Genomic DNA, 144,179 nt, shown 5'->3' on the forward strand with positions numbered 1-144,179 from the left:
GAAAGATGGAGCCCACACCAAAGTTGTCCCCACCTCAAACTTGTGCTGCCCTGATAGACCCAAGGGAGCCCTACAAACTGACATCAGGAACCTGGACTGCTGAGTTTTCTTTCCCAGGGAAAATGGAAAAAGGATGTGCCCAGGGGTCCCTGGTCCTGGGCTGGGGCCTCACTACAAAAAATCCTTATATCGAAGGATGGAGCCCACACCAAAGTTGTCCCCACCTCAAACTTGTGCTGCCCTGATAGACCCAAGGGAGCCCTACAAACTGACATCAGGAACCTGGACTGCTGAGTTTTCTTTCCCAGGGAAAATGGAAAAAGGATGTGCCCAGGGGGCCCTGGCCCTGGGCTGGGGCCTCACTGCAAAAAATCCTTATATCGAAGGATTGACCCCACACCAAAGTTGTCCCCACCTCAAACTTGTGCTGCCCTGATACACCCAAGGGAGCCCTACAAACTGACATCAGGAACCTGGACTGCTGAGTTTTCTTTCCCAGGGAAAATGGAAAAAGGATGTGCCCAGGGGCCCCTGGCCCTGACTGCAAAAAATCCTTATATCGAAGGATGGACCCCACACCAAAGTGTTCTCCACCTCAAACTTGTGCTGCCCTGATAGACCCAAGGGAGCCCTACAAACTGACATCAGGAACCTGGACTGCTGAGTTTTCTTTCCCAGGGAAAATGGAAAAAGGATGTGCCCAGGGGCCCCTGGCCCTGACTGCAAAAAATCCATATATCGAAGGATGGAGCCCACACCGAAGTTGTCCCCACCTCAAACTTGTGCTGCCCTGATACACCCAAGGGAGCCCTACAAACTGACATCAGGAACCTGGACTGCTGAGTTTTCTTTCCCAGGGAAAATGGAAAAAGGATGTGCCCAGGGGCCCCTGGCCCTGACTGCAAAGAATCCTTATATCGAAGGATGGACCCCACACCAAAGTGTTCTCCACCTCAAACTTGTGCTGCCCTGATAGACCCAAGGGAGCCCTACAAACTGACATCAGGAACCTGGACTGCTGAGTTTTCTTTCCCAGGGAAAATGGAAAAAGGATGTGCCCAGGGGCCCCTGGCCCTGACTGCAAAAAATCCTTATATCGAAAGATGGAGCCCACACCAAAGTTGTCCCCACCTCAAACTTGTGCTGCCCTGATAGACCCAAGGGAGCCCTACAAACTGACATCAGGAACCTGGACTGCTGAGTTTTCTTTCCCAGGGAAAATGGAAAAAGGATGTGCCCAGGGGTCCCTGGTCCTGGGCTGGGGCCTCACTACAAAAAATCCTTATATCGAAGGATGGAGCCCACACCAAAGTTGTCCCCACCTCAAACTTGTGCTGCCCTGATAGACCCAAGGGAGCCCTACAAACTGACATCAGGAACCTGGACTGCTGAGTTTTCTTTCCCAGGGAAAATGGAAAAAGGATGTGCCCAGGGGCCCCTGGCCCTGACTGCAAAGAATCCTTATATCGAAGGATGGAGCCCACACCAAAGTGTTCTCCACCTCAAACTTGTGCTGCCCTGATAGACCCAAGGGAGCCCTACAAACTGACATCAGGAACCTGGACTGCTGAGTTTTCTTTCCCAGGGAAAATGGAAAAAGGTTGTGCCCAGGGGCCCCTGGCCCTGACTGCAAAAAATCCTTATATCGAAGGATGGAGCCCACACCGAAGTTGTCCCCACCTCAAACTTGTGCTGCCCTGATAGACCCAAGGGAGCCCTACAAACTGACATCAGGAACCTGGACTGCTGAGTTTTCTTTCCCAGGGAAAATGGAAAAAGGATGTGCCCAGGGGCCCCTGGCCCTGACTGCAAAGAATCCTTATATCGAAAGATGGAGCCCACACCAAAGTTGTCCCCACCTCAAACTTGTGCTGCCCTGATAGACCCAAGGGAGCCCTACAAACTGACATCAGGAACCTGGACTGCTGAGTTTTCTTTCCCAGGGAAAATGGAAAAAGGATGTGCCCAGGGGCCCCTGGCCCTGACTGCAAAGAATCCTTATATCGAAGGATGGAGCCCACACCAAAGTGTTCTCCACCACAAACTTGTGCTGCCCTGATAGACCCAAGGGAGCCCTACAAACTGACATCAGGAACCTGGACTGCTGAGTTTTCTTTCCCAGGGAAAATGGAAAAAGGTTGTGCCCAGGGGCCCCTGGCCCTGACTGCAAAAAATCCTTATATCGAAGGATGGAGCCCACACCGAAGTTGTCCCCACCTCAAACTTGTGCTGCCCTGATAGACCCAAGGGAGCCCTACAAACTGACATCAGGAACCTGGACTGCTGAGTTTTCTTTCCCAGGGAAAATGGAAAAAGGATGTGCCCAGGGGCCCCTGGCCCTGACTGCAAAGAATCCTTATATCGAAAGATGGAGCCCACACCAAAGTTGTCCCCACCTCAAACTTGTGCTGCCCTGATAGACCCAAGGGAGCCCTACAAACTGACATCAGGAACCTGGACTGCTGAGTTTTCTTTCCCAGGGAAAATGGAAAAAGGATGTGCCCAGGGGGCCCTGGCCCTGGGCTGGGGCCTCACTACAAAAAATCCTTATATCGAAGGATGGACCCCACACCAAAGTTGTCCCCACCTCAAACTTGTGCTGCCCTGATACACCCAAGGGAGCCCTACAAACTGACATCAGGAACCTGGACTGCTGAGTTTTCTTTCCCAGGGAAAATGGAAAAAGGATGTGCCCAGGGGCCCCTGGCCCTGACTGCAAAAAATCCTTATATCGAAGGATGGACCCCACACCAAAGTGTTCTCCACCTCAAACTTGTGCTGCCCTGATAGACCCAAGGGAGCCCTACAAACTGACATCAGGAACCTGGACTGCTGAGTTTTCTTTCCCAGGGAAAATGGAAAAAGGATGTGCCCAGGGGCCCCTGGCCCTGACTGCAAAAAATCCTTATATCGAAGGATGGAGCCCACACCGAAGTTGTCCCCACCTCAAACTTGTGCTGCCCTGATAGACCCAAGGGAGCCCTACAAACTGACATCAGGAACCTGGACTGCTGAGTTTTCTTTCCCAGGGAAAATGGAAAAAGGATGTGCCCAGGGGTCCCTGGTCCTGGGCTGGGGCCTCACTACAAAAAATCCTTATATCGAAGGATGGAGCCCACACCAAAGTTGTCCCCACCTCAAACTTGTGCTGCCCTGATAGACCCAAGGGAGCCCTACAAACTGACATCAGGAACCTGGACTGCTGAGTTTTCTTTCCCAGGGAAAATGGAAAAAGGATGTGCCCAGGGGCCCCTGGCCCTGACTGCAAAGAATCCTTATATCGAAGGATGGACCCCACACCAAAATGTTCTCCACCTCAAACTTGTGCTGCCCTGATAGACCCAAGGGAGCCCTACAAACTGACATCAGGAACCTGGACTGCTGAGTTTTCTTTCCCAGGGAAAATGGAAAAAGGATGTGCCCAGGGGCCCCTGGCCCTGACTGCAAAAAATCCTTATATCGAAGGATGGAGCCCACACCGAAGTTGTCCCCACCTCAAACTTGTGCTGCCCTGATACACCCAAGGGAACCCTACAAACTGACATCAGGAACCTGGACTGCTGAGTTTTCTTTCCCAGGGAAAATGGAAAAAGGATATGCCCAGGGGTCCCTGGTTCTGGGCTAGGGCCTCACTACAAAAAATCCTTATATCGAAGGATGGAGCCCACACCAAAGTTGTCCCCACCTCAAACTTGTGCTGCCCTGATAGACCCAAGGGAGCCCTACAAACTGACATCAGGAACCTGGACTGCTGAGTTTTCTTTCCCAGGGAAAATGGAAAAAGGATGTGCCCAGGGGCCCCTGGCCCTGACTGCAAAGAATCCTTATATCGAAGGATGGAGCCCACACCAAAGTGTTCTCCACCACAAACTTGTGCTGCCCTGATAGACCCAAGGGAGCCCTACAAACTGACATCAGGAACCTGGACTGCTGAGTTTTCTTTCCCAGGGAAAATGGAAAAAGGTTGTGCCCAGGGGCCCCTGGCCCTGACTGCAAAAAATCCTTATATCGAAGGATGGAGCCCACACCGAAGTTGTCCCCACCTCAAACTTGTGCTGCCCTGATAGACCCAAGGGAGCCCTACAAACTGACATCAGGAACCTGGACTGCTGAGTTTTCTTTCCCAGGGAAAATGGAAAAAGGATGTGCCCAGGGGCCCCTGGCCCTGACTGCAAAGAATCCTTATATCGAAAGATGGAGCCCACACCAAAGTTGTCCCCACCTCAAACTTGTGCTGCCCTGATAGACCCAAGGGAGCCCTACAAACTGACATCAGGAACCTGGACTGCTGAGTTTTCTTTCCCAGGGAAAATGGAAAAAGGATGTGCCCAGGGGCCTCTAGCCATGGGCTGGGGCCAGACTGCAAAGAATCCTTATATCGAAGGATGGAGCCCACACCGAAGTTGTCCCCACCTCAAACTTGTGCTGCCCTGATACACCCAAGGGAACCCTACAAACTGACATCAGGAACCTGGACTGCTGAGTTTTCTTTCCCAGGGAAAATGGAAAAAGGATGTGCCCAGGGGTCCCTGGTCCTGGGCTGGGGCCTCACTACAAAAAATCCTTATATCGAAGGATGGAGCCCACACCAAAGTTGTCCCCACCTCAAACTTGTGCTGCCCTGATAGACCCAAGGGAGCCCTAAAAACTGACATCAGGAACCTGGACTGCTGAGTTTTCTTTCCCAGGGAAAATGGAAAAAGGATGTGCCCAGGGGCCCCTGGCCCTGACTGCAAAGAATCCTTATATCGAAGGATGGACCCCACACCAAAGTGTTCTCCACCTCAAACTTGTGCTGCCCTGATAGATCCAAGGGAGCCCTACAACTGACATCAGGAACCTGGACTGCTGAGTTTTCTTTCCCAGGGAAAATGGAAAAAGGATGTGCCCAGGGGCCCCTGGCCCTGACTGCAAAAAATCCTTATATCGAAGGATGGACCCCACACCGAAGTTGTCCCCACCTCAAACTTGTGCTGCCCTGATAGACCCAAGGGAGCCCTACAAACTGACATCAGGAACCTGGACTGCTGAGTTTTCTTTCCCAGGGAAAATGGAAAAAGGATGTGCCCAGGGGCCCCTAGCACTGACTGCAAAAAATCCTTATATCGAAGGATGGAGCCCACACCAAAGTTGTCCCCACCTCAAACTTGTGCTGCCCTGATAGACCCAAGGGAGCCCTACAAACTGACATCAGGAACCTGGACTGCTGAGTTTTCTTTCCCAGGGAAAATGGAAAAAGGATGTGCCCAGGGGCCCCTGGCCCTGACTGCAAAGAATCCTTATATCGAAGGATGGACCCCACACCAAAGTGTTCTCCACCTCAAACTTGTGCTGCCCTGATAGACCCAAGGGAGCCCTACAAACTGACATCAGGAACCTGGACTGCTGAGTTTTCTTTCCCAGGGAAAATGGAAAAAGGATATGCCCAGGGGTCCCTGGTCCTGGGCTGGGGCCTCACTACAAAAAATCCTTATATCGAAGGATGGAGCCCACACCAAAGTTGTCCCCACCTCAAACTTGTGCTGCCCTGATACACCCAAGGGAACCCTACAAACTGACATCAGGAACCTGGACTGCTGAGTTTTCTTTCCCAGGGAAAATGGAAAAAGGATAGGCCCAGGGGCCCCTGGCCCTGACTGCAAAAAATCCTTATATCGAAGGATGGAGCCCACACCGAAGTTGTCCCCACCTCAAACTTCTGCTGCCCTGATACACCCAAGGGAACCCTACAAACTGACATCAGGAACCTGGACTGCTGAGTTTTCTTTCCCAGGGAAAATGGAAAAAGGATGTGCCCAGGGGTCCCTGGTCCTGGGCTGGGGCCTCGCTACAAAAATCCTTATATCGAAGGATGGAGCCCACACCAAAGTTGTCCCCACCTCAAACTTGTGCTGCCCTGATAGACCCAAGGGAGCCCTACAAACTGACATCAGGAACCTGGACTGCTGAGTTTTCTTTCCCAGGGAAAATGGAAAAAGGATGTGCCCAGGGGCCCCTAGCACTGACTGCAAAAAATCCTTATATCGAAGGATGGAGCCCACACCAAAGTTGTCCCCACCTCAAACTTGTGCTGCCCTGATAGACCCAAGGGAGCCCTACAAACTGACATCAGGAACCTGGACTGCTGAGTTTTCTTTCCCAGGGAAAATGGAAAAAGGATGTGCCCAGGGGCCCCTGGCCCTGACTGCAAAGAATCCTTATATCGAAGGATGGACCCCACACCAAAGTGTTCTCCACCTCAAACTTGTGCTGCCCTGATAGACCCAAGGGAGCCCTACAAACTGACATCAGGAACCTGGACTGCTGAGTTTTCTTTCCCAGGGAAAATGGAAAAAGGATATGCCCAGGGGTCCCTGGTCCTGGGCTGGGGCCTCACTACAAAAAATCCTTATATCGAAGGATGGAGCCCACACCAAAGTTGTCCCCACCTCAAACTTGTGCTGCCCTGATACACCCAAGGGAACCCTACAAACTGACATCAGGAACCTGGACTGCTGAGTTTTCTTTCCCAGGGAAAATGGAAAAAGGATGTGCCCAGGGGCCCCTGGCCGCGACTGCAAAAAATCCTTATATCGAAAGATGGAGCCCACACCAAAGTTGTCCCCACCTCAAACTTGTGCTGCCCTGATAGACCCAAGGGAGCCCTACAAACTGACATCAGGAACCTGGACTGCTGAGTTTTCTTTCCCAGGGAAAATGGAAAAAGGATGTGCCCAGGGGCCCCTGGCCCTGACTGCAAAAAATCCTTATATCGAAGGATGGACCCCACACCGAAGTTGTCCCCACCTCAAACTTGTGCTGCCCTGATAGACCCAAGGGAGCCCTACAAACTGACATCAGGAACCTGGACTGCTGAGTTTTCTTTCCCAGGGAAAATGGAAAAAGGATGTGCCCAGGGGGCCCTGGCCCTGGGCTGGGGCCTCACAGCAAAAAATCCTTATATCGAAGGATTGACCCCACACCAAAGTTGTCCCCACCTCAAACTTGTGCTGCCCTGATAGACCCAAGGGAGCCCTACAAACTGACATCAGGAACCTGGACTGCTGAGTTTTCTTTCCCAGGGAAAATGGAAAAAGGATGTGCCCAGGGGCCCCTAGCACTGACTGCAAAAAATCCTTATATCGAAGGATGGAGCCCACACCAAAGTTGTCCCCACCTCAAACTTGTGCTGCCCTGATAGACCCAAGGGAGCCCTACAAACTGACATCAGGAACCTGGACTGCTGAGTTTTCTTTCCCAGGGAAAATGGAAAAAGGATGTGCCCAGGGGCCCCTGGCCCTGACTGCAAAGAATCCTTATATCGAAGGATGGACCCCACACCAAAGTGTTCTCCATCTCAAAATTGTGCTGCCCTGATAGACCCAAGGGAGCCCTACAAACTGACATCAGGAACCTGGACTGCTGAGTTTTCTTTCCCAGGGAAAATGGAAAAAGGATATGCCCAGGGGTCCTTGGTCCTGGGCTGGGGCCTCACTACAAAAAATCCTTATATCGAAGGATGGAGCCCACACCAAAGTTGTCCCCACCTCAAACTTGTGCTGCCCTGATAGACCCAAGGGAACCCTACAAACTGACATCAGGAACCTGGACTGCTGAGTTTTCTTTCCCAGGGAAAATGGAAAAAGGATGTGCCCAGGGGCCCCTGGCCCTGACTGCAAAAAATCCTTATATCGAAAGATGGAGCCCACACCAAAGTTGTCCCCACCTCAAACTTGTGCTGCCCTGATAGACCCAAGGGAGCCCTACAAACTGACATCAGGAACCTGGACTGCTGAGTTTTCTTTCCCAGGGAAAATGGAAAAAGGATGTGCCCAGGGGCCTCTAGCCATGGGCTGGGGCCACACTGCAAAGAATCCTTATATCGAAGGATGGAGCCCACACCGAAGTTGTCCCCACCTCAAACTTGTGCTGCCCTGATACACCCAAGGGAACCCTACAAACTGACATCAGGAACCTGGACTGCTGAGTTTTCTTTCCCAGGGAAAATGGAAAAAGGATGTGCCCAGGGGCCCCTGGCCCTGACTGCAAAAAATCCTTATATCGAAGGATGGAGCCCACACCGAAGTTGTCCCCACCTCAAACTTGTGCTGCCCTGATAGACCCAAGGGAGCCCTACAAACTGACATCAGGAACCTGGACTGCTGAGTTTTCTTTCCCAGGGAAAATGGAAAAAGGATGTGCCCAGGGGTCCCTGGTCCTGGGCAGGGGCCTCACTACAAAAAATCCTTATATCGAAGGATGGAGCCCACACCAAAGTTGTCCCCACCTCAAACTTGTGCTGCCCTGATAGACCCAAGGGAGCCCTACAAACTGACATCAGGAACCTGGACTGCTGAGTTTTCTTTCCCAGGGAAAATGGAAAAAGGATAGGCCCAGGGGCCCCTGGCCCTGACTGCAAAAAATCCTTATATCGAAGGATGGAGCCCACACCGAAGTTGTCCCCACCTCAAACTTGTGCTGCCCTGATACACCCAAGGGAGCCCTACAAACTGACATCAGGAACCTGGACTGCTGAGTTTTCTTTCCCAGGGAAAATGGAAAAAGGATGTGCCCAGGGGCCCCTAGCACTGACTGCAAAAAATCCTTATATCGAAGGATGAAGCCCACACCAAAGTTGTCCCCACCTCAAACTTGTGCTGCCCTGATAGACCCAAGGGAGCCCTACAAACTGACATCAGGAACCTGGACTGCTGAGTTTTCTTTCCCAGGGAAAATGGAAAAAGGATGTGCCCAGGGGCCCCTGGCCCTGACTGCAAAGAATCCTTATATCGAAGGATGGACCCCACACCAAAGTGTTCTCCACCTCAAAATTGTGCTGCCCTGATAGACCCAAGGGAGCCCTACAAACTGACATCAGGAACCTGGACTGCTGAGTTTTCTTTCCCAGGGAAAATGGAAAAAGGATATGCCCAGGGGTCCTTGGTCCTGGGCTGGGGCCTCACTACAAAAAATCCTTATATCGAAGGATGGAGCCCACACCAAAGTTGTCCCCACCTCAAACTTGTGCTGCCCTGATACACCCAAGGGAACCCTACAAACTGACATCAGGAACCTGGACTGCTGAGTTTTCTTTCCCAGGGAAAATGGAAAAAGGATAGGCCCAGGGGCCCCTGGCCCTGACTGCAAAAAATCCTTATATCGAAGGATGGAGCCCACACCGAAGTTGTCCCCACCTCAAACTTCTGCTGCCCTGATACACCCAAGGGAACCCTACAAACTGACATCAGGAACCTGGACTGCTGAGTTTTCTTTCCCAGGGAAAATGGAAAAAGGATATGCCCAGGGGTCCCTGGTCCTGGGCTGGGGCCTCACTACAAAAAATCCTTATATCGAAGGATGGAGCCCACACCAAAGTTGTCCCCACCTCAAACTTGTGCTGCCCTGATAGACCCAAGGGAGCCCTAAAAACTGACATCAGGAACCTGGACTGCTGAGTTTTCTTTCCCAGGGAAAATGGAAAAAGGATGTGCCCAGGGGCCCCTAGCACTGACTGCAAAAAATCCTTATATCGAAGGATGGAGCCCACACCAAAGTTGTCCCCACCTCAAACTTGTGCTGCCCTGATAGACCCAAGGGAGCCCTACAAACTGACATCAGGAACCTGGACTGCTGAGTTTTCTTTCCCAGGGAAAATGGAAAAAGGATGTGCCCAGGGGCCCCTGGCCCTGACTGCAAAGAATCCTTATATCGAAGGATGGACCCCACACCAAAGTGTTCTCCACCTCAAACTTGTGCTGCCCTGATAGACCCAAGGGAGCCCTACAAACTGACATCAGGAACCTGGACTGCTGAGTTTTCTTTCCCAGGGAAAATGGAAAAAGGATATGCCCAGGGGTCCCTGGTCCTGGGCTGGGGCCTCACTACAAAAAATCCTTATATCGAAGGATGGAGCCCACACCAAAGTTGTCCCCACCTCAAACTTGTGCTGCCCTGATACACCCAAGGGAACCCTACAAACTGACATCAGGAACCTGGACTGCTGAGTTTTCTTTCCCAGGGAAAATGGAAAAAGGATAGGCCCAGGGGCCCCTGGCCCTGACTGCAAAAAATCCTTATATCGAAGGATGGAGCCCACACCGAAGTTGTCCCCACCTCAAACTTCTGCTGCCCTGATACACCCAAGGGAAACCTACAAACTGACATCAGGAACCTGGACTGCTGAGTTTTCTTTCCCAGGGAAAATGGAAAAAGGATGTGCCCAGGGGACCCTGGCCGCGACTGCAAAAAATCCTTATATCGAAAGATGGAGCCCACACCAAAGTTGTCCCCACCTCAAACTTGTGCTGCCCTGATAGACCCAAGGGAGCCCTACAAACTGACATCAGGAACCTGGACTGCTGAGTTTTCTTTCCCAGGGAAAATGGAAAAAGGATGTGCCCAGGGGTCCCTGGTCCTGGGCTGGGGCCTCACTACAAAAAATCCTTATATCGAAGGATGGAGCCCACACCAAAGTTGTCCCCACCTCAAACTTGTGCTGCCCTGATAGACCCAAGGGAGCCCTACAAACTGACATCAGGAACCTGGACTGCTGAGTTTTCTTTCCCAGGGAAAATGGAAAAAGGATGTGCCGAGGGGGCCCTGGCCCTGGGCTTGGGCCTCACTGCAAAAAATCCTTATATCGAAGGATTGACCCCACACCAAAGTTGTCCCCACCTCAAACTTGTGCTGCCCTGATAGACCCAAGGGAGCCCTACAAACTGACATCAGGAACCTGGACTGCTGAGTTTTCTTTCCCAGGGAAAATGGAAAAAGGATGTGCCCAGGGGCCCCTGGCCCTGACTGCAAAGAATCCTTATATCGAAGGATGGACCCCACACCAAAGTGTTCTCCACCTCAAACTTGTGCTGCCCTGATAGATCCAAGGGAGCCCTACAACTGACATCAGGAACCTGGACTGCTGAGTTTTCTTTCCCAGGGAAAATGGAAAAAGGATGTGCCCAGGGGCCCCTGGCCCTGACTGCAAAAAATCCTTATATCGAAGGATGGACCCCACACCGAAGTTGTCCCCACCTCAAACTTGTGCTGCCCTGATAGACCCAAGGGAGCCCTACAAACTGACATCAGGAACCTGGACTGCTGAGTTTTCTTTCCCAGGGAAAATGGAAAAAGGATGTGCCCAGGGGCCCCTAGCACTGACTGCAAAAAATCCTTATATCGAAGGATGGAGCCCACACCAAAGTTGTCCCCACCTCAAACTTGTGCTGCCCTGATAGACCCAAGGGAGCCCTACAAACTGACATCAGGAACCTGGACTGCTGAGTTTTCTTTCCCAGGGAAAATGGAAAAAGGATGTGCCCAGGGGCCCCTGGCCCTGACTGCAAAGAATCCTTATATCGAAGGATGGACCCCACACCAAAGTGTTCTCCACCTCAAAATTGTGCTGCCCTGATAGACCCAAGGGAGCCCTACAAACTGACATCAGGAACCTGGACTGCTGAGTTTTCTTTCCCAGGGAAAATGGAAAAAGGATATGCCCAGGGGTCCTTGGTCCTGGGCTGGGGCCTCACTACAAAAAATCCTTATATCGAAGGATGGAGCCCACACCAAAGTTGTCCCCACCTCAAACTTGTGCTGCCCTGATACACCCAAGGGAACCCTACAAACTGACATCAGGAACCTGGACTGCTGAGTTTTCTTTCCCAGGGAAAATGGAAAAAGGATAGGCCCAGGGGCCCCTGGCCCTGACTGCAAAAAATCCTTATATCGAAGGATGGAGCCCACACCGAAGTTGTCCCCACCTCAAACTTCTGCTGCCCTGATACACCCAAGGGAACCCTACAAACTGACATCAGGAACCTGGACTGCTGAGTTTTCTTTCCCAGGGAAAATGGAAAAAGGATGTGCCCAGGGGTCCCTGGTCCTGGGCTGGGGCCTCGCTACAAAAAATCCTTATATCGAAGGATGGAGCCCACACCAAAGTTGTCCCCACCTCAAACTTGTGCTGCCCTGATAGACCCAAGGGAGCCCTACAAACTGACATCAGGAACCTGGACTGCTGAGTTTTCTTTCCCAGGGAAAATGGAAAAAGGATGTGCCCAGGGGCCCCTGGCCCTGACTGCAAAGAATCCTTATATCGAAAGATGGAGCCCACACCAAAGTTGTCCCCACCTCAAACTTGTGCTGCCCTGATAGACCCAAGGGAGCCCTACAAACTGACATCAGGAACCTGGACTGCTGAGTTTTCTTTCCCAGGGAAAATGGAAAAAGGATGTGCCCAGGGGCCTCTAGCCATGGGCTGGGGCCACACTGCAAAGAATCCTTATATCGAAGGATGGAGCCCACACCGAAGTTGTCCCCACCTCAAACTTGTGCTGCCCTGATACACCCAAGGGAGCCCTACAAACTGACATCAGGAACCTGGACTGCTGAGTTTTCTTTCCCAGGGAAAATGGAAAAAGGATAGGCCCAGGGGCCCCTGGCCCTGACTGCAAAAAATCCTTATATCGAAGGATGGAGCCCACACCGAAGTTGTCCCCACCTCAAACTTGTGCTGCCCTGATAGACCCAAGGGAGCCCTACAAACTGACATCAGGAACCTGGACTGCTGAGTTTTCTTTCCCAGGGAAAATGGAAAAAGGATGTGCCCAGGGGTCCCTGGTCCTGGGCAGGGGCCTCACTACAAAAAATCCTTATATCGAAGGATGGAGCCCACACCAAAGTTGTCCCCACCTCAAACTTGTGCTGCCCTGATAGACCCAAGGGAGCCCTACAAACTGACATCAGGAACCTGGACTGCTGAGTTTTCTTTCCCAGGGAAAATGGAAAAAGGATAGGCCCAGGGGCCCCTGGCCCTGACTGCAAAAAATCCTTATATCGAAGGATGGATCCCACACCGAAGTTGTCCCCACCTCAAACTTGTGCTGCCCTGATACACCCAAGGGAGCCCTACAAACTGACATCAGGAACCTGGACTGCTGAGTTTTCTTTCCCAGGGAAAATGGCCAAAGGATGTGCCCAGGGGCCCCTGTACCTGGGTAGGGACCTCATTGCAAAGAATCCTTATATCGAAGGATGGACCCCACACCGAAGTTGTCCCCACCTCAAACTTGTGCTGCCCTGATACACCCAAGGGAGCCCTACAAACTGACATCAGGAACCGGGACTGCTGAGTTTCCTTTCCCAGGGAAAATGGCCAAAGGATGTGCCCTGGGGCCCCTGGCCCTGACTGCAAAAAATCCTTATATCGAAGGATGGACCCCACACCGAAGTTGTCCCCACCTCAAACTTGTGCTGCCCTGATAGACCCAAGGGAGCCCTACAAACTGACATCAGGAACCTGGACTGCTGAGTTTTCTTTCCCAGGGAAAATGGGAAAAGGATGCGCCCTGGGGCCCCTGGCCCTGACTGCAAAAAATCCTTATATCGAAGGATGGACCCCACACCGAAGTTGTCCCCACCTCAAACTTGTGCTACCCTGATAGACCCAAGGGAGCCCTACAAACTGACATCAGGAACCTGGACTGCTGAGTTTTCTTTCCCAGGGAAAATGGAAAAAGGATGTGCCCAGGGGCCCCTGGCCCTGACTGCAAAGAATCCTTATATCGAAGGATGGACCCCACACCGAAGCTGTGCCCACCTCAAACTTGTGCTGCCCTGATACACCCAAGGGAGCCCTACAAACTGACATCAGGAACCTGGACTGCTGAGTTTTCTTTCCCAGGGAAAATGGAAAAAGGATGTGCCCAGGGGCCCCTGGCCCAGGGCTGCGACCTCACTGCAAAGAATCCTTATATCGACGAATGGACCCCACACCGAAGTTGTCCCCATCTCAAACTTGTGCTGCCCTGATAAACCCAAGGGAGCCCTACAAACTGACATCAGGAACCTGGACTGCTGAGTTTTCTTTCCCAGGGAAAATGGAAAAAGGATGTGCCCAGGGGCCCCTGGCCCTGACTGCAAAAAATCCTTATATCGAAGGATGGACCCCACACCGAAGTTGTCCCCACCTCAAACTTGTGCTGCCCTGATAGACCCAAGGGAGCCCTACAAACTGACATCAGGAACCTGGACTGCTGAGTTTTCATTCCCTGGGAAAATGGCCAAAGGTTGTACCCGGGGGTCCTTGGCCCTGACTGAAAAAAATCCTTATATCGAAGGATGGACCCCACACCGAAGTTGTCCCCACCTCAAACTTGTGCTGCCCTGATAGACCCAAGGGAGCCCTACAAACTGACATCAGGAACCTGGACTGCTGAGTTTTCTTTCCCAGGGAAAATGGAAAAAGGTTGTGCCCAGGGGCCCCTGGCCCTGACTGCAAAAAATCCTTATATCGAAGGATGGACCCCACACCGAAGTTGTCCCCACCTCAAACTTGTGCTGCCCTGATAGACCCAAGGGAGCCCTACAAACTGACATCAGGAACCTGGACTGCTGAGTTTTCTTTCCCAGGGAAAATGGAAAAAGGATGTGCCCAGGGGCCCCTGGCCCTGACTGCAAAGAATCCTTATATCGAAGGATGCACCCCACACCGAAGTTGTCCCCACCTCAAACTTGTGCTGCCCTGATAGACCCAAGGGAGCCCTACAAACTGACATCAGGAACCTGGACTGCTGAGTTTTCTTTCCCAGGGAAAATGGAAAAAGGATGTGCCCTGGGGCCCCTGGCCCAGGGCTGCGACCTCACTGCAAAGAATCCTTATATCAACGAATGGACCCCACACCGAAGTTGTCCCCATCTCAAACTTGTGCTGCCCTGATAGACCCAAGGGAGCCCTACAAACTGACATCAGGAACCTGGACTGCTGAGTTTTCTTTCCCAGGGAAAATGGCCAAAGGATGTGCCCAGGGGCTCCTGGCCCTGGGCAGGGCCCTCACTGCAAAAAATCCTTATATCGAAGGATGGACCCCACACCGAAGTTGTCCCCACCTCAAACTTGTGCTGCCCTGATAGACCCCAGGGAGCCCTACAAACTGACATCAGGAACCTGGACTGCTGAGTTTTCTTTCCCAGGGAAAATGGAAAAAGGATGTGCCCTGGGGCCCCTGGCCCTGACTGAAAAAAATCCTTATATCGAAGGATGGACCCCACACCGAAGTTGTCCCCACCTCAAACTTGTGCTGCCCTGATAGACCCAAGGGAGCCCTACAAACTGACATCAGGAACCTGGACTGCTGAGTTTTCTTTCCCAGGGAAAATGGAAAAAGGATGTGCCCTGGGGTCCCTGGCCCTGACTGCAAAAAATCCTTATATCGAAGGATGGACCCCACACCGAAGTTGTCCCTACCTCAAACTTGTGCTGCCCTGATAGACCCAAGGGAGCCCTACAAACTGACATCAGGAACCGGGACTGCTGAGTTTCCTTTCCCAGGGAAAATGGCCAAAGGATGTGCTCTGGGGCCCCTGGCCCTGACTGCAAAAAATCCATATATAGAAGGATGGACCGCACACTGAAGTTGTCCCCACCTCAAACTTGTGCTGCCCTGATAGACCCAAGGGAGCCCTACAAACTGACATCAGGAACCTGGACTGCTGAGTTTTCTTTCCCAGGGAAAATGGAAAAAGGATGTGCCCAGGGGCCCCTGGCCCTGACTGCAAAATATCCTTATATCGAAGGATGGACCCCACACCGAAGTTGTCCCCACCTCAAACTTGTGCTGCCCTGATAGACCCAAGGGAGCCCTACAAACTGACATCAGGAACCTGGACTGCTGAGTTTTCTTTCCCAGGGAAAATGGAAAAAGGATGTGCCCTGGGGCCCCTGGCCCTGACTGCAAAAAATCCTTATATCGAAGGATGGACCCCACACCGAAGTTGTCCCCACCTCAAACTTGTGCTACCCTGATAGACCCAAGGGAGCCCTACAAACTGACATCAGGAACCTGGACTGCTGAGTTTTCTTTCCCAGGGAAAATGGAAAAAGGATGTGCCCAGGGGCCCCTGGCCCTGACTGCAAAGAATCCTTATATCGAAGGATGGACCCCACACCGAAGTTGTCCCCACCTCAAACTTGTGCTGCCCTGATACACCCAAGGGAGCCCTACAAACTGACATCAGGAACCTGGACTGCTGAGTTTTCTTTCCCAGGGAAAATGGAAAAAGGATGTGCCCAGGGGCCCCTGGCCCTGACTGCAAAGAATCCTTATATCGAAGGATGGACCCCACACCGAAGTTGTCCCCATCTCAAACTTGTGCTGCCCTGATAGACCCAAGGGAGCCCTACAAACTGACATCAGGAACCTGGACTGCTGAGTTTTCATTCCCAGGGAAAATGGCCAAAGGATGTGCCCTGTGGCTCCTGGCCCTGTGCAGGGCCCTCACTGCAAAAAATCCTTATATCGAAGGATGGACCCCACACCGAAGTTGTCCCCACCTCAAACTTGTGCTGCCCTGATAGACCCAAGGGAGCCCTACAAACTGACATCAGGAACCTGGACTGCTGAGTTTTCTTTCCCAGGGAAAATGGAAAAAGGATGTGCCCAGGGGCACCTATCCCTGACTGCAAATAATCCTTATATCGAAGGATGGACCCCACACCGAAGCTGTGCCCACCTCAAACTTGTACTGCCCTGATAGAACCAAGGGAGCCCTACAAACTGACATCAGGAACCTGGACTGCTGAGTTTTCTTTCCCAGGGAAAATGGAAAAAGGTTGTGCCCAGGGGCCGCTGGCCTTGGGCAGGGACCTCACTACAAGAAATCCTTATATCGAAGGATGGACCCCACACCGAAGTTGTCCCCACCTCAAACTTGTGCTGCCCTGATAGACCCAAGGGAGCCCTACAAACTGACATCAGGAACCTGGACTGCTGAGTTTTCTTTCCCAGGGAAAATGGAAAAAGGATGTGCCCAGGGTCCCCTAGCCCTGGACAGGGCCATCACTACAAAGAATCCTTATATCGAAGGATGGACCCCACACCGAAGTTGTCCCCACCTCAAACTTGTGCTGCCCTGATAGACCCAAGGGAGCCCTACAAACTGACATCAGGAACCTGGACTGCTGAGTTTTCTTTCCCAGGGAAAATGGAAAAAGGATGTGCCCAGGGGCCCCTGGCCCTGGGCAGGGACCTCACTGCAAAAAATCCTTATATCGAAGGATGGACCCCACACCGAAGTTGTCCCCACCTCAAACTTGTGCTGCCCTGATAGACCCAAGGGAGCCCTACAAACTGACATCAGGAACCTGGACTGCTGAGTTTTCTTTCCCAGGGAAAATGGAAAAAGGATGTGCCCAGGGGCCCCTGGCCCTGACTGCAAAAAATCCTTATATCGAAGGATGGACCCCACACCGAAGTTGTCCCCACCTCAAACTTGTGCTGCCCTGATAGACCCAAGGGAGCCCTACAAACTGACATCAGGAACCTGGACTGCTGAGTTTTCTTTCCCAGGGAAAATGGAAAAAGGATGTGCCCAGGGGCCCCTGGCCCTGACTGCAAAGAATCCTTATATCGAAGGATGCACCCCACACCGAAGTTGTCCGCACCTCAAACTTGTGCTGCCCTGATAGACCCAAGGGAGCCCTACAAACTGACATCAGGAACCTGGACTGCTGAGTTTTCTTTCCAAGGGAAAATGGAAAAAGGATGTGCCCAGGGGCCCCTGGCCCTGGGCAGGGACCTCACTGCAAAGAATCCTTATATCGAAGGATGGACCCCAGACCGAAGTTGTCCCCACCTCAAACTTGTGCTGCCCTGATAGACCCAAGGGAGCCCTACAAACTGACATCAGGAACCTGGACTGCTGAGTTTTCTTTCCCAGGGAAAATGGAAAAAGGATGTGCCCAGGGGCCCCTGGCCCTGGGCAGGGACCTCACTGCAAAAAATCCTTATATCGAAGGATGGACCCCACACCGAAGTTGTCCCCACCTCAAACTTGTGCTGCCCTGATAGACCCAAGGGAGCCCTACAAACTGACATCAGGAACCTGGACTGCTGAGTTTTCTTTCCCAGGGAAAATGGAAAAAGGATGTGCCCAGGGGCCCCTGGCCCTGACTGCAAAAAATCCTTATATCGAAGGATGGACCCCACACCGAAGTTGTCCCCACCTCAAACTTGTGCTACCCTGATAGACCCAAGGGAGCCCTACAAACTGACATCAGGAACCTGGACTGCTGAGTTTTCTTTCCCAGGGAAAATGGAAAAAGGATGTGCCCTGGGGCCCCTGGCCCTGACTGCAAAAAATCCTTATATCGAAGGATGGACCCCACACCGAAGTTGTCCCCACCTCAAACTTGTGCTACCCTGATAGACCCAACGGAGCCCTACAAACTGACATCAGGAACCTGGACTGCTGAGTTTTCTTTCCCAGGGAAAATGGAAAAAGGATGTGCCCAGGGTCCCCTAGCCCTGGACAGGGCCATCACTACAAAGAATCCTTATATCGAAGGATGGACCCCACACCGAAGTTGTCTCCACCTCAAACTTGTGCTGCCCTGATAGACCCAAGGGAGCCCTACAAACTGACATCAGGAACCTGGACTGCTGAGTTTTCTTTCCCAGGGAAAATGGAAAAAGGTTGTGCCCAGGGGCCCCTGGCCCTGACTGCAAAAAATCCTTATATCGAAGGATGGACCCCACACCGAAGTTGTCCCCACCTCAAACTTGTGCTGCCCTGATAGACCCAAGGGAGCCCTACAAACTGACATCAGGAACCTGGACTGCTGAGTTTTCTTTCCCAGGGAAAATGGAAAAAGGATGTGCCCTGGGGCCCCTGGCCCAGGGCTGCGACCTCACTGCAAAGAATCCTTATATCGACGAATGGACCCCACACCGAAGTTGTCCCCATCTCAAACTTGTGCTGCCCTGATAGACCCAAGGGAGCCCTACAAACTGACATCAGGAACCTGGACTGCTGAGTTTTCTTTCCCAGGGAAAATGGAAAAAGGATGTGCCCAGGGGCCCCTGGCCCAGGGCTGCGACCTCACTGCAAAGAATCCTTATATCGACGAATGGACCCCACACCGAAGTTGTCCCCATCTCAAACTTGTGCTGCCCTGATAGACCCAAGGGAGCCCTACAAACTGACATCAGGAACCTGGACTGCTGAGTTTTCTTTCCCAGGGAAAATGGCCAAAGGATGTGCCCAGTGGCTCCTGGCCCTGGGCAGGGCCCTCACTGCAAAAAATCCTTATATCGAAGGATGGACCCCACACCGAAGTTGTCCCCACCTCAAACTTGTGCTGCCCTGATAGACCCCAGGGAGCCCTACAAACTGACATCAGGAACCTGGACTGCTGAGTTTTCTTTCCCAGGGAAAATGGAAAAAGGATGTGCCCTGGGGCCCCTGGCCCTGACTGAAAAAAATCCTTATATCGAAGGATGGACCCCACACCGAAGTTGTCCCCACCTCAAACTTGTGCTGCCCTGATAGACCCAAGGGAGCCCTACAAACTGACATCAGGAACCTGGACTGCTGAGTTTTCTTTCCCAGGGAAAATGGAAAAAGTTTGTGCCCAGGGGCCCCTGTCCCTGACTGCAAAAAATCCTTATATCGAAGGATGGACCCCACACCGAAGTTGTCCCCACCTCAAACTTGTGCTGCCCTGATAGACCCAAGGGAGCCCTACAAACTGACATCAGGAACCTGGACTGCTGAGTTTTCTTTCCCAGGGAAAATGGAAAAAGGATGTGCCCAGGGGCCCCTGGCCCTGACTGCAAAGAATCCTTATATCGAAGGATGCACCCCACACCGAAGTTGTCCGCACCTCAAACTTGTGCTGCCCTGATAGACCCAAGGGAGCCCTACAAACTGACATCAGGAACCTGGACTGCTGAGTTTTCTTTCCAAGGGAAAATGGAAAAAGGATGTGCCCAGGGGCCCCTGGCCCTGGGCAGGGACCTCACTGCAAAGAATCCTTATATCGAAGGATGGACCCCAGACCGAAGTTGTCCCCACCTCAAACTTGTGCTGCCCTGATAGACCCAAGGGAGCCCTACAAACTGACATCAGGAACCTGGACTGCTGAGTTTTCTTTCCCAGGGAAAATGGAAAAAGGATGTGCCCAGGGGCCCCTGGCCCTGGGCAGGGACCTCACTGCAAAAAATCCTTATATCGAAGGATGGACCCCACACCGAAGTTGTCCCCACCTCAAACTTGTGCTGCCCTGATAGACCCAAGGGAGCCCTACAAACTGACATCAGGAACCTGGACTGCTGAGTTTTCTTTCCCAGGGAAAATGGAAAAAGGATGTGCCCAGGGGCCCCTGGCCCTGACTGCAAAAAATCCTTATATCGAAGGATGGACCCCACACCGAAGTTGTCCCCACCTCAAACTTGTGCTACCCTGATAGACCCAAGGGAGCCCTACAAACTGACATCAGGAACCTGGACTGCTGAGTTTTCTTTCCCAGGGAAAATGGAAAAAGGATGTGCCCTGGGGCCCCTGGCCCTGACTGCAAAAAATCCTTATATCGAAGGATGGACCCCACACCGAAGTTGTCCCCACCTCAAACTTGTGCTACCCTGATAGACCCAACGGAGCCCTACAAACTGACATCAGGAACCTGGACTGCTGAGTTTTCTTTCCCAGGGAAAATGGAAAAAGGATGTGCCCAGGGTCCCCTAGCCCTGGACAGGGCCATCACTACAAAGAATCCTTATATCGAAGGATGGACCCCACACCGAAGTTGTCTCCACCTCAAACTTGTGCTGCCCTGATAGACCCAAGGGAGCCCTACAAACTGACATCAGGAACCTGGACTGCTGAGTTTTCTTTCCCAGGGAAAATGGAAAAAGGTTGTGCCCAGGGGCCCCTGGCCCTGACTGCAAAAAATCCTTATATCGAAGGATGGACCCCACACCGAAGTTGTCCCCACCTCAAACTTGTGCTGCCCTGATAGACCCAAGGGAGCCCTACAAACTGACATCAGGAACCTGGACTGCTGAGTTTTCTTTCCCAGGGAAAATGGAAAAAGGATGTGCCCTGGGGCCCCTGGCCCAGGGCTGCGACCTCACTGCAAAGAATCCTTATATCGACGAATGGACCCCACACCGAAGTTGTCCCCATCTCAAACTTGTGCTGCCCTGATAGACCCAAGGGAGCCCTACAAACTGACATCAGGAACCTGGACTGCTGAGTTTTCTTTCCCAGGGAAAATGGAAAAAGGATGTGCCCAGGGGCCCCTGGCCCAGGGCTGCGACCTCACTGCAAAGAATCCTTATATCGACGAATGGACCCCACACCGAAGTTGTCCCCATCTCAAACTTGTGCTGCCCTGATAGACCCAAGGGAGCCCTACAAACTGACATCAGGAACCTGGACTGCTGAGTTTTCTTTCCCAGGGAAAATGGCCAAAGGATGTGCCCAGTGGCTCCTGGCCCTGGGCAGGGCCCTCACTGCAAAAAATCCTTATATCGAAGGATGGACCCCACACCGAAGTTGTCCCCACCTCAAACTTGTGCTGCCCTGATAGACCCCAGGGAGCCCTACAAACTGACATCAGGAACCTGGACTGCTGAGTTTTCTTTCCCAGGGAAAATGGAAAAAGGATGTGCCCTGGGGCCCCTGGCCCTGACTGAAAAAAATCCTTATATCGAAGGATGGACCCCACACCGAAGTTGTCCCCACCTCAAACTTGTGCTGCCCTGATAGACCCAAGGGAGCCCTACAAACTGACATCAGGAACCTGGACTGCTGAGTTTTCTTTCCCAGGGAAAATGGAAAAAGTTTGTGCCCAGGGGCCCCTGTCCCTGACTGCAAAAAATCCTTATATCGAAGGATGGACCCCACACCGAAGTTGTCCCCACCTCAAACTTGTGCTGCCCTGATAGACCCAAGGGAGCCCTACAAACTGACATCAGGAACCTGGACTGCTGAGTTTTCTTTCCCAGGGAAAATGGAAAAAGGATGTGCCCAGGGGCCCCTGGCCCTGACTGCAAAGAATCCTTATATCGAAGGATGCACCCCACACCGAAGTTGTCCGCACCTCAAACTTGTGCTGCCCTGATAGACCCAAGGGAGCCCTACAAACTGACATCAGGAACCTGGACTGCTGAGTTTTCTTTCCAAGGGAAAATGGAAAAAGGATGTGCCCAGGGGCCCCTGGCCCTGGGCAGGGACCTCACTGCAAAGAATCCTTATATCGAAGGATGGACCCCAGACCGAAGTTGTCCCCACCTCAAACTTGTGCTGCCCTGATAGACCCAAGGGAGCCCTACAAACTGACATCAGGAACCTGGACTGCTGAGTTTTCTTTCCCAGGGAAAATGGAAAAAGGATGTGCCCAGGGGCCCCTGGCCCTGGGCAGGGACCTCACTGCAAAGAATCCTTATATCGAAGGATGGAGCCCACACCGAAGTTGTCCCCACCTCAAACTTGTGCTGCCCTGATAGACCCAAGGGAGCCCTACAAACTGACATCAGGAACCTGGACTGCTGAGTTTTCTTTCCCAGGGAAAATGGAAAAAGGTTGTGCCCAGGGGCCCCTGGCCCTGACTGCAAAAAATCCTTATATCGAAGGATGGACCCCACACCGAAGTTGTCCCCACCTCAAACTTGTGCTACCCTGATAGACCCAAGGGAGCCCTACAAACTGACATCAGGAACCTGGACTGCTGAGTTTTCTTTCCCAGGGAAAATGGAAAAAGGATGTGCCCTGGGGCCCCTGGCCCTGACTGCAAAAAATCCTTATATCGAAGGATGGACCCCACACCGAAGTTGTCCCCACCTCAAACTTGTGCTACCCTGATAGACCCAACGGAGCCCTACAAACTGACATCAGGAACCTGGACTGCTGAGTTTTCTTTCCCAGGGAAAATGGAAAAAGGATGTGCCCAGGGTCCCCTAGCCCTGGACAGGGCCATCACTACAAAGAATCCTTATATCGAAGGATGGACCCCACACCGAAGTTGTCTCCACCTCAAACTTGTGCTGCCCTGATAGACCCAAGGGAGCCCTACAAACTGACATCAGGAACCTGGACTGCTGAGTTTTCTTTCCCAGGGAAAATGGAAAAAGGTTGTGCCCAGGGGCCCCTGGCCCTGACTGCAAAAAATCCTTATATCGAAGGATGGACCCCACACCGAAGTTGTCCCCACCTCAAACTTGTGCTGCCCTGATAGACCCAAGGGAGCCCTACAAACTGACATCAGGAACCTGGACTGCTGAGTTTTCTTTCCCAGGGAAAATGGAAAAAGGATGTGCCCTGGGGCCCCTGGCCCAGGGCTGCGACCTCACTGCAAAGAATCCTTATATCGACGAATGGACCCCACACCGAAGTTGTCCCCATCTCAAACTTGTGCTGCCCTGATAGACCCAAGGGAGCCCTACAAACTGACATCAGGAACCTGGACTGCTGAGTTTTCTTTCCCAGGGAAAATGGCCAAAGGATGTGCCCAGTGGCTCCTGGCCCTGGGCAGGGCCCTCACTGCAAAAAATCCTTATATCGAAGGATGGACCCCACACCGAAGTTGTCCCCACCTCAAACTTGTGCTGCCCTGATAGACCCCAGGGAGCCCTACAAACTGACATCAGGAACCTGGACTGCTGAGTTTTCTTTCCCAGGGAAAATGGAAAAAGGATGTGCCCTGGGGCCCCTGGCCCTGACTGAAAAAAATCCTTATATCGAAGGATGGACCCCACACCGAAGTTGTCCCCACCTCAAACTTGTGCTGCCCTGATAGACCCAAGGGAGCCCTACAAACTGACATCAGGAACCTGGACTGCTGAGTTTTCTTTCCCAGGGAAAATGGAAAAAGGATGTGCCCTGGGGCCCCTGGCCCTGACTGCAAAAAATCCTTATATCGAAGGATGGACCCCACACCGAAGTTGTCCCCACCTCAAACTTGTGCTACCCTGATAGACCCAAGGGAGCCCTACAAACTGACATCAGGAACCTGGACTGCTGAGTTTTCTTTCCCAGGGAAAATGGAAAAAGGATGTGCCCAGGGGCCCCTGGCCCTGACTGCAAAGAATCCTTATATCGAAGGATGGAGCCCACACTGAAGTTGTCCCCACCTCAAACTTGTGCTGCCCTGATAGACCAAAGGGAGCCCTACAAACTGACATCAGGAACCTGGACTGCTGAGTTTTCTTTCCCAGGGAAAATGGAAAAAGGATGTGCCCAGGGGCCCCTGGCCCTGTGCTGGAACCTCACTGCAAAAAATCCTTATATCGAAGGATGGATCCCACACCGAAGTTGTCCCCACCTCAAACTTGTGCTGCCCTGATACACCCAAGGGAGCCCTACAAACTGACATCAGGAACCTGGACTGCTGAGTTTTCTTTCCCAGGGAAAATGGCCAAAGGATGTGCCCAGGGGCCCCTGTACCTGGGTAGGGACCTCATTGCAAAGAATCCTTATATCGAAGGATGGACCCCACACCGAAGTTGTCCCCACCTCAAACTTGTGCTGCCCTGATACACCCAAGGGAGCCCTACAAACTGACATCAGGAACCGGGACTGCTGAGTTTCCTTTCCCAGGGAAAATGGCCAAAGGATGTGCCCTGGGGCCCCTGGCCCTGACTGCAAAAAATCCTTATATCGAAGGATGGACCCCACACCGAAGTTGTCCCCACCTCAAACTTGTGCTGCCCTGATAGACCCAAGGGAGCCCTACAAACTGACATCAGGAACCTGGACTGCTGAGTTTTCTTTCTCAGGGAAAATGGAAAAAGGTTGTGCCCAGGGGCCCCTGGCCCTGACTGCAAAGAATCCTTATATCGAAGGATGGACCCCACACCGAAGTTGTCCCCACCTCAAACTTGTGCTGCCCTGATAGACCCAAGGGAGCCCTACAAACTGACATCAGGAACCTGGACTGCTGAGTTTTCTTTCCCAGGGAAAATGGAAAAAGGTTGTGCCCAGGGGCCCCTGGCCCTGACTGCAAAAAATCCTTATATCGAAGGATGGACCCCACACCGAAGTTGTCCCCACCTCAAACTTGTGCTGCCCTGATAGACCCAAGGGAGCCCTACAAACTGACATCAGGAACCTGGACTGCTGAGTTTTCTTTCCCAGGGAAAATGGAAAAAGGATGTGCCCAGGGGCCCCTGGCCCTGACTGCAAAGAATCCTTATATCGAAGGATGCACCCCACACCGAAGTTGTCCCCACCTCAAACTTGTGCTGCCCTGATAGACCCAAGGGAGCCCTACAAACTGACATCAGGAACCTGGACTGCTGAGTTTTCTTTCCAAGGGAAAATGGAAAAAGGATGTGCCCAGGGGCCCCTGGCCCTGGGCAGGGACCTCACTGCAAAAAATCCTTATATCGAAGGATGGACCCCACACCGAAGTTGTCCCCACCTCAAACTTGTGCTGCCCTGATAGACCCAAGGGAGCCCTACAAACTGACATCAGGAACCTGGACTGCTGAGTTTTCTTTCCCAGGGAAAATGGAAAAAGGATGTGCCCAGGGGCCCCTGGCCCTGGGCAGGGCCCTCACTGCAAAAAATCCTTATATCGAAGGATGGACCCCACACCGAAGTTGTCCCCACCTCAAACTTGTGCTGCCCTGATAGACCCAAGGGAGCCCTACAAACTGACATCAGGAACCTGGACTGCTGAGTTTTCTTTCCCAGGGAAAATGGAAAAAGGATGTGCCCAGGGGCCCCTGGCCCTGACTGCAAAGAATCCTTATATCGAAGGATGGACCCCACACCGAAGTTGTCCCCACCTCAAACTTGTGCTGCCCTGATAGACCCAAGGGAGCCCTACAAACTGACATCAGGAACCTGGACTGCTGAGTTTTCTTTCCCAGGGAAAATGGAAAAAGGATGTGCCCTGGGGCCCCTGGCCCAGGGCTGCGACCTTACTGCAAAGAATCCTTATATCGACGAATGGACCCCACACCAAAGTTGTCCCCATCTCAAACTTGTGCTGCCCTGATAGACCCAAGGGAGCCCTACAAACTGACATCAGGAACCTGGACTGCTGAGTTTTCTTTCCCAGGGAAAATGGAAAAAGGATGTGCCCAGGGGCCCCTGGCCCAGGGCTGCGACCTCACTGCAAAGAATCCTTATATCGACGAATGGACCCCACACCGAAGTTGTCCCCATCTCAAACTTGTGCTGCCCTGATAGACCCAAGGGAGCCCTACAAACTGACATCACAAACCTGGACTGCTGAGTTTTCTTTCCCAGGGAAAATGGAAAAAGGATGTGCCCAGGGGCTCCTGGCCCTGACTGAAAAAAATCCTTATATCGAAGGATGGACCCCACACCGAAGTTGTCCCCACCTCAAACTTGTGCTGCCCTGATAGACCCAAGGGAGCCCTACAAACTGACATCAGGAACCTGGACTGCTGAGTTTTCTTTCCCAGGGAAAATGGAAAAAGGGTGTGCCCTGGGGCCCCTGGCCCTGACTGCAAAAAATCCTTATATCGAAGGATGGACCCCACACCGAAGTTGTCCCCACCTCAAACTTGTGCTGCCCTGATACACCCAAGGGAGCCCTACAAACTGACATCAGGAACCTGGACTGCTGAGTTTTCTTTCCCAGGGAAAATGGAAAAAGGATGTGCCCAGGGGCCCCTGGCCCTGACTGCAAAATATCCTTATATCGAAGGATGGAGCCCACACTGAAGTTGTCCCCACCTCAAACTTGTGCTGCCCTGATAGACCAAAGGGAGCCCTACAAACTGACATCAGGAACCTGGACTGCTGAGTTTTCTTTCCCAGGGAAAATGGAAAAAGGATGTGCCCAGGGGCCCCTGGCCCTGTGCTGGGACCTCACTGCAAAAAATCCTTATATCGAAGGATGGATCCCACACCGAAGTTGTCCCCACCTCAAACTTGTGCTGCCCTGATACACCCAAGGGAGCCCTACAAACTGACATCAGGAACCTGGACTGCTGAGTTTTCTTTCCCAGGGAAAATGGCCAAAGGATGTGCCCAGGGGCCCCTGTACCTGGGTAGGGACCTCATTGCAAAGAATCCTTATATCGAAGGATGGACCCCACACCGAAGTTGTCCCCACCTCAAACTTGTGCTGCCCTGATACACCCAAGGGAGCCCTACAAACTGACATCAGGAACCGGGACTGCTGAGTTTCCTTTCCCAGGGAAAATGGCCAAAGGATGTGCCCTGGGGCCCCTGGCCCTGACTGCAAAAAATCCTTATATCGAAGGATGGACCCCACACCGAAGTTGTCCCCACCTCAAACCTGTGCTGCCCTGATAGACCCAAGGGAGCCCTACAAACTGACATCAGGAACCTGGACTGCTGAGTTTTCTTTCCCAGGGAAAATGGAAAAAGGATGTGCCCTGGGGTCCCTGGCCCTGACTGCAAAAAATCCTTATATCGAAGGATGGACCCCACACCGAAGTTGTCCCCACCTCAAACTTGTGCTGCCCTGATAGACCCAAGGGAGCCCTACAAACTGACATCAGGAACCTGGACTGCTGAGTTTTCTTTCCCAGGGAAAATGGAAAAAGGATGTGCCCAGGGGCCCCTGTACCTGGGTAGGGACCTCATTGCAAAGAATTCATATATCGAAGGATGGACCCCACACCGAAGTTGTCCCCACCTCAAACTTGTGCTGCCCTGATACACCCAAGGGAGCCCTACAAACTGACATCAGGAACCGGGACTGCTGAGTTTCCTTTCCCAGGGAAAATGGCCAAAGGATGTGCTCTGGGGCCCCTGGCCCTGACTGCAAAAAATCCATATATAGAAGGATGGACCGCACACTGAAGTTGTCCCCACCTCAAACTTGTGCTGCCCTGATAGACCCAAGGGAGCCCTACAAACTGACATCAGGAACCTGGACTGCTGAGTTTTCTTTCCCAGGGAAAATGGAAAAAGGATGTGCCCAGGGGCCCCTGGCCCTGACTGAAAAATATCCTTATATCGAAGGATGGACCCCACACCGAAGTTGTCCCCACCTCAAACTTGTGCTGCCCTGATAGACCCAAGGGAGCCCTACAAACTGACATCAGGAACCTGGACTGCTGAGTTTTCTTTCCCAGGGAAAATGGAAAAAGGATGTGCCCTGGGGCCCCTGGCCCTGACTGCAAAAAATCCTTATATCGAAGGATGGACCCCACACCGAAGTTGTCCCCACCTCAAACTTGTGCTACCCTGATAGACCCAACGGAGCCCTACAAACTGACATCAGGAACCTGGACTGCTGAGTTTTCTTTCCCAGGGAAAATGGAAAAAGGATGTGCCCAGGGGCCCCTGGCCCTGACTGCAAAGAATCCTTATATCGAAGGATGGACCCCACACCGAAGTTGTCCCCACCTCAAACTTGTGCTGCCCTGATACACCCAAGGGAGCCCTACAAACTGACATCAGGAACCTGGACTGCTGAGTTTTCTTTCCCAGGGAAAATGGAAAAAGGATGTGCCCAGGGGCCCCTGGCCCTGACTGCAAAGAATCCTTATATCGAAGGATGGACCCCACACCGAAGTTGTCCCCATCTCAAACTTGTGCTGCCCTGATAGACCCAAGGGAGCCCTACAAACTGACATCAGGAACCTGGACTGCTGAGTTTTCATTCCCAGGGAAAATGGCCAAAGGATGTGCCCTGGGGCTCCTGGCCCTGGGCAGGGCCCTCACTGCAAAAAATCCTTATATCGAAGGATGGACCCCACACCGAAGTTGTCCCCACCTCAAACTTGTGCTGCCCTGATAGACCCCAGGGAGCCCTACAAACTGACATCAGGAACCTGGACTGCTGAGTTTTCTTTCCCAGGGAAAATGGAAAAAGGATGTGCCCTGGGGCCCCTGGCCCTGACTGAAAAAAATCCTTATATCGAAGGATGGACCCCACACCGAAGTTGTCCCCACCTCAAACTTGTGCTGCCCTGATAGACCCAAGGGAGCCCTACAAACTGACATCAGGAACCTGGACTGCTGAGTTTTCTTTCCCAGGGAAAATGGAAAAAGTTTGTGCCCAGGGGCCCCTGTCCCTGACTGCAAAAAATCCTTATATCAAAGGATGGACCCCACACCGAAGTTGTCCCCACCTCAAACTTGTGCTGCCCTGATAGACCCAAGGGAGCCCTACAAACTGACATCAGGAACCTGGACTGCTGAGTTTTCTTTCCCAGGGAAAATGGAAAAAGGATGTGCCCAGGGGCCCCTGGCCCTGACTGCAAAGAATCCTTATATCGAAGGATGCACCCCACACCGAAGTTGTCCGCACCTCAAACTTGTGCTGCCCTGATAGACCCAAGGGAGCCCTACAAACTGACATCAGGAACCTGGACTGCTGAGTTTTCTTTCCAAGGGAAAATGGAAAAAGGATGTGCCCAGGGGCCCCTGGCCCTGGGCAGGGACCTCACTGCAAAGAATCCTTATATCGAAGGATGGACCCCAGACCGAAGTTGTCCCCACCTCAAACTTGTGCTGCCCTGATAGACCCAAGGGAGCCCTACAAACTGACATCAGGAACCTGGACTGCTGAGTTTTCTTTCCCAGGGAAAATGGAAAAAGGATGTGCCCAGGGGCCCCTGGCCCTGGGCAGGGACCTCACTGCAAAGAATCCTTATATCGAAGGATGGAGCCCACACCGAAGTTGTCCCCACCTCAAACTTGTGCTGCCCTGATAGACCCAAGGGAGCCCTACAAACTGACATCAGGAACCTGGACTGCTGAGTTTTCTTTCCCAGGGAAAATGGAAAAAGGTTGTGCCCAGGGGCCCCTGGCCCTGACTGCAAAAAATCCTTATATCGAAGGATGGACCCCACACCGAAGTTGTCCCCACCTCAAACTTGTGCTACCCTGATAGACCCAAGGGAGCCCTACAAACTGACATCAGGAACCTGGACTGCTGAGTTTTCTTTCCCAGGGAAAATGGAAAAAGGATGTGCCCTGGGGCCCCTGGCCCTGACTGCAAAAAATCCTTATATCGAAGGATGGACCCCACACCGAAGTTGTCCCCACCTCAAACTTGTGCTACCCTGATAGACCCAACGGAGCCCTACAAACTGACATCAGGAACCTGGACTGCTGAGTTTTCTTTCCCAGGGAAAATGGAAAAAGGATGTGCCCAGGGTCCCCTAGCCCTGGACAGGGCCATCACTACAAAGAATCCTTATATCGAAGGATGGACCCCACACCGAAGTTGTCTCCACCTCAAACTTGTGCTGCCCTGATAGACCCAAGGGAGCCCTACAAACTGACATCAGGAACCTGGACTGCTGAGTTTTCTTTCCCAGGGAAAATGGAAAAAGGTTGTGCCCAGGGGCCCCTGGCCCTGACTGCAAAAAATCCTTATATCGAAGGATGGACCCCACACCGAAGTTGTCCCCACCTCAAACTTGTGCTGCCCTGATAGACCCAAGGGAGCCCTACAAACTGACATCAGGAACCTGGACTGCTGAGTTTTCTTTCCCAGGGAAAATGGAAAAAGGATGTGCCCTGGGGCCCCTGGCCCAGGGCTGCGACCTCACTGCAAAGAATCCTTATATCGACGAATGGACCCCACACCGAAGTTGTCCCCATCTCAAACTTGTGCTGCCCTGATAGACCCAAGGGAGCCCTACAAACTGACATCAGGAACCTGGACTGCTGAGTTTTCTTTCCCAGGGAAAATGGAAAAAGGATGTGCCCTGGGGCCCCTGGCCCAGGGCTGCGACCTCACTGCAAAGAATCCTTATATCGACGAATGGACCCCACACCGAAGTTGTCCCCATCTCAAACTTGTGCTGCCCTGATAGACCCAAGGGAGCCCTACAAACTGACATCAGGAACCTGGACTGCTGAGTTTTCTTTCCCAGGGAAAATGGCCAAAGGATGTGCCCAGTGGCTCCTGGCCCTGGGCAGGGCCCTCACTGCAAAAAATCCTTATATCGAAGGATGGACCCCACACCGAAGTTGTCCCCACCTCAAACTTGTGCTGCCCTGATAGACCCCAGGGAGCCCTACAAACTGACATCAGGAACCTGGACTGCTGAGTTTTCTTTCCCAGGGAAAATGGAAAAAGGATGTGCCCTGGGGCCCCTGGCCCTGACTGAAAAAAATCCTTATATCGAAGGATGGACCCCACACCGAAGTTGTCCCCACCTCAAACTTGTGCTGCCCTGATAGACCCAAGGGAGCCCTACAAACTGACATCAGGAACCTGGACTGCTGAGTTTTCTTTCCCAGGGAAAATGGAAAAAGGATGTGCCCTGGGGCCCCTGGCCCTGACTGCAAAAAATCCTTATATCGAAGGATGGACCCCACACCGAAGTTGTCCCCACCTCAAACTTGTGCTACCCTGATAGACCCAAGGGAGCCCTACAAACTGACATCAGGAACCTGGACTGCTGAGTTTTCTTTCCCAGGGAAAATGGAAAAAGGATGTGCCCAGGGGCCCCTGGCCCTGACTGCAAAGAATCCTTATATCGAAGGATGGAGCCCACACTGAAGTTGTCCCCACCTCAAACTTGTGCTGCCCTGATAGACCAAAGGGAGCCCTACAAACTGACATCAGGAACCTGGACTGCTGAGTTTTCTTTCCCAGGGAAAATGGAAAAAGGATGTGCCCAGGGGCCCCTGGCCCTGTGCTGGAACCTCACTGCAAAAAATCCTTATATCGAAGGATGGATCCCACACCGAAGTTGTCCCCACCTCAAACTTGTGCTGCCCTGATACACCCAAGGGAGCCCTACAAACTGACATCAGGAACCTGGACTGCTGAGTTTTCTTTCCCAGGGAAAATGGCCAAAGGATGTGCCCAGGGGCCCCTGTACCTGGGTAGGGACCTCATTGCAAAGAATCCTTATATCGAAGGATGGACCCCACACCGAAGTTGTCCCCACCTCAAACTTGTGCTGCCCTGATACACCCAAGGGAGCCCTACAAACTGACATCAGGAACCGGGACTGCTGAGTTTCCTTTCCCAGGGAAAATGGCCAAAGGATGTGCCCTGGGGCCCCTGGCCCTGACTGCAAAAAATCCTTATATCGAAGGATGGACCCCACACCGAAGTTGTCCCCACCTCAAACTTGTGCTGCCCTGATAGACCCAAGGGAGCCCTACAAACTGACATCAGGAACCTGGACTGCTGAGTTTTCTTTCTCAGGGAAAATGGAAAAAGGTTGTGCCCAGGGGCCCCTGGCCCTGACTGCAAAGAATCCTTATATCGAAGGATGGACCCCACACCGAAGTTGTCCCCACCTCAAACTTGTGCTGCCCTGATAGACCCAAGGGAGCCCTACAAACTGACATCAGGAACCTGGACTGCTGAGTTTTCTTTCCCAGGGAAAATGGAAAAAGGTTGTGCCCAGGGGCCCCTGGCCCTGACTGCAAAAAATCCTTATATCGAAGGATGGACCCCACACCGAAGTTGTCCCCACCTCAAACTTGTGCTGCCCTGATAGACCCAAGGGAGCCCTACAAACTGACATCAGGAACCTGGACTGCTGAGTTTTCTTTCCCAGGGAAAATGGAAAAAGGATGTGCCCAGGGGCCCCTGGCCCTGACTGCAAAGAATCCTTATATCGAAGGATGCACCCCACACCGAAGTTGTCCCCACCTCAAACTTGTGCTGCCCTGATAGACCCAAGGGAGCCCTACAAACTGACATCAGGAACCTGGACTGCTGAGTTTTCTTTCCAAGGGAAAATGGAAAAAGGATGTGCCCAGGGGCCCCTGTACCTGGGTAGGGACCTCATTGCAAAGAATTCATATATCGAAGGATGGACCCCACACCGAAGTTGTCCCCACCTCAAACTTGTGCTGCCCTGATACACCCAAGGGAGCCCTACAAACTGACATCAGGAACCGGGACTGCTGAGTTTCCTTTCCCAGGGAAAATGGCCAAAGGATGTGCTCTGGGGCCCCTGGCCCTGACTGCAAAAAATCCATATATAGAAGGATGGACCGCACACTGAAGTTGTCCCCACCTCAAACTTGTGCTGCCCTGATAGACCCAAGGGAGCCCTACAAACTGACATCAGGAACCTGGACTGCTGAGTTTTCTTTCCCAGGGAAAATGGAAAAAGGATGTGCCCAGGGGCCCCTGGCCCTGACTGAAAAATATCCTTATATCGAAGGATGGACCCCACACCGAAGTTGTCCCCACCTCAAACTTGTGCTGCCCTGATAGACCCAAGGGAGCCCTACAAACTGACATCAGGAACCTGGACTGCTGAGTTTTCTTTCCCAGGGAAAATGGAAAAAGGATGTGCCCTGGGGCCCCTGGCCCTGACTGCAAAAAATCCTTATATCGAAGGATGGACCCCACACCGAAGTTGTCCCCACCTCAAACTTGTGCTACCCTGATAGACCCAACGGAGCCCTACAAACTGACATCAGGAACCTGGACTGCTGAGTTTTCTTTCCCAGGGAAAATGGAAAAAGGATGTGCCCAGGGGCCCCTGGCCCTGACTGCAAAGAATCCTTATATCGAAGGATGGACCCCACACCGAAGTTGTCCCCACCTCAAACTTGTGCTGCCCTGATACACCCAAGGGAGCCCTACAAACTGACATCAGGAACCTGGACTGCTGAGTTTTCTTTCCCAGGGAAAATGGAAAAAGGATGTGCCCAGGGGCCCCTGGCCCTGACTGCAAAGAATCCTTATATCGAAGGATGGACCCCACACCGAAGTTGTCCCCATCTCAAACTTGTGCTGCCCTGATAGACCCAAGGGAGCCCTACAAACTGACATCAGGAACCTGGACTGCTGAGTTTTCATTCCCAGGGAAAATGGCCAAAGGATGTGCCCTGGGGCTCCTGGCCCTGGGCAGGGCCCTCACTGCAAAAAATCCTTATATCGAAGGATGGACCCCACACCGAAGTTGTCCCCACCTCAAACTTGTGCTGCCCTGATAGACCCCAGGGAGCCCTACAAACTGACATCAGGAACCTGGACTGCTGAGTTTTCTTTCCCAGGGAAAATGGAAAAAGGATGTGCCCTGGGGCCCCTGGCCCTGACTGAAAAAAATCCTTATATCGAAGGATGGACCCCACACCGAAGTTGTCCCCACCTCAAACTTGTGCTGCCCTGATAGACCCAAGGGAGCCCTACAAACTGACATCAGGAACCTGGACTGCTGAGTTTTCTTTCCCAGGGAAAATGGAAAAAGTTTGTGCCCAGGGGCCCCTGTCCCTGACTGCAAAAAATCCTTATATCAAAGGATGGACCCCACACCGAAGTTGTCCCCACCTCAAACTTGTGCTGCCCTGATAGACCCAAGGGAGCCCTACAAACTGACATCAGGAACCTGGACTGCTGAGTTTTCTTTCCCAGGGAAAATGGAAAAAGGATGTGCCCAGGGGCCCCTGGCCCTGACTGCAAAGAATCCTTATATCGAAGGATGCACCCCACACCGAAGTTGTCCGCACCTCAAACTTGTGCTGCCCTGATAGACCCAAGGGAGCCCTACAAACTGACATCAGGAACCTGGACTGCTGAGTTTTCTTTCCAAGGGAAAATGGAAAAAGGATGTGCCCAGGGGCCCCTGGCCCTGGGCAGGGACCTCACTGCAAAGAATCCTTATATCGAAGGATGGACCCCAGACCGAAGTTGTCCCCACCTCAAACTTGTGCTGCCCTGATAGACCCAAGGGAGCCCTACAAACTGACATCAGGAACCTGGACTGCTGAGTTTTCTTTCCCAGGGAAAATGGAAAAAGGATGTGCCCAGGGGCCCCTGGCCCTGGGCAGGGACCTCACTGCAAAGAATCCTTATATCGAAGGATGGAGCCCACACCGAAGTTGTCCCCACCTCAAACTTGTGCTGCCCTGATAGACCCAAGGGAGCCCTACAAACTGACATCAGGAACCTGGACTGCTGAGTTTTCTTTCCCAGGGAAAATGGAAAAAGGTTGTGCCCAGGGGCCCCTGGCCCTGACTGCAAAAAATCCTTATATCGAAGGATGGACCCCACACCGAAGTTGTCCCCACCTCAAACTTGTGCTACCCTGATAGACCCAAGGGAGCCCTACAAACTGACATCAGGAACCTGGACTGCTGAGTTTTCTTTCCCAGGGAAAATGGAAAAAGGATGTGCCCTGGGGCCCCTGGCCCTGACTGCAAAAAATCCTTATATCGAAGGATGGACCCCACACCGAAGTTGTCCCCACCTCAAACTTGTGCTACCCTGATAGACCCAACGGAGCCCTACAAACTGACATCAGGAACCTGGACTGCTGAGTTTTCTTTCCCAGGGAAAATGGAAAAAGGATGTGCCCAGGGTCCCCTAGCCCTGGACAGGGCCATCACTACAAAGAATCCTTATATCGAAGGATGGACCCCACACCGAAGTTGTCTCCACCTCAAACTTGTGCTGCCCTGATAGACCCAAGGGAGCCCTACAAACTGACATCAGGAACCTGGACTGCTGAGTTTTCTTTCCCAGGGAAAATGGAAAAAGGTTGTGCCCAGGGGCCCCTGGCCCTGACTGCAAAAAATCCTTATATCGAAGGATGGACCCCACACCGAAGTTGTCCCCACCTCAAACTTGTGCTGCCCTGATAGACCCAAGGGAGCCCTACAAACTGACATCAGGAACCTGGACTGCTGAGTTTTCTTTCCCAGGGAAAATGGAAAAAGGATGTGCCCTGGGGCCCCTGGCCCAGGGCTGCGACCTCACTGCAAAGAATCCTTATATCGACGAATGGACCCCACACCGAAGTTGTCCCCATCTCAAACTTGTGCTGCCCTGATAGACCCAAGGGAGCCCTACAAACTGACATCAGGAACCTGGACTGCTGAGTTTTCTTTCCCAGGGAAAATGGAAAAAGGATGTGCCCTGGGGCCCCTGGCCCAGGGCTGCGACCTCACTGCAAAGAATCCTTATATCGACGAATGGACCCCACACCGAAGTTGTCCCCATCTCAAACTTGTGCTGCCCTGATAGACCCAAGGGAGCCCTACAAACTGACATCAGGAACCTGGACTGCTGAGTTTTCTTTCCCAGGGAAAATGGCCAAAGGATGTGCCCAGTGGCTCCTGGCCCTGGGCAGGGCCCTCACTGCAAAAAATCCTTATATCGAAGGATGGACCCCACACCGAAGTTGTCCCCACCTCAAACTTGTGCTGCCCTGATAGACCCCAGGGAGCCCTACAAACTGACATCAGGAACCTGGACTGCTGAGTTTTCTTTCCCAGGGAAAATGGAAAAAGGATGTGCCCTGGGGCCCCTGGCCCTGACTGAAAAAAATCCTTATATCGAAGGATGGACCCCACACCGAAGTTGTCCCCACCTCAAACTTGTGCTGCCCTGATAGACCCAAGGGAGCCCTACAAACTGACATCAGGAACCTGGACTGCTGAGTTTTCTTTCCCAGGGAAAATGGAAAAAGGATGTGCCCTGGGGCCCCTGGCCCTGACTGCAAAAAATCCTTATATCGAAGGATGGACCCCACACCGAAGTTGTCCCCACCTCAAACTTGTGCTACCCTGATAGACCCAAGGGAGCCCTACAAACTGACATCAGGAACCTGGACTGCTGAGTTTTCTTTCCCAGGGAAAATGGAAAAAGGATGTGCCCAGGGGCCCCTGGCCCTGACTGCAAAGAATCCTTATATCGAAGGATGGAGCCCACACTGAAGTTGTCCCCACCTCAAACTTGTGCTGCCCTGATAGACCAAAGGGAGCCCTACAAACTGACATCAGGAACCTGGACTGCTGAGTTTTCTTTCCCAGGGAAAATGGAAAAAGGATGTGCCCAGGGGCCCCTGGCCCTGTGCTGGAACCTCACTGCAAAAAATCCTTATATCGAAGGATGGATCCCACACCGAAGTTGTCCCCACCTCAAACTTGTGCTGCCCTGATACACCCAAGGGAGCCCTACAAACTGACATCAGGAACCTGGACTGCTGAGTTTTCTTTCCCAGGGAAAATGGCCAAAGGATGTGCCCAGGGGCCCCTGTACCTGGGTAGGGACCTCATTGCAAAGAATCCTTATATCGAAGGATGGACCCCACACCGAAGTTGTCCCCACCTCAAACTTGTGCTGCCCTGATACACCCAAGGGAGCCCTACAAACTGACATCAGGAACCTGGACTGCTGAGTTTCCTTTCCCAGGGAAAATGGCCAAAGGATGTGCCCTGGGGCCCCTGGCCCTGACTGCAAAAAATCCTTATATCGAAGGATGGACCCCACACCGAAGTTGTCCCCACCTCAAACTTGTGCTGCCCTGATAGACCCAAGGGAGCCCTACAAACTGACATCAGGAACCTGGACTGCTGAGTTTTCTTTCTCAGGGAAAATGGAAAAAGGTTGTGCCCAGGGGCCCCTGGCCCTGACTGCAAAGAATCCTTATATCGAAGGATGGACCCCACACCGAAGTTGTCCCCACCTCAAACTTGTGCTGCCCTGATAGACCCAAGGGAGCCCTACAAACTGACATCAGGAACCTGGACTGCTGAGTTTTCTTTCCCAGGGAAAATGGAAAAAGGTTGTGCCCAGGGGCCCCTGGCCCTGACTGCAAAAAATCCTTATATCGAAGGATGGACCCCACACCGAAGTTGTCCCCACCTCAAACTTGTGCTGCCCTGATAGACCCAAGGGAGCCCTACAAACTGACATCAGGAACCTGGACTGCTGAGTTTTCTTTCCCAGGGAAAATGGAAAAAGGATGTGCCCAGGGGCCCCTGGCCCTGACTGCAAAGAATCCTTATATCGAAGGATGCACCCCACACCGAAGTTGTCCCCACCTCAAACTTGTGCTGCCCTGATAGACCCAAGGGAGCCCTACAAACTGACATCAGGAACCTGGACTGCTGAGTTTTCTTTCCAAGGGAAAATGGAAAAAGGATGTGCCCAGGGGCCCCTGGCCCTGGGCAGGGACCTCACTGCAAAAAATCCTTATATCGAAGGATGGACCCCACACCGAAGTTGTCCCCACCTCAAACTTGTGCTGCCCTGATAGACCCAAGGGAGCCCTACAAACTGACATCAGGAACCTGGACTGCTGAGTTTTCTTTCCCAGGGAAAATGGAAAAAGGATGTGCCCAGGGGCCCCTGGCCCTGGGCAGGGCCCTCACTGCAAAAAATCCTTATATCGAAGGATGGACCCCACACCGAAGTTGTCCCCACCTCAAACTTGTGCTGCCCTGATAGACCCAAGGGAGCCCTACAAACTGACATCAGGAACCTGGACTGCTGAGTTTTCTTTCCCAGGGAAAATGGAAAAAGGATGTGCCCTGGGGCCCCTGGCCCAGGGCTGCGACCTTACTGCAAAGAATCCTTATATCGACGAATGGACCCCACACCAAAGTTGTCCCCATCTCAAACTTGTGCTGCCCTGATAGACCCAAGGGAGCCCTACAAACTGACATCAGGAACCTGGACTGCTGAGTTTTCTTTCCCAGGGAAAATGGAAAAAGGATGTGCCCAGGGGCCCCTGGCCCAGGGCTGCGACCTCACTGCAAAGAATCCTTATATCGACGAATGGACCCCACACCGAAGTTGTCCCCATCTCAAACTTGTGCTGCCCTGATAGACCCAAGGGAGCCCTACAAACTGACATCACAAACCTGGACTGCTGAGTTTTCTTTCCCAGGGAAAATGGAAAAAGGATGTGCCCAGGGGCTCCTGGCCCTGACTGAAAAAAATCCTTATATCGAAGGATGGACCCCACACCGAAGTTGTCCCCACCTCAAACTTGTGCTGCCCTGATAGACCCAAGGGAGCCCTACAAACTGACATCAGGAACCTGGACTGCTGAGTTTTCTTTCCCAGGGAAAATGGAAAAAGGGTGTGCCCTGGGGCCCCTGGCCCTGACTGCAAAAAATCCTTATATCGAAGGATGGACCCCACACCGAAGTTGTCCCCACCTCAAACTTGTGCTGCCCTGATACACCCAAGGGAGCCCTACAAACTGACATCAGGAACCTGGACTGCTGAGTTTTCTTTCCCAGGGAAAATGGAAAAAGGATGTGCCCAGGGGCCCCTGGCCCTGACTGCAAAATATCCTTATATCGAAGGATGGAGCCCACACTGAAGTTGTCCCCACCTCAAACTTGTGCTGCCCTGATAGACCCAAGGGAGCCCTACAAACTGACATCAGGAACCTGGACTGCTGAGTTTTCTTTCCCAGGGAAAATGGAAAAAGGATGTGCCCAGGGGCCCCTGGCCCTGTGCTGGGACCTCACTGCAAAAAATCCTTATATCGAAGGATGGATCCCACACCGAAGTTGTCCCCACCTCAAACTTGTGCTGCCCTGATACACCCAAGGGAGCCCTACAAACTGACATCAGGAACCTGGACTGCTGAGTTTTCTTTCCCAGGGAAAATGGCCAAAGGATGTGCCCAGGGGCCCCTGTACCTGGGTAGGGACCTCATTGCAAAGAATCCTTATATCGAAGGATGGACCCCACACCGAAGTTGTCCCCACCTCAAACTTGTGCTGCCCTGATACACCCAAGGGAGCCCTACAAACTGACATCAGGAACCTGGACTGCTGAGTTTTCTTTCCCAGGGAAAATGGAAAAAGGATGTGCCCTGGGGCCCCTGGCCCTGACTGCAAAAAATCCTTATATCGAAGGATGGACCCCACACCGAAGTTGTCCCCACCTCAAACTTGTGCTACCCTGATAGACCCAACGGAGCCCTACAAACTGACATCAGGAACCTGGACTGCTGAGTTTTCTTTCCCAGGGAAAATGGAAAAAGGATGTGCCCAGGGGCCCCTGGCCCTGACTGCAAAGAATCCTTATATCGAAGGATGGACCCCACACCGAAGTTGTCCCCACCTCAAACTTGTGCTGCCCTGATACACCCAAGGGAGCCCTACAAACTGACATCAGGAACCTGGACTGCTGAGTTTTCTTTCCCAGGGAAAATGGAAAAAGGATGTGCCCAGGGGCCCCTGGCCCTGACTGCAAAGAATCCTTATATCGAAGGATGGACCCCACACCGAAGTTGTCCCCATCTCAAACTTGTGCTGCCCTGATAGACCCAAGGGAGCCCTACAAACTGACATCAGGAACCTGGACTGCTGAGTTTTCATTCCCAGGGAAAATGGCCAAAGGATGTGCCCTGGGGCTCCTGGCCCTGGGCAGGGCCCTCACTGCAAAAAATCCTTATATCGAAGGATGGACCCCACACCGAAGTTGTCCCCACCTCAAACTTGTGCTGCCCTGATAGACCCAAGGGAGCCCTACAAACTGACATCAGGAACCTGGACTGCTGAGTTTTCTTTCCCAGGGAAAATGGCCAAAGGTTGTGCCCGGGGGTCCTTGGCCCTGACTGAAAAAAATCCTTATATCGAAGGATGGACCCCACACCGAAGTTGTCCCCACCTCAAACTTGTGCTGCCCTGATAGACCCAAGGGAGCCCTACAAACTGACATCAGGAACCTGGACTGCTGAGTTTTCTTTCCCAGGGAAAATGGAAAAAGGTTGTGCCCAGGGGCCCCTGGCCCTGACTGCAAAAAATCCTTATATTGAAGGATGGACCCCACACCGAAGTTGTCCCCACCTCAAACTTGTGCTGCCCTGATAGACCCAAGGGAGCCCTACAAACTGACATCAGGAACCTGGACTGCTGAGTTTTCTTTCCCAGGGAAAATGGAAAAAGGATGTGCCCAGGGGCACCTAGCCCTGACTGCAAAAAATCCTTATATCGAAGGATGGACCCCACACCGAAGCTGTGCCCACCTCAAACTTGTACTGCCCTGATAGAACCAAGGGAGCCCTACAAACTGACATCAGGAACCTGGACTGCTGAGTTTTCTTTCCCAGGGAAAATGGAAAAAGGTTGTGCCCAGGGGCCCCTGGCCTTGGGCAGGGACCTCACTACAAGAAATCCTTATATCGAAGGATGGACCCCACACCGAAGTTGTCCCCACCTCAAACTTGTGCTGCCCTGATAGACCCAAGGGAGCCCTACAAACTGACATCAGGAACCTGGACTGCTGAGTTTTCTTTCCCAGGGAAAATGGAAAAAGGATGTGCCCAGGGTCCCCTAGCCCTGGACAGGGCCATCACTACAAAGAATCCTTATATCGAAGGATGGACCCCACACCGAAGTTGTCCCCACCTCAAACTTGTGCTGCCCTGATAGACCCAAGGGAGCCCTACAAACTGACATCAGGAACCTGGACTGCTGAGTTTTCTTTCCCAGGGAAAATGGAAAAAGGATGTGCCCTGGGGCCCCTGGCCCTGACTGCAAAAAATCCTTATATCGAAGGATGGACCCCACACCGAAGTTGTCCCCACCTCAAACTTGTCCTACCCTGATAGACCCAAGGGCGCCCTACAAACTGACATCAGGAACCTGGACTGCTGAGTTTTCTTTCCCAGGGAAAATGGAAAAAGGATGTGCCCAGGGTCCCCTAGCCCTGGACAAGGCCATCACTACAAAGAATCCTTATATCGAAGGATGGACCCCACACCGAAGTTGTCCCCACCTCAAACTTGTGCTGCCCTGATAGACCCAAGGGAGCCCTACAAACTGACATCAGGAACCTGGACTGCTGAGTTTTCTTTCCCAGGGAAAATGGAAAAAGGTTGTGCCCAGGGGCCCCTGGCCCTGACTGCAAAAAATCCTTATATCGAAGGATGGACCCCACACCGAAGTTGTCCCCACCTCAAACTTGTGCTGCCCTGATAGACCCAAGGGAGCCCTACAAACTGACATCAGGAACCTGGACTGCTGAGTTTTCTTTCCCAGGGAAAATGGAAAAAGGATGTGCCCAGGGGCACCTAGCCCTGACTGCAAATAATCCTTATATCGAAGGATGGACCCCACACCGAAGCTGTGCCCACCTCAAACTTGTACTGCCCTGATAGAACCAAGGGAGCCCTACAAACTGACATCAGGAACCTGGACTGCTGAGTTTTCTTTCCCAGGGAAAATGGAAAAAGGTTGTGCCCAGGGGCCACTGGCCTTGGGCAGGGACCTCACTACAAGAAATCCTTATATCGAAGGATGGACCCCACACCGAAGTTGTCCCCACCTCAAACTTGTGCTGCCCTGATAGACCCAAGGGAGCCCTACAAACTGACATCAGGAACCTGGACTGCTGAGTTTTCTTTCCCAGGGAAAATGGAAAAAGGATGTGCCCAGGGTCCCCTAGCCCTGGACAGGGCCATCACTACAAAGAATCCTTATATTGAAGGATGGACCCCACACCGAAGTTGTCCCCACCTCAAACTTGTGCTGCCCTGATAGACCCAAGGGAGCCCTACAAACTGACATCAGGAACCTGGACTGCTGAGTTTTCTTTCCCAGGGAAAATGGAAAAAGGATGTGCCCAGGGGCCCCTGGCCCTGGGCAGGGACCTCACTGCAAATAATCCTTATATCGAAGGATGGACCCCACACCGAAGTTGTCCCCACCTCAAACTTGTGCTGCCCTGATAGACCCAAGGGAGCCCTACAAACTGACATCAGGAACCTGGACTGCTGAGTTTTCTTTCCCAGGGAAAATGGAAAAAGGATGTGCCCAGGGGCCCCTGGCCCTGACTGAAAAAAATCCTTATATCGAAGGATGGACCCCACACCGAAGTTGTCCCCACCTCAAACTTGTGCTGCCCTGATAGACCCAAGGGAGCCCTACAAACTGACATCAGGAACCTGGACTGCTGAGTTTTCTTTCCCAGGGAAAATGGAAAAAGGATGTGCCCAGGGGCCCCTGGCCCAAGGCTGCGACCTCACTGCAAAGAATCCTTATATCGAAGGATGGACCCCACACCGAAGTTGTCCCCACCTCAAACTTGTGCTGCCCTGATAGACCCAAGGGAGCCCTACAAACTGACATCAGGAACCTGGACTGCTGAGTTTTCTTTCCCAGGGAAAATGGCCAAAGGTTGTGCCCGGGGGTCCTTGGCCCTGACTGAAAAAAATCCTTATATCAAAGGATGGACCCCACACCGAAGTTGTCCCCACCTCAAACTTGTGCTGCCCTGATAGACCCAAGGGAGCCCTACAAACTGACATCAGGAACCTGGACTGCTGAGTTTTCTTTCCCAGGGAAAATGGAAAAAGGTTGTGCCCAGGGGCCCCTGGCCCTGACTGCAAAGAATCCTTATATCGAAGGATGGACCCCACACCGAAGTTGTCCCCACCTCAAACTTGTGCTGCCCTGATAGACCCAAGGGAGCCCTACAAACTGACATCAGGAACCTGGACTGCTGAGTTTTCTTTCCCAGGGAAAATGGAAAAAGGATGTGCCCAGGGGCCCCTGGCCCTGACTGCAAAGAATCCTTATATCGAAGGATGCACCCCACACCGAAGTTGTCCCCACCTCAAACTTGTGCTGCCCTGATAGACCCAAGGGAGCCCTACAAACTGACATCAGGAACCTGGACTGCTGAGTTTTCTTTCCCAGGGAAAATGGAAAAAGGATGTGCCCAGGGGCCCCTGTACCTGGGTAGGGACCTCATTGCAAAGAATTATTATATCGAAGGGTGGACCCCACACCGAAGTTGTCCCCACCTCAAACTTGTGCTGCCCTGATACACCCAAGGGAGCCCTACAAACTGACATCAGGAACCTGGACTGCTGAGTTTTCTTTCCCAGGGACAATGGAAAAAGGATGTGCCCTGGGGCCCCTGGCCCTGACTGCAAAATATCCTTATATCGAAGGATGGACCCCACACCGAAGTTGTCCCCACCTCAAACTTGTGCTGCCCTGATAGACCCAAGGGAGCCCTACAAACTGACATCAGGAACCTGGACTGCTGAGTTTTCTTTCCCAGGGAAAATGGAAAAAGGATGTGCCCAGGGGCCCCTGGCCTTGGGCAGGGACCTCACTACAAGAAATCCTTATATCGAAGGATGGACCCCACACCGAAGTTGTCCCCACCTCAAACTTGTGCTGCCCTGATAGACCCAAGGGAGCCCTACAAACTGACATCAGGAACCTGGACTGCTGAGTTTTCTTTCCCAGGGAAAATGGAAAAAGGATGTGCCCAGGGTCCCCTAGCCCTGGACAGGGCCATCACTACAAAGAATCCTTATATCGAAGGATGGACCCCACACCGAAGTTGTCCCCACCTCAAACTTGTGCTGCCCTGATAGACCCAAGGGAGCCCTACAAACTGACATCAGGAACCTGGACTGCTGAGTTTTCTTTCCCAGGGAAAATGGAAAAAGGATGTGCCCTGGGGCCCCTGGCCCTGACTGCAAAAAATCCTTATATCGAAGGATGGACCCCACACCGAAGTTGTCCCCACCTCAAACTTGTGCTACCCTGATAGACCCAAGGGCGCCCTACAAACTGACATCAGCAACCTGGACTGCTGAGTTTTCTTTCCCAGGGAAAATGGAAAAAGGATGTGCCCAGGGTCCCCTAGCCCTGGACAAGGCCATCACTACAAAGAATCCTTATATCGAAGGATGGACCCCACACCGAAGTTGTCCCCACCTCAAACTTGTGCTGCCCTGATAGACCCAAGGGAGCCCTACAAACTGACATCAGGAACCTGGACTGCTGAGTTTTCTTTCCCAGGGAAAATGGAAAAAGGTTGTGCCCAGGGGCCCCTGGCCCTGACTGCAAAAAATCCTTATATCGAAGGATGGACCCCACACCGAAGTTGTCCCCACCTCAAACTTGTGCTGCCCTGATAGACCCAAGGGAGCCCTACAAACTGACATCAGGAACCTGGACTGCTGAGTTTTCTTTCCCAGGGAAAATGGAAAAAGGATGTGCCCAGGGGCACCTAGCCCTGACTGCAAATAATCCTTATATCGAAGGATGGACCCCACACCGAAGCTGTGCCCACCTCAAACTTGTACTGCCCTGATAGAACCAAGGGAGCCCTACAAACTGACATCAGGAACCTGGACTGCTGAGTTTTCTTTCCCAGGGAAAATGGAAAAAGGTTGTGCCCAGGGGCCACTGGCCTTGGGCAGGGACCTCACTACAAGAAATCCTTATATCGAAGGATGGACCCCACACCGAAGTTGTCCCCACCTCAAACTTGTGCTGCCCTGATAGACCCAAGGGAGCCCTACAAACTGACATCAGGAACCTGGACTGCTGAGTTTTCTTTCCCAGGGAAAATGGAAAAAGGATGTGCCCAGGGTCCCCTAGCCCTGGACAGGGCCATCACTACAAAGAATCCTTATATTGAAGGATGGACCCCACACCGAAGTTGTCCCCACCTCAAACTTGTGCTGCCCTGATAGACCCAAGGGAGCCCTACAAACTGACATCAGGAACCTGGACTGCTGAGTTTTCTTTCCCAGGGAAAATGGAAAAAGGATGTGCCCAGGGGCCCCTGGCCCTGGGCAGGGACCTCACTGCAAAAAATCCTTATATCGAAGGATGGACCCCACACCGAAGTTGTCCCCACCTCAAACTTGTGCTGCCCTGATAGACCCAAGGGAGCCCTACAAACTGACATCAGGAACCTGGACTGCTGAGTTTTCTTTCCCAGGGAAAATGGAAAAAGGATGTGCCCAGGGGCCCCTGGCCCAAGGCTGCGACCTCACTGCAAAGAATCCTTATATCGAAGGATGGACCCCACACCGAAGTTGTCCCCACCTCAAACTTGTGCTGCCCTGATAGACCCAAGGGAGCCCTACAAACTGACATCAGGAACCTGGACTGCTGAGTTTTCTTTCCCAGGGAAAATGGCCAAAGGTTGTGCCCGGGGGTCCTTGGCCCTGACTGAAAAAAATCCTTATATCAAAGGATGGACCCCACACCGAAGTTGTCCCCACCTCAAACTTGTGCTGCCCTGATAGACCCAAGGGAGCCCTACAAACTGACATCAGGAACCTGGACTGCTGAGTTTTCTTTCCCAGGGAAAATGGAAAAAGGTTGTGCCCAGGGGCCCCTGGCCCTGACTGCAAAGAATCCTTATATCGAAGGATGGACCCCACACCGAAGTTGTCCCCACCTCAAACTTGTGCTGCCCTGATAGACCCAAGGGAGCCCTACAAACTGACATCAGGAACCTGGACTGCTGAGTTTTCTTTCCCAGGGAAAATGGAAAAAGGATGTGCCCAGTGGCCCCTGGCCCTGACTGCAAAGAATCCTTATATCGAAGGATGCACCCCACACCGAAGTTGTCCCCACCTCAAACTTGTGCTGCCCTGATAGACCCAAGGGAGCCCTACAAACTGACATCAGGAACCTGGACTGCTGAGTTTTCTTTCCCAGGGAAAATGGAAAAAGGATGTGCCCAGGGGCCCCTGTACCTGGGTAGGGACCTCATTGCAAAGAATTATTATATCGAAGGGTGGACCCCACACCGAAGTTGTCCCCACCTCAAACTTGTGCTGCCCTGATACACCCAAGGGAGCCCTACAAACTGACATCAGGAACCTGGACTGCTGAGTTTTCTTTCCCAGGGAAAATGGAAAAAGGATGTGCCCTGGGGCCCCTGGCCCTGACTGCAAAATATCCTTATATCGAAGGATGGACCCCACACCGAAGTTGTCCCCACCTCAAACTTGTGCTGCCCTGATAGACCCAAGGGAGCCCTACAAACTGACATCAGGAACCTGGACTGCTGAGTTTTCTTTCCCAGGGAAAATGGAAAAAGGATGTGCCCTGGGGCCCCTGGCCCAGGGCTGCGACCTCACTGCAAAGAATCCTTATATCGACGAATGGACCCCACACCGAAGTTGTCCCCACCTCAAACTTGTGCTGCCCTGATAGACCCCAGGGAGCCCTACAAACTGACATCAGGAACCTGGACTGCTGAGTTTTCTTTCCCAGGGAAAATGGAAAAAGGATGTGCCCTGGGGCCCCTGGCCCTGACTGCAAAAAATCCTTATATCGAAGGATGGACCCCACACCGAAGTTGTCCCCACCTCAAACTTGTGCTGCCCTGATAGACCCAAGGGAGCCCTACAAACTGACATCAGGAACCTGGACTGCTGAGTTTTCTTTCCCAGGGAAAATGGAAAAAGGATGTGCCCTGGGGCCCCTGGCCCTGACTGCAAAAAATCCTTATATCGAAGGATGGACCCCACACCGAAGTTGTCCCCACCTCAAACTTGTGCTACCCTGATAGACCCAAGGGAGCCCTACAAACTGACATCAGGAACGTGGACTGCTGAGTTTTCTTTCCCAGGGAAAATGGAAAAAGGATGTGCCCAGGGGCCCCTGGCCCTGACTGCAAAGAATCCTTATATCGAAGGATGGAGCCCACACTGAAGTTGTCCCCACCTCAAACTTGTGCTGCCCTGATAGACCCAAGGGAGCCCTACAAACTGACATCAGGAACCTGGACTGCTGAGTTTTCTTTCCCAGGGAAAATGGAAAAAGGATGTGCCCAGGGGCCCCTGGCCCTGTGCTGGGACCTCACTGCAAAAAATCCTTATATCGAAGGATGGATCCCACACCGAAGTTGTCCCCACCTCAAACTTGTGCTGCCCTGATACACCCAAGGGAGCCCTACAAACTGACATCAGGAACCTGGACTGCTGAGTTTTCTTTCCCAGGGAAAATGGCCAAAGGATGTGCCCAGGGGCCCCTGTACCTGGGTAGGGACCTCATTGCAAAGAATCCTTATATCGAAGGATGGACCCCACACCGAAGTTGTCCCCACCTCAAACTTGTGCTGCCCTGATACACCCAAGGGAGCCCTACAAACTGACATCAGGAACCGGGACTGCTGAGTTTCCTTTCCCAGGGAAAATGGCCAAAGGATGTGCCCTGGGGCCCCTGGCCCTGACTGCAAAAAATCCTTATATCGAAGGATGGACCCCACACCGAAGTTGTCCCCACCTCAAACTTGTGCTGCCCTGATAGACCCAAGGGAGCCCTACAAACTGACATCAGGAACCTGGACTGCTGAGTTTTCTTTCCCAGGGAAAATGGGAAAAGGATGCGCCCTGGGGCCCCTGGCCCTGACTGCAAAAAATCCTTATATCGAAGGATGGACCCCACACCGAAGTTGTCCCCACCTCAAACTTGTGCTACCCTGATAGACCCAAGGGAGCCCTACAAACTGACATCAGGAACCTGGACTGCTGAGTTTTCTTTCCCAGGGAAAATGGAAAAAGGATGTGCCCAGGGGCCCCTGGCCCTGACTGCAAAGAATCCTTATATCGAAGGATGGACCCCACACCGAAGCTGTGCCCACCTCAAACTTGTGCTGCCCTGATAGACCCAAGGGAGCCCTACAAACTGACATCAGGAACCTGGACTGCTGAGTTTTCTTTCCCAGGGAAAATGGAAAAAGGATGTGCCCAGGGGCCCCTGGCCCAGGGCTGCGACCTCACTGCAAAGAATCCTTATATCGACGAATGGACCCCACACCGAAGTTGTCCCCATCTCAAACTTGTGCTGCCCTGATAAACCCAAGGGAGCCCTACAAACTGACATCAGGAACCTGGACTGCTGAGTTTTCTTTCCCAGGGAAAATGGAAAAAGGATGTGCCCAGGGGCCCCTGGCCCTGACTGCAAAAAATCCTTATATCGAAGGATGGACCCCACACCGAAGTTGTCCCCACCTCAAACTTGTGCTGCCCTGATAGACCCAAGGGAGCCCTACAAACTGACATCAGGAACCTGGACTGCTGAGTTTTCATTCCCTGGGAAAATGGCCAAAGGTTGTACCCGGGGGTCCTTGGCCCTGACTGAAAAAAATCCTTATATCGAAGGATGGACCCCACACCGAAGTTGTCCCCACCTCAAACTTGTGCTGCCCTGATAGACCCAAGGGAGCCCTACAAACTGACATCAGGAACCTGGACTGCTGAGTTTTCTTTCCCAGGGAAAATGGAAAAAGGATGTGCCCTGGGGCCCCTGGCCCTGACTGCAAAAAATCCTTATATCGAAGGATGGACCCCACACCGAAGCTGTGCCCACCTCAAACTTGTACTGCCCTGATAGACCCCAGGGAGCCCTACAAACTGACATCAGGAACCTGGACTGCTGAGTTTTCTTTCCCAGGGAAAATGGAAAAAGGATGTGCCCTGGGGCCCCTGGCCCTGACTGCAAATAATCCTTATATCGAAGGATGGACCCCACACCGAAGTTGTCCCCACCTCAAACTTGTGCTGCCCTGATAGACCCAAGGGAGCCCTACAAACTGACATCAGGAACCTGGACTGCTGAGTTTTCTTTCCCAGGGAAAATGGAAAAAGGATGTGCCCAGGGGCCCCTGGCCCTGACTGCAAAAAATCCTTATATCGAAGGATGGACCCCACACCGAAGTTGTCCCCACCTCAAACTTGTGCTGCCCTGATAGACCCAAGGGAGCCCTACAAACTGACATCAGGAACCTGGACTGCTGAGTTTTCTTTCCCAGGGAAAATGGAAAAAGGATGTGCCCTGGGGCCCCTGGCCCTGACTGCAAAAAATCCTTATATCGAAGGATGGACCCCACACCGAAGTTGTCCCCACCTCAAACTTGTGCTACCCTGATAGACCCAAGGGAGCCCTACAAACTGACATCAGGAACCTGGACTGCTGAGTTTTCTTTCCCAGGGAAAATGGAAAAAGGATGTGCCCAGGGGCCCCTGGCCCTGACTGCAAAGAATCCTTATATCGAAGGATGGAGCCCACACTGAAGTTGTCCCCACCTCAAACTTGTGCTGCCCTGATAGACCCAAGGGAGCCCTACAAACTGACATCAGGAACCTGGACTGCTGAGTTTTCTTTCCCAGGGAAAATGGAAAAAGGATGTGCCCAGGGGCCCCTGGCCCTGACTGCAAAAAATCCTTATATCGAAGGATGGACCCCACACCGAAGTTGTCCCCACCTCAAACTTGTGCTACCCTGATAGACCCAAGGGAGCCCTACAAACTGACATCAGGAACCTGGACTGCTGAGTTTTCTTTCCCAGGGAAAATGGAAAAAGGATGTGCCCAGGGGCCCCTGGCCCTGACTGCAAAGAATCCTTATATCGAAGGATGGAGCCCACACCGAAGTTGTCCCCACCTCAAACTTGTGCTGCCCTGATACACCCAAGGGAGCCCTACAAACTGACATCAGGAACCGGGACTGCTGAGTTTCCTTTCCCAGGGAAAATGGCCAAAGGATGTGCTCTGGGGCCCCTGGCCCTGACTGCAAAAAATCCTTATATCGAAGGATGGACCCCACACCGAAGTTGTCCCCACCTCAAACTTGTGCTGCCCTGATAGACCCAAGGGAGCCCTACAAACTGACATCAGGAACCTGGACTGCTGAGTTTTCTTTCCCAGGGAAAATGGAAAAAGGATGTGCCCTGGGGCCCCTGGCCCAGGGCTGCGACCTCACTGCAAAGAATCCTTATATCGACGAATGGACCCCACACCGAAGTTGTCCCCATCTCAAACTTGTGCTGCCCTGATAGACCCAAGGGAGCCCTACAAACTGACATCAGGAACCTGGACTGCTGAGTTTTCTTTCCCAGGGAAAATGGCCAAAGGATGTGCCCAGGGGCTCCTGGCCCTGGGCAGGGCCCTCACTGCAAAAAATCCTTATATCGAAGGATGGACCCCACACCGAAGTTGTCCCCACCTCAAACTTGTGCTGCCCTGATAGACCCAAGGGAGCCCTACAAACTGACATCAGGAACCTGGACTGCTGAGTTTTCTTTCCCAGGGAAAATGGAAAAAGGATGTGCCCAGGGGCCCCTGGCCCTGACTGCAAAAAATCCTTATATCGAAGGATGGACCCCACACCGAAGTTGTCCCCACCTCAAACTTGTGCTACCCTGATAGACCCAAGGGAGCCCTACAAACTGACATCAGGAACCTGGACTGCTGAGTTTTCTTTCCCAGGGAAAATGGAAAAAGGATGTGCCCAGGGGCCCCTGGCCCTGACTGCAAAGAATCCTTATATCGAAGGATGGAGCCCACACCGAAGTTGTCCCCACCTCAAACTTGTGCTGCCCTGATACACCCAAGGGAGCCCTACAAACTGACATCAGGAACCGGGACTGCTGAGTTTCCTTTCCCAGGGAAAATGGCCAAAGGATGTGCTCTGGGGCCCCTGGCCCTGACTGCAAAAAATCCTTATATCGAAGGATGGACCCCACACCGAAGTTGTCCCCACCTCAAACTTGTGCTGCCCTGATAGACCCAAGGGAGCCCTACAAACTGACATCAGGAACCTGGACTGCTGAGTTTTCTTTCCCAGGGAAAATGGAAAAAGGATGTGCCCTGGGGCCCCTGGCCCAGGGCTGCGACCTCACTGCAAAGAATCCTTATATCGACGAATGGACCCCACACCGAAGTTGTCCCCATCTCAAACTTGTGCTGCCCTGATAGACCCAAGGGAGCCCTACAAACTGACATCAGGAACCTGGACTGCTGAGTTTTCTTTCCCAGGGAAAATGGCCAAAGGATGTGCCCAGGGGCTCCTGGCCCTGGGCAGGGCCCTCACTGCAAAAAATCCTTATATCGAAGGATGGACCCCACACCGAAGTTGTCCCCACCTCAAACTTGTGCTGCCCTGATAGACCCAAGGGAGCCCTACAAACTGACATCAGGAACCTGGACTGCTGAGTTTTCTTTCCCAGGGAAAATGGAAAAAGGATGTGCCCTGGGGCCCCTGGCCCTGACTGCAAAAAATCCTTATATCGAAGGATGGACCCCACACCGAAGTTGTCCCCACCTCAAACTTGTGCTACCCTGATAGACCCAAGGGAGCCCTACAAACTGACATCAGGAACCTGGACTGCTGAGTTTTCTTTCCCAGGGAAAATGGAAAAAGGATGTGCCCAGGGGCCCCTGGCCCTGACTGCAAAGAATCCTTATATCGAAGGATGGAGCCCACACTGAAGTTGTCCCCACCTCAAACTTGTGCTGCCCTGATAGACCCAAGGGAGCCCTACAAACTGACATCAGGAACCTGGACTGCTGAGTTTTCTTTCCCAGGGAAAATGGAAAAAGGATGTGCCCAGGGGCCCCTGGCCCTGTGCTGGGACCTCACTGCAAAAAATCCTTATATCGAAGGATGGATCCCACACCGAAGTTGTCCCCACCTCAAACTTGTGCTGCCCTGATACACCCAAGGGAGCCCTACAAACTGACATCAGGAACCTGGACTGCTGAGTTTTCTTTCCCAGGGAAAATGGAAAAAGGATGTGCCCAGGGGCCCCTGGCCCAGGGCTGCGACCTCACTGCAAAGAATCCTTATATCGACGAATGGACCCCACACCGAAGTCGTCCCCATCTCAAACTTGTGCTGCCCTGATAAACCCAAGGGAGCCCTACAAACTGACATCAGGAACCTGGACTGCTGAGTTTTCTTTCCCAGGGAAAATGGCCAAAGGATGTGCCCAGGGGCTCCTGGCCCTGGGCAGGGCCCTCACTGCAAAAAATCCTTATATCGAAGGATGGACCCCACACCGAAGTTGTCCCCACCTCAAACTTGTGCTGCCCTGATAGACCCAAGGGAGCCCTACAAACTGACATCAGGAACCTGGACTGCTGAGTTTTCTTTCCCAGGGAAAATGGAAAAAGGATGTGCCCAGGGTCCCCTGGCCCTGACTGCAAAAAATCCTTATATCGAAGGATGGACCCCACACCGAAGTTGTCCCCACCTCAAACTTGTGCTGCCCTGATAGACCCAAGGGAGCCCTACAAACTGACATCAGGAACCTGGACTGCTGAGTTTTCTTTCCCAGGGAAAATGGCCAAAGGTTGTGCCCGGGGGTCCTTGACCCTGACTGAAAAAAATCCTTATATCGAAGGATGGACCCCACACCGAAGATGTCCCCACCTCAAACTTGTGCTGCCCTGATAGACCCAAGGGAGCCCTACAAACTGACATCAGGAACCTGGACTGCTGAGTTTTCTTTCCCAGGGAAAATGGAAAAAGGATGTGCCCAGGGGCCCCTGTACCTGGGTAGGGACCTCATTGCAAAGAATTATTATATCGAAGGGTGGACCCCACACCGAAGTTGTCCCCACCTCAAACTTGTGCTGCCCTGATACACCCAAGGGAGCCCTACAAACTGACATCAGGAACCTGGACTGCTGAGTTTTCTTTCCCAGGGACAATGGAAAAAGGATGTGCCCTGGGGCCCCTGGCCCTGACTGCAAAATATCCTTATATCGAAGGATGGACCCCACACCGAAGTTGTCCCCACCTCAAACTTGTGCTGCCCTGATAGACCCAAGGGAGCCCTACAAACTGACATCAGGAACCTGGACTGCTGAGTTTTCTTTCCCAGGGAAAATGGAAAAAGGATGTGCCCTGGGGCCCCTGGCCCTGACTGCAAAAAATCCTTATATCGAAGGATGGACCCCACACCGAAGTTGTCCCCACCTCAAACTTGTGCTACCCTGATAGACCCAAGGGAGCCCTACAAACTGACATCAGGAACGTGGACTGCTGAGTTTTCTTTCCCAGGGAAAATGGAAAAAGGATGTGCCCAGGGGCCCCTGGCCCTGACTGCAAAGAATCCTTATATCGAAGGATGGAGCCCACACTGAAGTTGTCCCCACCTCAAACTTGTGCTGCCCTGATAGACCCAAGGGAGCCCTACAAACTGACATCAGGAACCTGGACTGCTGAGTTTTCTTTCCCAGGGAAAATGGAAAAAGGATGTGCCCAGGGGCCCCTGGCCCTCTGCTGGGACCTCACTGCAAAAAATCCTTATATCGAAGGATGGATCCCACACCGAAGTTGTCCCCACCTCAAACTTGTGCTGCCCTGATACACCCAAGGGAGCCCTACAAACTGACATCAGGAACCTGGACTGCTGAGTTTTCTTTCCCAGGGAAAATGGCCAAAGGTTGTACCCGGGGGTCCTTGGCCCTGACTGAAAAATATCCTTATATCGAAGGATGGACCCCACACCGAAGTTGTCCCCACCTCAAACTTGTGCTGCCCTGATAGACCCAAGGGAGCCCTACAAACTGACATCAGGAACCTGGACTGCTGAGTTTTCTTTCCCAGGGAAAATGGAAAAAGGATGTGCCCTGGGGCCCCTGGCCCTGACTGCAAAAAATCCTTATATCGAAGGATGGACCCCACACCGAAGCTGTGCCCACCTCAAACTTGTACTGCCCTGATAGACCCAAGGGAGCCCCACAAACTGACATCAGGAACCTGGACTGCTGAGTTTTCTTTCCCAGGGAAAATGGCCAAAGGATGTGCCCTGGGGCCCCTGGCCCTGACTGCAAAAAATCCTTATATCGAAGGATGGACCCCACACCGAAGTTGTCCCCACCTCAAACTTGTGCTACCCTGATAGACCCAAGGGAGCCCTACAAACTGACATCAGGAACCTGGACTGCTGAGTTTTCTTTCCCAGGGAAAATGGAAAAAGGATGTGCCCAGGGGCCCCTGGCCCTGACTGCAAAAAATCCTTATATCGAAGGATGGACCCCACACCGAAGTTGTCCCCACCTCAAACTTGTGCTGCCCTGATAGACCCAAGGGAGCCCTACAAACTGACATCAGGAACCTGGACTGCTGAGTTTTCTTTCCCAGGGAAAATGGAAAAAGGATGTGCCCAGGGGCCCCTGGCCCTGACTGCAAAAAATCCTTATATCGAAGGATGGAGCCCACACCGAAGTTGTCCCCACCTCAAACTTGTGCTGCCCTGATAGACCCAAGGGAGCCCTACAAACTGACATCAGGAACCTGGACTGCTGAGTTTTCATTCCCTGGGAAAATGGCCAAAGGTTGTACCCGGGGGTCCTTGGCCCTGACTGAAAAAAATCCTTATATCGAAGGATGGACCCCACACCGAAGTTGTCCCCACCTCAAACTTATGCTGCCCTGATACACCCAAGGGAGCCCTACAAACTGACATCAGGAACCTGGACTGCTGAGTTTTCTTTCCCAGGGAAAATGGAAAAAGGATGTGCCCAGGGGCCCCTGGCCCAGGGCTGCGACCTCACTGCAAAGAATCCTTATATCGACGAATGGACCCCACACCGAAGTTGTCCCCATCTCAAACTTGTGCTGCCCTGATAAACCCAAGGGAGCCCTACAAACTGACATCAGGAACCTGGACTGCTGAGTTTTCTTTCCCAGGGAAAATGGAAAAAGGATGTGCCCAGGGGCCCCTGGCCCTGACTGCAAAAAATCCTTATATCGAAGGATGGACCCCACACCGAAGTTGTCCCCACCTCAAACTTGTGCTGCCCTGATAGACCCAAGGGAGCCCTACAAACTGACATCAGGAACCTGGACTGCTGAGTTTTCATTCCCTGGGAAAATGGCCAAAGGTTGTACCCGGGGGTCCTTGGCCCTGACTGAAAAAAATCCTTATATCGAAGGATGGACCCCACACCGAAGTTGTCCCCACCTCAAACTTGTGCTGCCCTGATAGACCCAAGGGAGCCCTACAAACTGACATCAGGAACCTGGACTGCTGAGTTTTCTTTCCCAGGGAAAATGGAAAAAGGATGTGCCCTGGGGCCCCTGGCCCTGACTGCAAAAAATCCTTATATCGAAGGATGGACCCCACACCGAAGCTGTGCCCACCTCAAACTTGTACTGCCCTGATAGACCCAAGGGAGCCCCACAAACTGACATCAGGAACCTGGACTGCTGAGTTTTCTTTCCCAGGGAAAATGGCCAAAGGATGTGCCCTGGGGCCCCTGGCCCTGACTGCAAAAAATCCTTATATCGAAGGATGGACCCCACACCGAAGTTGTCCCCACCTCAAACTTGTGCTGCCCTGATAGACCCAAGGGAGCCCTACAAACTGACATCAGGAACCTGGACTGCTGAGTTTTCTTTCCCAGGGAAAATGGAAAAAGGATGTGCCCAGGGGCCCCTGGCCCTGACTGCAAAAAATCCTTATATCGAAGGATGGACCCCACACCGAAGTTGTCCCCACCTCAAACTTGTGCTGCCCTGATAGACCCAAGGGAGCCCTACAAACTGACATCAGGAACCTGGACTGCTGAGTTTTCTTTCCCAGGGAAAATGGAAAAAGGATGTGCCCTGGGGCCCCTGGCCCTGACTGCAAAAAATCCTTATATCGAAGGATGGACCCCACACCGAAGTTGTCCCCACCTCAAACTTGTGCTACCCTGATAGACCCAAGGGAGCCCTACAAACTGACATCAGGAACCTGGACTGCTGAGTTTTCTTTCCCAGGGAAAATGGAAAAAGGATGTGCCCAGGGGCCCCTGGCCCTGACTGCAAAGAATCCTTATATCGAAGGATGGACCCCACACCGAAGTTGTCCCCACCTCAAACTTATGCTGCCCTGATACACCCAAGGGAGCCCTACAAACTGACATCAGGAACCTGGACTGCTGAGTTTTCTTTCCCAGGGAAAATGGAAAAAGGATGTGCCCAGGGGCCCCTGGCCCAGGGCTGCGACCTCACTGCAAAGAATCCTTATATCGACGAATGGACCCCACACCGAAGTTGTCCCCATCTCAAACTTGTGCTGCCCTGATAGACCCAAGGGAGCCCTACAAACTGACATCAGGAACCTGGACTGCTGAGTTTTCTTTCCCAGGGAAAATGGCCAAAGGATGTGCCCAGGGGCTCCTGGCGCTGGGCAGGGCCCTCACTGCAAAAAATCCTTATATCGAAGGATGGACCCCACACCGAAGTTGTCCCCACCTCAAACTTGTGCTGCCCTGATAGACCCCAGGGAGCCCTACAAACTGACATCAGGAACCTGGACTGCTGAGTTTTCTTTCCCAGGGAAAATGGAAAAAGGATGTGCCCTGGGGCCCCTGGCCCTGACTGCAAAAAATCCTTATATCGAAGGATGGACCCCACACCGAAGTTGTCCCCACCTCAAACTTGTGCTGCCCTGATAGACCCAAGGGAGCCCTACAAACTGACATCAGGAACCTGGACTGCTGAGTTTTCTTTCCCAGGGAAAATGGAAAAAGGATGTGCCCAGGGGCCCCTGGCCCTGTCTGCAAAAAATCCTTATATCGAAGGATGGACCCCACACCGAAGTTGTCCCCACCTCAAACTTGTGCTGCCCTGATAGACCCAAGGGAGCCCTACAAACTGACATCAGGAACCTGGACTGCTGAGTTTTCTTTCCCAGGGAAAATGGAAAAAGGATGTGCCCTGGGGCCCCTGGCCCTGACTGCAAAAAATCCTTATATCGAAGGATGGACCCCACACCGAAGTTGTCCCCACCTCAAACTTGTGCTACCCTGATAGACCCAAGGGAGCCCTACAAACTGACATCAGGAACCTGGACTGCTGAGTTTTCTTTCCCAGGGAAAATGGAAAAAGGATGTGCCCAGGGGCCCCTGGCCCTGACTGCAAAGAATCCTTATATCGAAGGATGGAGCCCACACTGAAGTTGTCCCCACCTCAAACTTGTGCTGCCCTGATAGACCCAAGGGAGCCCTACAAACTGACATCAGGAACCTGGACTGCTGAGTTTTCTTTCCCAGGGAAAATGGAAAAAGGATGTGCCCAGGGGCCCCTGGCCCTGTGCTGGGACCTCACTGCAAAAAATCCTTATATCGAAGGATGGATCCCACACCGAAGTTGTCCCCACCTCAAACTTGTGCTGCCCTGATACACCCAAGGGAGCCCTACAAACTGACATCAGGAACCTGGACTGCTGAGTTTTCTTTCCCAGGGAAAATGGAAAAAGGATGTGCCCAGGGGCCCCTGGCCCAGGGCTGCGACCTCACTGCAAAGAATCCTTATATCGACGAATGGACCCCACACCGAAGTTGTCCCCATCTCAAACTTGTGCTGCCCTGATAAACCCAAGGGAGCCCTACAAACTGACATCAGGAACCTGGACTGCTGAGTTTTCTTTCCCAGGGAAAATGGCCAAAGGATGTGCCCAGGGGCTCCTGGCCCTGGGCAGGGCCCTCACTGCAAAAAATCCTTATATCGAAGGATGGACCCCACACCGAAGTTGTCCCCACCTCAAACTTGTGCTGCCCTGATAGACCCAAGGGAGCCCTACAAACTGACATCAGGAACCTGGACTGCTGAGTTTTCTTTCCCAGGGAAAATGGAAAAAGGATGTGCCCAGGGTCCCCTGGCCCTGACTGCAAAAAATCCTTATATCGAAGGATGGACCCCACACCGAAGTTGTCCCCACCTCAAACTTGTGCTGCCCTGATAGACCCAAGGGAGCCCTACAAACTGACATCAGGAACCTGGACTGCTGAGTTTTCTTTCCCAGGGAAAATGGCCAAAGGTTGTGCCCGGGGGTCCTTGACCCTGACTGAAAAAAATCCTTATATCGAAGGATGGACCCCACACCGAAGCTGTGCCCACCTCAAACTTGTACTGCCCTGATAGAACCAAGGGAGCCCTACAAACTGACATCAGGAACCTGGACTGCTGAGTTTTCTTTCCCAGGGAAAATGGAAAAAGGATGTGCCCTGGGGCCCCTGGCCCTGACTGCAAAAAATCCTTATATCGAAGGATGGACCCCACACCGAAGTTGTCCCCACCTCAAACTTGTGCTACCCTGATAGACCCAAGGGAGCCCTACAAACTGACATCAGGAACCTGGACTGCTGAGTTTTCTTTCCCAGGGAAAATGGAAAAAGGATGTGCCCAGGGGCCCCTGGCCCTGACTGCAAAGAATCCTTACATCGAAGGATGGACCCCACACCGAAGTTGTCCCCACCTCAAACTTGTGCTGCCCTGATACACCCAAGGGAGCCCTACAAACTGACATCAGGAACCTGGACTGCTGAGTTTTCTTTCCCAGGGAAAATGGAAAAAGGATGTGCCCAGGGGCCCCTGGCCCTGACTGCAAAGAATCCTTATATCGAAGGATGGAGCCCACACTGAAGTTGTCCCCACCTCAAACTTGTGCTGCCCTGATAGACCCAAGGGAGCCCTACAAACTGACATCAGGAACCTGGACTGCTGAGTTTTCTTTCCCAGGGAAAATGGAAAAAGGATGTGCCCAGGGGCCCCTGGCCCTGTGCTGGGACCTCACTGCAAAAAATCCTTATATCGAAGGATGGATCCCACACCGAAGTTGTCCCCACCTCAAACTTGTGCTGCCCTGATACACCCAAGGGAGCCCTACAAACTGACATCAGGAACCTGGACTGCTGAGTTTTCTTTCCCAGGGAAAATGGAAAAAGGATGTGCCCAGGGGCCCCTGGCCCAGGGCTGCGACCTCACTGCAAAGAATCCTTATATCGACGAATGGACCCCACACCGAAGTTGTCCCCATCTCAAACTTGTGCTGCCCTGATAAACCCAAGGGAGCCCTACAAACTGACATCAGGAACCTGGACTGCTGAGTTTTCTTTCCCAGGGAAAATGGCCAAAGGATGTGCCCAGGGGCTCCTGGCCCTGGGCAGGGCCCTCACTGCAAAAAATCCTTATATCGAAGGATGGACCCCACACCGAAGTTGTCCCCACCTCAAACTTGTGCTGCCCTGATAGACCCAAGGGAGCCCTACAAACTGACATCAGGAACCTGGACTGCTGAGTTTTCTTTCCCAGGGAAAATGGAAAAAGGATGTGCCCAGGGTCCCCTGGCCCTGACTGCAAAAAATCCTTATATCGAAGGATGGACCCCACACCGAAGTTGTCCCCACCTCAAACTTGTGCTGCCCTGATAGACCCAAGGGAGCCCTACAAACTGACATCAGGAACCTGGACTGCTGAGTTTTCTTTCCCAGGGAAAATGGCCAAAGGTTGTGCCCGGGGGTCCTTGACCCTGACTGAAAAAAATCCTTATATCGAAGGATGGACCCCACACCGAAGCTGTGCCCACCTCAAACTTGTACTGCCCTGATAGAACCAAGGGAGCCCTACAAACTGACATCAGGAACCTGGACTGCTGAGTTTTCTTTCCCAGGGAAAATGGAAAAAGGATGTGCCCTGGGGCCCCTGGCCCTGACTGCAAAAAATCCTTATATCGAAGGATGGACCCCACACCGAAGTTGTCCCCACCTCAAACTTGTGCTACCCTGATAGACCCAAGGGAGCCCTACAAACTGACATCAGGAACCTGGACTGCTGAGTTTTCTTTCCCAGGGAAAATGGAAAAAGGATGTGCCCAGGGGCCCCTGGCCCTGACTGCAAAGAATCCTTACATCGAAGGATGGACCCCACACCGAAGTTGTCCCCACCTCAAACTTGTGCTGCCCTGATACACCCAAGGGAGCCCTACAAACTGACATCAGGAACCTGGACTGCTGAGTTTTCTTTCCCAGGGAAAATGGAAAAAGGATGTGCCCAGGGGCCCCTGGCCCAGGGCTGCGACCTCACTGCAAAGAATCCTTATATCGACGAATGGACCCCACACCGAAGTTGTCCCCATCTCAAACTTGTGCTGCCCTGATAAACCCAAGGGAGCCCTACAAACTGACATCAGGAACCTGGACTGCTGAGTTTTCTTTCCCAGGGAAAATGGAAAAAGGATGTGCCCAGGGGCCCCTGGCCCTGACTGCAAAAAATCCTTATATCGAAGGATGGACCCCACACCAAAGTTGTCCCCACCTCAAACTTGTGCTGCCCTGATAGACCCAAGGGAGCCCTACAAACTGACATCAGGAACCTGGACTGCTGAGTTTTCATTCCGTGGGAAAATGGCCAAAGGTTGTACCCGGGGGTCCTTGGCCCTGACTGAAAAAAATCCTTATATCGAAGGATGGACCCCACACCGAAGTTGTCCCCACCTCAAACTTGTGCTGCCCTGATAGACCCAAGGGAGCCCTACAAACTGACATCAGGAACCTGGACTGCTGAGTTTTCTTTCCCAGGGAAAATGGAAAAAGGATGTGCCCTGGGGCCCCTGGCCCTGACTGCAAAAAATCCTTATATCGAAGGATGGACCCCACACCGAAGCTGTGCCCACCTCAAACTTGTACTGCCCTGATAGACCCAAGGGAGCCCCACAAACTGACATCAGGAACCTGGACTGCTGAGTTTTCTTTCCCAGGGAAAATGGAAAAAGGATGTGCCCAGGGGCCCCTGGCCCTGACTGCAAAAAATCCTTATATCGAAGGATGGACCCCACACCGAAGTTGTCCCCACCTCAAACTTGTGCTGCCCTGATAGACCCAAGGGAGCCCTACAAACTGACATCAGGAACCTGGACTGCTGAGTTTTCTTTCCCAGGGAAAATGGAAAAAGGATGTGCCCAGGGGCCCCTGGCCCTGTGCTGGGACCTCACTGCAAAAAATCCTTATATCGAAGGATGGATCCCACACCGAAGTTGTCCCCACCTCAAACTTATGCTGCCCTGATAGACCCAAGGGAGCCCTACAAACTGACATCAGGAACCTGGACTGCTGAGTTTTCTTTCCCAGGGAAAATGGAAAAAGGATGTGCCCAGGGGCCCCTGGCCCAGGGCTGCGACCTCACTGCAAAGAATCCTTATATCGACGAATGGACCCCACACCGAAGTTGTCCCCATCTCAAACTTGTGCTGCCCTGATAGACCCAAGGGAGCCCTACAAACTGACATCAGGAACCTGGACTGCTGAGTTTTCTTTCCCAGGGAAAATGGCCAAAGGATGTGCCCAGGGGCTCCTGGCCCTGGGCACGGCCCTCACTGCAAAAAATCCTTATATCGAAGGATGGACCCCACACCGAAGTTGTCCCCACCTCAAACTTGTGCTGCCCTGATAGACCCAAGGGAGCCCCACAAACTGACATCAGGAACCTGGACTGCTGAGTTTTCTTTCCCAGGGAAAATGGCCAAAGGATGTGCCCTGGGGCCCCTGGCCCTGACTGCAAAAAATCCTTATATCGAAGGATGGACCCCACACCGAAGTTGTCCCCACCTCAAACTTGTGCTACCCTGATAGACCCAAGGGAGCCCTACAAACTGACATCAGGAACCTGGACTGCTGAGTTTTCTTTCCCAGGGAAAATGGAAAAAGGATGTGCCCAGGGGCCCCTGGCCCTGACTGCAAAAAATCCTTATATCGAAGGATGGACCCCACACCGAAGTTGTCCCCACCTCAAACTTGTGCTGCCCTGATAGACCCAAGGGAGCCCTACAAACTGACATCAGGAACCTGGACTGCTGAGTTTTCTTTCCCAGGGAAAATGGAAAAAGGATGTGCCCTGGGGCCCCTGGCCCTGACTGCAAAAAATCCTTATATCGAAGGATGGACCCCACACCGAAGTTGTCCCCACCTCAAACTTGTGCTACCCTGATAGACCCAAGGGAGCCCTACAAACTGACATCAGGAACCTGGACTGCTGAGTTTTCTTTCCCAGGGAAAATGGAAAAAGGATGTGCCCAGGGGCCCCTGGCCCTGACTGCAAAGAATCCTTACATCGAAGGATGGACCCCACACCGAAGTTGTCCCCACCTCAAACTTGTGCTGCCCTGATACACCCAAGGGAGCCCTACAAACTGACATCAGGAACCTGGACTGCTGAGTTTTCTTTCCCAGGGAAAATGGAAAAAGGATGTGCCCAGGGGCCCCTGGCCCAGGGCTGCGACCTCACTGCAAAGAATCCTTATATCGACGAATGGACCCCACACCGAAGTTGTCCCCATCTCAAACTTGTGCTGCCCTGATAGACCCAAGGGAGCCCTACAAACTGACATCAGGAACCTGGACTGCTGAGTTTTCTTTCCCAGGGAAAATGGCCAAAGGTTGTGCCCGGGGGCTCCTGGCCCTGTGCAGGGCCCTCACTGCAAAAAATCCTTATATCGAAGGATGGACCCCACACCGAAGTTGTCCCCACCTCAAACTTGTGCTGCCCTGATAGACCCAAGGGAGCCCTACAAACTGACATCAGGAACCTGGACTGCTGAGTTTTCTTTCCCAGGGAAAATGGAAAAAGGATGTGCCCAGGGGCCCCTGGCCCTGACTGCAAAAAATCCTTATATCGAAGGATGGACCCCACACCGAAGTTGTCCCCACCTCAAACTTGTGCTGCCCTGATAGACCCAAGGGAGCCCTACAAACTGACATCAGGAACCTGGACTGCTGAGTTTTCTTTCCCAGGGAAAATGGCCAAAGGTTGTGCCCGGGGGTCCTTGGCCCTGACTGAAAAAAATCCTTATATCGAAGGATGGACCCCACACCGAAGTTGTCCCCACCTCAAACTTGTGCTGCCCTGATAGACCAAAGGGAGCCCTACAAACTGACATCAGGAACCTGGACTGCTGAGTTTTCTTTCCCAGGGAAAATGGAAAAAGGATGTGCCCTGGGGCCCCTGGCCCTGACTGCAAAAAATCCTTATATCGAAGGATGGACCCCACACCGAAGCTGTGCCCACCTCAAACTTGTACTGCCCTGATAGACCCAAGGGAGCCCCACAAACTGACATCAGGAACCTGGACTGCTGAGTTTTCTTTCCCAGGGAAAATGGCCAAAGGATGTGCCCTGGGGCCCCTGGCCCTGACTGCAAAAAATCCTTATATCGAAGGATGGACCCCACACCGAAGTTGTCCCCACCTCAAACTTGTGCTGCCCTGATAGACCCAAGGGAGCCCTACAAACTGACATCAGGAACCTGGACTGCTGAGTTTTCTTTCCCAGGGAAAATGGAAAAAGGATGTGCCCAGGGGCCCCTGGCCCTGACTGCAAAAAATCCTTATATCGAAGGATGGACCCCACACCGAAGTTGTCCCCACCTCAAACTTGTGCTGCCCTGATAGACCCAAGGGAGCCCTACAAACTGACATCAGGAACCTGGACTGCTGAGTTTTCTTTCCCAGGGAAAATGGAAAAAGGATGTGCCCTGGGGCCCCTGGCCCTGACTGCAAAAAATCCTTATATCGAAGGATGGACCCCACACCGAAGTTGTCCCCACCTCAAACTTGTGCTACCCTGATAGACCCAAGGGAGCCCTACAAACTGACATCAGGAACCTGGACTGCTGAGTTTTCTTTCCCAGGGAAAATGGAAAAAGGATGTGCCCAGGGGCCCCTGGCCCTGACTGCAAAGAATCCTTATATCGAAGGATGGACCCCACACCGAAGTTGTCCCCACCTCAAACTTATGCTGCCCTGATACACCCAAGGGAGCCCTACAAACTGACATCAGGAACCTGGACTGCTGAGTTTTCTTTCCCAGGGAAAATGGAAAAAGGATGTGCCCAGGGGCCCCTGGCCCAGGGCTGCGACCTCACTGCAAAGAATCCTTATATCGACGAATGGACCCCACACCGAAGTTGTCCCCATCTCAAACTTGTGCTGCCCTGATAGACCCAAGGGAGCCCTACAAACTGACATCAGGAACCTGGACTGCTGAGTTTTCTTTCCCAGGGAAAATGGCCAAAGGATGTGCCCAGGGGCTCCTGGCGCTGGGCAGGGCCCTCACTGCAAAAAATCCTTATATCGAAGGATGGACCCCACACCGAAGTTGTCCCCACCTCAAACTTGTGCTGCCCTGATAGACCCCAGGGAGCCCTACAAACTGACATCAGGAACCTGGACTGCTGAGTTTTCTTTCCCAGGGAAAATGGAAAAAGGATGTGCCCTGGGGCCCCTGGCCCTGACTGCAAAAAATCCTTATATCGAAGGATGGACCCCACACCGAAGTTGTCCCCACCTCAAACTTGTGCTGCCCTGATAGACCCAAGGGAGCCCTACAAACTGACATCAGGAACCTGGACTGCTGAGTTTTCTTTCCCAGGGAAAATGGAAAAAGGATGTGCCCAGGGGCCCCTGGCCCTGACTGCAAAAAATCCTTATATCGAAGGATGGACCCCACACCGAAGTTGTCCCCACCTCAAACTTGTGCTGCCCTGATAGACCCAAGGGAGCCCTACAAACTGACATCAGGAACCTGGACTGCTGAGTTTTCTTTCCCAGGGAAAATGGAAAAAGGATGTGCCCTGGGGCCCCTGGCCCTGACTGCAAAAAATCCTTATATCGAAGGATGGACCCCACACCGAAGTTGTCCCCACCTCAAACTTGTGCTACCCTGATAGACCCAAGGGAGCCCTACAAACTGACATCAGGAACCTGGACTGCTGAGTTTTCTTTCCCAGGGAAAATGGAAAAAGGATGTGCCCAGGGGCCCCTGGCCCTGACTGCAAAGAATCCTTATATCGAAGGATGGAGCCCACACTGAAGTTGTCCCCACCTCAAACTTGTGCTGCCCTGATAGACCCAAGGGAGCCCTACAAACTGACATCAGGAACCTGGACTGCTGAGTTTTCTTTCCCAGGGAAAATGGAAAAAGGATGTGCCCAGGGGCCCCTGGCCCTGTGCTGGGACCTCACTGCAAAAAATCCTTATATCGAAGGATGGATCCCACACCGAAGTTGTCCCCACCTCAAACTTGTGCTGCCCTGATACACCCAAGGGAGCCCTACAAACTGACATCAGGAACCTGGACTGCTGAGTTTTCTTTCCCAGGGAAAATGGAAAAAGGATGTGCCCAGGGGCCCCTGGCCCAGGGCTGCGACCTCACTGCAAAGAATCCTTATATCGACGAATGGACCCCACACCGAAGTTGTCCCCATCTCAAACTTGTGCTGCCCTGATAAACCCAAGGGAGCCCTACAAACTGACATCAGGAACCTGGACTGCTGAGTTTTCTTTCCCAGGGAAAATGGCCAAAGGATGTGCCCAGGGGCTCCTGGCCCTGGGCAGGGCCCTCACTGCAAAAAATCCTTATATCGAAGGATGGACCCCACACCGAAGTTGTCCCCACCTCAAACTTGTGCTGCCCTGATAGACCCAAGGGAGCCCTACAAACTGACATCAGGAACCTGGACTGCTGAGTTTTCTTTCCCAGGGAAAATGGAAAAAGGATGTGCCCAGGGTCCCCTGGCCCTGACTGCAAAAAATCCTTATATCGAAGGATGGACCCCACACCGAAGTTGTCCCCACCTCAAACTTGTGCTGCCCTGATAGACCCAAGGGAGCCCTACAAACTGACATCAGGAACCTGGACTGCTGAGTTTTCTTTCCCAGGGAAAATGGCCAAAGGTTGTGCCCGGGGGTCCTTGACCCTGACTGAAAAAAATCCTTATATCGAAGGATGGACCCCACACCGAAGCTGTGCCCACCTCAAACTTGTACTGCCCTGATAGAACCAAGGGAGCCCTACAAACTGACATCAGGAACCTGGACTGCTGAGTTTTCTTTCCCAGGGAAAATGGAAAAAGGATGTGCCCAGGGGCCCCTGGCCCTGACTGCAAAGAATCCTTACATCGAAGGATGGACCCCACACCGAAGTTGTCCCCACCTCAAACTTGTGCTGCCCTGATACACCCAAGGGAGCCCTACAAACTGACATCAGGAACCTGGACTGCTGAGTTTTCTTTCCCAGGGAAAATGGAAAAAGGATGTGCCCAGGGGCCCCTGGCCCTGACTGCAAAGAATCCTTATATCGAAGGATGGAGCCCACACTGAAGTTGTCCCCACCTCAAACTTGTGCTGCCCTGATAGACCCAAGGGAGCCCTACAAACTGACATCAGGAACCTGGACTGCTGAGTTTTCTTTCCCAGGGAAAATGGAAAAAGGATGTGCCCAGGGGCCCCTGGCCCTGTGCTGGGACCTCACTGCAAAAAATCCTTATATCGAAGGATGGATCCCACACCGAAGTTGTCCCCACCTCAAACTTGTGCTGCCCTGATACACCCAAGGGAGCCCTACAAACTGACATCAGGAACCTGGACTGCTGAGTTTTCTTTCCCAGGGAAAATGGAAAAAGGATGTGCCCAGGGGCCCCTGGCCCAGGGCTGCGACCTCACTGCAAAGAATCCTTATATCGACGAATGGACCCCACACCGAAGTTGTCCCCATCTCAAACTTGTGCTGCCCTGATAAACCCAAGGGAGCCCTACAAACTGACATCAGGAACCTGGACTGCTGAGTTTTCTTTCCCAGGGAAAATGGCCAAAGGATGTGCCCAGGGGCTCCTGGCCCTGGGCAGGGCCCTCACTGCAAAAAATCCTTATATCGAAGGATGGACCCCACACCGAAGTTGTCCCCACCTCAAACTTGTGCTGCCCTGATAGACCCAAGGGAGCCCTACAAACTGACATCAGGAACCTGGACTGCTGAGTTTTCTTTCCCAGGGAAAATGGAAAAAGGATGTGCCCAGGGTCCCCTGGCCCTGACTGCAAAAAATCCTTATATCGAAGGATGGACCCCACACCGAAGTTGTCCCCACCTCAAACTTGTGCTGCCCTGATAGACCCAAGGGAGCCCTACAAACTGACATCAGGAACCTGGACTGCTGAGTTTTCTTTCCCAGGGAAAATGGCCAAAGGTTGTGCCCGGGGGTCCTTGACCCTGACTGAAAAAAATCCTTATATCGAAGGATGGACCCCACACCGAAGCTGTGCCCACCTCAAACTTGTACTGCCCTGATAGAACCAAGGGAGCCCTACAAACTGACATCAGGAACCTGGACTGCTGAGTTTTCTTTCCCAGGGAAAATGGAAAAAGGATGTGCCCTGGGGCCCCTGGCCCTGACTGCAAAAAATCCTTATATCGAAGGATGGACCCCACACCGAAGTTGTCCCCACCTCAAACTTGTGCTACCCTGATAGACCCAAGGGAGCCCTACAAACTGACATCAGGAACCTGGACTGCTGAGTTTTCTTTCCCAGGGAAAATGGAAAAAGGATGTGCCCAGGGGCCCCTGGCCCTGACTGCAAAGAATCCTTACATCGAAGGATGGACCCCACACCGAAGTTGTCCCCACCTCAAACTTGTGCTGCCCTGATACACCCAAGGGAGCCCTACAAACTGACATCAGGAACCTGGACTGCTGAGTTTTCTTTCCCAGGGAAAATGGAAAAAGGATGTGCCCAGGGGCCCCTGGCCCAGGGCTGCGACCTCACTGCAAAGAATCCTTATATCGACGAATGGACCCCACACCGAAGTTGTCCCCATCTCAAACTTGTGCTGCCCTGATAAACCCAAGGGAGCCCTACAAACTGACATCAGGAACCTGGACTGCTGAGTTTTCTTTCCCAGGGAAAATGGAAAAAGGATGTGCCCAGGGGCCCCTGGCCCTGACTGCAAAAAATCCTTATATCGAAGGATGGACCCCACACCAAAGTTGTCCCCACCTCAAACTTGTGCTGCCCTGATAGACCCAAGGGAGCCCTACAAACTGACATCAGGAACCTGGACTGCTGAGTTTTCATTCCGTGGGAAAATGGCCAAAGGTTGTACCCGGGGGTCCTTGGCCCTGACTGAAAAAAATCCTTATATCGAAGGATGGACCCCACACCGAAGTTGTCCCCACCTCAAACTTGTGCTGCCCTGATAGACCCAAGGGAGCCCTACAAACTGACATCAGGAACCTGGACTGCTGAGTTTTCTTTCCCAGGGAAAATGGAAAAAGGATGTGCCCTGGGGCCCCTGGCCCTGACTGCAAAAAATCCTTATATCGAAGGATGGACCCCACACCGAAGCTGTGCCCACCTCAAACTTGTACTGCCCTGATAGACCCAAGGGAGCCCCACAAACTGACATCAGGAACCTGGACTGCTGAGTTTTCTTTCCCAGGGAAAATGGAAAAAGGATGTGCCCAGGGGCCCCTGGCCCTGACTGCAAAAAATCCTTATATCGAAGGATGGACCCCACACCGAAGTTGTCCCCACCTCAAACTTGTGCTGCCCTGATAGACCCAAGGGAGCCCTACAAACTGACATCAGGAACCTGGACTGCTGAGTTTTCTTTCCCAGGGAAAATGGAAAAAGGATGTGCCCAGGGGCCCCTGGCCCTGTGCTGGGACCTCACTGCAAAAAATCCTTATATCGAAGGATGGATCCCACACCGAAGTTGTCCCCACCTCAAACTTATGCTGCCCTGATAGACCCAAGGGAGCCCTACAAACTGACATCAGGAACCTGGACTGCTGAGTTTTCTTTCCCAGGGAAAATGGAAAAAGGATGTGCCCAGGGGCCCCTGGCCCAGGGCTGCGACCTCACTGCAAAGAATCCTTATATCGACGAATGGACCCCACACCGAAGTTGTCCCCATCTCAAACTTGTGCTGCCCTGATAGACCCAAGGGAGCCCTACAAACTGACATCAGGAACCTGGACTGCTGAGTTTTCTTTCCCAGGGAAAATGGCCAAAGGATGTGCCCAGGGGCTCCTGGCCCTGGGCACGGCCCTCACTGCAAAAAATCCTTATATCGAAGGATGGACCCCACACCGAAGTTGTCCCCACCTCAAACTTGTGCTGCCCTGATAGACCCAAGGGAGCCCCACAAACTGACATCAGGAACCTGGACTGCTGAGTTTTCTTTCCCAGGGAAAATGGCCAAAGGATGTGCCCTGGGGCCCCTGGCCCTGACTGCAAAAAATCCTTATATCGAAGGATGGACCCCACACCGAAGTTGTCCCCACCTCAAACTTGTGCTACCCTGATAGACCCAAGGGAGCCCTACAAACTGACATCAGGAACCTGGACTGCTGAGTTTTCTTTCCCAGGGAAAATGGAAAAAGGATGTGCCCAGGGGCCCCTGGCCCTGACTGCAAAAAATCCTTATATCGAAGGATGGACCCCACACCGAAGTTGTCCCCACCTCAAACTTGTGCTGCCCTGATAGACCCAAGGGAGCCCTACAAACTGACATCAGGAACCTGGACTGCTGAGTTTTCTTTCCCAGGGAAAATGGAAAAAGGATGTGCCCTGGGGCCCCTGGCCCTGACTGCAAAAAATCCTTATATCGAAGGATGGACCCCACACCGAAGTTGTCCCCACCTCAAACTTGTGCTACCCTGATAGACCCAAGGGAGCCCTACAAACTGACATCAGGAACCTGGACTGCTGAGTTTTCTTTCCCAGGGAAAATGGAAAAAGGATGTGCCCAGGGGCCCCTGGCCCTGACTGCAAAGAATCCTTACATCGAAGGATGGACCCCACACCGAAGTTGTCCCCACCTCAAACTTGTGCTGCCCTGATACACCCAAGGGAGCCCTACAAACTGACATCAGGAACCTGGACTGCTGAGTTTTCTTTCCCAGGGAAAATGGAAAAAGGATGTGCCCAGGGGCCCCTGGCCCAGGGCTGCGACCTCACTGCAAAGAATCCTTATATCGACGAATGGACCCCACACCGAAGTTGTCCCCATCTCAAACTTGTGCTGCCCTGATAGACCCAAGGGAGCCCTACAAACTGACATCAGGAACCTGGACTGCTGAGTTTTCTTTCCCAGGGAAAATGGCCAAAGGTTGTGCCCGGGGGCTCCTGGCCCTGTGCAGGGCCCTCACTGCAAAAAATCCTTATATCGAAGGATGGACCCCACACCGAAGTTGTCCCCACCTCAAACTTGTGCTGCCCTGATAGACCCAAGGGAGCCCTACAAACTGACATCAGGAACCTGGACTGCTGAGTTTTCTTTCCCAGGGAAAATGGAAAAAGGATGTGCCCAGGGGCCCCTGGCCCTGACTGCAAAAAATCCTTATATCGAAGGATGGACCCCACACCGAAGTTGTCCCCACCTCAAACTTGTGCTGCCCTGATAGACCCAAGGGAGCCCTACAAACTGACATCAGGAACCTGGACTGCTGAGTTTTCTTTCCCAGGGAAAATGGCCAAAGGTTGTGCCCGGGGGTCCTTGGCCCTGACTGAAAAAAATCCTTATATCGAAGGATGGACCCCACACCGAAGTTGTCCCCACCTCAAACTTGTGCTGCCCTGATAGACCAAAGGGAGCCCTACAAACTGACATCAGGAACCTGGACTGCTGAGTTTTCTTTCCCAGGGAAAATGGAAAAAGGATGTGCCCTGGGGCCCCTGGCCCTGACTGCAAAAAATCCTTATATCGAAGGATGGACCCCACACCGAAGTTGTCCCCACCTCAAACTTGTGCTACCCTGATAGACCCAAGGGAGCCCTACAAACTGACATCAGGAACCTGGACTGCTGAGTTTTCTTTCCCAGGGGAAATGGAAAAAGGATGTGCCCAGGGGCCCCTGGCCCTGACTGCAAAGAATCCTTATATCGAAGGATGCACCCCACACCGAAGTTGTCCCCACCTCAAACTTGTGCTGCCCTGATAGACCCAAGAGAGCCCTACAAACTGACATCAGGAACCTGGACTGCTGAGTTTTCTTTCCCAGGGAAAATGGCCAAAGGTTGTGCCCGGGGGCCCTTGGCCCTGACTGAAAAAAATCCTTATATCGAAGGATGGACCCCACACCGAAGTTGTCCCCACCTCAAACTTGTGCTGCCCTGATAGACCCAAGGGAGCCCTACAAACTGACATCAGGAACCTGGACTGCTGAGTTTTCTTTCCCAGGGAAAATGGAAAAAGGTTGTGCCCAGGGGCCCCTGGCCCTGACTGCAAAAAATCCTTATATCGAAGGATGGACCCCACACCGAAGTTGTCCCCACCTCAAACTTGTGCTGCCCTGATAGACCCAAGGGAGCCCTACAAACTGACATCAGGAACCTGGACTGCTGAGTTTTCTTTCCCAGGGAAAATGGAAAAAGGATGTGCCCAGGGGCCCCTGGCCCTGACTGCAAAGAATCCTTATATCGAAGGATGCACCCCACACCGAAGTTGTCCCCACCTCAAACTTGTGCTGCCCTGATAGACCCAAGGGAGCCCTACAAACTGACATCAGGAACCTGGACTGCTGAGTTTTCTTTCCCAGGGAAAATGGAAAAAGGATGTGCCCAGGGGCCCCTGTACCTGGGTAGGGACCTCATTGCAAAAAATTCTTATATCGAAGGGTGGACCCCACACCGAAGTTGTCCCCACCTCAAACTTGTGCTGCCCTGATACACCCAAGGGAGCCCTACAAACTGACATCAGGAACCGGGACTGCTGAGTTTCCTTTCCCAGGGAAAATGGCCAAAGGATGTGCTCTGGGGCCCCTGGCCCTGACTGCAAAAAATCCTTATATCGAAGGATGGACCCCACACCGAAGTTGTCCCCACCTCAAACTTGTGCTGCCCTGATAGACCCAAGGGAGCCCTACAAACTGACATCAGGAACCTGGACTGCTGAGTTTTCTTTCCCAGGGAAAATGGAAAAAGGATGTGCCCTGGGGCCCCTGGCCCAGGGCTGCGACCTCACTGCAAAGAATCCTTATATCGACGAATGGACCCCACACCGAAGTTGTCCCCATCTCAAACTTGTGCTGCCCTGATAGACCCAAGGGAGCCCTACAAACTGACATCAGGAACCTGGACTGCTGAGTTTTCTTTCCCAGGGAAAATGGCCAAAGGATGTGCCCAGGGGCTCCTGGCCCTGGGCAGGGCCCTCACTGCAAAAAATCCTTATATCGAAGGATGGACCCCACACCGAAGTTGTCCCCACCTCAAACTTGTGCTGCCCTGATAGACCCAAGGGAGCCCTACAAACTGACATCAGGAACCTGGACTGCTGAGTTTTCTTTCCCAGGGAAAATGGAAAAAGGATGTGCCCTGGGGCCCCTGGCCCTGACTGCAAAAAATCCTTATATCGAAGGATGGACCCCACACCGAAGTTGTCCCCACCTCAAACTTGTGCTACCCTGATAGACCCAAGGGAGCCCTACAAACTGACATCAGGAACCTGGACTGCTGAGTTTTCTTTCCCAGGGAAAATGGAAAAAGGATGTGCCCAGGGGCCCCTGGCCCTGACTACAAAGAATCCTTATATCGAAGGATGGAGCCCACACTGAAGTTGTCCCCACCTCAAACTTGTGCTGCCCTGATAGACCCAAGGGAGCCCTACAAACTGACATCAGGAACCTGGACTGCTGAGTTTTCTTTCCCAGGGAAAATGGAAAAAGGATGTGCCCAGGGGCCCCTGGCCCTGTGCTGGGACCTCACTGCAAAAAATCCTTATATCGAAGGATGGATCCCACACCGAAGTTGTCCCCACCTCAAACTTGTGCTGCCCTGATACACCCAAGGGAGCCCTACAAACTGACATCAGGAACCTGGACTGCTGAGTTTTCTTTCCCAGGGAAAATGGAAAAAGGATGTGCCCAGGGGCCCCTGGCCCAGGGCTGCGACCTCACTGCAAAGAATCCTTATATCGACGAATGGACCCCACACCGAAGTTGTCCCCATCTCAAACTTGTGCTGCCCTGATAAACCCAAGGGAGCCCTACAAACTGACATCAGGAACCTGGACTGCTGAGTTTTCTTTCCCAGGGAAAATGGCCAAAGGATGTGCCCAGGGGCTCCTGGCCCTGGGCAGGGCCCTCACTGCAAAAAATCCTTATATCGAAGGATGGACCCCACACCGAAGTTGTCCCCACCTCAAACTTGTGCTGCCCTGATAGACCCAAGGGAGCCCTACTAACTGACATCAGGAACCTGGACTGCTGAGTTTTCTTTCCCAGGGAAAATGGAAAAAGGATGTGCCCAGGGTCCCCTGGCCCTGACTGCAAAAAATCCTTATATCGAAGGATGGACCCCACACCGAAGTTGTCCCCACCTCAAACTTGTGCTGCCCTGATAGACCCAAGGGAGCCCTACAAACTGACATCAGGAACCTGGACTGCTGAGTTTTCTTTCCCAGGGAAAATGGCCAAAGGTTGTGCCCGGGGGTCCTTGACCCTGACTGAAAAAAATCCTTATATCGAAGGATGGACCCCACACCGAAGTTGTCCCCACCTCAAACTTGTGCTGCCCTGATAGACCCAAGGGAGCCCTACAAACTGACATCAGGAACCTGGACTGCTGAGTTTTCTTTCCCAGGGAAAATGGAAAAAGGATGTGCCCAGGGGCCCCTGTACCTGGGTAGGGACCTCATTGCAAAGAATTATTATATCGAAGGGTGGACCCCACACCGAAGTTGTCCCCACCTCAAACTTGTGCTGCCCTGATACACCCAAGGGAGCCCTACAAACTGACATCAGGAACCTGGACTGCTGAGTTTTCTTTCCCAGGGACAATGGAAAAAGGATGTGCCCTGGGGCCCCTGGCCCTGACTGCAAAATATCCTTATATCGAAGGATGGACCCCACACCGAAGTTGTCCCCACCTCAAACTTGTGCTGCCCTGATAGACCCAAGGGAGCCCTACAAACTGACATCAGGAACCTGGACTGCTGAGTTTTCTTTCCCAGGGAAAATGGAAAAAGGATGTGCCCTGGGGCCCCTGGCCCAGGGCTGCGACCTCACTGCAAAGAATCCTTATATCGACGAATGGACCCCACACCGAAGTTGTCCCCATCTCAAACTTGTGCTGCCCTGATAGACCCAAGGGAGCCCTACAAACTGACATCAGGAACCTGGACTGCTGAGTTTTCTTTCCCAGGGAAAATGGCCAAAGGATGTGCCCAGAAGCTCCTGGCCCTGGGCAGGGCCCTCACTGCAAAAAATCCTTATATCGAAGGATGGACCCCACACCGAAGTTGTCCCCACCTCAAACTTGTGCTGCCCTGATAGACCCCAGGGAGCCCTACAAACTGACATCAGGAACCTGGACTGCTGAGTTTTCTTTCCCAGGGAAAATGGAAAAAGGATGTGCCCTGGGGCCCCTGGCCCTGACTGAAAAAAATCCTTATATCGAAGGATGGACCCCACACCGAAGTTGTCCCCACCTCAAACTTGTGCTGCCCTGATAGACCCAAGGGAGCCCTACAAACTGACATCAGGAACCTGGACTGCTGAGTTTTCTTTCCCAGGGAAAATGGAAAAAGGATGTGCCCTGGGGCCCCTGGCCCTGACTGCAAAAAATCCTTATATCGAAGGATGGACCCCACACCGAAGTTGTCCCCACCTCAAACTTGTGCTACCCTGATAGACCCAAGGGAGCCCTACAAACTGACATCAGGAACGTGGACTGCTGAGTTTTCTTTCCCAGGGAAAATGGAAAAAGGATGTGCCCAGGGGCCCCTGGCCCTGACTGCAAAGAATCCTTATATCGAAGGATGGAGCCCACACTGAAGTTGTCCCCACCTCAAACTTGTGCTGCCCTGATAGACCCAAGGGAGCCCTACAAACTGACATCAGGAACCTGGACTGCTGAGTTTTCTTTCCCAGGGAAAATGGAAAAAGGATGTGCCCAGGGGCCCCTGGCCCTGTGCTGGGACCTCACTGCAAAAAATCCTTATATCGAAGGATGGATCCCACACCGAAGTTGTCCCCACCTCAAACTTGTGCTGCCCTGATACACCCAAGGGAGCCCTACAAACTGACATCAGGAACCTGGACTGCTGAGTTTTCTTTCCCAGGGAAAATGGCCAAAGGATGTGCCCAGGGGCCCCTGTACCTGGGTAGGGACCTCATTGCAAAGAATCCTTATATCGAAGGATGGACCCCACACCGAAGTTGTCCCCACCTCAAACTTGTGCTGCCCTGATACACCCAAGGGAGCCCTACAAACTGACATCAGGAACCGGGACTGCTGAGTTTCCTTTCCCAGGGAAAATGGCCAAAGGATGTGCCCTGGGGCCCCTGGCCCTGACTGCAAAAAATCCTTATATCGAAGGATGGACCCCACACCGAAGTTGTCCCCACCTCAAACTTGTGCTGCCCTGATAGACCCAAGGGAGCCCTACAAACTGACATCAGGAACCTGGACTGCTGAGTTTTCTTTCCCAGGGAAAAAGGGGAAAGGATGCGCCCTGGGGCCCCTGGCCCTGACTGCAAAAAATCCTTATATCGAAGGATGGACCCCACACCGAAGTTGTCCCCACCTCAAACTTGTGCTACCCTGATAGACCCAAGGGAGCCCTACAAACTGACATCAGGAACCTGGACTGCTGAGTTTTCTTTCCCAGGGAAAATGGAAAAAGGATGTGCCCAGGGGCCCCTGGCCCTGACTGCAAAGAATCCTTATATCGAAGGATGGACCCCACACCGAAGCTGTGCCGACCTCAAACTTGTGCTGCCCTGATACACCCAAGGGAGCCCTACAAACTGACATCAGGAACCTGGACTGCTGAGTTTTCTTTCCCAGGGAAAATGGAAAAAGGATGTGCCCAGGGGCCCCTGGCCCAGGGCTGCGACCTCACTGCAAAGAATCCTTATATCGACGAATGGACCCCACACCGAAGTTGTCCCCATCTCAAACTTGTGCTGCCCTGATAAACCCAAGGGAGCCCTACAAACTGACATCAGGAACCTGGACTGCTGAGTTTTCTTTCCCAGGGAAAATGGAAAAAGGATGTGCCCAGGGGCCCCTGGCCCTGACTGCAAAAAATCCTTATATCGAAGGATGGACCCCACACCGAAGTTGTCCCCACCTCAAACTTGTGCTGCCCTGATAGACCCAAGGGAGCCCTACAAACTGACATCAGGAACCTGGACTGCTGAGTTTTCATTCCCTGGGAAAATGGCCAAAGGTTGTACCCGGGGGTCCTTGGCCCTGACTGAAAAAAATCCTTATATCGAAGGATGGACCCCACACCGAAGTTGTCCCCACCTCAAACTTGTGCTGCCCTGATAGACCCAAGGGAGCCCTACAAACTGACATCAGGAACCTGGACTGCTGAGTTTTCTTTCCCAGGGAAAATGGAAAAAGGATGTGCCCTGGGGCCCCTGGCCCTGACTGCAAAAAATCCTTATATCGAAGGATGGACCCCACACCGAAGCTGTGCCCACCTCAAACTTGTACTGCCCTGATAGACCCAAGGGAGCCCCACAAACTGACATCAGGAACCTGGACTGCTGAGTTTTCTTTCCCAGGGAAAATGGCCAAAGGATGTGCCCTGGGGCCCCTGGCCCTGACTGCAAAAAATCCTTATATCGAAGGATGGACCCCACACCGAAGTTGTCCCCACCTCAAACTTGTGCTACCCTGATAGACCCAAGGGAGCCCTACAAACTGACATCAGGAACCTGGACTGCTGAGTTTTCTTTCCCAGGGAAAATGGAAAAAGGATGTGCCCAGGGGCCCCTGGCCCTGACTGCAAAAAATCCTTATATCGAAGGATGGACCCCACACCGAAGTTGTCCCCACCTCAAACTTGTGCTGCCCTGATAGACCCAAGGGAGCCCTACAAACTGACATCAGGAACCTGGACTGCTGAGTTTTCTTTCCCAGGGAAAATGGAAAAAGGATGTGCCCTGGGGCCCCTGGCCCTGACTGCAAAAAATCCTTATATCGAAGGATGGACCCCACACCGAAGTTGTCCCCACCTCAAACTTGTGCTACCCTGATAGACCCAAGGGAGCCCTACAAACTGACATCAGGAACCTGGACTGCTGAGTTTTCTTTCCCAGGGAAAATGGAAAAAGGATGTGCCCAGGGGCCCCTGGCCCTGACTGCAAAGAATCCTTATATCGAAGGATGGACCCCACACCGAAGTTGTCCCCACCTCAAACTTATGCTGCCCTGATACACCCAAGGGAGCCCTACAAACTGACATCAGGAACCTGGACTGCTGAGTTTTCTTTCCCAGGGAAAATGGAAAAAGGATGTGCCCAGGGGCCCCTGGCCCAGGGCTGCGACCTCACTGCAAAGAATCCTTATATCGACGAATGGACCCCACACCGAAGTTGTCCCCATCTCAAACTTGTGCTGCCCTGATAGACCCAAGGGAGCCCTACAAACTGACATCAGGAACCTGGACTGCTGAGTTTTCTTTCCCAGGGAAAATGGCCAAAGGATGTGCCCAGGGGCTCCTGGCGCTGGGCAGGGCCCTCACTGCAAAAAATCCTTATATCGAAGGATGGACCCCACACCGAAGTTGTCCCCACCTCAAACTTGTGCTGCCCTGATAGACCCCAGGGAGCCCTACAAACTGACATCAGGAACCTGGACTGCTGAGTTTTCTTTCCCAGGGAAAATGGAAAAAGGATGTGCCCTGGGGCCCCTGGCCCTGACTGCAAAAAATCCTTATATCGAAGGATGGACCCCACACCGAAGTTGTCCCCACCTCAAACTTGTGCTGCCCTGATAGACCCAAGGGAGCCCTACAAACTGACATCAGGAACCTGGACTGCTGAGTTTTCTTTCCCAGGGAAAATGGAAAAAGGATGTGCCCAGGGGCCCCTGGCCCTGACTGCAAAAAATCCTTATATCGAAGGATGGACCCCACACCGAAGTTGTCCCCACCTCAAACTTGTGCTGCCCTGATAGACCCAAGGGAGCCCTACAAACTGACATCAGGAACCTGGACTGCTGAGTTTTCTTTCCCAGGGAAAATGGAAAAAGGATGTGCCCTGGGGCCCCTGGCCCTGACTGCAAAAAATCCTTATATCGAAGGATGGACCCCACACCGAAGTTGTCCCCACCTCAAACTTGTGCTACCCTGATAGACCCAAGGGAGCCCTACAAACTGACATCAGGAACCTGGACTGCTGAGTTTTCTTTCCCAGGGAAAATGGAAAAAGGATGTGCCCAGGGGCCCCTGGCCCTGACTGCAAAGAATCCTTATATCGAAGGATGGAGCCCACACTGAAGTTGTCCCCACCTCAAACTTGTGCTGCCCTGATAGACCCAAGGGAGCCCTACAAACTGACATCAGGAACCTGGACTGCTGAGTTTTCTTTCCCAGGGAAAATGGAAAAAGGATGTGCCCAGGGGCCCCTGGCCCTGTGCTGGGACCTCACTGCAAAAAATCCTTATATCGAAGGATGGATCCCACACCGAAGTTGTCCCCACCTCAAACTTGTGCTGCCCTGATACACCCAAGGGAGCCCTACAAACTGACATCAGGAACCTGGACTGCTGAGTTTTCTTTCCCAGGGAAAATGGAAAAAGGATGTGCCCAGGGGCCCCTGGCCCAGGGCTGCGACCTCACTGCAAAGAATCCTTATATCGACGAATGGACCCCACACCGAAGTTGTCCCCATCTCAAACTTGTGCTGCCCTGATAAACCCAAGGGAGCCCTACAAACTGACATCAGGAACCTGGACTGCTGAGTTTTCTTTCCCAGGGAAAATGGCCAAAGGATGTGCCCAGGGGCTCCTGGCCCTGGGCAGGGCCCTCACTGCAAAAAATCCTTATATCGAAGGATGGACCCCACACCGAAGTTGTCCCCACCTCAAACTTGTGCTGCCCTGATAGACCCAAGGGAGCCCTACAAACTGACATCAGGAACCTGGACTGCTGAGTTTTCTTTCCCAGGGAAAATGGAAAAAGGATGTGCCCAGGGTCCCCTGGCCCTGACTGCAAAAAATCCTTATATCGAAGGATGGACCCCACACCGAAGTTGTCCCCACCTCAAACTTGTGCTGCCCTGATAGACCCAAGGGAGCCCTACAAACTGACATCAGGAACCTGGACTGCTGAGTTTTCTTTCCCAGGGAAAATGGCCAAAGGTTGTGCCCGGGGGTCCTTGACCCTGACTGAAAAAAATCCTTATATCGAAGGATGGACCCCACACCGAAGCTGTGCCCACCTCAAACTTGTACTGCCCTGATAGAACCAAGGGAGCCCTACAAACTGACATCAGGAACCTGGACTGCTGAGTTTTCTTTCCCAGGGAAAATGGAAAAAGGATGTGCCCTGGGGCCCCTGGCCCTGACTGCAAAAAATCCTTATATCGAAGGATGGACCCCACACCGAAGTTGTCCCCACCTCAAACTTGTGCTACCCTGATAGACCCAAGGGAGCCCTACAAACTGACATCAGGAACCTGGACTGCTGAGTTTTCTTTCCCAGGGAAAATGGAAAAAGGATGTGCCCAGGGGCCCCTGGCCCTGACTGCAAAGAATCCTTACATCGAAGGATGGACCCCACACCGAAGTTGTCCCCACCTCAAACTTGTGCTGCCCTGATACACCCAAGGGAGCCCTACAAACTGACATCAGGAACCTGGACTGCTGAGTTTTCTTTCCCAGGGAAAATGGAAAAAGGATGTGCCCAGGGGCCCCTGGCCCAGGGCTGCGACCTCACTGCAAAGAATCCTTATATCGACGAATGGACCCCACACCGAAGTTGTCCCCATCTCAAACTTGTGCTGCCCTGATAAACCCAAGGGAGCCCTACAAACTGACATCAGGAACCTGGACTGCTGAGTTTTCTTTCCCAGGGAAAATGGAAAAAGGATGTGCCCAGGGGCCCCTGGCCCTGACTGCAAAAAATCCTTATATCGAAGGATGGACCCCACACCAAAGTTGTCCCCACCTCAAACTTGTGCTGCCCTGATAGACCCAAGGGAGCCCTACAAACTGACATCAGGAACCTGGACTGCTGAGTTTTCATTCCGTGGGAAAATGGCCAAAGGTTGTACCCGGGGGTCCTTGGCCCTGACTGAAAAAAATCCTTATATCGAAGGATGGACCCCACACCGAAGTTGTCCCCACCTCAAACTTGTGCTGCCCTGATAGACCCAAGGGAGCCCTACAAACTGACATCAGGAACCTGGACTGCTGAGTTTTCTTTCCCAGGGAAAATGGAAAAAGGATGTGCCCTGGGGCCCCTGGCCCTGACTGCAAAAAATCCTTATATCGAAGGATGGACCCCACACCGAAGCTGTGCCCACCTCAAACTTGTACTGCCCTGATAGACCCAAGGGAGCCCCACAAACTGACATCAGGAACCTGGACTGCTGAGTTTTCTTTCCCAGGGAAAATGGAAAAAGGATGTGCCCAGGGGCCCCTGGCCCTGACTGCAAAAAATCCTTATATCGAAGGATGGACCCCACACCGAAGTTGTCCCCACCTCAAACTTGTGCTGCCCTGATAGACCCAAGGGAGCCCTACAAACTGACATCAGGAACCTGGACTGCTGAGTTTTCTTTCCCAGGGAAAATGGAAAAAGGATGTGCCCAGGGGCCCCTGGCCCTGTGCTGGGACCTCACTGCAAAAAATCCTTATATCGAAGGATGGATCCCACACCGAAGTTGTCCCCACCTCAAACTTATGCTGCCCTGATAGACCCAAGGGAGCCCTACAAACTGACATCAGGAACCTGGACTGCTGAGTTTTCTTTCCCAGGGAAAATGGAAAAAGGATGTGCCCAGGGGCCCCTGGCCCAGGGCTGCGACCTCACTGCAAAGAATCCTTATATCGACGAATGGACCCCACACCGAAGTTGTCCCCATCTCAAACTTGTGCTGCCCTGATAGACCCAAGGGAGCCCTACAAACAGACATCAGGAACCTGGACTGCTGAGTTTTCTTTCCCAGGGAAAATGGCCAAAGGATGTGCCCAGGGGCTCCTGGCCCTGGGCACGGCCCTCACTGCAAAAAATCCTTATATCGAAGGATGGACCCCACACCGAAGTTGTCCCCACCTCAAACTTGTGCTGCCCTGATAGACCCAAGGGAGCCCCACAAACTGACATCAGGAACCTGGACTGCTGAGTTTTCTTTCCCAGGGAAAATGGCCAAAGGATGTGCCCTGGGGCCCCTGGCCCTGACTGCAAAAAATCCTTATATCGAAGGATGGACCCCACACCGAAGTTGTCCCCACCTCAAACTTGTGCTACCCTGATAGACCCAAGGGAGCCCTACAAACTGACATCAGGAACCTGGACTGCTGAGTTTTCTTTCCCAGGGAAAATGGAAAAAGGATGTGCCCAGGGGCCCCTGGCCCTGACTGCAAAAAATCCTTATATCGAAGGATGGACCCCACACCGAAGTTGTCCCCACCTCAAACTTGTGCTGCCCTGATAGACCCAAGGGAGCCCTACAAACTGACATCAGGAACCTGGACTGCTGAGTTTTCTTTCCCAGGGAAAATGGAAAAAGGATGTGCCCTGGGGCCCCTGGCCCTGACTGCAAAAAATCCTTATATCGAAGGATGGACCCCACACCGAAGTTGTCCCCACCTCAAACTTGTGCTACCCTGATAGACCCAAGGGAGCCCTACAAACTGACATCAGGAACCTGGACTGCTGAGTTTTCTTTCCCAGGGAAAATGGAAAAAGGATGTGCCCAGGGGCCCCTGGCCCTGACTGCAAAGAATCCTTACATCGAAGGATGGACCCCACACCGAAGTTGTCCCCACCTCAAACTTGTGCTGCCCTGATACACCCAAGGGAGCCCTACAAACTGACATCAGGAACCTGGACTGCTGAGTTTTCTTTCCCAGGGAAAATGGAAAAAGGATGTGCCCAGGGGCCCCTGGCCCAGGGCTGCGACCTCACTGCAAAGAATCCTTATATCGACGAATGGACCCCACACCGAAGTTGTCCCCATCTCAAACTTGTGCTGCCCTGATAGACCCAAGGGAGCCCTACAAACTGACATCAGGAACCTGGACTGCTGAGTTTTCTTTCCCAGGGAAAATGGCCAAAGGTTGTGCCCGGGGGCTCCTGGCCCTGTGCAGGGCCCTCACTGCAAAAAATCCTTATATCGAAGGATGGACCCCACACCGAAGTTGTCCCCACCTCAAACTTGTGCTGCCCTGATAGACCCAAGGGAGCCCTACAAACTGACATCAGGAACCTGGACTGCTGAGTTTTCTTTCCCAGGGAAAATGGAAAAAGGATGTGCCCAGGGGCCCCTGGCCCTGACTGCAAAAAATCCTTATATCGAAGGATGGACCCCACACCGAAGTTGTCCCCACCTCAAACTTGTGCTGCCCTGATAGACCCAAGGGAGCCCTACAAACTGACATCAGGAACCTGGACTGCTGAGTTTTCTTTCCCAGGGAAAATGGCCAAAGGTTGTGCCCGGGGGTCCTTGGCCCTGACTGAAAAAAATCCTTATATCGAAGGATGGACCCCACACCGAAGTTGTCCCCACCTCAAACTTGTGCTGCCCTGATAGACCAAAGGGAGCCCTACAAACTGACATCAGGAACCTGGACTGCTGAGTTTTCTTTCCCAGGGAAAATGGAAAAAGGATGTGCCCTGGGGCCCCTGGCCCTGACTGCAAAAAATCCTTATATCGAAGGATGGACCCCACACCGAAGTTGTCCCCACCTCAAACTTGTGCTACCCTGATAGACCCAAGGGAGCCCTACAAACTGACATCAGGAACCTGGACTGCTGAGTTTTCTTTCCCAGGGGAAATGGAAAAAGGATGTGCCCAGGGGCCCCTGGCCCTGACTGCAAAGAATCCTTATATCGAAGGATGCACCCCACACCGAAGTTGTCCCCACCTGAAACTTGTGCTGCCCTGATAGACCCAAGAGAGCCCTACAAACTGACATCAGGAACCTGGACTGCTGAGTTTTCTTTCCCAGGGAAAATGGCCAAAGGTTGTGCCCGGGGGCCCTTGGCCCTGACTGAAAAAAATCCTTATATCGAAGGATGGACCCCACACCGAAGTTGTCCCCACCTCAAACTTGTGCTGCCCTGATAGACCCAAGGGAGCCCTACAAACTGACATCAGGAACCTGGACTGCTGAGTTTTCTTTCCCAGGGAAAATGGAAAAAGGTTGTGCCCAGGGGCCCCTGGCCCTGACTGCAAAAAATCCTTATATCGAAGGATGGACCCCACACCGAAGTTGTCCCCACCTCAAACTTGTGCTGCCCTGATAGACCCAAGGGAGCCCTACAAACTGACATCAGGAACCTGGACTGCTGAGTTTTCTTTCCCAGGGAAAATGGAAAAAGGATGTGCCCAGGGGCCCCTGGCCCTGACTGCAAAGAATCCTTATATCGAAGGATGCACCCCACACCGAAGTTGTCCCCACCTCAAACTTGTGCTGCCCTGATAGACCCAAGGGAGCCCTACAAACTGACATCAGGAACCTGGACTGCTGAGTTTTCTTTCCCAGGGAAAATGGAAAAAGGATGTGCCCAGGGGCCCCTGTACCTGGGTAGGGACCTCATTGCAAAAAATTCTTATATCGAAGGGTGGACCCCACACCGAAGTTGTCCCCACCTCAAACTTGTGCTGCCCTGATACACCCAAGGGAGCCCTACAAACTGACATCAGGAACCGGGACTGCTGAGTTTCCTTTCCCAGGGAAAATGGCCAAAGGATGTGCTCTGGGGCCCCTGGCCCTGACTGCAAAAAATCCTTATATCGAAGGATGGACCCCACACCGAAGTTGTCCCCACCTCAAACTTGTGCTGCCCTGATAGACCCAAGGGAGCCCTACAAACTGACATCAGGAACCTGGACTGCTGAGTTTTCTTTCCCAGGGAAAATGGAAAAAGGATGTGCCCTGGGGCCCCTGGCCCAGGGCTGCGACCTCACTGCAAAGAATCCTTATATCGACGAATGGACCCCACACCGAAGTTGTCCCCATCTCAAACTTGTGCTGCCCTGATAGACCCAAGGGAGCCCTACAAACTGACATCAGGAACCTGGACTGCTGAGTTTTCTTTCCCAGGGAAAATGGCCAAAGGATGTGCCCAGGGGCTCCTGGCCCTGGGCAGGGCCCTCACTGCAAAAAATCCTTATATCGAAGGATGGACCCCACACCGAAGTTGTCCCCACCTCAAACTTGTGCTGCCCTGATAGACCCAAGGGAGCCCTACAAACTGACATCAGGAACCTGGACTGCTGAGTTTTCTTTCCCAGGGAAAATGGAAAAAGGATGTGCCCTGGGGCCCCTGGCCCTGACTGCAAAAAATCCTTATATCGAAGGATGGACCCCACACCGAAGTTGTCCCCACCTCAAACTTGTGCTACCCTGATAGACCCAAGGGAGCCCTACAAACTGACATCAGGAACCTGGACTGCTGAGTTTTCTTTCCCAGGGAAAATGGAAAAAGGATGTGCCCAGGGGCCCCTGGCCCTGACTACAAAGAATCCTTATATCGAAGGATGGAGCCCACACTGAAGTTGTCCCCACCTCAAACTTGTGCTGCCCTGATAGACCCAAGGGAGCCCTACAAACTGACATCAGGAACCTGGACTGCTGAGTTTTCTTTCCCAGGGAAAATGGAAAAAGGATGTGCCCAGGGGCCCCTGGCCCTGTGCTGGGACCTCACTGCAAAAAATCCTTATATCGAAGGATGGATCCCACACCGAAGTTGTCCCCACCTCAAACTTGTGCTGCCCTGATACACCCAAGGGAGCCCTACAAACTGACATCAGGAACCTGGACTGCTGAGTTTTCTTTCCCAGGGAAAATGGAAAAAGGATGTGCCCAGGGGCCCCTGGCCCAGGGCTGCGACCTCACTGCAAAGAATCCTTATATCGACGAATGGACCCCACACCGAAGTTGTCCCCATCTCAAACTTGTGCTGCCCTGATAAACCCAAGGGAGCCCTACAAACTGACATCAGGAACCTGGACTGCTGAGTTTTCTTTCCCAGGGAAAATGGCCAAAGGATGTGCCCAGGGGCTCCTGGCCCTGGGCAGGGCCCTCACTGCAAAAAATCCTTATATCGAAGGATGGACCCCACACCGAAGTTGTCCCCACCTCAAACTTGTGCTGCCCTGATAGACCCAAGGGAGCCCTACTAACTGACATCAGGAACCTGGACTGCTGAGTTTTCTTTCCCAGGGAAAATGGAAAAAGGATGTGCCCAGGGTCCCCTGGCCCTGACTGCAAAAAATCCTTATATCGAAGGATGGACCCCACACCGAAGTTGTCCCCACCTCAAACTTGTGCTGCCCTGATAGACCCAAGGGAGCCCTACAAACTGACATCAGGAACCTGGACTGCTGAGTTTTCTTTCCCAGGGAAAATGGCCAAAGGTTGTGCCCGGGGGTCCTTGACCCTGACTGAAAAAAATCCTTATATCGAAGGATGGACCCCACACCGAAGTTGTCCCCACCTCAAACTTGTGCTGCCCTGATAGACCCAAGGGAGCCCTACAAACTGACATCAGGAACCTGGACTGCTGAGTTTTCTTTCCCAGGGAAAATGGAAAAAGGATGTGCCCAGGGGCCCCTGTACCTGGGTAGGGACCTCATTGCAAAGAATTATTATATCGAAGGGTGGACCCCACACCGAAGTTGTCCCCACCTCAAACTTGTGCTGCCCTGATACACCCAAGGGAGCCCTACAAACTGACATCAGGAACCTGGACTGCTGAGTTTTCTTTCCCAGGGACAATGGAAAAAGGATGTGCCCTGGGGCCCCTGGCCCTGACTGCAAAATATCCTTATATCGAAGGATGGACCCCACACCGAAGTTGTCCCCACCTCAAACTTGTGCTGCCCTGATAGACCCAAGGGAGCCCTACAAACTGACATCAGGAACCTGGACTGCTGAGTTTTCTTTCCCAGGGAAAATGGAAAAAGGATGTGCCCTGGGGCCCCTGGCCCAGGGCTGCGACCTCACTGCAAAGAATCCTTATATCGACGAATGGACCCCACACCGAAGTTGTCCCCATCTCAAACTTGTGCTGCCCTGATAGACCCAAGGGAGCCCTACAAACTGACATCAGGAACCTGGACTGCTGAGTTTTCTTTCCCAGGGAAAATGGCCAAAGGATGTGCCCAGAAGCTCCTGGCCCTGGGCAGGGCCCTCACTGCAAAAAATCCTTATATCGAAGGATGGACCCCACACCGAAGTTGTCCCCACCTCAAACTTGTGCTGCCCTGATAGACCCCAGGGAGCCCTACAAACTGACATCAGGAACCAGGACTGCTGAGTTTTCTTTCCCAGGGAAAATGGAAAAAGGATGTGCCCTGGGGCCCCTGGCCCTGACTGAAAAAAATCCTTATATCGAAGGATGGACCCCACACCGAAGTTGTCCCCACCTCAAACTTGTGCTGCCCTGATAGACCCAAGGGAGCCCTACAAACTGACATCAGGAACCTGGACTGCTGAGTTTTCTTTCCCAGGGAAAATGGAAAAAGGATGTGCCCTGGGGCCCCTGGCCCTGACTGCAAAAAATCCTTATATCGAAGGATGGACCCCACACCGAAGTTGTCCCCACCTCAAACTTGTGCTACCCTGATAGACCCAAGGGAGCCCTACAAACTGACATCAGGAACGTGGACTGCTGAGTTTTCTTTCCCAGGGAAAATGGAAAAAGGATGTGCCCAGGGGCCCCTGGCCCTGACTGCAAAGAATCCTTATATCGAAGGATGGAGCCCACACTGAAGTTGTCCCCACCTCAAACTTGTGCTGCCCTGATAGACCCAAGGGAGCCCTACAAACTGACATCAGGAACCTGGACTGCTGAGTTTTCTTTCCCAGGGAAAATGGAAAAAGGATGTGCCCAGGGGCCCCTGGCCCTGTGCTGGGACCTCACTGCAAAAAATCCTTATATCGAAGGATGGATCCCACACCGAAGTTGTCCCCACCTCAAACTTGTGCTGCCCTGATACACCCAAGGGAGCCCTACAAACTGACATCAGGAACCTGGACTGCTGAGTTTTCTTTCCCAGGGAAAATGGAAAAAGGATGTGCCCAGGGGCCCCTGGCCCTGACTGCAAAAAATCCTTATATCGAAGGATGGACCCCACACCGAAGTTGTCCCCACCTCAAACTTGTGCTGCCCTGATAGACCCAAGGGAGCCCTACAAACTGACATCAGGAACCTGGACTGCTGAGTTTTCATTCCCTGGGAAAATGGCCAAAGGTTGTACCCGGGGGTCCTTGGCCCTGACTGAAAAATATCCTTATATCGAAGGATGGACCCCACACCGAAGTTGTCCCCACCTCAAACTTGTGCTGCCCTGATAGACCCAAGGGAGCCCTACAAACTGACATCAGGAACCTGGACTGCTGAGTTTTCTTTCCCAGGGAAAATGGAAAAAGGATGTGCCCAGGGGCCCCTGGCCCAGGGCTGCGACCTCACTGCAAAGAATCCTTATATCGACGAATGGACCCCACACCGAAGTTGTCCCCATCTCAAACTTGTGCTGCCCTGATAGACCCAAGGGAGCCCTACAAACAGACATCAGGAACCTGGACTGCTGAGTTTTCTTTCCCAGGGAAAATGGCCAAAGGATGTGCCCAGGGGCTCCTGGCCCTGGGCACGGCCCTCACTGCAAAAAATCCTTATATCGAAGGATGGACCCCACACCGAAGTTGTCCCCACCTCAAACTTGTGCTGCCCTGATAGACCCAAGGGAGCCCCACAAACTGACATCAGGAACCTGGACTGCTGAGTTTTCTTTCCCAGGGAAAATGGCCAAAGGATGTGCCCTGGGGCCCCTGGCCCTGACTGCAAAAAATCCTTATATCGAAGGATGGACCCCACACCGAAGTTGTCCCCACCTCAAACTTGTGCTACCCTGATAGACCCAAGGGAGCCCTACAAACTGACATCAGGAACCTGGACTGCTGAGTTTTCTTTCCCAGGGAAAATGGAAAAAGGATGTGCCCAGGGGCCCCTGGCCCTGACTGCAAAAAATCCTTATATCGAAGGATGGACCCCACACCGAAGTTGTCCCCACCTCAAACTTGTGCTGCCCTGATAGACCCAAGGGAGCCCTACAAACTGACATCAGGAACCTGGACTGCTGAGTTTTCTTTCCCAGGGAAAATGGAAAAAGGATGTGCCCTGGGGCCCCTGGCCCTGACTGCAAAAAATCCTTATATCGAAGGATGGACCCCACACCGAAGTTGTCCCCACCTCAAACTTGTGCTACCCTGATAGACCCAAGGGAGCCCTACAAACTGACATCAGGAACCTGGACTGCTGAGTTTTCTTTCCCAGGGAAAATGGAAAAAGGATGTGCCCAGGGGCCCCTGGCCCTGACTGCAAAGAATCCTTACATCGAAGGATGGACCCCACACCGAAGTTGTCCCCACCTCAAACTTGTGCTGCCCTGATACACCCAAGGGAGCCCTACAAACTGACATCAGGAACCTGGACTGCTGAGTTTTCTTTCCCAGGGAAAATGGAAAAAGGATGTGCCCAGGGGCCCCTGGCCCAGGGCTGCGACCTCACTGCAAAGAATCCTTATATCGACGAATGGACCCCACACCGAAGTTGTCCCCATCTCAAACTTGTGCTGCCCTGATAGACCCAAGGGAGCCCTACAAACTGACATCAGGAACCTGGACTGCTGAGTTTTCTTTCCCAGGGAAAATGGCCAAAGGTTGTGCCCGGGGGCTCCTGGCCCTGTGCAGGGCCCTCACTGCAAAAAATCCTTATATCGAAGGATGGACCCCACACCGAAGTTGTCCCCACCTCAAACTTGTGCTGCCCTGATAGACCCAAGGGAGCCCTACAAACTGACATCAGGAACCTGGACTGCTGAGTTTTCTTTCCCAGGGAAAATGGAAAAAGGATGTGCCCAGGGGCCCCTGGCCCTGACTGCAAAAAATCCTTATATCGAAGGATGGACCCCACACCGAAGTTGTCCCCACCTCAAACTTGTGCTGCCCTGATAGACCCAAGGGAGCCCTACAAACTGACATCAGGAACCTGGACTGCTGAGTTTTCTTTCCCAGGGAAAATGGCCAAAGGTTGTGCCCGGGGGTCCTTGGCCCTGACTGAAAAAAATCCTTATATCGAAGGATGGACCCCACACCGAAGTTGTCCCCACCTCAAACTTGTGCTGCCCTGATAGACCAAAGGGAGCCCTACAAACTGACATCAGGAACCTGGACTGCTGAGTTTTCTTTCCCAGGGAAAATGGAAAAAGGATGTGCCCTGGGGCCCCTGGCCCTGACTGCAAAAAATCCTTATATCGAAGGATGGACCCCACACCGAAGTTGTCCCCACCTCAAACTTGTGCTACCCTGATAGACCCAAGGGAGCCCTACAAACTGACATCAGGAACCTGGACTGCTGAGTTTTCTTTCCCAGGGGAAATGGAAAAAGGATGTGCCCAGGGGCCCCTGGCCCTGACTGCAAAGAATCCTTATATCGAAGGATGCACCCCACACCGAAGTTGTCCCCACCTGAAACTTGTGCTGCCCTGATAGACCCAAGAGAGCCCTACAAACTGACATCAGGAACCTGGACTGCTGAGTTTTCTTTCCCAGGGAAAATGGCCAAAGGTTGTGCCCGGGGGCCCTTGGCCCTGACTGAAAAAAATCCTTATATCGAAGGATGGACCCCACACCGAAGTTGTCCCCACCTCAAACTTGTGCTGCCCTGATAGACCCAAGGGAGCCCTACAAACTGACATCAGGAACCTGGACTGCTGAGTTTTCTTTCCCAGGGAAAATGGAAAAAGGTTGTGCCCAGGGGCCCCTGGCCCTGACTGCAAAAAATCCTTATATCGAAGGATGGACCCCACACCGAAGTTGTCCCCACCTCAAACTTGTGCTGCCCTGATAGACCCAAGGGAGCCCTACAAACTGACATCAGGAACCTGGACTGCTGAGTTTTCTTTCCCAGGGAAAATGGAAAAAGGATGTGCCCAGGGGCCCCTGGCCCTGACTGCAAAGAATCCTTATATCGAAGGATGCACCCCACACCGAAGTTGTCCCCACCTCAAACTTGTGCTGCCCTGATAGACCCAAGGGAGCCCTACAAACTGACATCAGGAACCTGGACTGCTGAGTTTTCTTTCCCAGGGAAAATGGAAAAAGGATGTGCCCAGGGGCCCCTGTACCTGGGTAGGGACCTCATTGCAAAAAATTCTTATATCGAAGGGTGGACCCCACACCGAAGTTGTCCCCACCTCAAACTTGTGCTGCCCTGATACACCCAAGGGAGCCCTACAAACTGACATCAGGAACCGGGACTGCTGAGTTTCCTTTCCCAGGGAAAATGGCCAAAGGATGTGCTCTGGGGCCCCTGGCCCTGACTGCAAAAAATCCTTATATCGAAGGATGGACCCCACACCGAAGTTGTCCCCACCTCAAACTTGTGCTGCCCTGATAGACCCAAGGGAGCCCTACAAACTGACATCAGGAACCTGGACTGCTGAGTTTTCTTTCCCAGGGAAAATGGAAAAAGGATGTGCCCTGGGGCCCCTGGCCCTGACTGCAAAAAATCCTTATATCGAAGGATGGACCCCACACCGAAGTTGTCCCCACCTCAAACTTGTGCTACCCTGATAGACCCAAGGGAGCCCTACAAACTGACATCAGGAACCTGGACTGCTGAGTTTTCTTTCCCAGGGAAAATGGAAAAAGGATGTGCCCAGGGGCCCCTGGCCCTGACTACAAAGAATCCTTATATCGAAGGATGGAGCCCACACTGAAGTTGTCCCCACCTCAAACTTGTGCTGCCCTGATAGACCCAAGGGAGCCCTACAAACTGACATCAGGAACCTGGACTGCTGAGTTTTCTTTCCCAGGGAAAATGGAAAAAGGATGTGCCCAGGGGCCCCTGGCCCTGTGCTGGGACCTCACTGCAAAAAATCCTTATATCGAAGGATGGATCCCACACCGAAGTTGTCCCCACCTCAAACTTGTGCTGCCCTGATACACCCAAGGGAGCCCTACAAACTGACATCAGGAACCTGGACTGCTGAGTTTTCTTTCCCAGGGAAAATGGAAAAAGGATGTGCCCAGGGGCCCCTGGCCCAGGGCTGCGACCTCACTGCAAAGAATCCTTATATCGACGAATGGACCCCACACCGAAGTTGTCCCCATCTCAAACTTGTGCTGCCCTGATAAACCCAAGGGAGCCCTACAAACTGACATCAGGAACCTGGACTGCTGAGTTTTCTTTCCCAGGGAAAATGGCCAAAGGATGTGCCCAGGGGCTCCTGGCCCTGGGCAGGGCCCTCACTGCAAAAAATCCTTATATCGAAGGATGGACCCCACACCGAAGTTGTCCCCACCTCAAACTTGTGCTGCCCTGATAGACCCAAGGGAGCCCTACTAACTGACATCAGGAACCTGGACTGCTGAGTTTTCTTTCCCAGGGAAAATGGAAAAAGGATGTGCCCAGGGTCCCCTGGCCCTGACTGCAAAAAATCCTTATATCGAAGGATGGACCCCACACCGAAGTTGTCCCCACCTCAAACTTGTGCTGCCCTGATAGACCCAAGGGAGCCCTACAAACTGACATCAGGAACCTGGACTGCTGAGTTTTCTTTCCCAGGGAAAATGGCCAAAGGTTGTGCCCGGGGGTCCTTGACCCTGACTGAAAAAAATCCTTATATCGAAGGATGGACCCCACACCGAAGTTGTCCCCACCTCAAACTTGTGCTGCCCTGATAGACCCAAGGGAGCCCTACAAACTGACATCAGGAACCTGGACTGCTGAGTTTTCTTTCCCAGGGAAAATGGAAAAAGGATGTGCCCAGGGGCCCCTGTACCTGGGTAGGGACCTCATTGCAAAGAATTATTATATCGAAGGGTGGACCCCACACCGAAGTTGTCCCCACCTCAAACTTGTGCTGCCCTGATACACCCAAGGGAGCCCTACAAACTGACATCAGGAACCTGGACTGCTGAGTTTTCTTTCCCAGGGACAATGGAAAAAGGATGTGCCCTGGGGCCCCTGGCCCTGACTGCAAAATATCCTTATATCGAAGGATGGACCCCACACCGAAGTTGTCCCCACCTCAAACTTGTGCTGCCCTGATAGACCCAAGGGAGCCCTACAAACTGACATCAGGAACCTGGACTGCTGAGTTTTCTTTCCCAGGGAAAATGGAAAAAGGATGTGCCCTGGGGCCCCTGGCCCAGGGCTGCGACCTCACTGCAAAGAATCCTTATATCGACGAATGGACCCCACACCGAAGTTGTCCCCATCTCAAACTTGTGCTGCCCTGATAGACCCAAGGGAGCCCTACAAACTGACATCAGGAACCTGGACTGCTGAGTTTTCTTTCCCAGGGAAAATGGCCAAAGGATGTGCCCAGAAGCTCCTGGCCCTGGGCAGGGCCCTCACTGCAAAAAATCCTTATATCGAAGGATGGACCCCACACCGAAGTTGTCCCCACCTCAAACTTGTGCTGCCCTGATAGACCCCAGGGAGCCCTACAAACTGACATCAGGAACCAGGACTGCTGAGTTTTCTTTCCCAGGGAAAATGGAAAAAGGATGTGCCCTGGGGCCCCTGGCCCTGACTGAAAAAAATCCTTATATCGAAGGATGGACCCCACACCGAAGTTGTCCCCACCTCAAACTTGTGCTGCCCTGATAGACCCAAGGGAGCCCTACAAACTGACATCAGGAACCTGGACTGCTGAGTTTTCTTTCCCAGGGAAAATGGAAAAAGGATGTGCCCTGGGGCCCCTGGCCCTGACTGCAAAAAATCCTTATATCGAAGGATGGACCCCACACCGAAGTTGTCCCCACCTCAAACTTGTGCTACCCTGATAGACCCAAGGGAGCCCTACAAACTGACATCAGGAACGTGGACTGCTGAGTTTTCTTTCCCAGGGAAAATGGAAAAAGGATGTGCCCAGGGGCCCCTGGCCCTGACTGCAAAGAATCCTTATATCGAAGGATGGAGCCCACACTGAAGTTGTCCCCACCTCAAACTTGTGCTGCCCTGATAGACCCAAGGGAGCCCTACAAACTGACATCAGGAACCTGGACTGCTGAGTTTTCTTTCCCAGGGAAAATGGAAAAAGGATGTGCCCAGGGGCCCCTGGCCCTGTGCTGGGACCTCACTGCAAAAAATCCTTATATCGAAGGATGGATCCCACACCGAAGTTGTCCCCACCTCAAACTTGTGCTGCCCTGATACACCCAAGGGAGCCCTACAAACTGACATCAGGAACCTGGACTGCTGAGTTTTCTTTCCCAGGGAAAATGGCCAAAGGATGTGCCCAGGGGCCCCTGTACCTGGGTAGGGACCTCATTGCAAAGAATCCTTATATCGAAGGATGGACCCCACACCGAAGTTGTCCCCACCTCAAACTTGTGCTGCCCTGATACACCCAAGGGAGCCCTACAAACTGACATCAGGAACCGGGACTGCTGAGTTTCCTTTCCCAGGGAAAATGGCCAAAGGATGTGCCCTGGGGCCCCTGGCCCTGACTGCAAAAAATCCTTATATCGAAGGATGGACCCCACACCGAAGTTGTCCCCACCTCAAACTTGTGCTGCCCTGATAGACCCAAGGGAGCCCTACAAACTGACATCAGGAACCTGGACTGCTGAGTTTTCTTTCCCAGGGAAAATGGGAAAAGGATGCGCCCTGGGGCCCCTGGCCCTGACTGCAAAAAATCCTTATATCGAAGGATGGACCCCACACCGAAGTTGTCCCCACCTCAAACTTGTGCTACCCTGATAGACCCAAGGGAGCCCTACAAACTGACATCAGGAACCTGGACTGCTGAGTTTTCTTTCCCAGGGAAAATGGAAAAAGGATGTGCCCAGGGGCCCCTGGCCCTGACTGCAAAGAATCCTTATATCGAAGGATGGACCCCACACCGAAGCTGTGCCCACCTCAAACTTGTGCTGCCCTGATACACCCAAGGGAGCCCTACAAACTGACATCAGGAACCTGGACTGCTGAGTTTTCTTTCCCAGGGAAAATGGAAAAAGGATGTGCCCAGGGGCCCCTGGCCCAGGGCTGCGACCTCACTGCAAAGAATCCTTATATCGAAGGATGGACCCCACACCGAAGTTGTCCCCATCTCAAACTTGTGCTGCCCTGATAAACCCAAGGGAGCCCTACAAACTGACATCAGGAACCTGGACTGCTGAGTTTTCTTTCCCAGGGAAAATGGAAAAAGGATGTGCCCAGGGGCCCCTGGCCCTGACTGCAAAAAATCCTTATATCGAAGGATGGACCCCACACCGAAGTTGTCCCCACCTCAAACTTGTGCTGCCCTGATAGACCCAAGGGAGCCCTACAAACTGACATCAGGAACCTGGACTGCTGAGTTTTCATTCCCTGGGAAAATGGCCAAAGGTTGTACCCGGGGGTCCTTGGCCCTGACTGAAAAATATCCTTATATCGAAGGATGGACCCCACACCGAAGTTGTCCCCACCTCAAACTTGTGCTGCCCTGATAGACCCAAGGGAGCCCTACAAACTGACATCAGGAACCTGGACTGCTGAGTTTTCTTTCCCAGGGAAAATGGAAAAAGGATGTGCCCTGGGGCCCCTGGCCCTGACTGCAAAAAATCCTTATATCGAAGGATGGACCCCACACCGAAGCTGTGCCCACCTCAAACTTGTACTGCCCTGATAGACCCAAGGGAGCCCCACAAACTGACATCAGGAACCTGGACTGCTGAGTTTTCTTTCCCAGGGAAAATGGCCAAAGGATGTGCCCTGGGGCCCCTGGCCCTGACTGCAAAAAATCCTTATATCGAAGGATGGACCCCACACCGAAGTTGTCCCCACCTCAAACTTGTGCTACCCTGATAGACCCAAGGGAGCCCTACAAACTGACATCAGGAACCTGGACTGCTGAGTTTTCTTTCCCAGGGAAAATGGAAAAAGGATGTGCCCAGGGGCCCCTGGCCCTGACTGCAAAAAATCCTTATATCGAAGGATGGACCCCACACCGAAGTTGTCCCCACCTCAAACTTGTGCTACCCTGATAGACCCAAGGGAGCCCTACAAACTGACATCAGGAACCTGGACTGCTGAGTTTTCTTTCCCAGGGAAAATGGAAAAAGGATGTGCCCAGGGGCCCCTGGCCCTGACTGCAAAGAATCCTTATATCGAAGGATGGACCCCACACCGAAGTTGTCCCCACCTCAAACTTATGCTGCCCTGATACACCCAAGGGAGCCCTACAAACTGACATCAGGAACCTGGACTGCTGAGTTTTCTTTCCCAGGGAAAATGGAAAAAGGATGTGCCCAGGGGCCCCTGGCCCAGGGCTGCGACCTCACTGCAAAGAATCCTTATATCGACGAATGGACCCCACACCGAAGTTGTCCCCATCTCAAACTTGTGCTGCCCTGATAGACCCAAGGGAGCCCTACAAACTGACATCAGGAACCTGGACTGCTGAGTTTTCTTTCCCAGGGAAAATGGCCAAAGGATGTGCCCAGGGGCTCCTGGCCCTGGGCAGGGCCCTCACTGCAAAAAATCCTTATATCGAAGGATGGACCCCACACCGAAGTTGTCCCCACCTCAAACTTGTGCTGCCCTGATAGACCCCAGGGAGCCCTACAAACTGACATCAGGAACCTGGACTGCTGAGTTTTCTTTCCCAGGGAAAATGGAAAAAGGATGTGCCCTGGGGCCCCTGGCCCTGACTGCAAAAAATCCTTATATCGAAGGATGGACCCCACACCGAAGTTGTCCCCACCTCAAACTTGTGCTGCCCTGATAGACCCAAGGGAGCCCTACAAACTGACATCAGGAACCTGGACTGCTGAGTTTTCTTTCCCAGGGAAAATGGCCAAAGGATGTGCCCAGGGGCTCCTGGCCCTGACTGCAAAAAATCCTTATATCGAAGGATGGACCCCACACCGAAGTTGTCCCCACCTCAAACTTGTGCTGCCCTGATAGACCCAAGGGAGCCCTACAAACTGACATCAGGAACCTGGACTGCTGAGTTTTCTTTCCCAGGGAAAATGGAAAAAGGATGTGCCCTGGGGCCCCTGGCCCTGACTGCAAAAAATCCTTATATCGAAGGATGGACCCCACACCGAAGTTGTCCCCACCTCAAACTTGTGCTACCCTGATAGACCCAAGGGAGCCCTACAAACTGACATCAGGAACCTGGACTGCTGAGTTTTCTTTCCCAGGGAAAATGGAAAAAGGATGTGCCCAGGGGCCCCTGGCCCTGACTGCAAAGAATCCTTATATCGAAGGATGGAGCCCACACTGAAGTTGTCCCCACCTCAAACTTGTGCTGCCCTGATAGACCCAAGGGAGCCCTACAAACTGACATCAGGAACCTGGACTGCTGAGTTTTCTTTCCCAGGGAAAATGGAAAAAGGATGTGCCCAGGGGCCCCTGGCCCTGTGCTGGGACCTCACTGCAAAAAATCCTTATATCGAAGGATGGATCCCACACCGAAGTTGTCCCCACCTCAAACTTGTGCTGCCCTGATACACCCAAGGGAGCCCTACAAACTGACATCAGGAACCTGGACTGCTGAGTTTTCTTTCCCAGGGAAAATGGAAAAAGGATGTGCCCAGGGGCCCCTGGCCCAGGGCTGCGACCTCACTGCAAAGAATCCTTATATCGACGAATGGACCCCACACCGAAGTTGTCCCCATCTCAAACTTGTGCTGCCCTGATAAACCCAAGGGAGCCCTACAAACTGACATCAGGAACCTGGACTGCTGAGTTTTCTTTCCCAGGGAAAATGGCCAAAGGATGTGCCCAGGGGCTCCTGGCCCTGGGCAGGGCCCTCACTGCAAAAAATCCTTATATCGAAGGATGGACCCCACACCGAAGTTGTCCCCACCTCAAACTTGTGCTGCCCTGATAGACCCAAGGGAGCCCTACAAACTGACATCAGGAACCTGGACTGCTGAGTTTTCTTTCCCAGGGAAAATGGAAAAAGGATGTGCCCAGGGTCCCCTGGCCCTGACTGCAAAAAATCCTTATATCGAAGGATGGACCCCACACCGAAGTTGTCCCCACCTCAAACTTGTGCTGCCCTGATAGACCCAAGGGAGCCCTACAAACTGACATCAGGAACCTGGACTGCTGAGTTTTCTTTCCCAGGGAAAATGGCCAAAGGTTGTGCCCGGGGGTCCTTGACCCTGACTGAAAAAAATCCTTATATCGAAGGATGGACCCCACACCGAAGCTGTGCCCACCTCAAACTTGTACTGCCCTGATAGAACCAAGGGAGCCCTACAAACTGACATCAGGAACCTGGACTGCTGAGTTTTCTTTCCCAGGGAAAATGGAAAAAGGATGTGCCCTGGGGCCCCTGGCCCTGACTGCAAAAAATCCTTATATCGAAGGATGGACCCCACACCGAAGTTGTCCCCACCTCATACTTGTGCTACCCTGATAGACCCAAGGGAGCCCTACAAACTGACATCAGGAACCTGGACTGCTGAGTTTTCTTTCCCAGGGAAAATGGAAAAAGGATGTGCCCAGGGGCCCCTGGCCCTGACTGCAAAGAATCCTTACATCGAAGGATGGACCCCACACCGAAGTTGTCCCCACCTCAAACTTGTGCTGCCCTGATACACCCAAGGGAGCCCTACAAACTGACATCAGGAACCTGGACTGCTGAGTTTTCTTTCCCAGGGAAAATGGAAAAAGGATGTGCCCAGGGGCCCCTGGCCCAGGGCTGCGACCTCACTGCAAAGAATCCTTATATCGACGAATGGACCCCACACCGAAGTTGTCCCCATCTCAAACTTGTGCTGCCCTGATAAACCCAAGGGAGCCCTACAAACTGACATCAGGAACCTGGACTGCTGAGTTTTCTTTCCCAGGGAAAATGGAAAAAGGATGTGCCCAGGGGCCCCTGGCCCTGACTGCAAAAAATCCTTATATCGAAGGATGGACCCCACACCGAAGTTGTCCCCACCTCAAACTTGTGCTGCCCTGATAGACCCAAGGGAGCCCTACAAACTGACATCAGGAACCTGGACTGCTGAGTTTTCATTCCGTGGGAAAATGGCCAAAGGTTGTACCCGGGGGTCCTTGGCCCTGACTGAAAAAAATCCTTATATCGAAGGATGGACCCCACACCGAAGTTGTCCCCACCTCAAACTTGTGCTGCCCTGATAGACCCAAGGGAGCCCTACAAACTGACATCAGGAACCTGGACTGCTGAGTTTTCTTTCCCAGGGAAAATGGAAAAAGGATGTGCCCTGGGGCCCCTGGCCCTGACTGCAAAAAATCCTTATATCGAAGGATGGACCCCACACCGAAGCTGTGCCCACCTCAAACTTGTACTGCCCTGATAGACCCAAGGGAGCCCCACAAACTGACATCAGGAACCTGGACTGCTGAGTTTTCTTTCCCAGGGAAAATGGCCAAAGGTTGTGCCCGGGGGCTCCTGGCCCTGGGCAGGGCCCTCACTGCAAAAAATCCTTATATCGAAGGATGGACCCCACACCGAAGTTGTCCCCACCTCAAACTTGTGCTGCCCTGATAGACCCAAGGGAGCCCTACAAACTGACATCAGGAACCTGGACTGCTGAGTTTTCTTTCCCAGGGAAAATGGAAAAAGGATGTGCCCAGGGGCCCCTGGCCCTGACTGCAAAAAATCCTTATATCGAAGGATGGACCCCACACCGAAGTTGTCCCCACCTCAAACTTGTGCTGCCCTGATAGACCCAAGGGAGCCCTACAAACTGACATCAGGAACCTGGACTGCTGAGTTTTCTTTCCCAGGGAAAATGGCCAAAGGTTGTGCCCGGGGGCCCTTGGCCCTGACTGAAAAAAATCCTTATATCGAAGGATGGACCCCACACCGAAGTTGTCCCCACCTCAAACTTGTGCTGCCCTGATACACCCAAGGGAGCCCTACAAACTGACATCAGGAACCGGGACTGCTGAGTTTCCTTTCCCAGGGAAAATGGCCAAAGGATGTGCTCTGGGGCCCCTGGCCCTGACTGCAAAAAATCCTTATATCGAAGGATGGACCCCACACCGAAGTTGTCCCCACCTCAAACTTGTGCTGCCCTGATAGACCCAAGGGAGCCCTACAAACTGACATCAGGAACCTGGACTGCTGAGTTTTCTTTCCCAGGGAAAATGGAAAAAGGATGTGCCCTGGGGCCCCTGGCCCAGGGCTGCGACCTCACTGCAAAGAATCCTTATATCGACGAATGGACCCCACACCGAAGTTGTCCCCATCTCAAACTTGTGCTGCCCTGATAGACCCAAGGGAGCCCTACAAACTGACATCAGGAACCTGGACTGCTGAGTTTTCTTTCCCAGGGAAAATGGCCAAAGGATGTGCCCAGGGGCTCCTGGCCCTGGGCAGGGCCCTCACTGCAAAAAATCCTTATATCGAAGGATGGACCCCACACCGAAGTTGTCCCCACCTCAAACTTGTGCTGCCCTGATAGACCCAAGGGAGCCCTACAAACTGACATCAGGAACCTGGACTGCTGAGTTTTCTTTACCAGGGAAAATGGAAAAAGGATGTGCCCTGGGGCCCCTGGCCCTGACTGCAAAAAATCCTTATATCGAAGGATGGACCCCACACCGAAGTTGTCCCCACCTCAAACTTGTGCTACCCTGATAGACCCAAGGGAGCCCTACAAACTGACATCAGGAACCTGGACTGCTGAGTTTTCTTTCCCAGGGAAAATGGAAAAAGGATGTGCCCAGGGGCCCCTGGCCCTGACTGCAAAGAATCCTTATATCGAAGGATGGAGCCCACACTGAAGTTGTCCCCACCTCAAACTTGTGCTGCCCTGATAGACCCAAGGGAGCCCTACAAACTGACATCAGGAACCTGGACTGCTGAGTTTTCTTTCCCAGGGAAAATGGAAAAAGGATGTGCCCAGGGGCCCCTGGCCCTGTGCTGGGACCTCACTGCAAAAAATCCTTATATCGAAGGATGGATCCCACACCGAAGTTGTCCCCACCTCAAACTTGTGCTGCCCTGATACACCCAAGGGAGCCCTACAAACTGACATCAGGAACCTGGACTGCTGAGTTTTCTTTCCCAGGGAAAATGGAAAAAGGATGTGCCCAGGGGCCCCTGGCCCAGGGCTGCGACCTCACTGCAAAGAATCCTTATATCGACGAATGGACCCCACACCGAAGTTGTCCCCATCTCAAACTTGTGCTGCCCTGATAAACCCAAGGGAGCCCTACAAACTGACATCAGGAACCTGGACTGCTGAGTTTTCTTTCCCAGGGAAAATGGCCAAAGGATGTGCCCAGGGGCTCCTGGCCCTGGGCAGGGCCCTCACTGCAAAAAATCCTTATATCGAAGGATGGACCCCACACCGAAGTTGTCCCCACCTCAAACTTGTGCTGCCCTGATAGACCCCAGGGAGCCCTACAAACTGACATCAGGAACCTGGACTGCTGAGTTTTCTTTCCCAGGGAAAATGGAAAAAGGATGTGCCCTGGGGCCCCTGGCCCTGACTGCAAAAAATCCTTATATCGAAGGATGGACCCCACACCGAAGTTGTCCCCACCTCAAACTTGTGCTGCCCTGATAGACCCAAGGGAGCCCTACAAACTGACATCAGGAACCTGGACTGCTGAGTTTTCTTTCCCAGGGAAAATGGAAAAAGGATGTGCCCAGGGGCCCCTGGCCCTGACTGCAAAAAATCCTTATATCGAAGGATGGACCCCACACCGAAGTTGTCCCCACCTCAAACTTGTGCTGCCCTGATAGACCCAAGGGAGCCCTACAAACTGACATCAGGAACCTGGACTGCTGAGTTTTCTTTCCCAGGGAAAATGGAAAAAGGATGTGCCCTGGGGCCCCTGGCCCTGACTGCAAAAAATCCTTATATCGAAGGATGGACCCCACACCGAAGTTGTCCCCACCTCAAACTTGTGCTACCCTGATAGACCCAAGGGAGCCCTACAAACTGACATCAGGAACCTGGACTGCTGAGTTTTCTTTCCCAGGGAAAATGGAAAAAGGATGTGCCCAGGGGCCCCTGGCCCTGACTGCAAAGAATCCTTATATCGAAGGATGGAGCCCACACTGAAGTTGTCCCCACCTCAAACTTGTGCTGCCCTGATAGACCCAAGGGAGCCCTACAAACTGACATCAGGAACCTGGACTGCTGAGTTTTCTTTCCCAGGGAAAATGGAAAAAGGATGTGCCCAGGGGCCCCTGGCCCTGTGCTGGGACCTCACTGCAAAAAATCCTTATATCGAAGGATGGATCCCACACCGAAGTTGTCCCCACCTCAAACTTGTGCTGCCCTGATACACCCAAGGGAGCCCTACAAACTGACATCAGGAACCTGGACTGCTGAGTTTTCTTTCCCAGGGAAAATGGCCAAAGGTTGTGCCCGGGGGTCCTTGACCCTGACTGAAAAAAATCCTTATATCGAAGGATGGACCCCACACCGAAGCTGTGCCCACCTCAAACTTGTACTGCCCTGATAGAACCAAGGGAGCCCTACAAACTGACATCAGGAACCTGGACTGCTGAGTTTTCTTTCCCAGGGAAAATGGAAAAAGGATGTGCCCTGGGGCCCCTGGCCCTGACTGCAAAAAATCCTTATATCGAAGGATGGACCCCACACCGAAGTTGTCCCCACCTCATACTTGTGCTACCCTGATAGACCCAAGGGAGCCCTACAAACTGACATCAGGAACCTGGACTGCTGAGTTTTCTTTCCCAGGGAAAATGGAAAAAGGATGTGCCCAGGGGCCCCTGGCCCTGACTGCAAAGAATCCTTACATCGAAGGATGGACCCCACACCGAAGTTGTCCCCACCTCAAACTTGTGCTGCCCTGATACACCCAAGGGAGCCCTACAAACTGACATCAGGAACCTGGACTGCTGAGTTTTCTTTCCCAGGGAAAATGGAAAAAGGATGTGCCCAGGGGCCCCTGGCCCAGGGCTGCGACCTCACTGCAAAGAATCCTTATATCGACGAATGGACCCCACACCGAAGTTGTCCCCATCTCAAACTTGTGCTGCCCTGATAAACCCAAGGGAGCCCTACAAACTGACATCAGGAACCTGGACTGCTGAGTTTTCTTTCCCAGGGAAAATGGAAAAAGGATGTGCCCAGGGGCCCCTGGCCCTGACTGCAAAAAATCCTTATATCGAAGGATGGACCCCACACCGAAGTTGTCCCCACCTCAAACTTGTGCTGCCCTGATAGACCCAAGGGAGCCCTACAAACTGACATCAGGAACCTGGACTGCTGAGTTTTCATTCCGTGGGAAAATGGCCAAAGGTTGTACCCGGGGGTCCTTGGCCCTGACTGAAAAAAATCCTTATATCGAAGGATGGACCCCACACCGAAGTTGTCCCCACCTCAAACTTGTGCTGCCCTGATAGACCCAAGGGAGCCCTACAAACTGACATCAGGAACCTGGACTGCTGAGTTTTCTTTCCCAGGGAAAATGGAAAAAGGATGTGCCCTGGGGCCCCTGGCCCTGACTGCAAAAAATCCTTATATCGAAGGATGGACCCCACACCGAAGCTGTGCCCACCTCAAACTTGTACTGCCCTGATAGACCCAAGGGAGCCCCACAAACTGACATCAGGAACCTGGACTGCTGAGTTTTCTTTCCCAGGGAAAATGGCCAAAGGTTGTGCCCGGGGGCTCCTGGCCCTGGGCAGGGCCCTCACTGCAAAAAATCCTTATATCGAAGGATGGACCCCACACCGAAGTTGTCCCCACCTCAAACTTGTGCTGCCCTGATAGACCCAAGGGAGCCCTACAAACTGACATCAGGAACCTGGACTGCTGAGTTTTCTTTCCCAGGGAAAATGGAAAAAGGATGTGCCCAGGGGCCCCTGGCCCTGACTGCAAAAAATCCTTATATCGAAGGATGGACCCCACACCGAAGTTGTCCCCACCTCAAACTTGTGCTGCCCTGATAGACCCAAGGGAGCCCTACAAACTGACATCAGGAACCTGGACTGCTGAGTTTTCTTTCCCAGGGAAAATGGCCAAAGGTTGTGCCCGGGGGCCCTTGGCCCTGACTGAAAAAAATCCTTATATCGAAGGATGGACCCCACACCGAAGTTGTCCCCACCTCAAACTTGTGCTGCCCTGATACACCCAAGGGAGCCCTACAAACTGACATCAGGAACCGGGACTGCTGAGTTTCCTTTCCCAGGGAAAATGGCCAAAGGATGTGCTCTGGGGCCCCTGGCCCTGACTGCAAAAAATCCTTATATCGAAGGATGGACCCCACACCGAAGTTGTCCCCACCTCAAACTTGTGCTGCCCTGATAGACCCAAGGGAGCCCTACAAACTGACATCAGGAACCTGGACTGCTGAGTTTTCTTTCCCAGGGAAAATGGAAAAAGGATGTGCCCTGGGGCCCCTGGCCCAGGGCTGCGACCTCACTGCAAAGAATCCTTATATCGACGAATGGACCCCACACCGAAGTTGTCCCCATCTCAAACTTGTGCTGCCCTGATAGACCCAAGGGAGCCCTACAAACTGACATCAGGAACCTGGACTGCTGAGTTTTCTTTCCCAGGGAAAATGGCCAAAGGATGTGCCCAGGGGCTCCTGGCCCTGGGCAGGGCCCTCACTGCAAAAAATCCTTATATCGAAGGATGGACCCCACACCGAAGTTGTCCCCACCTCAAACTTGTGCTGCCCTGATAGACCCAAGGGAGCCCTACAAACTGACATCAGGAACCTGGACTGCTGAGTTTTCTTTACCAGGGAAAATGGAAAAAGGATGTGCCCTGGGGCCCCTGGCCCTGACTGCAAAAAATCCTTATATCGAAGGATGGACCCCACACCGAAGTTGTCCCCACCTCAAACTTGTGCTACCCTGATAGACCCAAGGGAGCCCTACAAACTGACATCAGGAACCTGGACTGCTGAGTTTTCTTTCCCAGGGAAAATGGAAAAAGGATGTGCCCAGGGGCCCCTGGCCCTGACTGCAAAGAATCCTTATATCGAAGGATGGAGCCCACACTGAAGTTGTCCCCACCTCAAACTTGTGCTGCCCTGATAGACCCAAGGGAGCCCTACAAACTGACATCAGGAACCTGGACTGCTGAGTTTTCTTTCCCAGGGAAAATGGAAAAAGGATGTGCCCAGGGGCCCCTGGCCCTGACTGCAAAGAATCCTTATATCGAAGGATGCACCCCACACCGAAGTTGTCCCCACCTCAAACTTGTGCTGCCCTGATAGACCCAAGGGAGCCCTACAAACTGACATCAGGAACCTGGACTGCTGAGTTTTCTTTCCCAGGGAAAATGGAAAAAGGATGTGCCCAGGGGCCCCTGTACCTGGGTAGGGACCTCATTGCAAAAAATTCTTATATCGAAGGGTGGACCCCACACCGAAGTTGTCCCCACCTCAAACTTGTGCTGCCCTGATACACCCAAGGGAGCCCTACAAACTGACATCAGGAACCGGGACTGCTGAGTTTCCTTTCCCAGGGAAAATGGCCAAAGGATGTGCTCTGGGGCCCCTGGCCCTGACTGCAAAAAATCCTTATATCGAAGGATGGACCCCACACCGAAGTTGTCCCCACCTCAAACTTGTGCTGCCCTGATAGACCCAAGGGAGCCCTACAAACTGACATCAGGAACCTGGACTGCTGAGTTTTCTTTCCCAGGGAAAATGGAAAAAGGATGTGCCCTGGGGCCCCTGGCCCAGGGCTGCGACCTCACTGCAAAGAATCCTTATATCGACGAATGGACCCCACACCGAAGTTGTCCCCATCTCAAACTTGTGCTGCCCTGATAGACCCAAGGGAGCCCTACAAACTGACATCAGGAACCTGGACTGCTGAGTTTTCTTTCCCAGGGAAAATGGCCAAAGGATGTGCCCAGGGGCTCCTGGCCCTGGGCAGGGCCCTCACTGCAAAAAATCCTTATATCGAAGGATGGACCCCACACCGAAGTTGTCCCCACCTCAAACTTGTGCTGCCCTGATAGACCCAAGGGAGCCCTACAAACTGACATCAGGAACCTGGACTGCTGAGTTTTCTTTCCCAGGGAAAATGGAAAAAGGATGTGCCCTGGGGCCCCTGGCCCTGACTGCAAAAAATCCTTATATCGAAGGATGGACCCCACACCGAAGTTGTCCCCACCTCAAACTTGTGCTACCCTGATAGACCCAAGGGAGCCCTACAAACTGACATCAGGAACCTGGACTGCTGAGTTTTCTTTCCCAGGGAAAATGGAAAAAGGATGTGCCCAGGGGCCCCTGGCCCTGACTACAAAGAATCCTTATATCGAAGGATGGAGCCCACACTGAAGTTGTCCCCACCTCAAACTTGTGCTGCCCTGATAGACCCAAGGGAGCCCTACAAACTGACATCAGGAACCTGGACTGCTGAGTTTTCTTTCCCAGGGAAAATGGAAAAAGGATGTGCCCAGGGGCCCCTGGCCCTGTGCTGGGACCTCACTGCAAAAAATCCTTATATCGAAGGATGGATCCCACACCGAAGTTGTCCCCACCTCAAACTTGTGCTGCCCTGATACACCCAAGGGAGCCCTACAAACTGACATCAGGAACCTGGACTGCTGAGTTTTCTTTCCCAGGGAAAATGGAAAAAGGATGTGCCCAGGGGCCCCTGGCCCAGGGCTGCGACCTCACTGCAAAGAATCCTTATATCGACGAATGGACCCCACACCGAAGTTGTCCCCATCTCAAACTTGTGCTGCCCTGATAAACCCAAGGGAGCCCTACAAACTGACATCAGGAACCTGGACTGCTGAGTTTTCTTTCCCAGGGAAAATGGCCAAAGGATGTGCCCAGGGGCTCCTGGCCCTGGGCAGGGCCCTCACTGCAAAAAATCCTTATATCGAAGGATGGACCCCACACCGAAGTTGTCCCCACCTCAAACTTGTGCTGCCCTGATAGACCCAAGGGAGCCCTACTAACTGACATCAGGAACCTGGACTGCTGAGTTTTCTTTCCCAGGGAAAATGGAAAAAGGATGTGCCCAGGGTCCCCTGGCCCTGACTGCAAAAAATCCTTATATCGAAGGATGGACCCCACACCGAAGTTGTCCCCACCTCAAACTTGTGCTGCCCTGATAGACCCAAGGGAGCCCTACAAACTGACATCAGGAACCTGGACTGCTGAGTTTTCTTTCCCAGGGAAAATGGCCAAAGGTTGTGCCCGGGGGTCCTTGACCCTGACTGAAAAAAATCCTTATATCGAAGGATGGACCCCACACCGAAGTTGTCCCCACCTCAAACTTGTGCTGCCCTGATAGACCCAAGGGAGCCCTACAAACTGACATCAGGAACCTGGACTGCTGAGTTTTCTTTCCCAGGGAAAATGGAAAAAGGATGTGCCCAGGGGCCCCTGTACCTGGGTAGGGACCTCATTGCAAAGAATTATTATATCGAAGGGTGGACCCCACACCGAAGTTGTCCCCACCTCAAACTTGTGCTGCCCTGATACACCCAAGGGAGCCCTACAAACTGACATCAGGAACCTGGACTGCTGAGTTTTCTTTCCCAGGGACAATGGAAAAAGGATGTGCCCTGGGGCCCCTGGCCCTGACTGCAAAATATCCTTATATCGAAGGATGGACCCCACACCGAAGTTGTCCCCACCTCAAACTTGTGCTGCCCTGATAGACCCAAGGGAGCCCTACAAACTGACATCAGGAACCTGGACTGCTGAGTTTTCTTTCCCAGGGAAAATGGAAAAAGGATGTGCCCTGGGGCCCCTGGCCCAGGGCTGCGACCTCACTGCAAAGAATCCTTATATCGACGAATGGACCCCACACCGAAGTTGTCCCCATCTCAAACTTGTGCTGCCCTGATAGACCCAAGGGAGCCCTACAAACTGACATCAGGAACCTGGACTGCTGAGTTTTCTTTCCCAGGGAAAATGGCCAAAGGATGTGCCCAGAAGCTCCTGGCCCTGGGCAGGGCCCTCACTGCAAAAAATCCTTATATCGAAGGATGGACCCCACACCGAAGTTGTCCCCACCTCAAACTTGTGCTGCCCTGATAGACCCCAGGGAGCCCTACAAACTGACATCAGGAACCAGGACTGCTGAGTTTTCTTTCCCAGGGAAAATGGAAAAAGGATGTGCCCTGGGGCCCCTGGCCCTGACTGAAAAAAATCCTTATATCGAAGGATGGACCCCACACCGAAGTTGTCCCCACCTCAAACTTGTGCTGCCCTGATAGACCCAAGGGAGCCCTACAAACTGACATCAGGAACCTGGACTGCTGAGTTTTCTTTCCCAGGGAAAATGGAAAAAGGATGTGCCCTGGGGCCCCTGGCCCTGACTGCAAAAAATCCTTATATCGAAGGATGGACCCCACACCGAAGTTGTCCCCACCTCAAACTTGTGCTACCCTGATAGACCCAAGGGAGCCCTACAAACTGACATCAGGAACGTGGACTGCTGAGTTTTCTTTCCCAGGGAAAATGGAAAAAGGATGTGCCCAGGGGCCCCTGGCCCTGACTGCAAAGAATCCTTATATCGAAGGATGGAGCCCACACTGAAGTTGTCCCCACCTCAAACTTGTGCTGCCCTGATAGACCCAAGGGAGCCCTACAAACTGACATCAGGAACCTGGACTGCTGAGTTTTCTTTCCCAGGGAAAATGGAAAAAGGATGTGCCCAGGGGCCCCTGGCCCTGTGCTGGGACCTCACTGCAAAAAATCCTTATATCGAAGGATGGATCCCACACCGAAGTTGTCCCCACCTCAAACTTGTGCTGCCCTGATACACCCAAGGGAGCCCTACAAACTGACATCAGGAACCTGGACTGCTGAGTTTTCTTTCCCAGGGAAAATGGCCAAAGGATGTGCCCAGGGGCCCCTGTACCTGGGTAGGGACCTCATTGCAAAGAATCCTTATATCGAAGGATGGACCCCACACCGAAGTTGTCCCCACCTCAAACTTGTGCTGCCCTGATACACCCAAGGGAGCCCTACAAACTGACATCAGGAACCGGGACTGCTGAGTTTCCTTTCCCAGGGAAAATGGCCAAAGGATGTGCCCTGGGGCCCCTGGCCCTGACTGCAAAAAATCCTTATATCGAAGGATGGACCCCACACCGAAGTTGTCCCCACCTCAAACTTGTGCTGCCCTGATAGACCCAAGGGAGCCCTACAAACTGACATCAGGAACCTGGACTGCTGAGTTTTCTTTCCCAGGGAAAATGGGAAAAGGATGCGCCCTGGGGCCCCTGGCCCTGACTGCAAAAAATCCTTATATCGAAGGATGGACCCCACACCGAAGTTGTCCCCACCTCAAACTTGTGCTACCCTGATAGACCCAAGGGAGCCCTACAAACTGACATCAGGAACCTGGACTGCTGAGTTTTCTTTCCCAGGGAAAATGGAAAAAGGATGTGCCCAGGGGCCCCTGGCCCTGACTGCAAAGAATCCTTATATCGAAGGATGGACCCCACACCGAAGCTGTGCCCACCTCAAACTTGTGCTGCCCTGATACACCCAAGGGAGCCCTACAAACTGACATCAGGAACCTGGACTGCTGAGTTTTCTTTCCCAGGGAAAATGGAAAAAGGATGTGCCCAGGGGCCCCTGGCCCAGGGCTGCGACCTCACTGCAAAGAATCCTTATATCGAAGGATGGACCCCACACCGAAGTTGTCCCCATCTCAAACTTGTGCTGCCCTGATAAACCCAAGGGAGCCCTACAAACTGACATCAGGAACCTGGACTGCTGAGTTTTCTTTCCCAGGGAAAATGGAAAAAGGATGTGCCCAGGGGCCCCTGGCCCTGACTGCAAAAAATCCTTATATCGAAGGATGGACCCCACACCGAAGTTGTCCCCACCTCAAACTTGTGCTGCCCTGATAGACCCAAGGGAGCCCTACAAACTGACATCAGGAACCTGGACTGCTGAGTTTTCATTCCCTGGGAAAATGGCCAAAGGTTGTACCCGGGGGTCCTTGGCCCTGACTGAAAAATATCCTTATATCGAAGGATGGACCCCACACCGAAGTTGTCCCCACCTCAAACTTGTGCTGCCCTGATAGACCCAAGGGAGCCCTACAAACTGACATCAGGAACCTGGACTGCTGAGTTTTCTTTCCCAGGGAAAATGGAAAAAGGATGTGCCCTGGGGCCCCTGGCCCTGACTGCAAAAAATCCTTATATCGAAGGATGGACCCCACACCGAAGCTGTGCCCACCTCAAACTTGTACTGCCCTGATAGACCCAAGGGAGCCCCACAAACTGACATCAGGAACCTGGACTGCTGAGTTTTCTTTCCCAGGGAAAATGGCCAAAGGATGTGCCCTGGGGCCCCTGGCCCTGACTGCAAAAAATCCTTATATCGAAGGATGGACCCCACACCGAAGTTGTCCCCACCTCAAACTTGTGCTACCCTGATAGACCCAAGGGAGCCCTACAAACTGACATCAGGAACCTGGACTGCTGAGTTTTCTTTCCCAGGGAAAATGGAAAAAGGATGTGCCCAGGGGCCCCTGGCCCTGACTGCAAAAAATCCTTATATCGAAGGATGGACCCCACACCGAAGTTGTCCCCACCTCAAACTTGTGCTGCCCTGATAGACCCAAGGGAGCCCTACAAACTGACATCAGGAACCTGGACTGCTGAGTTTTCTTTCCCAGGGAAAATGGAAAAAGGATGTGCCCTGGGGCCCCTGGCCCTGACTGCAAAAAATCCTTATATCGAAGGATGGACCCCACACCGAAGTTGTCCCCACCTCAAACTTGTGCTACCCTGATAGACCCAAGGGAGCCCTACAAACTGACATCAGGAACCTGGACTGCTGAGTTTTCTTTCCCAGGGAAAATGGAAAAAGGATGTGCCCAGGGGCCCCTGGCCCTGACTGCAAAGAATCCTTATATCGAAGGATGGACCCCACACCGAAGTTGTCCCCACCTCAAACTTATGCTGCCCTGATACACCCAAGGGAGCCCTACAAACTGACATCAGGAACCTGGACTGCTGAGTTTTCTTTCCCAGGGAAAATGGAAAAAGGATGTGCCCAGGGGCCCCTGGCCCAGGGCTGCGACCTCACTGCAAAGAATCCTTATATCGACGAATGGACCCCACACCGAAGTTGTCCCCATCTCAAACTTGTGCTGCCCTGATAGACCCAAGGGAGCCCTACAAACTGACATCAGGAACCTGGACTGCTGAGTTTTCTTTCCCAGGGAAAATGGCCAAAGGATGTGCCCAGGGGCTCCTGGCCCTGGGCAGGGCCCTCACTGCAAAAAATCCTTATATCGAAGGATGGACCCCACACCGAAGTTGTCCCCACCTCAAACTTGTGCTGCCCTGATAGACCCCAGGGAGCCCTACAAACTGACATCAGGAACCTGGACTGCTGAGTTTTCTTTCCCAGGGAAAATGGAAAAAGGATGTGCCCTGGGGCCCCTGGCCCTGACTGCAAAAAATCCTTATATCGAAGGATGGACCCCACACCGAAGTTGTCCCCACCTCAAACTTGTGCTGCCCTGATAGACCCAAGGGAGCCCTACAAACTGACATCAGGAACCTGGACTGCTGAGTTTTCTTTCCCAGGGAAAATGGAAAAAGGATGTGCCCAGGGGCCCCTGGCCCTGACTGCAAAAAATCCTTATATCGAAGGATGGACCCCACACCGAAGTTGTCCCCACCTCAAACTTGTGCTGCCCTGATAGACCCAAGGGAGCCCTACAAACTGACATCAGGAACCTGGACTGCTGAGTTTTCTTTCCCAGGGAAAATGGAAAAAGGATGTGCCCTGGGGCCCCTGGCCCTGACTGCAAAAAATCCTTATATCGAAGGATGGACCCCACACCGAAGTTGTCCCCACCTCAAACTTGTGCTACCCTGATAGACCCAAGGGAGCCCTACAAACTGACATCAGGAACCTGGACTGCTGAGTTTTCTTTCCCAGGGAAAATGGAAAAAGGATGTGCCCAGGGGCCCCTGGCCCTGACTGCAAAGAATCCTTATATCGAAGGATGGAGCCCACACTGAAGTTGTCCCCACCTCAAACTTGTGCTGCCCTGATAGACCCAAGGGAGCCCTACAAACTGACATCAGGAACCTGGACTGCTGAGTTTTCTTTCCCAGGGAAAATGGAAAAAGGATGTGCCCAGGGGCCCCTGGCCCTGTGCTGGGACCTCACTGCAAAAAATCCTTATATCGAAGGATGGATCCCACACCGAAGTTGTCCCCACCTCAAACTTGTGCTGCCCTGATACACCCAAGGGAGCCCTACAAACTGACATCAGGAACCTGGACTGCTGAGTTTTCTTTCCCAGGGAAAATGGAAAAAGGATGTGCCCAGGGGCCCCTGGCCCAGGGCTGCGACCTCACTGCAAAGAATCCTTATATCGACGAATGGACCCCACACCGAAGTTGTCCCCATCTCAAACTTGTGCTGCCCTGATAAACCCAAGGGAGCCCTACAAACTGACATCAGGAACCTGGACTGCTGAGTTTTCTTTCCCAGGGAAAATGGCCAAAGGATGTGCCCAGGGGCTCCTGGCCCTGGGCAGGGCCCTCACTGCAAAAAATCCTTATATCGAAGGATGGACCCCACACCGAAGTTGTCCCCACCTCAAACTTGTGCTGCCCTGATAGACCCAAGGGAGCCCTACAAACTGACATCAGGAACCTGGACTGCTGAGTTTTCTTTCCCAGGGAAAATGGAAAAAGGATGTGCCCAGGGTCCCCTGGCCCTGACTGCAAAAAATCCTTATATCGAAGGATGGACCCCACACCGAAGTTGTCCCCACCTCAAACTTGTGCTGCCCTGATAGACCCAAGGGAGCCCTACAAACTGACATCAGGAACCTGGACTGCTGAGTTTTCTTTCCCAGGGAAAATGGCCAAAGGTTGTGCCCGGGGGTCCTTGACCCTGACTGAAAAAAATCCTTATATCGAAGGATGGACCCCACACCGAAGCTGTGCCCACCTCAAACTTGTACTGCCCTGATAGAACCAAGGGAGCCCTACAAACTGACATCAGGAACCTGGACTGCTGAGTTTTCTTTCCCAGGGAAAATGGAAAAAGGATGTGCCCTGGGGCCCCTGGCCCTGACTGCAAAAAATCCTTATATCGAAGGATGGACCCCACACCGAAGTTGTCCCCACCTCATACTTGTGCTACCCTGATAGACCCAAGGGAGCCCTACAAACTGACATCAGGAACCTGGACTGCTGAGTTTTCTTTCCCAGGGAAAATGGAAAAAGGATGTGCCCAGGGGCCCCTGGCCCTGACTGCAAAGAATCCTTACATCGAAGGATGGACCCCACACCGAAGTTGTCCCCACCTCAAACTTGTGCTGCCCTGATACACCCAAGGGAGCCCTACAAACTGACATCAGGAACCTGGACTGCTGAGTTTTCTTTCCCAGGGAAAATGGAAAAAGGATGTGCCCAGGGGCCCCTGGCCCAGGGCTGCGACCTCACTGCAAAGAATCCTTATATCGACGAATGGACCCCACACCGAAGTTGTCCCCATCTCAAACTTGTGCTGCCCTGATAAACCCAAGGGAGCCCTACAAACTGACATCAGGAACCTGGACTGCTGAGTTTTCTTTCCCAGGGAAAATGGAAAAAGGATGTGCCCAGGGGCCCCTGGCCCTGACTGCAAAAAATCCTTATATCGAAGGATGGACCCCACACCGAAGTTGTCCCCACCTCAAACTTGTGCTGCCCTGATAGACCCAAGGGAGCCCTACAAACTGACATCAGGAACCTGGACTGCTGAGTTTTCATTCCGTGGGAAAATGGCCAAAGGTTGTACCCGGGGGTCCTTGGCCCTGACTGAAAAAAATCCTTATATCGAAGGATGGACCCCACACCGAAGTTGTCCCCACCTCAAACTTGTGCTGCCCTGATAGACCCAAGGGAGCCCTACAAACTGACATCAGGAACCTGGACTGCTGAGTTTTCTTTCCCAGGGAAAATGGAAAAAGGATGTGCCCTGGGGCCCCTGGCCCTGACTGCAAAAAATCCTTATATCGAAGGATGGACCCCACACCGAAGCTGTGCCCACCTCAAACTTGTACTGCCCTGATAGACCCAAGGGAGCCCCACAAACTGACATCAGGAACCTGGACTGCTGAGTTTTCTTTCCCAGGGAAAATGGCCAAAGGTTGTGCCCGGGGGCTCCTGGCCCTGGGCAGGGCCCTCACTGCAAAAAATCCTTATATCGAAGGATGGACCCCACACCGAAGTTGTCCCCACCTCAAACTTGTGCTGCCCTGATAGACCCAAGGGAGCCCTACAAACTGACATCAGGAACCTGGACTGCTGAGTTTTCTTTCCCAGGGAAAATGGAAAAAGGATGTGCCCAGGGGCCCCTGGCCCTGACTGCAAAAAATCCTTATATCGAAGGATGGACCCCACACCGAAGTTGTCCCCACCTCAAACTTGTGCTGCCCTGATAGACCCAAGGGAGCCCTACAAACTGACATCAGGAACCTGGACTGCTGAGTTTTCTTTCCCAGGGAAAATGGCCAAAGGTTGTGCCCGGGGGCCCTTGGCCCTGACTGAAAAAAATCCTTATATCGAAGGATGGACCCCACACCGAAGTTGTCCCCACCTCAAACTTGTGCTGCCCTGATACACCCAAGGGAGCCCTACAAACTGACATCAGGAACCGGGACTGCTGAGTTTCCTTTCCCAGGGAAAATGGCCAAAGGATGTGCTCTGGGGCCCCTGGCCCTGACTGCAAAAAATCCTTATATCGAAGGATGGACCCCACACCGAAGTTGTCCCCACCTCAAACTTGTGCTGCCCTGATAGACCCAAGGGAGCCCTACAAACTGACATCAGGAACCTGGACTGCTGAGTTTTCTTTCCCAGGGAAAATGGAAAAAGGATGTGCCCTGGGGCCCCTGGCCCAGGGCTGCGACCTCACTGCAAAGAATCCTTATATCGACGAATGGACCCCACACCGAAGTTGTCCCCATCTCAAACTTGTGCTGCCCTGATAGACCCAAGGGAGCCCTACAAACTGACATCAGGAACCTGGACTGCTGAGTTTTCTTTCCCAGGGAAAATGGCCAAAGGATGTGCCCAGGGGCTCCTGGCCCTGGGCAGGGCCCTCACTGCAAAAAATCCTTATATCGAAGGATGGACCCCACACCGAAGTTGTCCCCACCTCAAACTTGTGCTGCCCTGATAGACCCAAGGGAGCCCTACAAACTGACATCAGGAACCTGGACTGCTGAGTTTTCTTTACCAGGGAAAATGGAAAAAGGATGTGCCCTGGGGCCCCTGGCCCTGACTGCAAAAAATCCTTATATCGAAGGATGGACCCCACACCGAAGTTGTCCCCACCTCAAACTTGTGCTACCCTGATAGACCCAAGGGAGCCCTACAAACTGACATCAGGAACCTGGACTGCTGAGTTTTCTTTCCCAGGGAAAATGGAAAAAGGATGTGCCCAGGGGCCCCTGGCCCTGACTGCAAAGAATCCTTATATCGAAGGATGGAGCCCACACTGAAGTTGTCCCCACCTCAAACTTGTGCTGCCCTGATAGACCCAAGGGAGCCCTACAAACTGACATCAGGAACCTGGACTGCTGAGTTTTCTTTCCCAGGGAAAATGGAAAAAGGATGTGCCCAGGGGCCCCTGGCCCTGTGCTGGGACCTCACTGCAAAAAATCCTTATATCGAAGGATGGATCCCACACCGAAGTTGTCCCCACCTCAAACTTGTGCTGCCCTGATACACCCAAGGGAGCCCTACAAACTGACATCAGGAACCTGGACTGCTGAGTTTTCTTTCCCAGGGAAAATGGAAAAAGGATGTGCCCAGGGGCCCCTGGCCCAGGGCTGCGACCTCACTGCAAAGAATCCTTATATCGACGAATGGACCCCACACCGAAGTTGTCCCCATCTCAAACTTGTGCTGCCCTGATAAACCCAAGGGAGCCCTACAAACTGACATCAGGAACCTGGACTGCTGAGTTTTCTTTCCCAGGGAAAATGGCCAAAGGATGTGCCCAGGGGCTCCTGGCCCTGGGCAGGGCCCTCACTGCAAAAAATCCTTATATCGAAGGATGGACCCCACACCGAAGTTGTCCCCACCTCAAACTTGTGCTGCCCTGATAGACCCCAGGGAGCCCTACAAACTGACATCAGGAACCTGGACTGCTGAGTTTTCTTTCCCAGGGAAAATGGAAAAAGGATGTGCCCTGGGGCCCCTGGCCCTGACTGCAAAAAATCCTTATATCGAAGGATGGACCCCACACCGAAGTTGTCCCCACCTCAAACTTGTGCTGCCCTGATAGACCCAAGGGAGCCCTACAAACTGACATCAGGAACCTGGACTGCTGAGTTTTCTTTCCCAGGGAAAATGGAAAAAGGATGTGCCCAGGGGCCCCTGGCCCTGACTGCAAAAAATCCTTATATCGAAGGATGGACCCCACACCGAAGTTGTCCCCACCTCAAACTTGTGCTGCCCTGATAGACCCAAGGGAGCCCTACAAACTGACATCAGGAACCTGGACTGCTGAGTTTTCTTTCCCAGGGAAAATGGAAAAAGGATGTGCCCTGGGGCCCCTGGCCCTGACTGCAAAAAATCCTTATATCGAAGGATGGACCCCACACCGAAGTTGTCCCCACCTCAAACTTGTGCTACCCTGATAGACCCAAGGGAGCCCTACAAACTGACATCAGGAACCTGGACTGCTGAGTTTTCTTTCCCAGGGAAAATGGAAAAAGGATGTGCCCAGGGGCCCCTGGCCCTGACTGCAAAGAATCCTTATATCGAAGGATGGAGCCCACACTGAAGTTGTCCCCACCTCAAACTTGTGCTGCCCTGATAGACCCAAGGGAGCCCTACAAACTGACATCAGGAACCTGGACTGCTGAGTTTTCTTTCCCAGGGAAAATGGAAAAAGGATGTGCCCAGGGGCCCCTGGCCCTGTGCTGGGACCTCACTGCAAAAAATCCTTATATCGAAGGATGGATCCCACACCGAAGTTGTCCCCACCTCAAACTTGTGCTGCCCTGATACACCCAAGGGAGCCCTACAAACTGACATCAGGAACCTGGACTGCTGAGTTTTCTTTCCCAGGGAAAATGGAAAAAGGATGTGCCCAGGGGCCCCTGGCCCAGGGCTGCGACCTCACTGCAAAGAATCCTTATATCGACGAATGGACCCCACACCGAAGTTGTCCCCATCTCAAACTTGTGCTGCCCTGATAAACCCAAGGGAGCCCTACAAACTGACATCAGGAACCTGGACTGCTGAGTTTTCTTTCCCAGGGAAAATGGCCAAAGGATGTGCCCAGGGGCTCCTGGCCCTGGGCAGGGCCCTCACTGCAAAAAATCCTTATATCGAAGGATGGACCCCACACCGAAGTTGTCCCCACCTCAAACTTGTGCTGCCCTGATAGACCCAAGGGAGCCCTACAAACTGACATCAGGAACCTGGACTGCTGAGTTTTCTTTCCCAGGGAAAATGGAAAAAGGATGTGCCCAGGGTCCCCTGGCCCTGACTGCAAAAAATCCTTATATCGAAGGATGGACCCCACACCGAAGTTGTCCCCACCTCAAACTTGTGCTGCCCTGATAGACCCAAGGGAGCCCTACAAACTGACATCAGGAACCTGGACTGCTGAGTTTTCTTTCCCAGGGAAAATGGCCAAAGGTTGTGCCCGGGGGTCCTTGACCCTGACTGAAAAAAATCCTTATATCGAAGGATGGACCCCACACCGAAGCTGTGCCCACCTCAAACTTGTACTGCCCTGATAGAACCAAGGGAGCCCTACAAACTGACATCAGGAACCTGGACTGCTGAGTTTTCTTTCCCAGGGAAAATGGAAAAAGGATGTGCCCTGGGGCCCCTGGCCCTGACTGCAAAAAATCCTTATATCGAAGGATGGACCCCACACCGAAGTTGTCCCCACCTCATACTTGTGCTACCCTGATAGACCCAAGGGAGCCCTACAAACTGACATCAGGAACCTGGACTGCTGAGTTTTCTTTCCCAGGGAAAATGGAAAAAGGATGTGCCCAGGGGCCCCTGGCCCTGACTGCAAAGAATCCTTACATCGAAGGATGGACCCCACACCGAAGTTGTCCCCACCTCAAACTTGTGCTGCCCTGATACACCCAAGGGAGCCCTACAAACTGACATCAGGAACCTGGACTGCTGAGTTTTCTTTCCCAGGGAAAATGGAAAAAGGATGTGCCCAGGGGCCCCTGGCCCAGGGCTGCGACCTCACTGCAAAGAATCCTTATATCGACGAATGGACCCCACACCGAAGTTGTCCCCATCTCAAACTTGTGCTGCCCTGATAAACCCAAGGGAGCCCTACAAACTGACATCAGGAACCTGGACTGCTGAGTTTTCTTTCCCAGGGAAAATGGAAAAAGGATGTGCCCAGGGGCCCCTGGCCCTGACTGCAAAAAATCCTTATATCGAAGGATGGACCCCACACCGAAGTTGTCCCCACCTCAAACTTGTGCTGCCCTGATAGACCCAAGGGAGCCCTACAAACTGACATCAGGAACCTGGACTGCTGAGTTTTCATTCCGTGGGAAAATGGCCAAAGGTTGTACCCGGGGGTCCTTGGCCCTGACTGAAAAAAATCCTTATATCGAAGGATGGACCCCACACCGAAGTTGTCCCCACCTCAAACTTGTGCTGCCCTGATAGACCCAAGGGAGCCCTACAAACTGACATCAGGAACCTGGACTGCTGAGTTTTCTTTCCCAGGGAAAATGGAAAAAGGATGTGCCCTGGGGCCCCTGGCCCTGACTGCAAAAAATCCTTATATCGAAGGATGGACCCCACACCGAAGCTGTGCCCACCTCAAACTTGTACTGCCCTGATAGACCCAAGGGAGCCCCACAAACTGACATCAGGAACCTGGACTGCTGAGTTTTCTTTCCCAGGGAAAATGGCCAAAGGTTGTGCCCGGGGGCTCCTGGCCCTGGGCAGGGCCCTCACTGCAAAAAATCCTTATATCGAAGGATGGACCCCACACCGAAGTTGTCCCCACCTCAAACTTGTGCTGCCCTGATAGACCCAAGGGAGCCCTACAAACTGACATCAGGAACCTGGACTGCTGAGTTTTCTTTCCCAGGGAAAATGGAAAAAGGATGTGCCCAGGGGCCCCTGGCCCTGACTGCAAAAAATCCTTATATCGAAGGATGGACCCCACACCGAAGTTGTCCCCACCTCAAACTTGTGCTGCCCTGATAGACCCAAGGGAGCCCTACAAACTGACATCAGGAACCTGGACTGCTGAGTTTTCTTTCCCAGGGAAAATGGCCAAAGGTTGTGCCCGGGGGCCCTTGGCCCTGACTGAAAAAAATCCTTATATCGAAGGATGGACCCCACACCGAAGTTGTCCCCACCTCAAACTTGTGCTGCCCTGATACACCCAAGGGAGCCCTACAAACTGACATCAGGAACCGGGACTGCTGAGTTTCCTTTCCCAGGGAAAATGGCCAAAGGATGTGCTCTGGGGCCCCTGGCCCTGACTGCAAAAAATCCTTATATCGAAGGATGGACCCCACACCGAAGTTGTCCCCACCTCAAACTTGTGCTGCCCTGATAGACCCAAGGGAGCCCTACAAACTGACATCAGGAACCTGGACTGCTGAGTTTTCTTTCCCAGGGAAAATGGAAAAAGGATGTGCCCTGGGGCCCCTGGCCCAGGGCTGCGACCTCACTGCAAAGAATCCTTATATCGACGAATGGACCCCACACCGAAGTTGTCCCCATCTCAAACTTGTGCTGCCCTGATAGACCCAAGGGAGCCCTACAAACTGACATCAGGAACCTGGACTGCTGAGTTTTCTTTCCCAGGGAAAATGGCCAAAGGATGTGCCCAGGGGCTCCTGGCCCTGGGCAGGGCCCTCACTGCAAAAAATCCTTATATCGAAGGATGGACCCCACACCGAAGTTGTCCCCACCTCAAACTTGTGCTGCCCTGATAGACCCAAGGGAGCCCTACAAACTGACATCAGGAACCTGGACTGCTGAGTTTTCTTTACCAGGGAAAATGGAAAAAGGATGTGCCCTGGGGCCCCTGGCCCTGACTGCAAAAAATCCTTATATCGAAGGATGGACCCCACACCGAAGTTGTCCCCACCTCAAACTTGTGCTACCCTGATAGACCCAAGGGAGCCCTACAAACTGACATCAGGAACCTGGACTGCTGAGTTTTCTTTCCCAGGGAAAATGGAAAAAGGATGTGCCCAGGGGCCCCTGGCCCTGACTGCAAAGAATCCTTATATCGAAGGATGGAGCCCACACTGAAGTTGTCCCCACCTCAAACTTGTGCTGCCCTGATAGACCCAAGGGAGCCCTACAAACTGACATCAGGAACCTGGACTGCTGAGTTTTCTTTCCCAGGGAAAATGGAAAAAGGATGTGCCCAGGGGCCCCTGGCCCTGTGCTGGGACCTCACTGCAAAAAATCCTTATATCGAAGGATGGATCCCACACCGAAGTTGTCCCCACCTCAAACTTGTGCTGCCCTGATACACCCAAGGGAGCCCTACAAACTGACATCAGGAACCTGGACTGCTGAGTTTTCTTTCCCAGGGAAAATGGAAAAAGGATGTGCCCAGGGGCCCCTGGCCCAGGGCTGCGACCTCACTGCAAAGAATCCTTATATCGACGAATGGACCCCACACCGAAGTTGTCCCCATCTCAAACTTGTGCTGCCCTGATAAACCCAAGGGAGCCCTACAAACTGACATCAGGAACCTGGACTGCTGAGTTTTCTTTCCCAGGGAAAATGGCCAAAGGATGTGCCCAGGGGCTCCTGGCCCTGGGCAGGGCCCTCACTGCAAAAAATCCTTATATCGAAGGATGGACCCCACACCGAAGTTGTCCCCACCTCAAACTTGTGCTGCCCTGATAGACCCAAGGGAGCCCTACAAACTGACATCAGGAACCTGGACTGCTGAGTTTTCTTTCCCAGGGAAAATGGAAAAAGGATGTGCCCAGGGTCCCCTGGCCCTGACTGCAAAAAATCCTTATATCGAAGGATGGACCCCACACCGAAGTTGTCCCCACCTCAAACTTGTGCTGCCCTGATAGACCCAAGGGAGCCCTACAAACTGACATCAGGAACCTGGACTGCTGAGTTTTCTTTCCCAGGGAAAATGGCCAAAGGTTGTGCCCGGGGGTCCTTGACCCTGACTGAAAAAAATCCTTATATCGAAGGATGGACCCCACACCGAAGTTGTCCCCACCTCAAACTTGTGCTGCCCTGATAGACCCAAGGGAGCCCTACAAACTGACATCAGGAACCTGGACTGCTGAGTTTTCTTTCCCAGGGAAAATGGAAAAAGGATGTGCCCAGGGTCCCCTGGCCCTGACTGCAAAAAATCCTTATATCGAAGGATGGACCCCACACCGAAGTTGTCCCCACCTCAAACTTGTGCTGCCCTGATAGACCCAAGGGAGCCCTACAAACTGACATCAGGAACCTGGACTGCTGAGTTTTCTTTCCCAGGGAAAATGGCCAAAGGTTGTGCCCGGGGGTCCTTGACCCTGACTGAAAAAAATCCTTATATCGAAGGATGGACCCCACACCGAAGTTGTCCCCACCTCAAACTTGTGCTGCCCTGATAGACCCAAGGGAGCCCTACAAACTGACATCAGGAACCTGGACTGCTGAGTTTTCTTTCCCAGGGAAAATGGAAAAAGGATGTGCCCTGGGGCCCCTGGCCCTGACTGCAAAAAATCCTTATATCGAAGGATGGACCCCACACCGAAGTTGTCCCCACCTCAAACTTGTGCTACCCTGATAGACCCAAGGGAGCCCTACAAACTGACATCAGGAACGTGGACTGCTGAGTTTTCTTTCCCAGGGAAAATGGAAAAAGGATGTGCCCAGGGTCCCCTGGCCCTGACTGCAAAAAATCCTTATATCGAAGGATGGACCCCACACCGAAGTTGTCCCCACCTCAAACTTGTGCTGCCCTGATAGACCCAAGGGAGCCCTACAAACTGACATCAGGAACCTGGACTGCTGAGTTTTCTTTCCCAGGGAAAATGGCCAAAGGTTGTGCCCGGGGGTCCTTGACCCTGACTGAAAAAAATCCTTATATCGAAGGATGGACCCCACACCGAAGCTGTGCCCACCTCAAACTTGTACTGCCCTGATAGAACCAAGGGAGCCCTACAAACTGACATCAGGAACCTGGACTGCTGAGTTTTCTTTCCCAGGGAAAATGGAAAAAGGATGTGCCCTGGGGCCCCTGGCCCTGACTGCAAAAAATCCTTATATCGAAGGATGGACCCCACACCGAAGTTGTCCCCACCTCAAACTTGTGCTACCCTGATAGACCCAAGGGAGCCCTACAAACTGACATCAGGAACCTGGACTGCTGAGTTTTCTTTCCCAGGGAAAATGGAAAAAGGATGTGCCCAGGGGCCCCTGGCCCTGACTGCAAAAAATCCTTATATCGAAGGATGGACCCCACACCGAAGTTGTCCCCACCTCAAACTTGTGCTGCCCTGATACACCCAAGGGAGCCCTACAAACTGACATCAGGAACCTGGACTGCTGAGTTTTCTTTCCCAGGGAAAATGGAAAAAGGATGTGCCCAGGGGCCCCTGGCCCAGGGCTGCGACCTCACTGCAAAGAATCCTTATATCGACGAATGGACCCCACACCGAAGTTGTCCCCACCTCAAACTTGTGCTGCCCTGATAGACCCAAGAGAGCCCTACAAACTGACATCAGGAACCTGGACTGCTGAGTTTTCTTTCCCAGGGAAAATGGCCAAAGGTTGTGCCCGGGGGCCCTTGGCCCTGACTGAAAAAAATCCTTATATCGAAGGATGGACCCCACACCGAAGTTGTCCCCACCTCAAACTTGTGCTGCCCTGATAGACCCAAGGGAGCCCTACAAACTGACATCAGGAACCTGGACTGCTGAGTTTTCTTTCCCAGGGAAAATGGAAAAAGGTTGTGCCCAGGGGCCCTTGGCCCTGACTGCAAAAAATCCTTATATCGAAGGATGGACCCCACACCGAAGTTGTCCCCACCTCAAACTTGTGCTGCCCTGATAGACCCAAGGGAGCCCTACAAACTGACATCAGGAACCTGGACTGCTGAGTTTTCTTTCCCAGGGAAAATGGAAAAAGGATGTGCCCAGGGGCCCCTGGCCCTGACTGCAAAGAATCCTTATATCGAAGGATGCACCCCACACCGAAGTTGTCCCCACCTCAAACTTGTGCTGCCCTGATAGACCCAAGGGAGCCCTACAAACTGACATCAGGAACCTGGACTGCTGAGTTTTCTTTCCCAGGGAAAATGGAAAAAGGATGTGCCCAGGGGCCCCTGTACCTGGGTAGGGACCTCATTGCAAAAAATCCTTATATCGAAGGATGGACCCCACACCGAAGTTGTCCCCACCTCAAACTTGTGCTGCCCTGATACACCCAAGGGAGCCCTACAAACTGACATCAGGAACCGGGACTGCTGAGTTTCCTTTCCCAGGGAAAATGGCCAAAGGATGTGCTCTGGGGCCCCTGGCCCTGACTGCAAAAAATCCTTATATCGAAGGATGGACCCCACACCGAAGTTGTCCCCACCTCAAACTTGTGCTGCCCTGATAGACCCAAGGGAGCCCTACAAACTGACATCAGGAACCTGGACTGCTGAGTTTTCTTTCCCAGGGAAAATGGAAAAAGGATGTGCCCTGGGGCCCCTGGCCCAGGGCTGCGACCTCACTGCAAAGAATCCTTATATCGACGAATGGACCCCACACCGAAGTTGTCCCCATCTCAAACTTGTGCTGCCCTGATAGACCCAAGGGAGCCCTACAAACTGACATCAGGAACCTGGACTGCTGAGTTTTCTTTCCCAGGGAAAATGGCCAAAGGATGTGCCCAGGGGCTCCTGGCCCTGGGCAGGGCCCTCACTGCAAAAAATCCTTATATCGAAGGATGGACCCCACACCGAAGTTGTCCCCACCTCAAACTTGTGCTGCCCTGATAGACCCAAGGGAGCCCTACAAACTGACATCAGGAACCTGGACTGCTGAGTTTTCTTTCCCAGGGAAAATGGAAAAAGGATGTGCCCTGGGGCCCCTGGCCCTGACTGCAAAAAATCCTTATATCGAAGGATGGACCCCACACCGAAGTTGTCCCCACCTCAAACTTGTGCTACCCTGATAGACCCAAGGGAGCCCTACAAACTGACATCAGGAACCTGGACTGCTGAGTTTTCTTTCCCAGGGAAAATGGAAAAAGGATGTGCCCAGGGGCCCCTGGCCCTGACTGCAAAGAATCCTTATATCGAAGGATGGAGCCCACACTGAAGTTGTCCCCACCTCAAACTTGTGCTGCCCTGATAGACCCAAGGGAGCCCTACAAACTGACATCAGGAACCTGGACTGCTGAGTTTTCTTTCCCAGGGAAAATGGAAAAAGGATGTGCCCAGGGGCCCCTGGCCCTGTGCTGGGACCTCACTGCAAAAAATCCTTATATCGAAGGATGGATCCCACACCGAAGTTGTCCCCACCTCAAACTTGTGCTGCCCTGATAGACCCAAGGGAGCCCTACAAACTGACATCAGGAACCTGGACTGCTGAGTTTTCTTTCCCAGGGAAAATGGAAAAAGGATGTGCCCAGGGGCCCCTGGCCCAGGGCTGCGACCTCACTGCAAAGAATCCTTATATCGACGAATGGACCCCACACCGAAGTTGTCCCCATCTCAAACTTGTGCTGCCCTGATAAACCCAAGGGAGCCCTACAAACTGACATCAGGAACCTGGACTGCTGAGTTTTCTTTCCCAGGGAAAATGGCCAAAGGATGTGCCCAGGGGCTCCTGGCCCTGGGCAGGGCCCTCACTGCAAAAAATCCTTATATCGAAGGATGGACCCCACACCGAAGTTGTCCCCACCTCAAACTTGTGCTGCCCTGATAGACCCAAGGGAGCCCTACAAACTGACATCAGGAACCTGGACTGCTGAGTTTTCTTTCCCAGGGAAAATGGAAAAAGGATGTGCCCAGGGTCCCCTGGCCCTGACTGCAAAAAATCCTTATATCGAAGGATGGACCCCACACCGAAGTTGTCCCCACCTCAAACTTGTGCTGCCCTGATAGACCCAAGGGAGCCCTACAAACTGACATCAGGAACCTGGACTGCTGAGTTTTCTTTCCCAGGGAAAATGGCCAAAGGTTGTGCCCGGGGGTCCTTGACCCTGACTGAAAAAAATCCTTATATCGAAGGATGGACCCCACACCGAAGTTGTCCCCACCTCAAACTTGTGCTGCCCTGATAGACCCAAGGGAGCCCTACAAACTGACATCAGGAACCTGGACTGCTGAGTTTTCTTTCCCAGGGAAAATGGAAAAAGGTTGTGCCCAGGGGCCCCTGGCCCTGACTGCAAAAAATCCTTATATCGAAGGATGGACCCCACACCGAAGTTGTCCCCACCTCAAACTTGTGCTGCCCTGATAGACCCAAGGGAGCCCTACAAACTGACATCAGGAACCTGGACTGCTGAGTTTTCTTTCCCAGGGAAAATGGAAAAAGGATGTGCCCAGGGGCCCCTGGCCCTGACTGCAAAGAATCCTTATATCGAAGGATGCACCCCACACCGAAGTTGTCCCCACCTCAAACTTGTGCTGCCCTGATAGACCCAAGGGAGCCCTACAAACTGACATCAGGAACCTCGACTGCTGAGTTTTCTTTCCCAGGGAAAATGGAAAAAGGATGTGCCCAGGGGCCCCTGTACCTGGGTAGGGACCTCATTGCAAAAAATTCTTATATCGAAGGGTGGACCCCACACCGAAGTTGTCCCCACCTCAAACTTGTGCTGCCCTGATACACCCAAGGGAGCCCTACAAACTGACATCAGGAACCGGGACTGCTGAGTTTCCTTTCCCAGGGAAAATGGCCAAAGGATGTGCTCTGGGGCCCCTGGCCCTGACTGCAAAAAATCCTTATATCGAAGGATGGACCCCACACCGAAGTTGTCCCCACCTCAAACTTGTGCTGCCCTGATAGACCCAAGGGAGCCCTACAAACTGACATCAGGAACCTGGACTGCTGAGTTTTCTTTCCCAGGGAAAATGGAAAAAGGATGTGCCCTGGGGCCCCTGGCCCAGGGCTGCGACCTCACTGCAAAGAATCCTTATATCGACGAATGGACCCCACACCGAAGTTGTCCCCATCTCAAACTTGTGCTGCCCTGATAGACCCAAGGGAGCCCTACAAACTGACATCAGGAACCTGGACTGCTGAGTTTTCTTTCCCAGGGAAAATGGCCAAAGGATGTGCCCAGGGGCTCCTGGCCCTGGGCAGGGCCCTCACTGCAAAAAATCCTTATATCGAAGGATGGACCCCACACCGAAGTTGTCCCCACCTCAAACTTGTGCTGCCCTGATAGACCCAAGGGAGCCCTACAAACTGACATCAGGAACCTGGACTGCTGAGTTTTCTTTCCCAGGGAAAATGGAAAAAGGATGTGCCCTGGGGCCCCTGGCCCTGACTGCAAAAAATCCTTATATCGAAGGATGGACCCCACACCGAAGTTGTCCCCACCTCAAACTTGTGCTACCCTGATAGACCCAAGGGAGCCCTACAAACTGACATCAGGAACCTGGACTGCTGAGTTTTCTTTCCCAGGGAAAATGGAAAAAGGATGTGCCCTGGGGCCCCTGGCCCTGACTGCAAAGAATCCTTATATCGAAGGATGGACCCCACACCGAAGTTGTCCCCACCTCAAACTTGTGCTGCCCTGATAGACCCAAGGGAGCCCTACAAACTGACATCAGGAACCTGGACTGCTGAGTTTTCTTTCCCAGGGAAAATGGAAAAAGGATGTGCCCAGGGGCCCCTGGCCCTGTGCTGGGACCTCACTGCAAAAAATCCTTATATCGAAGGATGGATCCCACACCGAAGTTGTCCCCACCTCAAACTTGTGCTGCCCTGATACACCCAAGGGAGCCCTACAAACTGACATCAAGAACCTGGACTGCTGAGTTTTCTTTCCCAGGGAAAATGGAAAAAGGATGTGCCCAGGGGCCCCTGGCCCAGGGCTGCGACCTCACTGCAAAGAATCCTTATATCGACGAATGGACCCCACACCGAAGTTGTCCCCATCTCAAACTTGTGCTGCCCTGATAAACCCAAGGGAGCCCTACAAACTGACATCAGGAACCTGGACTGCTGAGTTTTCTTTCCCAGGGAAAATGGCCAAAGGATGTGCCCAGGGGCTCCTGGCCCTGGGCAGGGCCCTCACTGCAAAAAATCCTTATATCGAAGGATGGACCCCACACCGAAGTTGTCCCCACCTCAAACTTGTGCTGCCCTGATAGACCCAAGGGAGCCCTACAAACTGACATCAGGAACCTGGACTGCTGAGTTTTCTTTCCCAGGGAAAATGGAAAAAGGATGTGCCCAGGGTCCCCTGGCCCTGACTGCAAAAAATCCTTATATCGAAGGATGGACCCCACACCGAAGTTGTCCCCACCTCAAACTTGTGCTGCCCTGATAGACCCAAGGGAGCCCTACAAACTGACATCAGGAACCTGGACTGCTGAGTTTTCTTTCCCAGGGAAAATGGCCAAAGGTTGTGCCCGGGGGCCCTTGGCCCTGACTGAAAAAAATCCTTATATCGAAGGATGGACCCCACACCGAAGTTGTCCCCACCTCAAACTTGTGCTGCCCTGATAGACCCAAGGGAGCCCTACAAACTGACATCAGGAACCTGGACTGCTGAGTTTTCTTTCCCAGGGAAAATGGAAAAAGGATGTGCCCAGGGTCCCCTGGCCCTGACTGCAAAAAATCCTTATATCGAAGGATGGACCCCACACCGAAGTTGTCCCCACCTCAAACTTGTGCTGCCCTGATAGACCCAAGGGAGCCCTACAAACTGACATCAGGAACCTGGACTGCTGAGTTTTCTTTCCCAGGGAAAATGGCCAAAGGTTGTGCCCGGGGGTCCTTGACCCTGACTGAAAAAAATCCTTATATCGAAGGATGGACCCCACACCGAAGTTGTCCCCACCTCAAACTTGTGCTGCCCTGATAGACCCAAGGGAGCCCTACAAACTGACATCAGGAACCTGGACTGCTGAGTTTTCTTTCCCAGGGAAAATGGAAAAAGGATGTGCCCTGGGGCCCCTGGCCCTGACTGCAAAAAATCCTTATATCGAAGGATGGACCCCACACCGAAGTTGTCCCCACCTCAAACTTGTGCTACCCTGATAGACCCAAGGGAGCCCTACAAACTGACATCAGGAACGTGGACTGCTGAGTTTTCTTTCCCAGGGAAAATGGAAAAAGGATGTGCCCAGGGTCCCCTGGCCCTGACTGCAAAAAATCCTTATATCGAAGGATGGACCCCACACCGAAGTTGTCCCCACCTCAAACTTGTGCTGCCCTGATAGACCCAAGGGAGCCCTACAAACTGACATCAGGAACCTGGACTGCTGAGTTTTCTTTCCCAGGGAAAATGGCCAAAGGTTGTGCCCGGGGGTCCTTGACCCTGACTGAAAAAAATCCTTATATCGAAGGATGGACCCCACACCGAAGCTGTGCCCACCTCAAACTTGTACTGCCCTGATAGAACCAAGGGAGCCCTACAAACTGACATCAGGAACCTGGACTGCTGAGTTTTCTTTCCCAGGGAAAATGGAAAAAGGATGTGCCCTGGGGCCCCTGGCCCTGACTGCAAAAAATCCTTATATCGAAGGATGGACCCCACACCGAAGTTGTCCCCACCTCAAACTTGTGCTACCCTGATAGACCCAAGGGAGCCCTACAAACTGACATCAGGAACCTGGACTGCTGAGTTTTCTTTCCCAGGGAAAATGGAAAAAGGATGTGCCCAGGGGCCCCTGGCCCTGACTGCAAAGAATCCTTACATCGAAGGATGGACCCCACACCGAAGTTGTCCCCACCTCAAACTTGTGCTGCCCTGATACACCCAAGGGAGCCCTACAAACTGACATCAGGAACCTGGACTGCTGAGTTTTCTTTCCCAGGGAAAATGGAAAAAGGATGTGCCCAGGGGCCCCTGGCCCAGGGCTGCGACCTCACTGCAAAGAATCCTTATATCGACGAATGGACCCCACACCGAAGTTGTCCCCATCTCAAACTTGTGCTGCCCTGATAGACCCAAGGGAGCCCTACAAACTGACATCAGGAACCTGGACTGCTGAGTTTTCTTTCCCAGGGAAAATGGCCAAAGGTTGTGCCCGGGGGCTCTTGGCCCTGGGCAGGGCCCTCACTGCAAAAAATCCTTATATCGAAGGATGGACCCCACACCGAAGTTGTCCCCACCTCAAACTTGTGCTGCCCTGATAGACCCAAGGGAGCCCTACAAACTGACATCAGGAACCTGGACTGCTGAGTTTTCTTTCCCAGGGAAAATGGAAAAAGGATGTGCCCAGGGGCCCCTGGCCCTGACTGCAAAAAATCCTTATATCGAAGGATGGACCCCACACCGAAGTTGTCCCCACCTCAAACTTGTGCTGCCCTGATAGACCCAAGGGAGCCCTACAAACTGACATCAGGAACCTGGACTGCTGAGTTTTCTTTCCCAGGGAAAATGGCCAAAGGTTGTGCCCGGGGGTCCTTGGCCCTGACTGAAAAAAATCCTTATATCGAAGGATGGACCCCACACCGAAGCTGTGCCCACCTCAAACTTGTGCTGCCCTGATAGACCAAAGGGAGCCCTACAAACTGACATCAGGAACCTGGACTGCTGAGTTTTCTTTCCCAGGGAAAATGGAAAAAGGATGTGCCCTGGGGCCCCTGGCCCTGACTGCAAAAAATCCTTATATCGAAGGATGGACCCCACACCGAAGTTGTCCCCACCTCAAACTTGTGCTACCCTGATAGACCCAAGGGAGCCCTACAAACTGACATCAGGAACCTGGACTGCTGAGTTTTCTTTCCCAGGGGAAATGGAAAAAGGATGTGCCCAGGGGCCCCTGGCCCTGACTGCAAAGAATCCTTATATCGAAGGATGCACCCCACACCGAAGTTGTCCCCACCTCAAACTTGTGCTGCCCTGATAGACCCAAGAGAGCCCTACAAACTGACATCAGGAACCTGGACTGCTGAGTTTTCTTTCCCAGGGAAAATGGCCAAAGGTTGTGCCCGGGGGCCCTTGGCCCTGACTGAAAAAAATCCTTATATCGAAGGATGGACCCCACACCGAAGTTGTCCCCACCTCAAACTTGTGCTGCCCTGATAGACCCAAGGGAGCCCTACAAACTGACATCAGGAACCTGGACTGCTGAGTTTTCTTTCCCAGGGAAAATGGAAAAAGGTTGTGCCCAGGGGCCCCTGGCCCTGACTGCAAAAAATCCTTATATCGAAGGATGGACCCCACACCGAAGTTGTCCCCACCTCAAACTTGTGCTGCCCTGATAGACCCAAGGGAGCCCTACAAACTGACATCAGGAACCTGGACTGCTGAGTTTTCTTTCCCAGGGAAAATGGAAAAAGGATGTGCCCAGGGGCCCCTGGCCCTGACTGCAAAGAATCCTTATATCGAAGGATGCACCCCACACCGAAGTTGTCCCCACCTCAAACTTGTGCTGCCCTGATACACCCAAGGGAGCCCTACAAACTGACATCAGGAACCTGGACTGCTGAGTTTTCTTTCCCAGGGAAAATGGAAAAAGGATGTGCCCAGGGGCCCCTGTACCTGGGTAGGGACCTCATTGCAAAAAATCCTTATATCGAAGGATGGACCCCACACCGAAGTTGTCCCCACCTCAAACTTGTGCTGCCCTGATACACCCAAGGGAGCCCTACAAACTGACATCAGGAACCGGGACTGCTGAGTTTCCTTTCCCAGGGAAAATGGCCAAAGGATGTGCTCTGGGGCCCCTGGCCCTGACTGCAAAAAATCCTTATATCGAAGGATGGACCCCACACCGAAGTTGTCCCCACCTCAAACTTGTGCTGCCCTGATAGACCCAAGGGAGCCCTACAAACTGACATCAGGAACCTGGACTGCTGAGTTTTCTTTCCCAGGGAAAATGGAAAAAGGATGTGCCCTGGGGCCCCTGGCCCAGGGCTGCGACCTCACTGCAAAGAATCCTTATATCGACGAATGGACCCCACACCGAAGTTGTCCCCATCTCAAACTTGTGCTGCCCTGATAGACCCAAGGGAGCCCTACAAACTGACATCAGGAACCTGGACTGCTGAGTTTTCTTTCCCAGGGAAAATGGCCAAAGGATGTGCCCAGGGGCTCCTGGCCCTGGGCAGGGCCCTCACTGCAAAAAATCCTTATATCGAAGGATGGACCCCACACCGAAGTTGTCCCCACCTCAAACTTGTGCTGCCCTGATAGACCCAAGGGAGCCCTACAAACTGACATCAGGAACCTGGACTGCTGAGTTTTCTTTCCCAGGGAAAATGGAAAAAGGATGTGCCCTGGGGCCCCTGGCCCTGACTGCAAAAAATCCTTATATCGAAGGATGGACCCCACACCGAAGTTGTCCCCACCTCAAACTTGTGCTACCCTGATAGACCCAAGGGAGCCCTACAAACTGACATCAGGAACCTGGACTGCTGAGTTTTCTTTCCCAGGGAAAATGGAAAAAGGATGTGCCCAGGGGCCCCTGGCCCTGACTGCAAAGAATCCTTATATCGAAGGATGGAGCCCACACTGAAGTTGTCCCCACCTCAAACTTGTGCTGCCCTGATAGACCCAAGGGAGCCCTACAAACTGACATCAGGAACCTGGACTGCTGAGTTTTCTTTCCCAGGGAAAATGGAAAAAGGATGTGCCCAGGGGCCCCTGGCCCTGTGCTGGGACCTCACTGCAAAAAATCCTTATATCGAAGGATGGATCCCACACCGAAGTTGTCCCCACCTCAAACTTGTGCTGCCCTGATAGACCCAAGGGAGCCCTACAAACTGACATCAGGAACCTGGACTGCTGAGTTTTCTTTCCCAGGGAAAATGGAAAAAGGATGTGCCCAGGGGCCCCTGGCCCAGGGCTGCGACCTCACTGCAAAGAATCCTTATATCGACGAATGGACCCCACACCGAAGTTGTCCCCATCTCAAACTTGTGCTGCCCTGATAAACCCAAGGGAGCCCTACAAACTGACATCAGGAACCTGGACTGCTGAGTTTTCTTTCCCAGGGAAAATGGCCAAAGGATGTGCCCAGGGGCTCCTGGCCCTGGGCAGGGCCCTCACTGCAAAAAATCCTTATATCGAAGGATGGACCCCACACCGAAGTTGTCCCCACCTCAAACTTGTGCTGCCCTGATAGACCCAAGGGAGCCCTACAAACTGACATCAGGAACCTGGACTGCTGAGTTTTCTTTCCCAGGGAAAATGGAAAAAGGATGTGCCCAGGGTCCCCTGGCCCTGACTGCAAAAAATCCTTATATCGAAGGATGGACCCCACACCGAAGTTGTCCCCACCTCAAACTTGTGCTGCCCTGATAGACCCAAGGGAGCCCTACAAACTGACATCAGGAACCTGGACTGCTGAGTTTTCTTTCCCAGGGAAAATGGCCAAAGGTTGTGCCCGGGGGTCCTTGACCCTGACTGAAAAAAATCCTTATATCAAAGGATGGACCCCACACCGAAGTTGTCCCCACCTCAAACTTGTGCTGCCCTGATAGACCCAAGGGAGCCCTACAAACTGACATCAGGAACCTGGACTGCTGAGTTTTCTTTCCCAGGGAAAATGGAAAAAGGATGTGCCCAGGGGCCCCTGTACCTGGGTAGGGACCTCATTGCAAAGAATTATTATATCGAAGGGTGGACCCCACACCGAAGTTGTCCCCACCTCAAACTTGTGCTGCCCTGATACACCCAAGGGAGCCCTACAAACTGACATCAGGAACCTGGACTGCTGAGTTTTCTTTCCCAGGGACAATGGAAAAAGGATGTGCCCTGGGGCCCCTGGCCCTGACTGCAAAATATCCTTATATCGAAGGATGGACCCCACACCGAAGTTGTCCCCACCTCAAACTTGTGCTGCCCTGATAGACCCAAGGGAGCCCTACAAACTGACATCAGGAACCTGGACTGCTGAGTTTTCTTTCCCAGGGAAAATGGAAAAAGGATGTGCCCTGGGGCCCCTGGCCCAGGGCTGCGACCTCACTGCAAAGAATCCTTATATCGACGAATGGACCCCACACCGAAGTTGTCCCCATCTCAAACTTGTGCTGCCCTGATAGACCCAAGGGAGCCCTACAAACTGACATCAGGAACCTGGACTGCTGAGTTTTCTTTCCCAGGGAAAATGGCCAAAGGATGTGCCCAGAATCTCCTGGCCCTGGGCAGGGCCCTCACTGCAAAAAATCCTTATATCGAAGGATGGACCCCACACCGAAGTTGTCCCCACCTCAAACTTGTGCTGCCCTGATAGACCCCAGGGAGCCCTACAAACTGACATCAGGAACCTGGACTGCTGAGTTTTCTTTCCCAGGGAAAATGGAAAAAGGATGTGCCCTGGGGCCCCTGGCCCTGACTGAAAAAAATCCTTATATCGAAGGATGGACCCCACACCGAAGTTGTCCCCACCTCAAACTTGTGCTGCCCTGATAGACCCAAGGGAGCCCTACAAACTGACATCAGGAACCTGGACTGCTGAGTTTTCTTTCCCAGGGAAAATGGAAAAAGGATGTGCCCTGGGGCCCCTGGCCCTGACTGCAAAAAATCCTTATATCGAAGGATGGACCCCACACCGAAGTTGTCCCCACCTCAAACTTGTGCTACCCTGATAGACCCAAGGGAGCCCTACAAACTGACATCAGGAACGTGGACTGCTGAGTTTTCTTTCCCAGGGAAAATGGAAAAAGGATGTGCCCAGGGGCCCCTGGCCCTGACTGCAAAGAATCCTTATATCGAAGGATGGAGCCCACACTGAAGTTGTCCCCACCTCAAACTTGTGCTGCCCTGATAGACCCAAGGGAGCCCTACAAACTGACATCAGGAACCTGGACTGCTGAGTTTTCTTTCCCAGGGAAAATGGAAAAAGGATGTGCCCAGGGGCCCCTGGCCCTGTGCTGGGACCTCACTGCAAAAAATCCTTATATCGAAGGATGGATCCCACACCGAAGTTGTCCCCACCTCAAACTTGTGCTGCCCTGATACACCCAAGGGAGCCCTACAAACTGACATCAGGAACCTGGACTGCTGAGTTTTCTTTCCCAGGGAAAATGGCCAAAGGATGTGCCCAGGGGCCCCTGTACCTGGGTAGGGACCTCATTGCAAAGAATCCTTATATCGAAGGATGGACCCCACACCGAAGTTGTCCCCACCTCAAACTTGTGCTGCCCTGATACACCCAAGGGAGCCCTACAAACTGACATCAGGAACCTGGACTGCTGAGTTTTCTTTCCCAGGGAAAATGGCCAAAGGATGTGCCCAGGGGCCCCTGTACCTGGGTAGGGACCTCATTGCAAAGAATCCTTATATCGAAGGATGGACCCCACACCGAAGTTGTCCCCACCTCAAACTTGTGCTGCCCTGATAGACCCAAGGGAGCCCTACAAACTGACATCAGGAACCTGGACTGCTGAGTTTTCTTTCCCAGGGAAAATGGGAAAAGGATGCGCCCTGGGGCCCCTGGCCCTGACTGCAAAAAATCCTTATATCGAAGGATGGACCCCACACCGAAGTTGTCCCCACCTCAAACTTGTGCTACCCTGATAGACCCAAGGGAGCCCTACAAACTGACATCAGGAACCTGGACTGCTGAGTTTTCTTTCCCAGGGAAAATGGAAAAAGGATGTGCCCAGGGGCCCCTGGCCCTGACTGCAAAGAATCCTTATATCGAAGGATGGACCCCACACCGAAGCTGTGCCCACCTCAAACTTGTGCTGCCCTGATACACCCAAGGGAGCCCTACAAACTGACATCAGGAACCTGGACTGCTGAGTTTTCTTTCCCAGGGAAAATGGAAAAAGGATGTGCCCAGGGGCCCCTGGCCCAGGGCTGCGACCTCACTGCAAAGAATCCTTATATCGACGAATGGACCCCACACCGAAGTTGTCCCCATCTCAAACTTGTGCTGCCCTGATAAACCCAAGGGAGCCCTACAAACTGACATCAGGAACCTGGACTGCTGAGTTTTCTTTCCCAGGGAAAATGGAAAAAGGATGTGCCCAGGGGCCCCTGGCCCTGACTGCAAAAAATCCTTATATCGAAGGATGGACCCCACACCGAAGTTGTCCCCACCTCAAACTTGTGCTGCCCTGATAGACCCAAGGGAGCCCTACAAACTGACATCAGGAACCTGGACTGCTGAGTTTTCATTCCCTGGGAAAATGGCCAAAGGTTGTACCCGGGGGTCCTTGGCCCTGACTGAAAAAAATCCTTATATCGAAGGATGGACCCCACACCGAAGTTGTCCCCACCTCAAACTTGTGCTGCCCTGATAGACCCAAGGGAGCCCTACAAACTGACATCAGGAACCTGGACTGCTGAGTTTTCTTTCCCAGGGAAAATGGAAAAAGGATGTGCCCTGGGGCCCCTGGCCCTGACTGCAAAAAATCCTTATATCGAAGGATGGACCCCACACCGAAGCTGTGCCCACCTCAAACTTGTACTGCCCTGATAGACCCAAGGGAGCCCCACAAACTGACATCAGGAACCTGGACTGCTGAGTTTTCTTTCCCAGGGAAAATGGCCAAAGGATGTGCCCTGGGGCCCCTGGCCCTGACTGCAAAAAATCCTTATATCGAAGGATGGACCCCACACCGAAGTTGTCCCCACCTCAAACTTGTGCTACCCTGATAGACCCAAGGGAGCCCTACAAACTGACATCAGGAACCTGGACTGCTGAGTTTTCTTTCCCAGGGAAAATGGAAAAAGGATGTGCCCAGGGGCCCCTGGCCCTGACTGCAAAGAATCCTTATATCGAAGGATGGACCCCACACCGAAGTTGTCCCCACCTCAAACTTATGCTGCCCTGATACACCCAAGGGAGCCCTACAAACTGACATCAGGAACCTGGACTGCTGAGTTTTCTTTCCCAGGGAAAATGGAAAAAGGATGTGCCCAGGGGCCCCTGGCCCAGGGCTGCGACCTCACTGCAAAGAATCCTTATATCGACGAATGGACCCCACACCGAAGTTGTCCCCACCTCAAACTTGTGCTGCCCTGATACACCCAAGGGAGCCCTACAAACTGACATCAGGAACCTGGACTGCTGAGTTTTCTTTCCCAGGGAAAATGGAAAAAGGATGTGCCCAGGGGCCCCTGGCCCAGGGCTGCGACCTCACTGCAAAGAATCCTTATATCGACGAATGGACCCCACACCGAAGTTGTCCCCATCTCAAACTTGTGCTGCCCTGATAAACCCAAGGGAGCCCTACAAACTGACATCAGGAACCTGGACTGCTGAGTTTTCTTTCCCAGGGAAAATGGCCAAAGGATGTGCCCAGGGGCTCCTGGCCCTGGGCAGGGCCCTCACTGCAAAAAATCCTTATATCGAAGGATGGACCCCACACCGAAGTTGTCCCCACCTCAAACTTGTGCTGCCCTGATAGACCCAAGGGAGCCCTACAAACTGACATCAGGAACCTGGACTGCTGAGTTTTCTTTCCCAGGGAAAATGGAAAAAGGATGTGCCCAGGGTCCCCTGGCCCTGACTGCAAAAAATCCTTATATCGAAGGATGGACCCCACACCGAAGTTGTCCCCACCTCAAACTTGTGCTGCCCTGATAGACCCAAGGGAGCCCTACAAACTGACATCAGGAACCTGGACTGCTGAGTTTTCTTTCCCAGGGAAAATGGCCAAAGGTTGTGCCCGGGGGTCCTTGACCCTGACTGAAAAAAATCCTTATATCGAAGGATGGACCCCACACCGAAGCTGTGCCCACCTCAAACTTGTACTGCCCTGATAGAACCAAGGGAGCCCTACAAACTGACATCAGGAACCTGGACTGCTGAGTTTTCTTTCCCAGGGAAAATGGAAAAAGGATGTGCCCTGGGGCCCCTGGCCCTGACTGCAAAAAATCCTTATATCGAAGGATGGACCCCACACCGAAGTTGTCCCCACCTCAAACTTGTGCTACCCTGATAGACCCAAGGGAGCCCTACAAACTGACATCAGGAACCTGGACTGCTGAGTTTTCTTTCCCAGGGAAAATGGAAAAAGGATGTGCCCAGGGGCCCCTGGCCCTGACTGCAAAGAATCCTTACATCGAAGGATGGACCCCACACCGAAGTTGTCCCCACCTCAAACTTGTGCTGCCCTGATACACCCAAGGGAGCCCTACAAACTGACATCAGGAACCTGGACTGCTGAGTTTTCTTTCCCAGGGAAAATGGCCAAAGGATGTGCCCAGGGGCCCCTGTACCTGGGTAGGGACCTCATTGCAAAGAATCCTTATATCGAAGGATGGACCCCACACCGAAGTTGTCCCCACCTCAAACTTGTGCTGCCCTGATAGACCCAAGGGAGCCCTACAAACTGACATCAGGAACCTGGACTGCTGAGTTTTCTTTCCCAGGGAAAATGGGAAAAGGATGCGCCCTGGGGCCCCTGGCCCTGACTGCAAAAAATCCTTATATCGAAGGATGGACCCCACACCGAAGTTGTCCCCACCTCAAACTTGTGCTACCCTGATAGACCCAAGGGAGCCCTACAAACTGACATCAGGAACCTGGACTGCTGAGTTTTCTTTCCCAGGGAAAATGGAAAAAGGATGTGCCCAGGGGCCCCTGGCCCTGACTGCAAAGAATCCTTATATCGAAGGATGGACCCCACACCGAAGCTGTGCCCACCTCAAACTTGTGCTGCCCTGATACACCCAAGGGAGCCCTACAAACTGACATCAGGAACCTGGACTGCTGAGTTTTCTTTCCCAGGGAAAATGGAAAAAGGATGTGCCCAGGGGCCCCTGGCCCAGGGCTGCGACCTCACTGCAAAGAATCCTTATATCGACGAATGGACCCCACACCGAAGTTGTCCCCATCTCAAACTTGTGCTGCCCTGATAAACCCAAGGGAGCCCTACAAACTGACATCAGGAACCTGGACTGCTGAGTTTTCTTTCCCAGGGAAAATGGAAAAAGGATGTGCCCAGGGGCCCCTGGCCCTGACTGCAAAAAATCCTTATATCGAAGGATGGACCCCACACCGAAGTTGTCCCCACCTCAAACTTGTGCTGCCCTGATAGACCCAAGGGAGCCCTACAAACTGACATCAGGAACCTGGACTGCTGAGTTTTCATTCCCTGGGAAAATGGCCAAAGGTTGTACCCGGGGGTCCTTGGCCCTGACTGAAAAAAATCCTTATATCGAAGGATGGACCCCACACCGAAGTTGTCCCCACCTCAAACTTGTGCTGCCCTGATAGACCCAAGGGAGCCCTACAAACTGACATCAGGAACCTGGACTGCTGAGTTTTCTTTCCCAGGGAAAATGGAAAAAGGATGTGCCCTGGGGCCCCTGGCCCTGACTGCAAAAAATCCTTATATCGAAGGATGGACCCCACACCGAAGCTGTGCCCACCTCAAACTTGTACTGCCCTGATAGACCCAAGGGAGCCCCACAAACTGACATCAGGAACCTGGACTGCTGAGTTTTCTTTCCCAGGGAAAATGGCCAAAGGATGTGCCCTGGGGCCCCTGGCCCTGACTGCAAAAAATCCTTATATCGAAGGATGGACCCCACACCGAAGTTGTCCCCACCTCAAACTTGTGCTACCCTGATAGACCCAAGGGAGCCCTACAAACTGACATCAGGAACCTGGACTGCTGAGTTTTCTTTCCCAGGGAAAATGGAAAAAGGATGTGCCCAGGGGCCCCTGGCCCTGACTGCAAAGAATCCTTATATCGAAGGATGGACCCCACACCGAAGTTGTCCCCACCTCAAACTTATGCTGCCCTGATACACCCAAGGGAGCCCTACAAACTGACATCAGGAACCTGGACTGCTGAGTTTTCTTTCCCAGGGAAAATGGAAAAAGGATGTGCCCAGGGGCCCCTGGCCCAGGGCTGCGACCTCACTGCAAAGAATCCTTATATCGACGAATGGACCCCACACCGAAGTTGTCCCCATCTCAAACTTGTGCTGCCCTGATAGACCCAAGGGAGCCCTACAAACTGACATCAGGAACCTGGACTGCTGAGTTTTCTTTCCCAGGGAAAATGGCCAAAGGATGTGCCCAGGGGCTCCTGGCCCTGGGCAGGGCCCTCACTGCAAAAAATCCTTATATCGAAGGATGGACCCCACACCGAAGTTGTCCCCACCTCAAACTTGTGCTGCCCTGATAGACCCCAGGGAGCCCTACAAACTGACATCAGGAACCTGGACTGCTGAGTTTTCTTTCCCAGGGAAAATGGAAAAAGGATGTGCCCTGGGGCCCCTGGCCCTGACTGCAAAAAATCCTTATATCGAAGGATGGACCCCACACCGAAGTTGTCCCCACCTCAAACTTGTGCTGCCCTGATAGACCCAAGGGAGCCCTACAAACTGACATCAGGAACCTGGACTGCTGAGTTTTCTTTCCCAGGGAAAATGGAAAAAGGATGTGCCCAGGGGCCCCTGGCCCTGACTGCAAAAAATCCTTATATCGAAGGATGGACCCCACACCGAAGTTGTCCCCACCTCAAACTTGTGCTGCCCTGATAGACCCAAGGGAGCCCTACAAACTGACATCAGGAACCTGGACTGCTGAGTTTTCTTTCCCAGGGAAAATGGAAAAAGGATGTGCCCTGGGGCCCCTGGCCCTGACTGCAAAAAATCCTTATATCGAAGGATGGACCCCACACCGAAGTTGTCCCCACCTCAAACTTGTGCTACCCTGATAGACCCAAGGGAGCCCTACAAACTGACATCAGGAACCTGGACTGCTGAGTTTTCTTTCCCAGGGAAAATGGAAAAAGGATGTGCCCAGGGGCCCCTGGCCCTGACTGCAAAGAATCCTTATATCGAAGGATGGAGCCCACACTGAAGTTGTCCCCACCTCAAACTTGTGCTGCCCTGATAGACCCAAGGGAGCCCTACAAACTGACATCAGGAACCTGGACTGCTGAGTTTTCTTTCCCAGGGAAAATGGAAAAAGGATGTGCCCAGGGGCCCCTGGCCCTGTGCTGGGACCTCACTGCAAAAAATCCTTATATCGAAGGATGGATCCCACACCGAAGTTGTCCCCACCTCAAACTTGTGCTGCCCTGATACACCCAAGGGAGCCCTACAAACTGACATCAGGAACCTGGACTGCTGAGTTTTCTTTCCCAGGGAAAATGGAAAAAGGATGTGCCCAGGGGCCCCTGGCCCAGGGCTGCGACCTCACTGCAAAGAATCCTTATATCGACGAATGGACCCCACACCGAAGTTGTCCCCATCTCAAACTTGTGCTGCCCTGATAAACCCAAGGGAGCCCTACAAACTGACATCAGGAACCTGGACTGCTGAGTTTTCTTTCCCAGGGAAAATGGCCAAAGGATGTGCCCAGGGGCTCCTGGCCCTGGGCAGGGCCCTCACTGCAAAAAATCCTTATATCGAAGGATGGACCCCACACCGAAGTTGTCCCCACCTCAAACTTGTGCTGCCCTGATAGACCCAAGGGAGCCCTACAAACTGACATCAGGAACCTGGACTGCTGAGTTTTCTTTCCCAGGGAAAATGGAAAAAGGATGTGCCCAGGGTCCCCTGGCCCTGACTGCAAAAAATCCTTATATCGAAGGATGGACCCCACACCGAAGTTGTCCCCACCTCAAACTTGTGCTGCCCTGATAGACCCAAGGGAGCCCTACAAACTGACATCAGGAACCTGGACTGCTGAGTTTTCTTTCCCAGGGAAAATGGCCAAAGGTTGTGCCCGGGGGTCCTTGACCCTGACTGAAAAAAATCCTTATATCGAAGGATGGACCCCACACCGAAGCTGTGCCCACCTCAAACTTGTACTGCCCTGATAGAACCAAGGGAGCCCTACAAACTGACATCAGGAACCTGGACTGCTGAGTTTTCTTTCCCAGGGAAAATGGAAAAAGGATGTGCCCTGGGGCCCCTGGCCCTGACTGCAAAAAATCCTTATATCGAAGGATGGACCCCACACCGAAGTTGTCCCCACCTCAAACTTGTGCTACCCTGATAGACCCAAGGGAGCCCTACAAACTGACATCAGGAACCTGGACTGCTGAGTTTTCTTTCCCAGGGAAAATGGAAAAAGGATGTGCCCAGGGGCCCCTGGCCCTGACTGCAAAGAATCCTTACATCGAAGGATGGACCCCACACCGAAGTTGTCCCCACCTCAAACTTGTGCTGCCCTGATACACCCAAGGGAGCCCTACAAACTGACATCAGGAACCTGGACTGCTGAGTTTTCTTTCCCAGGGAAAATGGAAAAAGGATGTGCCCAGGGGCCCCTGGCCCTGACTGCAAAAAATCCTTATATCGAAGGATGGACCCCACACCGAAGTTGTCCCCACCTCAAACTTGTGCTGCCCTGATAGACCCAAGGGAGCCCTACAAACTGACATCAGGAACCTGGACTGCTGAGTTTTCTTTCCCAGGGAAAATGGAAAAAGGATGTGCCCTGGGGCCCCTGGCCCTGACTGCAAAAAATCCTTATATCGAAGGATGGACCCCACACCGAAGTTGTCCCCACCTCAAACTTGTGCTACCCTGATAGACCCAAGGGAGCCCTACAAACTGACATCAGGAACCTGGACTGCTGAGTTTTCTTTCCCAGGGAAAATGGAAAAAGGATGTGCCCAGGGGCCCCTGGCCCTGACTGCAAAGAATCCTTATATCGAAGGATGGACCCCACACCGAAGTTGTCCCCACCTCAAACTTATGCTGCCCTGATACACCCAAGGGAGCCCTACAAACTGACATCAGGAACCTGGACTGCTGAGTTTTCTTTCCCAGGGAAAATGGAAAAAGGATGTGCCCAGGGGCCCCTGGCCCAGGGCTGCGACCTCACTGCAAAGAATCCTTATATCGACGAATGGACCCCACACCGAAGTTGTCCCCATCTCAAACTTGTGCTGCCCTGATAGACCCAAGGGAGCCCTACAAACTGACATCAGGAACCTGGACTGCTGAGTTTTCTTTCCCAGGGAAAATGGCCAAAGGATGTGCCCAGGGGCTCCTGGCCCTGGGCACGGCCCTCACTGCAAAAAATCCTTATATCGAAGGATGGACCCCACACCGAAGTTGTCCCCACCTCAAACTTGTGCTGCCATGATAGACCCCAGGGAGCCCTACAAACTGACATCAGGAACCTGGACTGCTGAGTTTTCTTTCCCAGGGAAAATGGAAAAAGGATGTGCCCTGGGGCCCCTGGCCCTGACTGCAAAAAATCCTTATATCGAAGGATGGACCCCACACCGAAGTTGTCCCCACCTCAAACTTGTGCTGCCCTGATAGACCCAAGGGAGCCCTACAAACTGACATCAGGAACCTGGACTGCTGAGTTTTCTTTCCCAGGGAAAATGGAAAAAGGATGTGCCCAGGGGCCCCTGGCCCTGACTGCAAAAAATCCTTATATCGAAGGATGGACCCCACACCGAAGTTGTCCCCACCTCAAACTTGTGCTGCCCTGATAGACCCAAGGGAGCCCTACAAACTGACATCAGGAACCTGGACTGCTGAGTTTTCTTTCCCAGGGAAAATGGAAAAAGGATGTGCCCTGGGGCCCCTGGCCCTGACTGCAAAAAATCCTTATATCGAAGGATGGACCCCACACCGAAGTTGTCCCCACCTCAAACTTGTGCTACCCTGATAGACCCAAGGGAGCCCTACAAACTGACATCAGGAACCTGGACTGCTGAGTTTTCTTTCCCAGGGAAAATGGAAAAAGGATGTGCCCAGGGGCCCCTGGCCCTGACTGCAAAGAATCCTTATATCGAAGGATGGAGCCCACACTGAAGTTGTCCCCACCTCAAACTTGTGCTGCCCTGATAGACCCAAGGGAGCCCTACAAACTGACATCAGGAACCTGGACTGCTGAGTTTTCTTTCCCAGGGAAAATGGAAAAAGGATGTGCCCAGGGGCCCCTGGCCCTGTGCTGGGACCTCACTGCAAAAAATCCTTATATCGAAGGATGGATCCCACACCGAAGTTGTCCCCACCTCAAACTTGTGCTGCCCTGATACACCCAAGGGAGCCCTACAAACTGACATCAGGAACCTGGACTGCTGAGTTTTCTTTCCCAGGGAAAATGGAAAAAGGATGTGCCCAGGGGCCCCTGGCCCAGGGCTGCGACCTCACTGCAAAGAATCCTTATATCGACGAATGGACCCCACACCGAAGTTGTCCCCATCTCAAACTTGTGCTGCCCTGATAAACCCAAGGGAGCCCTACAAACTGACATCAGGAACCTGGACTGCTGAGTTTTCTTTCCCAGGGAAAATGGCCAAAGGATGTGCCCAGGGGCTCCTGGCCCTGGGCAGGGCCCTCACTGCAAAAAATCCTTATATCTAAGGATGGACCCCACACCGAAGTTGTCCCCACCTCAAACTTGTGCTGCCCTGATAGACCCAAGGGAGCCCTACAAACTGACATCAGGAACCTGGACTGCTGAGTTTTCTTTCCCAGGGAAAATGGAAAAAGGATGTGCCCAGGGTCCCCTGGCCCTGACTGCAAAAAATCCTTATATCGAAGGATGGACCCCACACCGAAGTTGTCCCCACCTCAAACTTGTGCTGCCCTGATAGACCCAAGGGAGCCCTACAAACTGACATCAGGAACCTGGACTGCTGAGTTTTCTTTCCCAGGGAAAATGGCCAAAGGTTGTGCCCGGGGGTCCTTGACCCTGACTGAAAAAAATCCTTATATCGAAGGATGGACCCCACACCGAAGCTGTGCCCACCTCAAACTTGTACTGCCCTGATAGAACCAAGGGAGCCCTACAAACTGACATCAGGAACCTGGACTGCTGAGTTTTCTTTCCCAGGGAAAATGGAAAAAGGATGTGCCCTGGGGCCCCTGGCCCTGACTGCAAAAAATCCTTATATCGAAGGATGGACCCCACACCGAAGTTGTCCCCACCTCAAACTTGTGCTACCCTGATAGACCCAAGGGAGCCCTACAAACTGACATCAGGAACCTGGACTGCTGAGTTTTCTTTCCCAGGGAAAATGGAAAAAGGATGTGCCCAGGGGCCCCTGGCCCTGACTGCAAAGAATCCTTACATCGAAGGATGGACCCCACACCGAAGTTGTCCCCACCTCAAACTTGTGCTGCCCTGATACACCCAAGGGAGCCCTACAAACTGACATCAGGAACCTGGACTGCTGAGTTTTCTTTCCCAGGGAAAATGGAAAAAGGATGTGCCCAGGGGCCCCTGGCCCAGGGCTGCGACCTCACTGCAAAGAATCCTTATATCGACGAATGGACCCCACACCGAAGTTGTCCCCATCTCAAACTTGTGCTGCCCTGATAGACCCAAGGGAGCCCTACAAACTGACATCAGGAACCTGGACTGCTGAGTTTTCTTTCCCAGGGAAAATGGCCAAAGGTTGTGCCCGGGGGCTCCTGGCCCTGGGCAGGGCCCTCACTGCAAAAAATCCTTATATCGAAGGATGGACCCCACACCGAAGTTGTCCCCACCTCAAACTTGTGCTGCCCTGATAGACCCAAGGGAGCCCTACAAACTGACATCAGGAACCTGGACTGCTGAGTTTTCTTTCCCAGGGAAAATGGAAAAAGGATGTGCCCAGGGGCCCCTGGCCCTGACTGCAAAAAATCCTTATATCGAAGGATGGACCCCACACCGAAGTTGTCCCCACCTCAAACTTGTGCTGCCCTGATAGACCCAAGGGAGCCCTACAAACTGACATCAGGAACCTGGACTGCTGAGTTTTCTTTCCCAGGGAAAATGGCCAAAGGTTGTGCCCGGGGGTCCTTGGCCCTGACTGAAAAAAATCCTTATATCGAAGGATGGACCCCACACCGAAGTTGTCCCCACCTCAAACTTGTGCTGCCCTGATAGACCAAAGGGAGCCCTACAAACTGACATCAGGAACCTGGACTGCTGAGTTTTCTTTCCCAGGGAAAATGGAAAAAGGATGTGCCCTGGGGCCCCTGGCCCTGACTGCAAAAAATCCTTATATCGAAGGATGGACCCCACACCGAAGTTGTCCCCACCTCAAACTTGTGCTGCCCTGATAGACCCAAGGGAGCCCTACAAACTGACATCAGGAACCTGGACTGCTGAGTTTTCTTTCCCAGGGAAAATGGAAAAAGGTTGTGCCCAGGGGCCCCTGGCCCTGACTGCAAAAAATCCTTATATCGAAGGATGGACCCCACACCGAAGTTGTCCCCACCTCAAACTTGTGCTGCCCTGATAGACCCAAGGGAGCCCTACAAACTGACATCAGGAACCTGGACTGCTGAGTTTTCTTTCCCAGGGAAAATGGAAAAAGGATGTGCCCAGGGGCCCCTGGCCCTGACTGCAAAGAATCCTTATATCGAAGGATGCACCCCACACCGAAGTTGTCCCCACCTCAAACTTGTGCTGCCCTGATAGACCCAAGGGAGCCCTACAAACTGACATCAGGAACCTGGACTGCTGAGTTTTCTTTCCCAGGGAAAATGGAAAAAGGATGTGCCCAGGGGCCCCTCTACCTGGGTAGGGACCTCATTGCAAAAAATTCTTATATCGAAGGGTGGACCCCACACCGAAGTTGTCCCCACCTCAAACTTGTGCTGCCCTGATAGACCCAAGGGAGCCCTACAAACTGACATCAGGAACCTGGACTGCTGAGTTTCCTTTCCCAGGGAAAATGGCCAAAGGATGTGCTCTGGGGCCCCTGGCCCTGACTGCAAAAAATCCTTATATCGAAGGATGGACCCCACACCGAAGTTGTCCCCACCTCAAACTTGTGCTGCCCTGATA

This window comes from Lonchura striata, chromosome 34, assembly GCF_050655825.1.
Source record: "Lonchura striata isolate lonStrDom1 chromosome 34, ASM5065582v1, whole genome shotgun sequence".
Classification (NCBI taxonomy): Eukaryota; Metazoa; Chordata; class Aves; order Passeriformes; family Estrildidae; genus Lonchura; species Lonchura striata.